The sequence below is a fragment of the Pleuronectes platessa genome, chromosome 1 (genome assembly GCF_947347685.1).
Source record: "Pleuronectes platessa chromosome 1, fPlePla1.1, whole genome shotgun sequence".
NCBI lineage: Eukaryota > Metazoa > Chordata > Actinopteri > Pleuronectiformes > Pleuronectidae > Pleuronectes > Pleuronectes platessa.
Genome location: NC_070626.1, coordinates 31,222,694 through 31,347,952, shown reverse-complemented (window position 1 = coordinate 31,347,952; position 125,259 = coordinate 31,222,694). Strand labels below are relative to the sequence as shown.

The 125,259-nt window shown below is 43.2% G+C and overlaps 7 protein-coding genes and 1 long non-coding RNA gene across 22 annotated transcripts; 6 read left to right on the top strand and 2 right to left on the bottom strand.

The window, feature by feature from the left end:
* Positions 1-3,684: 3,684 nt before the first annotated feature.
* Positions 3,685-25,684, top strand: LOC128443047 (NACHT, LRR and PYD domains-containing protein 12). 4 transcript variants are annotated; one of them, XM_053425769.1, is made up of 9 exons: positions 3,685-3,760; positions 4,163-4,297; positions 4,396-4,515; positions 6,181-6,395; positions 15,891-17,742; positions 19,848-20,021; positions 20,559-20,732; positions 21,914-22,087; positions 23,874-25,684. In XM_053425769.1, exons 2-9 carry the CDS (start codon positions 4,170-4,172, stop codon positions 23,878-23,880), a joined length of 2,844 nt encoding a protein of 947 aa, XP_053281744.1. In that variant the 5' UTR covers positions 3,685-3,760; positions 4,163-4,169; the 3' UTR covers positions 23,881-25,684. The 4 variants fall into 4 exon arrangements, with proteins under 4 accessions (XP_053281744.1, XP_053281737.1, XP_053281728.1 ...); XM_053425762.1 differs by lacking the exons at positions 15,891-17,742; positions 19,848-20,021; positions 23,874-25,684 and adding exons at positions 6,614-8,450; positions 9,027-9,200; positions 22,165-23,839; XM_053425753.1 differs by lacking the exons at positions 15,891-17,742; positions 19,848-20,021; positions 23,874-25,684 and adding exons at positions 6,611-8,450; positions 9,027-9,200; positions 22,165-23,839.
* On the top strand, positions 10,900-12,626 carry LOC128443309 (uncharacterized). The gene is made up of 2 exons (XR_008339060.1): positions 10,900-11,047; positions 11,531-12,626. It is a non-coding gene; the product is annotated as an uncharacterized LOC128443309 (long non-coding RNA).
* A 1,525-nt stretch (positions 25,685-27,209) lies between the features above and the next one.
* Positions 27,210-54,290, top strand: LOC128443094 (NLR family CARD domain-containing protein 3). Of its 2 annotated transcripts, XM_053425844.1 has the most exons (10): positions 27,210-27,513; positions 27,955-28,092; positions 28,193-28,312; positions 42,866-42,985; positions 44,507-44,709; positions 44,939-46,845; positions 47,979-48,154; positions 48,692-48,865; positions 49,211-49,384; positions 54,018-54,290. In XM_053425844.1, the coding sequence occupies exons 2-10, from the start codon at positions 27,962-27,964 to the stop codon at positions 54,130-54,132; spliced, it is 3,120 nt and encodes a 1,039-aa protein (XP_053281819.1). In that variant the 5' UTR covers positions 27,210-27,513; positions 27,955-27,961; the 3' UTR covers positions 54,133-54,290. The 2 variants fall into 2 exon arrangements, with proteins under 2 accessions (XP_053281819.1, XP_053281810.1); XM_053425835.1 differs by lacking the exon at positions 48,692-48,865.
* Positions 54,291-55,654: 1,364 nt separating this feature from the next.
* LOC128443106 (NLR family CARD domain-containing protein 3) lies at positions 55,655-65,616 on the top strand. Of its 2 annotated transcripts, XM_053425856.1 has the most exons (9): positions 55,655-55,810; positions 56,234-56,371; positions 56,755-56,874; positions 57,345-57,559; positions 57,776-59,684; positions 60,747-60,920; positions 61,462-61,635; positions 62,009-62,182; positions 63,915-65,616. In XM_053425856.1, the coding sequence occupies exons 2-9, from the start codon at positions 56,241-56,243 to the stop codon at positions 63,931-63,933; spliced, it is 2,916 nt and encodes a 971-aa protein (XP_053281831.1). In that variant the 5' UTR covers positions 55,655-55,810; positions 56,234-56,240; the 3' UTR covers positions 63,934-65,616. The 2 variants fall into 2 exon arrangements, with proteins under 2 accessions (XP_053281831.1, XP_053281838.1); XM_053425863.1 differs by lacking the exon at positions 61,462-61,635.
* Positions 65,617-67,625: 2,009 nt separating this feature from the next.
* Positions 67,626-68,405, bottom strand: LOC128425791 (xylosyl- and glucuronyltransferase LARGE2s-like). Its single transcript, XM_053412965.1, has 3 exons — positions 68,317-68,405; positions 68,034-68,229; positions 67,626-67,823 (listed from the first exon to the last, which is right to left on the bottom strand). Exons 1-3 carry the CDS (start codon positions 68,346-68,348, stop codon positions 67,626-67,628), a joined length of 426 nt encoding a protein of 141 aa, XP_053268940.1. The 5' UTR covers positions 68,349-68,405.
* A 2,690-nt stretch (positions 68,406-71,095) lies between these two features.
* LOC128443015 (NACHT, LRR and PYD domains-containing protein 12) lies at positions 71,096-108,400 on the top strand. Of its 5 annotated transcripts, XM_053425704.1 has the most exons (12): positions 71,096-71,137; positions 71,548-71,700; positions 71,800-71,919; positions 72,361-72,575; positions 72,753-74,604; positions 76,114-76,287; positions 76,829-76,996; positions 77,375-77,548; positions 77,928-78,104; positions 78,488-78,661; positions 79,041-79,214; positions 80,508-82,102. In XM_053425704.1, the coding sequence occupies exons 2-12, from the start codon at positions 71,570-71,572 to the stop codon at positions 80,512-80,514; spliced, it is 3,366 nt and encodes a 1,121-aa protein (XP_053281679.1). In that variant the 5' UTR covers positions 71,096-71,137; positions 71,548-71,569; the 3' UTR covers positions 80,515-82,102. The 5 variants fall into 5 exon arrangements, with proteins under 5 accessions (XP_053281679.1, XP_053281687.1, XP_053281695.1 ...); XM_053425712.1 differs by lacking the exon at positions 78,488-78,661; XM_053425720.1 differs by lacking the exons at positions 76,114-76,287; positions 76,829-76,996; positions 77,375-77,548; ... (2 more) ...; positions 79,041-79,214; positions 80,508-82,102 and adding exons at positions 104,699-104,872; positions 105,411-105,584; positions 105,973-106,146; positions 106,328-106,501; positions 107,337-108,400.
* LOC128443067 (NACHT, LRR and PYD domains-containing protein 12) lies at positions 87,257-99,231 on the top strand. Of its 6 annotated transcripts, none has more exons than XM_053425793.1 (10): positions 87,258-87,590; positions 88,058-88,195; positions 88,295-88,414; positions 88,880-89,094; positions 89,311-91,165; positions 92,010-92,183; positions 92,721-92,894; positions 93,279-93,455; positions 96,247-96,438; positions 98,643-99,231. In XM_053425793.1, exons 2-9 carry the CDS (start codon positions 88,065-88,067, stop codon positions 96,308-96,310), a joined length of 2,910 nt encoding a protein of 969 aa, XP_053281768.1. In that variant the 5' UTR covers positions 87,258-87,590; positions 88,058-88,064; the 3' UTR covers positions 96,311-96,438; positions 98,643-99,231. The 6 variants fall into 6 exon arrangements, with proteins under 6 accessions (XP_053281786.1, XP_053281794.1, XP_053281803.1 ...); XM_053425784.1 differs by having other exon boundaries at positions 88,880-89,151; positions 89,314-91,165; XM_053425802.1 differs by having other exon boundaries at positions 87,259-87,590; positions 89,314-91,165.
* A 950-nt stretch (positions 108,401-109,350) lies between the features above and the next one.
* Positions 109,351-122,569, bottom strand: large2 (LARGE xylosyl- and glucuronyltransferase 2). Its single transcript, XM_053411828.1, has 14 exons — positions 122,470-122,569; positions 118,802-119,091; positions 118,419-118,501; positions 117,783-117,906; positions 115,486-115,657; positions 114,825-114,929; positions 114,552-114,664; positions 113,933-114,058; positions 113,598-113,753; positions 113,003-113,166; positions 112,500-112,778; positions 112,237-112,383; positions 111,956-112,151; positions 109,351-111,686 (listed from the first exon to the last, which is right to left on the bottom strand). The coding sequence occupies exons 1-14, from the start codon at positions 122,567-122,569 to the stop codon at positions 111,489-111,491; spliced, it is 2,253 nt and encodes a 750-aa protein (XP_053267803.1). The 3' UTR covers positions 109,351-111,488.
* Between the last annotated feature and the right edge of the window lie 2,690 nt (positions 122,570-125,259).

Sequence of the window (125,259 nt, the reverse complement as noted above, 5' to 3'; positions counted from 1 at the left end):
GTGAGATCGATCACGGCATCACACACTCGTTCCCTCCCTGACAAGTGTGTGTGAAAGGTTAAAGGTCGTGCTTTCTCTTCAGTTTAACACGCAGCGTTTACATGTGCTGTGATTCAACCCGTGTTTACATCATGTGGGTTAAAGTTCACATGTCCAGGGTTAGCTCCGCCTCTCGACTGACTTCTGCTGGGGTTCCACATATTGATGATCAGAGGTATCGATGATCCATAAGTTGAAACGTGTCAAACTTCAGTCAGTTCAAAAGCAGGTTCTGACTATTAAAGTGTAACCAGGTTGAATTTGGTCTCTGTGACCTGATGAATAATTGACGTCACGTTGTTTATCCGACGTCTCTCTGTAGAACCAGACTCGCTTTTTCTCCGACAGAAATTGAATTACGCTGGGACGGGATAAGAAATGAAAAACCATCAGTGTGATAATAATAAAGACCAGACGGGAAAATAGATTCCATTTGTGTCGGAGGCACATTTCATTGTAGCTCAGACAATGAGTTGCACAGTTCACGAAACCAAATTCATCAATTAATCTGCATCCCCCTCCGTCCACACCCCCCCCCCCCCCCCCCCCCCCCATCCCCCCGCTTCTGTCTCTTCCTCCTATATTGTGTTCTGCTCCACTGAGTGGCACTTCTCCATTTTTAATCAATGGCTCCAGGACTAAATATAGCACCGAGCTTCTGTCAGTGAATTATTCCGTCAGTTTTCTGTCTCCATTCTTTTGTTGGAAATTGATTCTCATGAGAGGATCTAAATGAGAGAGTGGGAGAAGAACCAGTGTGTCATGTTTCCACCTCCTCTGACACCGAGGTCGACTTCAGACAAACGCAGCGAATCAGAGACGTTTATTCCTCGGTCAGGTGGAAACATGATGAACTGGATCTGTTCTACAAATCACCACAGAATCATTCATCATCGGTTTGAAACACGGCTCAGGCAGCGACGTAAAGTGAAACATAACGAGAGGGCAAAGTGTCATTAATGACATCAGGTGACTGACATAAAGAGTTTGTTTTCTAGTGAATGAAGCGAAGATTCATAAATGATGAATTTACAAACTGGAGCCACCAACTGAACAAAGGTCACCACGGCATTGGAACTCTACATCTGTTTTAAATCTGTGCATGAAAAGCTCTAGAACAAATGACAGGTTTGTCAGAACCAGCTTCTTTCCTGCTTCTCTATATTAAATTCATCATGTTTATTTTCTGTTAATGCTGATGTCAGTATATTTGTCAATAAGGAGGTTGTTGAGACCAAACACAGAGATAAAAGAGAGGAAATATAGGACTAGTCTCCGTCCACACTGACATGTTGTCATTTTAATAGGCTAAGACATCATGATTGACAGCTGCGACTGACTCACGATTCGCAGAGAGCACAGATGAACGGGACCTCGATACCAAAGCTCCATTCCACCATCACAACTGCGCAGACTCCAAATGAAGTTGTACCACAAGATGGCAGTGTTCGTACCCAGGATATTTCGGCGGAATTTTTGTACAACACGAGGAAATGGAGATGTGTTGTCCATCTTTATTTACACTCTCTGGTTTTATCATCCAATGTCAGTAAGACACGGAACCTAAACACACACACACACACACATACACACACACACACACACACACACACACACACACACACACACACACACACACACACACACAAAGTTCAGTGTGTCTGTATGTGGAACAGCCCTGCAGCAGCCCCCCCTCTACACTGGCACATATTACATGTGTGTAATATCAGACGTCCTGGAGCCGCCAGCTCACAGCAGGGATTCAACCCCCCCCCCCCCTCCCCCGAACTCTCCAAGCTTCTTAGCAACAACTTATGAATTATTAGTCATCCTCTCTGCATGTAGGCCACATATGCTCCAGATATGTGTCACCACACAGGCTGCACACATGTACGACGGTAAAAAAAAGTGTCAGGAATTCTCTGTCCGGTGTTGATGTCCAGTATCTAAAGGTTGTGTGGCACTGAGCCACACACACAGTGTACACTACTCCATTAATTATTCATCAAGTAAGATTTTTCTAACACAAAGTCTGAATCAGCTCTTGGGTGGACAAACAGAAAAGCCATCACTGGATGACAGCAGACGATTGTATACTTCTATGAATAAAGTGTTTTTATGAGGTTTTATTAGACACAATATGTTAAAAGTGTCAATCACACAGAATCTAAAAGTATTTGTGTCGGTGTTCATATTGGAGATTTTTGATGAGAATCCCAATAATCAAGGGTTCTGTTCCCATGGTACGTCTGGTCATATATATTAAATAATCTGAAATGACATTGATTGACGTCTACCCACATTCGAACATCTCAAGACTGTACTGTGAATTGCTTTGAGGGGTCATCAAGACTAGAAAAGCTCTCGTCTGAGTTTGTTGTAAATGTATGAAAGTAGAAAACTGTGTATGGTAGCCCTGTAGGAGGAAGAAGCCATTTTCTTTTACCTTTTTTTCCTCCTGTGTTTCCTGGTTTAGGAGTTAGGTAAGCTTTTGTCTTTTTGTTAACATTTTGGTTTGTAGCAGGAAGGTAGGGAGATAGATTGTTTTTGTTTGTTGTGTTGGCCTTCGCTCCCTGAGAAGTGAAAATAAAAAGCTACCCCTAAACGAAAATACCTTGTGACACTGGCCTGCCTGGGAGTGGGAAGAATGGGGAGAAGCACCACATGTTATGTCTCTGTTTTCCCCTAGACCAGGGGCGTAACAATATTGATACCGACCAATTTAAAATTAACTTCTCTGGTGAAAGCTCATATTCTCTCCAAAACATATCCCAGTGTCACAGATGCATGTAATAGGTGTCATATGTCACCAGCTAATATGCCACATGTTTTGGTCTTGCCCTCATATACAGGGTTACTGGACATTTATTTTCAAACACCTTGTTGAGGCTTTAAACACGACACTGACACCCTGTGACCAGGCGAGTATTACCAGCACATCAAACAATTAGGAGGGACACAAAGAACAGTATTTCTTTGCATCCTTGTCAGCACGTAGAAGACGATTGCTGGAGTGGAAGTCACCATTTGATCCCAAAGCTTCTCTACAGCTTAAAGACCTCTTGATGTTCTTAAATCTAGAGAAAATTAAATACAACTTGAAGGAAAAATGGAAAATTCAAGTCTGTGGCCCTATGATTTGTGTTTGTGCGTGTGTGTGTGAGGCCCCTCCCCCCTCACACACAGTGACTCACACCTTTAGATAAGATAAGAGCAGCAGAGTCCGTTCACTTGAAGCAGCCTCTCAGTTTCTCTCCGGTCCACAGCTGCTCAGTGATCAGCTGGTTTGTACCGAGCTGGAGTTTCTGTGTCCTCCTCCACTCTGCTCTCACTGGAACTAATAAACACTCATCACTAGTTATCAGGACCTGATCAGCACATGAAGTCACTGAGTGTTGGTTTGATTCCACAGTTTATGAGGCTGCATTTAAACATCATGAAAAATGACCAGTCAACATTTTACTGCTCAGTAACAGGAGACGCTCACAGTCAGGACTCAGTGTTAAAGTGAAGATCTGGATCAATGATCCAACTCCATCAATTATTAACTAAATACCATACCAATAAAAAATGAACCAGTTCATTTTTCATGTGTATGAACTGGACTTTGAACTGGGTGTTTTCAAGAGTGAACTGGTTCCACACGGAGGAGGAGCCTGAGAACAGGGAGCGGTCAGACTCTATTTTCACTTGGATGAGCAGAAAGAAGAAAAGTGAGCAGGTGAGTGTGAACACAACTTTCTAAAGGTTTTACTGTCTCACTCTCACACCGGCTGTTAACATCCGTCTGCTGATCACATGACTCTAAGTTTGTCAGTTCACACCTGGTGACAGACGTCATGTGATTGGATCCCAGAGACAGAAGTGAACAGCAGGTCTGGAAAAAAGAGCCTTCAAATGACTAATTAACAGAGTTAACTCACAGTTTCACGTTTGATCTTCATCACATCTGTTCATCAAGTGTTTAATAACAGAACCTGTTTTCAGAATCATACATTACAGTCACCTTAGCTGGTGTGTGTGTGTGGGTGTGTGTGTCTCCTTGCTTGGTATTTTTGGGTGTGTTTCTTGAAGAGACTTGTTTGTCCTGGTACCTGTGAACTCACAGTGTTTTTCCTCTCAGACTGAAGATGAGTGGTTATGAGGAGGAAGAGGACAGAGCAGAGTCTCCAGGGTTCAGCTGTGTGTCTCTGAAGAGTGACTGGTCCAAACATGTTCCTCCAGAGTTCAGTAAAGAACCTGGACCCTCACACACAGAGTAAGAGACCTGCTACAAACATGTGAACCTCCAAACTGAATCCTCAGAGAATGAACCAGTGAATGATGTGATGAATAAAAACAAGTTTGTGTTTGCAGAGGTCAGGACCACAGACTGAGAGCAGAGTCTCCAGGGTCCAGCTGTCTGTCTCTCAATAGTGACTGGTCCATGAGTCTTCCTCCACTCTTCAGTAAAGAACCTGGACCCTCACACACTGAGTAAGAGACTGTTTCTACTGTGACCTGCTCTGAAGAGGATCTAGTTTCCTCTAGTGTGGCCCCTGCATTAGGACACAGCTTCATTGAAGTTGGTGACTAATCTCTCAGAATCTCTCAAAGAGCTCAGACCTCCACCAAGAACCAACACACTCCTTATGAAACCACTTTGAAATCCACTAGAGACTCATTAGGGCCCGAGCACCGAATGTCGAGAGGCTGTATTGAAATTGTAACGATTATTCTGAGAGTAGTAAATGGGATTTTTGAGAGCTTCAACGTGTTCAAAAAGTTTCTAAATTTTGCAGTAAATTAGAAATTCATGAGAATTTCCAAATTCTGGAGAATTTGGAAATGGGCGCGGCAAGACAGCTTAACAGCGCCACCTACGGAAAAGCCCCTCATTTAGCATTCACCGATCCTCACGAAAATGAGGACAGTTGTGTATCATGATCAGATGCACAAAAAAGCCTCAAGGAGCATTATGAACAACTGAACAGGAAGCTCGCCATTTTGGATTTAGTGGCCATTTTGGCCATATTCCACATTTTCACTTTGATGTACTTGTCCTAGAGCTTTCATCAGATCAACTTAAAATGTAGTTGAGTGTCATCACAACAGGATGGAGATTTAAACTTATTCAAAGATTGATTTTTCGTCTCACCGTGTGACCGTGGCGTGGCGTCAAAGTTTGATTAAACGCCATCAAAACACGAGCTTCTGTATCTCGAACATACATGGTCCAATCAAGTCCAAACAAGACATGTAAGACAAGAGTCCCAGCCTGATGACATCTACACAGAAATCATGACTTGAAATCACAGCACCCCCTGGTGGCAACAGGAGGTGACAGGTTTTATACTTTGATGAGCTGCTCCTGGCTGAATTACAATATACAGTCAATTCATTGGTTGATGGTCAGAATTGTGACTTTTCCTCAAACCGTGTAAACATTGATGTGTGGCGAAGGATGGTCCTTCGCCAGATGACACAATGTTGTCGTAACTCCACTGTGCATTGCCAATCACTACTGATTTTCCAAGAAACAGGAAGTACTTTGTTAATCCACTCTGCATTATCCAACCGGCTCCAAACTACTGACCTCGGATCACAATCGTGACCTGAACAGCTCCATATATAAATGTTGGTTCAGGGTCATAGCGGGACCTACTGATCAGTGGGAAAATTACGTTGTGGTAAAATTGTCCAATTGACACAAAATTGCTCACGCTACATCAGAGCGCCTACTTGAACAGATCTATAATTCTGTGTGTAATAATAGTGATGGCGCCCCCTACTTGCAACAGGAAGTAAGCTTTGTTTTACAACTATCATTCGATTTACATGACATTTTCACAGTGTGATGTGCAATTGATAGCGTGGACCATAATGAGCAATTAGCAGGTAAAGAATCGTTGTCACGTGACGGACGCAGGAAGTAAAGCGTCTTTACTTGCCGCAGTGCGCAAAATGCATGCAACGTGGAGACGTGCGCTTGGTCATCGATCTCTCCAAATGTGCGGGCGCTAGTCCTAGTTTTGATTTGGATCTGCACCAAATTCAACACACTCAAAAACATCAGTTGACCCCCTCCCCCCCCGCCGTACAACACACAAACCACAAAACCTGTGACTGTGACATGTTACTTATCAGGAAATGTCTTCACAGCGAGAGGAAGAGGAGTCATGTTTCTGAGGAGGAGCAGTCGTCCTGCTGTGCTTCGTGTCAGGACGTCCTGAAGGATCCAGTCTCCACCAGCTGTGGACACTGGTTCTGCCAACAGTGCATCACCTCATACTGGGACCAGTCTGGTTCTTCAGGAGACTCCTCCTGTCCCCAGTGTGGACAAAGATCCAGAACAGGAGCTGGAGCTCAGACAGCCGGTCAGAGCAGCACTGTACATGTGTCTGCTGATGTCTTCACTTCTGACAACAGCACATGTGGTTTTATTTTGTTCCTTCATACAGCATCAACATTTAACATCGTTAGAAAAGCACAAAGTTAAAAAGCTTTTATTTTCTGTAGTTTTTCTGTATCTGAAAAAACAATCAGCAGATTCTCAGATTCTCTGTCTCTCACATTGTTTCTTGTCTTTCAGCAGATCGTGGTCTGCAGGAGGTTTTAGATGAACATAAGCTCAGTCTGAGGAGGAGATGTGGACATGTGACTGAAGGAAGTGATGAAACGGGAAGTAGAACCCTCCTCAACAGGATCTACACTGAGCTCTACATCACCGAGAGACAGAGTGAAGAGGTTAATACTCAACATGAGGTGAGGCAGCTTGAGACGGCTTCCAAGAAGAAGATCCTCCACGACACTCCCATCAAGGTCCACGACATCTTTAAAGCCTCCACTGACCAGCAGAGCAGCATCAGAGTCGTCCTGACCAACGGCGTCGCTGGCGTTGGAAAAACCTTCTTGGTGCAGAAGTTCACTCTGGACTGGGCAGAGGGTTTAGAGAACCAGGATGTGGGTCTGCTGATTGTGCTTTCATTCAGGGAGCTGAACCTGGTGAAGGACCAGCAGCACAGTCTTCTCACACTGCTCCATGTTTTCCATCCAGCGTTACAGAAGCTCACTGCAGAGACGCTCGCTGTCTGTAAACCTTTGTTCATCTTTGACGGCCTGGATGAAAGCAGACCTTCTCTGGACTTCAACCACAGGGAGCTTGTGTCTGAGGTCACACAGAGGTCATCAGTCAACGTGCTGCTGACAAACCTCATCCGGGGGAATCTGCTTCCCTCGGCTCTCGTCTGGATAACCTCCAGACCTGCGGCGGCCAATCAGATCCCTCCTGCATGTGTTGACAGGGTCACAGAAGTAAGAGGCTTCACTGACACCCAGAAGGAGGAGTACTTCAGGAGGAGATTCAGTGATGAAGAGCTGTGCAGCAGAATCATCTCACACATCAAGACGTCCAGGAGCCTCCACATCATGTGTCAAATCCCAGTCTTCTGCTGGATCAGTGCTACAGTTCTGGAACACATGTTGACCACAGACCAGAGAGGAGAGCTGCCCAAGACCCTGACTGACCTGTACTCACACTTCCTGCTGGTTCAGACAAAGAGGAAGAACAACAAGTACGGTGAGGGACATGAGACGACTCCACAGCAGCTGACGGAGGCCGACAGGCACGTTCTCTTGCAGCTTGGGAGGCTGGCACTTAAACATCTGGAAGAAGGAAACATCATGTTCTACCAAGAAGACCTGGAGCGGTGTGGTCTTAATGTCACAGAAGCCTCAGTGTACTCAGGAGTTTGTACTGAGATCTTCAGAAGAGAGTGTGTGATCTTCCAGAAATCAGTCTACTGCTTTGTTCATCTGAGCGTTCAGGAGTTTCTGGCTGCAGTCTACATGTTCCACTGTTACACCAAGAGGAACACAGAAGAACTCAACAACTTCTTGGGAACATATGGGGACACAAAAAAACTCAACCTCTTCTTGGGAACATATGGGGACACACACAGTAACTTTTCCCTGGATGACCTCCTGAAGAGAACCATAAAGAAATCCCTCATTAGTACAAATGGTCATCTGGACCTGTTTGTTCGCTTCCTTCACGGCCTCAGTCTGGAGTCCAACAAGAGAGTCTTAGGAGGCCTGCTGGGTCGGAAAGAGAACAATCCAAAGATCATCCAGAGAATCATCAAAAACCTGAAGGAGATGAAGAGTGATAACAGTTCTCCTGACAGAAGCATCAACATCTTCCACTGTCTGACTGAGATGAACGACCACTCAGTTCATCAGCAGATGCAACAGTTCCTGACGTCAGAGAACAGATCGAAGGAGAAACTCTCTGAGATCCACTGCTCAGCTCTGGCCTACATGCTGCAGATGTCAGAGGAGGTTCTGGATGAGTTGGACCTAAAGAAGTTCAACACATCATACCAGGGTCGACGGAGATTGATCCCAACTGTGAGGAACTGCAGGAAGGCTCGGTGAGTCCAGACATGATCAATAACATGTTCAATCAGTGGAGATGAGTCGTTCTTCAAATACACTCAGTGTTAAATGGTTTTCATTGTTTTGGGCAGCATGGTGTTGCAGTGGTCAACACTGTTAGTGCAGCCTTTCTGTGAGAAGGAGGTTCTCCTGGTGTCTGCAGGGTTTTTTCTGAGTTCTCCAGCTTCCTCCACAAACCCAAAGACATATAGATCGGAGTTAGGTTGATTGGAGACTGAGATTCAGTGTCAGCTGAGATTGGCTCCAGGCCCCTGAGACCGCTAAAGGATAAGTGGCTGCTGGTTAGAGTGTGTGTGTCTGTATTTATATTTATGTATACATTTGGTTTGTAGATAAACATTATCATTGTTCTCATTTACATATAAGAGCAACTACATCAGATGTGGAGAGTGATCACCATGCTGGAGTTTGCCGTATATTTATTTATTTATATATATATATATGTTCCTGAAGGAAAAAGGGGGTTTACAAGGGTTAGGGTCAAATGATCATGTTTTGTATGAATGTTGTGTTTTCTGATTTAATTATATCAGATATTTTCTTAATTACAGACTCTGTGGTTGTGGACTCTCAGAGACTCACTGTGAAGTCGTGGCCTCAGCTCTGAAGTCAGACCCCTCACATCTGAGAGAACTGGATCTGAGTGACAACAAGCTGCAGGATTCAGGAGTGAAGCTGCTGTGTTCTGGACTGGAGAGTCCAAACTGTCGACTGGAGACTCTGAGGTCCTTAAATCCTTCTTCACTTTTCAGAGTTTCCTTCTTATTGTGTCATTATTTATTAAAATTGTTTCAGTTCTGCTCTGCTCACTGTCCCTCAGTCATCTGTCACTCACCCAGCCTGTCAGTCACGTCCACCTCATCAACTCCATTCACCTGCACTCACCTGCTCCTGATCACTAAGAAAGTGTCAGTAAATAACATGTGGACTGAGGCTGACCACTCGTCTTCCTCAGGTTTTCAAAATAAGACACATTCTTATTGAAACACGTTGGACAGTTGATAAGTATAGAAACAAACAGGAAGTGACTGTCAGGAGCCATCCCTACTTTAAACAGTGTTTGATTAAACAAACCTGCTCAGTGACCAACACACAGAGAAGAAGCTGATGAATGAAACAATGGTCCAACATGTCTGATCTGATATTTATCTTCAGGTCACAGACTGGACTGAGGTCAGCAGCATGTTGAGAGTCTGTGTTGACATGATGATGATCCACAACAACAGGAGGACACATTCTAATATTCATATTTCTTTATGCAGGTTGAAGAGCTGCAGTCTGTCAGAGATCAGCTGTTCATCTCTGGCTTCAGCTCTGACGTCAAACCCCTCTCATCTGAGAAAACTAGATCTGAGTCTTAACGACAGGCTGCAGGACTCAGGAGTGAAGGAGCTGTGTGGTTTTCTACAGAATCCAACCTGTCGACTTAAGACTCTGAGGTCAGTTCATTTTAGATCTCATATCTATAAAACAGCATTTATACACAATTGATCTCATTTAATTCTAATTTAACATAATTCCTCTTCATACATAACGAATCCATTCATTAATTAATCTGTGACATTTTAAATATTCAGCTACTTGTTATCCCACGCACGCGAAGTCCCGCGCCAGTGTCCTTTCTGTCAGTTCATGCCCAGCAAGCTGGCGAAATACGGGATCAAGTCGTGGTTGACCTGCGATGCCCAAAACGGAACTTGGGGTTGCGGGTAGTGCTCGATGTAACGGAGGGACTAGAAGGTTGAATGGTCACATGCGACAATTATTTCGGCTTCCTACGAACTCGCACAGCAGTTGCTGGAGAGGAAGATCACCGTGGTCGGCACAGTTCGGAAGAACAAGCCTGAGATCGGGCTGCTCACGGTCAGGGGAAGAGAGGTGATCTCATCCAAGGTTTGCATTCACGCCCACCGCCACTCTGGTGTCTTACATCCCAAAGAAAAACAGGAACGTGTTGCTCCTAAAAGCCGCAACCGCACAGAGAGCTATAGTCCACATAGAAGCTCGACCAGAGCTTCCGGCCTCTTCCATGGCCCTAGCAGCAGCCTCGCTCAGAGCGAGTATAGAGGAAGAGGTGTCAGAAATGCCCAAGGATTGCCCTACGGGTGCGTCTAATAGGGGGTGGCCTATGTGAGGGTGCCAACAGCCGGGGGAAGCAGGGACAACACAAGGGTTAAAACACATCAGAGTTTGGTTCTGGATTTCCTAAACTGATCTGCAGGACAGAGACCGGGTCCAAATAATCTATTTTTACTGAATCAGGACTCGTTTTTAGTCAAACATGTCTGATTTCATATTTATCTTCCATGTTATGAGTCTGTGCTGACATGAATATTTGTTTGTTATTTTCACACATGAACTCAGTTTAAATCAAAGTTAAGTTTTATCCTTTATTCAGGTTGATTGGCTGCAGTCTGTCAGAGATCAGCTGTTCTTCTCTGGCTTCAGCTCTGACGTCAAACCCCTCTCATCTGAGAGAACTGGATCTGAGGTTCAACGAGCTGCAGGGGCCAGGAGTGAAGGAGCTGTGTGGTTTTCTACAGAGTCCAACCTGTCGACTTGAGACTCTGAGGTCAGTAGATGGTTGGAGTCAGTCCACGCTGCTTTTATCAGTATTTACTAAACACAGTCAGTATCACAGATCCAGGGTCTGTGCTACCAAGCAGGATTTGCGAGTCCTCAGAGATAGTTTCCTCCTCAGAGACAGTGTGTCAGTGTGTATCCTCTGAGTCAAACTGTCCATGTCTGTGATTGGTCATACACAGTAAAGCCCGACCCTTTTATGTGCACGTGCTCACACAGTGAAACATGTCTTCACCTGTAACAGCAGTAAATCCACCTCTCAGGTGTCCACTCTGCACTTTGACATGCAGAGGACACACACTGAGCTCTTAGCGTGTTCATTCCAACACGTGAACATGAAGCAGAGAGGAAGCTGCTCCACCTCTGAACACGACTGAAGTCCCTGCTGCTCTTTCTACTGGATGAGCTGCATCACTGACTCACAGCTGATGAAGTGAGTCTCTGTAACTCTGATGTCTTCTTCTCTCAACAGGTGGAGGTGGGAGTGATCTTTGTGAAGGTGAGTGTGGAGAGGACAGTGTGTGTGGACGGAGGCTGAGCTGTGTCCTTAGGATCCAGAGGCTGAAGCAGCAGCAGCTTGTGTGTAGAGCGGCTCTGACTGGGCCTTGTTGCTGGGAGGCAGAGTGGAGACAGAGCTCCAGAGGAATCAGAGGAGGTGAGCTGCTCTGAGATCAGCTGTCACACAGTGTCCAGTCCACCATCCTCCCTGTGTGTTCCTGTGGATGTGACACAGCATCATCACTGGATCTGCTGCTGCTCTGTCCTTTGACACACAAAAGTCAAAGTCGTAAATATTTCCAAGTTATGTGAAGAAAAATGTGCAAATTTAATTCAAATTTTAATTTCAAATGTTAAAAGTGACATTATATTTTCCTCGTAGAGATGTGAAGCTGTGAGCAGTCGCTGTTATAAATAAATATCTGCTGAGTTCAGACAAGCTTCTTATATTTTAAACAGTTTCACCCTGATCCTGCTGACGGCAGCGTGTTACCATGTTGTGTTGAAAACTAAAGACATCAGGTGAAAACCATGAGCACTGCAGGGAATCAGAAAGTGTAAAGTCGTGTTATCTGAACACAGATTGATGAGACCAGGCTGTAAATAAGATGCTCAGTACATTGAAGTATAAAGTCAACAGTGATTTCTAAGAGTCGATGTAAATGAAGAAGAAAAGAAAATGACGAGGTGAAGAACTTTTTCAGATTAAATAAGAAGCAGAAATATTTTCACCCAATGAGAAGCTGAGGTTGTTTTTCTGTTCAAAGTTGATTTAATCACATTATTTGTCAAATAGAGAAGTTTGACGTGAACATAGTTTAATAACCTGCTTCATCTAATGACTCTGATGTAAAGTGGTGTGAGTCTGTGGGTGAAAGACGTTTAGAAACACAGACTTTCCAAATTATTTAATTCAACTGCTGCAAAAACAATGAAATGCAGTTTGATCATCACGAAAATGTCTTTTTCAAACATCAGGTTGTTTTTTTTACTTCGAAAATCTTGTGGTTGTGCTTTGTTTACATGAATCACTTCTTTATTTATACACTTCATTAAAGATTAAAAATCTCTTTTGGTCAGTTTCTCTCTGGTCCAGAGCTGCTCAATGATCAGAAATTTGTATCATTCAAGGTAAAGACCGTGGTGACGGTGTGAGTGAGATTGAATTAGATCTGAAAGGTGGGAAACTGAAGGATGCACAGACATAACAGGCTTTCAGAGAAGAGGTGAAGAGGTATTTAAAGCATTTTGCTGCAATTTGAGGAGAAATTTCTTCCAAAGAAAGTAGTGGTGGAAAACATGACTTACACAGTGAGGGAATATATACCCAGCTTCAACTGTCAAACATTTGGTCTTACTGCTATGACTTATAAAGGAAAAAGAAGTTGTGCTAGATGTGGTGAGGATCATCAGTATCAGCAGTGTGGGAAAGGGATGCAACCAAACTGTTGTAACTGTGGAAGAAACCTTAGTGTGGCATGTGGAGGATGTGAAGTAATGAAGAGCGAGGTAGAGATTCAACAGGTCAAGGTACAAAACAAAAACACAGATGTAGATGCTGACAAGATGGTGAATCCGAGGAGAAGTAGAGAGTCAAGACACACAGATGAAGAACAACTCATTAAAAAACAAGAACAAGCAAAAGAGGGCAAAGTGTGGGTTGATTTAAAGAAACTAGTCACTTCTATAGCAGGAGTCAAACATGCAACCGAAACGGAAACCAAATCAAAAACAGAAAGAATACAAATAATAGTAAAAGCAGCTGCAAATCATGTGAACATTAATGAACTGACTTGTGTGGAGGTGAGAAATTATCTGTATCCTGGACGTGGTTTGTGTGCAAGAAACATGGTTGAATCCAAATGTTTGAAAGAATCCTCAATTATACTGTGGTTATGTGTGATGGGGGGGGGGGGGGGGGGGGGGGTGCACTACATTTATCAAGGCCAATTTTCCATTTAGAGATGTCAGTAAGGGGAAAGAAGAAGAAAAGGTTGTGTTAGAAATATGGACATCAAAGTTTGACATCATAAATCACTATAACTGATGCAGGAAACTAAGAATAAATAGACTCAAGCAGATAAAAGGACAGGTTAGGAATCATATCTTCTGCTGAGGGGATTTCAATTCACATAGCACATTGTGTGGAGGGAGAAGGATGGACACACATGGGTTAGGTTTAGGGTTAGGGTTAGATAATAGAACAACTGTTGGAGGAAAGTAATTTAATATGTATTAACGATGGGAGAGGGATAAGGAGAGATGTACACACAGGTAACACTTCAGCACTGGATTTGACTCTGGTATCAAGTGAGGTGGCATGGACATGTGAGTGGGAAGTATGTGAAGACTCAACAATTGGAAGTGACCACTACCCATTATTCAGTATTATACACATAGGCTGGGACGTAGAAGAAAGAGAAGTAAAATCTGTTAGATGAGAAAAGAAGGAGAAATGAATCCTTCAGTATTATAACCAGAAGAGGAAGAACAGACTTTAATCAATGATTCACAGCCCAACACTCAAACTCTCTGAGTCTAATGATCAGGAGAAGACGTTTAAAACAACAAGTCTGGTGATATTTTATATATTTTTCATCTTGTTGATATGAAGATATTGTGTCTGCATCCACAGCCTGACACAACCCATCCGCCGCTGGAAATAGTCCCCAACAAATGCACTGTTTCCTCCTGTGAGCGGCTGTTACAGGAAGCTCCACTCCACAGGACAACGTGCTGAGTTTTACGTTATAACGTGATACTGATCTTCCCATTCTAAAGTAGAAAATGATTCATTATATTTAGTTGAAACACACTAGTGGAAACATCACCAAGATTATTTTTATATTTAATTTCCAAAGATGGATCCTTTGACCTGAGTCTTACACACTGGAGCTTTAACTGGTCTGTGAGCAACTCTCATATCTACTGTAAAGAGAGAGTCTGCTGATCACATGACTCTGAGTTTGTCAGTTCACACCTGGTGACAGACGTGGTTTCATGTGATCGGATCCCAGAGACAGAAGTGAACAGCAGGTCTGGAACAAAGAGCCTTCAAAGGACTAATTAACAGAGTTAACTCACAGTTACACATTTCATCTTCATCACATCTATTCATCTAGTGTTTAATAACAGAGTGATTTCAGAATCATACGTTACAGTCACCTTAGCTGGCGTGTGTCTGTGTTTGTGTGTGTGTGTGTGTGTGTGTGTTGTGTGTGTGTGAGTGTCCTTCCTTGGTATTTTTGGGTGTGTTTCTTGAACAGACTGGTTTGTCCTGATTCCTTTAAGCTCACAGTGTTTTTCCTCTCAGACTGAAGATGAGTGGTTATGAGGAGGAAGAGGACAGAGCAGAGTCTCCAGTGTTCAGCTGTGTGTCTCTGAAGAGTCACTGGTCTAAAGATGAGCCTCTAAACTTCAGTAATGAACCTGGACCCTCACACACAGAGTAAGAGACTGTTTCTACTGTGACTTGCTCTGAAGAGGATCTAGTTTCCTCTAGTGTGGCCCCTGCATTAGGACACAGCTTCAATGAAGTTGGTGACTAATCTCTCAGAATCACTCAAAGAGCTCAGACCTCCACCAAGAACCAACACGCTCCTTAGGACACCACTTTGAAATCCACTAGAGACTCATTTTGATTTTGCACCAAATTCCACACACTGGTAAACATCAGTCCTCTGAACATGTCTGTGAAAGAGACCCCCCCCCGACCCGATGTGGTTCATAGACCAAATCCTTCCACCAAGCTTACTGGTAATCTGTTCAGTGTTTTTTTGTAATCCCACTAACGAACATACCAACCATCACACAAACATACTGGGTGAAAACAAACCTCTTGACAGAAGTAATGACAACCTGTGACTGTGACATGTGAGTTATCAGGACATGTCTTCACAGGGAGAGGAAGAGGAGTCATGTTTCTGAGGAGGAGCAGTCGTCCTGCTATGCTTCGTGTCAGGACGTCCTGAAGGATCCAGTCTCCACCAGCTGTGGACACTGGTTCTGCAGACATTGCATCACCTCATACTGGGACCAATCTGGTTCTTCAGGAGACTCCTCCTGTCCCCAGTGTGGACAAAGATCCAGAACAGGAGCTGGAGGTCAGACAGCCGGTCAGATCAGCACTGTACATGTGTCTGCTGATGTCTTCACTTCTGACAACAGCACATGTGGTTTTATTTTGTTCCTTCATACAGCATCAACATTTAACATCGTTAGAAAAGCACAAAGTTAAAAAGCTTTTATTTTCTGTAGTTTTTCTGTATCTGATGAAAACAATCAGCAGATTCTGAGATTCTCTGTCTCTGACATTGTTTCTTGTCTTTCAGCAGATCGTGGTCTTCAGGAGGTTTTAGATGAACATAAGCTCAGTCTGAGGAGGAGATGTGAACATGTGACTGAAGGATCTGATGAAACAGGAAGTAGAACCCTCCTCAACAGGATCTACACTGAGCTCTACATCACAGAGGGACAGAGTGAAGAGGTTAATACTCAACATGAGGTGAGGCAGCTTGAGACGGCTTCCAAGAAGAAGATCCTCCAGGACACTCCCATCAAGGTCCACGACATCTTTAAAGCCTCCACTGACCAGCAGAGCAGCATCAGAGTCGTCCTGACCAACGGCGTCGCTGGCGTTGGAAAAACCTTCTCGGTGCAGAAGTTCACTCTGGACTGGGCAGAGGGTTTAGAGAACCAGGATGTGGGTCTGCTGGCTGTGCTTTCGTTCAGGGAGCTGAACCTGGTGAAGGACCAGCAGCACAGTCTTCTCACGCTGCTCCATGTTTTCCATCCAGCGTTACAGAAGCTCACTGCAGAGACGCTCGCTGTCTGTAAACCTTTGTTCATCTTTGACGGCCTGGATGAAAGCAGACCTTCTCTGGACTTCAACCACAGGGAGCTTGTGTCTGAGGTCACACAGAGGTCATCAGTCAACGTGCTGCTGACAAACCTCATCCGGGGGAATCTGCTTCCCTCGGCTCTCGTCTGGATAACCTCCAGACCTGCCGCGGCCAATCAGATCCCTCCTTCATGTGTTGACAGGGTCACAGAAGTACGAGGCTTCACTGAGGCCCAGAAGGAGGAGTACTTCAGGAGGAGATTCAGTGATGAAGAGCTGTGCAGCAGAATCATCTCACACATCAAGACGTCCAGGAGCCTCCACATCATGTGTCAAATCCCAGTCTTCTGCTGGATCAGTGCTACAGTTCTGGAGCAAATGTTGACCACAGAGCAGAGAGGAGAGCTGCCCAAGACCCTGACTGACCTGTACTCACACTTCCTGCTGGTTCAGACAAAGAGGAAGAACAACAAGTACGGTGAGGGACATGAGACGACTCCACAGCAGCTGACGGAGGCTGACAGGGACGTTCTCCTGAAGCTGGGGAGGCTGGCACTTAAACATCTGGAGGAAGGAAACATCATGTTCTACCAAGAAGACCTGGAGCAGTGTGGTCTTAATGTCACAGAGGCCTCAGTGTACTCAGGAGTTTGTACTGAGATCTTCAGAAGAGAGTGTGTGATCTTCCAGAAATCAGTCTACTGCTTTGTTCATCTGAGTGTTCAGGAGTTTCTGGCTGCAGTCTACATGTTCCACTGTTACACCAAGAGGAACACAGAAGAACTCAACAACGTCTTGGGAACATATTGGAACACATACAGTACCTTCTCCCTGGATGACCTCCTGAAGAGAACCATGAAGAAATCCCTCACCAGTACAAATGGTCATCTGGACCTGTTTGTTCGCTTCCTTCACGGCCTCAGTCTGGAGTCCAACCAGAGAGTCTTAGGAGGCCTGCTGGATCGGACAGAGAACAATCCAAAGATCATCCAGAGAGTCTTAGGAGGCCTGCTGGGTCGGACAGAGAACAATCCAAAGATTATCCAGAGAGTCATCAACAACCTGAAGGAGATGCAGAGTGATGACATTTCTCCTGACAGAAGCATCAACATCTTCCACTGTCTGATTGAGATGAACGACCACTCAGTTCATCAGCAGATGAAACAGTTCCTGACGTCAGAGAACAAATCAAAGGAGAAACTCTCTGAGATCCACTGTTCAGCTCTGGCCTACATGCTGCAGATGTCAGAGGAGGTTCTGGATGAGTTGGACCTGAAGAAGTTCAAAACATCATTTCAGGGTCGATGGAGACTGATCCCAGCTGTGAGGAACTGCAGGAAGGCTCGGTGAGTCCAGACATGATCAATAACATGTTCAATCAGTGGAGATGAGTGTTTTTTCAAACACACTCAGTGTTAAATGGTTTTCATTGTTTGGGGCAGCATGGTGTTGCAGTGGTGAACATTGTTAGTGCAGCCTTTCTGTGAGGAGGAGGATCTCCTGGTGTCTGCAGGTTTTTCTCTGGGTTCTCCAGTTTCCTCCACAAACCCAAAGACATGTAGATCGGAGTTAGGTTGATTGGAGACTGAAATTCAGTGTCAGCTGAGATTGGCTCCAGGCCCCTGAGACCGCTAAAGGATAAGTGGCTACTGGCTGGTGTGTGTTTATACGTTTGTATACGTAAATATATGTATACATTTGGTTTGTATATATACATTGTCGTTGTTCTCATTTACATATAAGAGCAACAGGATCAGATGTGGAGACTGAAATCCAAGTGATCACTGTGCTGGAGTTTCAAGTTACATTCCTCAAGCTCAAGGACCTGTGATTAGGACCTGTGTTAGTCATAAATAGATGTATATATACACATATATTTATGACTTCAAAAAGAATGACAGAATTTAAAAAGTAGACAGCTTCATATATATATATAAATTAAGCCGTTAACGCTGGATGATTCATTAGTATATTTATTTTTAAGTCTGTAAATACAGATATAACATTTTTGAAACTAACAATTTAGTAGCACTTAAATGGCACTTACATATAGCACTTCGTAGTTTTGCTTTATTTTGTAGAAATGTTACTTTCTTGATTCATAATGTCCCGGGTGTGTACCCTCGGGGTTGAATGCACTTGTGAGTCGCTTTGGATAAAAGCGTCAGCTAAATGAAATGTAATGTAATGTAAATACACCCATATTATAACACTCATTCTTGCCAGAAGTGCCCTTTATTACTTAAAGCTTCATGTACTACTTTCTAGATTTATGATGATTAATTGTGGAATTAACGTGTTAATAATTGTAATGCATTAACGCATACGCAGAGTGAGCTGCTCCATGAACCCCCCCCCCCCCCCCTCGCTCAGAGCGAAACACGCAGTGTGATCAGAGCTTGTTCACGTGCAGCAGCCGCTCAGCGAGCTGGAGTTTTTGTGTCCTCCTCCACTCTGCTCTCACTGGAACTAATAAACACTCATCACTAGTTATCAGGACTTGATCAGCACATGAAGTCACTGAGTGTTGGTTTGATTCCACAGTTTATGAGGCTGCATTGAAACATCATGAAAATGACTCGCCAACATGTTGTGCTCAGTCCAACACGAGACGCTCACAGTCAGGACTCAGTGTTAAAATGAGCGACATGCGGACATGATCCGACTCCATCAATTCAGGACCAAACACATGACCGGACGTTTGTCACCTGAATCATCCCAATAAAAAATGAACTGTGAACATGAACTAGATCATTTTCATCTGAATGAACTGAACATGGAACTCGTTCTTTTTAAGTGTGAACTGACTCAGGACTGCTTCAGCAGATGGACTGAGATTCAGATTTCAAATTTCATTTAGTAAAGGTTTGGTTGTTTGTTTGATTTAAAAAAGAAAAGGAAACAGTTTAATTCAACCATCCTATATTTGTTAAAAAAAGAGCAAAGGCTAAGAAGCCACGATTGTTTATTATATATATAAGTTCTTTGAGTTTAATAAAGAAATTTAATGTTCCAAATAACATCATCCTATGTTTGCTCAGAGGCAAAGCAAAGAGACTGCCAAATTTAATTATGGTGTGGTATGTTTTAGTTTGATTTAATTTTTCAATCTTTGATAACTATCATTTGGACTTGTCATCAATAAAATAAACTGATATAAAATGTATATATCCACCTTCTGTCATTTATCTTTGTGATCCCACCACAAAATACAGGTATAAAAGGGATTTTTCGGGCATTTAGAAACGGTGATAAATCAGATAAATCACAATCTAATGAGTTCCAGTCTTAATTAACGCTTGTTCCAAATCTGAAAGGATTCTCTTGAGGAGTTTTTAACATGTTCATGAGATGAAAAGGGGATTTGCCAGGATGAGGGTCAAATGGTCATGTTTTGTATGAATGTTGTGTTTTCTGATTTTATTCGAACAGATTTTTTCTTGAATTACAGATTCAGTGGTTTTGAACTCTCAAAGATTCACTGTGGAGTCGTGGCCTCAGCTCTGAAGTCAGACCCCTCACATCTGAGAGAACTGGATCTGAGTGTAAACTCGCTGCTGGATTCAGGAGTGAAGCTGCTGTGTTCTGGACTGGAGAGTCCAAACTGTCGACTGGAGACCCTGAGGTCCTTAAATCCTTCTTCACTTTTCCAATTTTCTTTCTTATTCTGTCATTATTTATTTAAATTGTCTCAGTTCTGCTCTGCTCACTGTCCCTCAGTCATCTGTCACTCACCCAGCCTGTCAGTCACGTCCACCTCATCAACTCCATTCACCTGCACTCACCTGCTCCTGATCACTAAGAAAGTGTCAGTAAATAACATGTGGACTGAGGCCGAGCACTCGTCCTCCTCAGGTTTTCAAAATAAGACACGTTCTTATTGAAACACGTTGGACAGTTGATAAGTATAGAAACAAACAGGAAGTGACAGTCAGGAGCCATCTCTACTTTAAACAGTGTTTAATTACACAAACCTGCTCAGTGACCAACACACAGAGAAGAAGCTGATGAATGAAACAATGGTCCAACATGTCTGATCTGATATTTATCTTCAGGTCACAGACTGGACTGAGGTCAGCAACATGTTGAGAGTCTGTGTTGACATGATGACGATCCACAACAACAGGTGGACACATTCTAATATTCATATTTCTTTATCCAGGTTGTGGACGTGCAGTCTAACAGAGATCAGCTGTTCTTCTCTGGCTTCAGCTCTGAGGTCAAACCCCTCTTATCTGAGAGAACTGGATCTGAGTAACAACAACCTGCAGGACTCAGGAGTGAAGGAGCTGTGTGGTTTTCTACAGAGTCCAACCTGTCGACTGGAGACTCTGAGGTCAGTTCAATGACTGACTTTTGTAGTTCTCATATCTATAATACAGCAGTGTTAATTTTGGCAGCTATTTTTGATTTAGTCTTAGTCTTTTGACGAAAATGAAAATGAGTTTTAGTCACATTTAGTCATTTTTATCCTTCTTAGTTTTAGTCTAGTTTTAGTCGACGAAAACGAATTACATTATAGTCTAGTTTTAGGCACATTTAATAGCCACATTAAATGCCTTTTCTATAAAAACATATAGCTGCAGCCTAATAGCTTAAAAATATGTATTTAGTTTTAAATGTGAAAACCAAAAGTGAGAGCAGGTCAGACTGGAGGCGAACACCGAAACTGCAGCTCGGTTCAAACCAACTACAGCTTCTGTTCTGATCAAGAAGCTGTGGCGCTGATCTCTGAGCAGCTGAGACCAGAGAAACTCGGTGTTTTCACTGTTTCCATAGTTAAGAAGCAGTCAGTCAGTGAGCGGCTGCTCCACGAGAACCAGCTTTGCTTTCACTGTGTCTCCCTGAGCGAGTGCGCGGGGCGGGGGGCGGAGCTACGGACCTGGCGCTATCTGAGAGCGCAAAGGCACACACACACTCACAGACACACAGATTCACTCGCCCGCTACTGATTCTTCATGACGACCTGATACGATGATGTTTTAAAAATTATTGTGACTTAGTCAACCACCAACATTTTCGTCTCGTCTCGTCAACGAAAGTTAAAATAGATTTAGTCATAGTTTTTATTTTCAAAGATCCGTTTTCGTTACGTCTTTGTCTCGTGGTCGTCATGGGAAAAGGGTCGTTAACGAATATTTTTCGTTATCGTTTTCGTCAATGAAATTAACACTGTAATACAGCAATTATGCACAATTTATCTCATTTAATTATAATTTAACATAATTCCTCTTCATACATAACTTGAATCTATTAATTAATTAATCTGTGACATTTTAAATATTCAGCTACTTGTTAAAACACTGAGTTTAGTTCTGGATTTCCTAAACTGGTCTGCAGGAGAGAGACTGGGTCCAAATAATATTTTTGTATTGAATAAGGACTCGTTTTTAGTCCAACATGTCTGATTTCATATTTATCTTCCATGTTATGAGTCTGTGCTCACATTAATATTTTTTGGTTATTTTCACACATGAACTCAATTTAATTTAAAGTTAAGTTTTATTCTTTATTCAGGTTGATTTGCTGCAGACTGTCAGAGATCAGCTGTTGTTCTCTGGCTTCAGCTCTGAGGTCAAACCCCTCTCATCTGAGAGAACTGGATCTGAGAGACAACAACCTGCAGGACTCAGGAGTGAAGGAGCTGCTTGATCTGGAGCAGAGTTCAACCTGTCAACTGGAGACTCTGAGGTCAGTATATGGTTGCAGTCAGTCCACGCTGCTTTCATCAGTATTTTTATAAACCAGGGGTCTTCAACGTTTTTCAGGCCAAGGACCCCCAAACTGCTGGAGAGATGGAGCAGGGACCCCAAACTATATATATTGTATGAAAATGTATTTTATATTAAACTGGGCCTAGTGCCCTGTATAAACATAGCTACCCTGTTATTGTGCATTCAATACTAAACTATTCAAATATAACACTGGTTCATATATTCATGTTGTGAATTTAAACACGTGCAATGTACAGGGTGACCATGCCACTGCCATTTATAAACATACATCTTGCATACAAAATGAGCTATTACAATAATTCACAGATTCATGTATTTATTTTAAACATATATGTAGAAGAGACAGATGTCGGACCCTGATGGGTAGCACACAACTTATCTAACCTTAGACGGATGGAGGTTGTCAGGAAGAGGGTCATATCAGCCTCACAATATGTCGGATGCATGTTAATGTATATTTAAAGACATTTACATTTTCGGGAAAAAATTGTTTGGTCGCGGACCCCCTGTTGAAGACCTCTCTGTTCTAAACACAGTCAGTAACACAGATCCAGCGTCTGTGCTATCAAGCAGGATTTGTGGATATCAGGTTAACTTCCGGTTTAGTTTTTTCAGTCCTACGAAGCTCGTCCACTTCTTAACGAAGTAAATCACCATGGTAACTTCTGATGAACTGCTAACCTGCTCCAGGTTAAGATGGAGATCAACCAGTATAAAAGCTCCGCCCACTGACCACAGGGACTACACTGTTGTGTGGTGCACACTCTCCTTAAAGGGATGGATAAGGGAAGTTTAAATCAACGTCTGGTTGGTTCAGTTGATCTCTAACTCACCAAGAACATCTCAATGTCTCCAGACTCATCCTATCACCAAAACATCAAATGTACTCAGTCAGCTTCCTGAAAATAGGTCCATGTGTTTTCCTAGAGTAGTGATGTCAGAGGTTTCACCACAGTGTTTCCTCAGTCAGTGTGTGTCCTCAGAGACAGTGAGACAGTGTGTGTCCTCAGGCAGTGTGTGTCCTCAAAGACAGTGAGACAGTGTGTTCTCAGTCATTGTGTGTCCTCAGAGACAGTGAGACAGTGTGTGTCACATCCTTGGATTCAAACGTTTCACATCAAGAAACTTCTTCTCTTCCACTCGTCTTGTTAGTAAACAACAGATTCAGATCTCTTGGCCTCAAGTTATTAATCTCTTTCATTATTATCTCGTGGTCACGTAATATATTTTTACCAAGTCCCACCAGGGGGCGCTGTAACTTACACATTGACAAAATCACAGATGTTTTACCAGCTGTTCTTGCTGCATTTAGCAGCTGTAACTGAGTTTCTTTTATTCTGGATCATGTGTTTGTTCTCCTCTGATTTTTACAATAGAACAGTTTGATCCTCGTTGTGGAATATGAGGCTCTGCTGTCAGTCAAACTGTCCATGTCTGTGATTGGTCATACGCAGTAAACCCCGCCCCTTTAATGTGCACATGCTCACACAGTGAAACATGGCTTCACCTGTAACAGCAGTAAATCCACCTCTCAGGTGTCCACTCTGCACTTTGACATGCAGAGGACACACACTGAGCTCTTAGCGTGTTCATTCCAACACGTGAACATGAAGCAGAGATGAAGCTGCTCCACCTCTGAACAGGACTCAAGTCCCTGATGCTCTTTCTACTGGATGTGCTGCATCACTGACTCACAGTTGAATTGAGTCTCTGGAAACACTGATGTCTTCTTCTCTCAACAGGTGGTGATCTTGGTGAAGGTGAGTGTGAAGAGGACATTGTGTGTGGACGGAGGCTGAGGTGTGTCCTGAGTATCCCGAGGCTGCAGCAGCTTGTATAGAATACAATGATGTCAAAGTCACTATCATTTTCTATTCTACTGTCTGGACCTGGTATTTGTGAACCACAATTCGGCCTACATGTGTAGTCCAATCCTGGAGCACATGTTCTTTGTTCTGTAGACAAACCAGAGCCTCCAGAACTCAGTCTCCCAGCATCAACGACACACAGAGTTGTGAAAACTGACGGGGACATATGTTTGAACCACTATAGGTCACTCTGGGCGCCATGACCCATGAGGTCACCAGGCAAATATAAGCCCAGTTCTCTCCCCCCTTCTTTCTCTTCATGCGCAACCCTCTGAGGGAAACCTCCTCCCAATCCAAGCTCTACCAACCTTCAAGCAGTCCTGACTGGAGCAGGCTGCTAAAACCATCCAAAAGGCAGTGACGCAAAAGCCTTCCTAAGAACAGTACAAGCGCTACATCGCACAGCAGAACCACAACAGGAGCCGCAACACAACAAGACGATTTTGATGGACTTCGAACAGCACATCAACCTTTTTTCCCCTTTCAACAAAACTGGGCTTAATAATTATACTAGGCTAAGAAAAGACTGTTTCTCCGAATGATGTGTATAAGTTTGAGTTGCTGTGATATTTTGGCTATAATTGTTTTGAAAGTTAATGTTAGTTATGCTCTTCACAGTCTTTCTTTGCAAGCAACTTTCTCTAACCTAATATTTTGGTTATAAGTTATTTGAAAGTTAATGTTAGTAAGGTTATGCTCTTCACAGCCTTCGTCATGCATCTAGTAACTTTCTCTAATTTGGCACCAACATACTATTGGGGACGTTTTATTTCCCTCATAAGGACCAGCCGCCATTTTTAAGGCAAACTCACTCACACAGACACATAGGCACACACAAACAGGCATGCATACTCGCATACACATATTCTTGACGACTCTGAGGCCTGTAGTCTACATCCAGCATCTGCAGCCTGCAGGGGGCGCACAGGGATTACATTTAAATTTACTGTTGAGAAAATACGAATATTAGTAAGGAAGTTCTTACAGGAACACACTGAACTCTACATGTCTCTGGATAACTGCAGCAGGACTGAGTATGATCAGGCAGCTGGGGAGGTGATAGCATTACAAAATATCCGGGACTCTTTGTTCAAGAATGTTGTGAAACTTTTGAAATAGGGGTAACCCCAAGATTTATACAGGTTATCGTCAACAATTTGGCACCACTTTCGTACAATCCTTTTGGGTAGTTTTTGTAGTAACTTGTGGTTTTCTTCACAATCATTCAAGATGGTCAAACCCCTGACATGTGGGATTGCTTCTGCACAACCTTGGAGAAAGTCTGTAAATTCTTTCAGTGCTTAAGAATCAGTTGCTTGTATCAATCTTGTATCGAAAGGCCTTTTGAACAAGGAATGGGTTGCCACATCTCAGATGTAGGACTTTCAAGGCGCCTGTATATGCATCCTCCAAGTTCCTGTAGAAGAACCCTTCCACCATGTGGAGGTGAGAGGGCTGGAAGAGCACCATCACCTGCACCACAGAGGATCAAGCAGCACAGGTGAGAGCTGTTAGCTGAATGATCCTCATGTCTAAAAGGCAGCATCGGAGCTGCCTCAGAGGAAAGGACTCAGAACACTCGGACAGAATCTCAGCAACACTGTGAAACATGGCAGAGACACTGAGCTGTTCAAGTTTAACTTTTTAATTTATGTTTGGATTTAATAAAAGATGCTAAAATTGAATGGTTTGTCTCTGGCTGCTGTGGTGAGAGCCCCATGGCATGGTCAACTGCCACACAACGCTTTGAGGGCTTCTCTGACGAGGTAAGTTTTCAGCTAAAACAACTTCTCGCTTGGTGAGAGAAGTTTCTGATCAATAAGGTTTGTTACATTACAATCAGGTGTTAACTTGTGCCGGATCCTGCCGGAACAGGATCCGGCACCTCTTGGTTTTGGCCTGCCCGTGTTCCGGGACTTATTTGGGCTGATCCGGTACCTCTCGTATAGAAAAAAATATTAATACAGAGCTGCCAACTGTCACGCTTTCGGCGTGTGACACACATTCAATTTCTCACGCCCCCCAAAAAAAGTGATTTCTTACAAGTGGCCAATACGTCGATCGCGAAGGCAGTGTGGGCCGATCGAAGGCGGCGGGGATGGGCGTGGGCGTAAATGGGCGTAAATGGAAGATTTATGTGATTTATTGTAAGCTTTGAACTTTTATTTTTTATGTTTTACAAGTTAGATCTATGTTGAGAAAATAATTGCTGACTGTAAGTCCCACCTGTGTTGATGTGGGCATTTGCCTGTGCTGTGCAGTATAGCCTAAAATAATTGTAAATTATTGTCATAAAATTGATACCATGGTTATTATTTGAAATTAAGGCTTGTAAGTCCCACAGCATTGTCAGTGGGCATTTGCATGTTTTTTTCAGCACCGTTTTCTGTATGCGTTCCGGGACCTGTGCCCGTCTCGTCATCCCTGCGCTGTCATATGTACTTTGCGTTCCGGCACCTTGTGATTTACAAATTAAGCACTGATTACAATACATTTAACTGACGCTTTTATCCAACTTGCAATATGAAAAGCATCTGAAGAGCATCCAACCATGAGGGTTCAAACCCAGAACAACAAGAATCACAACAAGGTGCACTACATTTATCAAGGCAAATATGCCATTCAGAGATGTCAGTAAGGGGAAAGAAGAAGACTAGGTTGTGTTAGAAATATGGACATCACAGTTTAACATCATAAATCACGATATCCATGCAGGAAACTAAAAACAAATATACTCAAGCAGAAACACAGACCGATAGTAATTTATTGACGGGAGAGGGACAAGGATAGATGTATACACAGGTAACACTTCAGCACTGGATTTGACACCTGTATCAAGTGAGTCGGCTTGGACATGTGAGTGGGAAGTATGGGAAGACTCAACAATTAGAAGTGACCACTACCCAATATTCAGTATTATATACTGTACATAGGCTGGGAAGTACAAGAAACAGAAGTCAAGTCTGTTAGATGAGAAAAGAAGGAGACATTAATCCTTCAGTATTATAACCAGAAGAGGAAGAATGGACTTTAATCACTGATTCACAGCCCAACACTCAAACTCTCTGAGTCTTATTATCAGGAGAAGACGTTTAAAAAAACAAGTTTGGTGATATTTTCTTTTTTTCTTTTCGTTGATATGAAAATAATGTGTGTGCATCCACAGCCTGACACGTCTCATGTGTTTGTGCCATAGAGCTCCACCCGCCACTGGAAATAGTCCCCAACAAATGCGGAGTTTCCTCTTGTGAGCGGCTGTTTCAGGAAGCTCCACTCCACAGGACAACGTGCTGAGTTTCACGTTATAACGTGATACAGATCTTCCCTTTCTAGAGTAAAAAAGACTATGATTCATTATATTTAGATGAAACACCTGAGTCTTACACACTGGAGCTCTAACTGGTCTGTGAGCAACTCTCATATCTACTGTAAAGAGAGAGAGGAGGAGCCTGAGAACAGGGAAGTGTCAGACTCCATTTTCACCTGGATTAGCAGAAGGAAGAAAAGTGAAAAGGTGAGTGTGACCACAACTTTCTGAAGGTTTTACTGTCTCACTCTCACACCTGCTGTTAACATCCGTCTGCTGATCACATGACTCTGAGTTTGTCAGTTCACACCTGGTGACAGACGTAGTTTCATGTGATCGGATCCCAGAGACAGATGTGAACAGCAGCTGTGGAACAAAGAGCCTTCAAAGGACTAATTAACAGAGTTAACTTACAGTTTCATGTTTTATCTTCATTACGTCTGTTCATCAAGTGTTTAATAACAGAACGTGTTTTCAGAATCATACGTTCCACACACACACACACATAGGTGACTGTGTGTGTGTGTGTGTGTGTGTGTGTGTGTGTGTGTGTGTGTGTGTCTGTCCTATCTTGGTATTTTGGGGTGTGTTTATTGAACAGACTTGTTTGTCCTGATTCCTTTGAGCTCACAGTGTTTTTCCTCTCAGACTGAAGATGAGTGGTTATGAGGAGGAAGAGGAGGACAGAGCAGAGTCTCTAGGGTTCAGCTGTGTGTCTCTGAAGACTGACCGGTCCATGTATGAGCCTCCAAACTTCAGTAATGAACCTGGACCCTCACACACAAAGTAAGAGACCTGCTACAAACATGTGGACCTCCAAACTGAATCCTCAGAGAATGAACCAGTGAATGATGTGTTCTGAATAAAAACATGTTTGTGTTTGCAGAGGTCAGGACCACAGACTGAGAGCAGAGTCTCCAGGGTCCAGCTGTGTGTCTCTGAAGAGTGACATGTCCAAAGAGACTCCTCCATTCTTCAGTAATGAACCTGGACCCTCACACACAGAGTAAGAGACTGTTTCTACTGTGACCTGCTCTGAAGAGGATCTAGTTTCCTCTAGTGTGGCCCCTGCATTAGGACACAGCTTCATTGAAGTTGGTGACTAATCTCTCAGAATCACTCAAAGAGCTCAGACCTCCACCAAGAACCAACACGCTCCTTATGAAACCACTTTGAAATCCACAAGAGACTCATTTTGATTTTGCACCAAATTCCACACACTGGTAAACATCAGTCCTCTGAACATGTCTGTGAAAGAGACCCCCCCCCCCACCCGATGTGGTTCATAGACCAAATCCTTCCACCAAGTTTACTGGTAATCTGTTCAGTGTTTTTTTGTAATCCCACTAACGAACATACCAACCATCACACAAACATACTGGGTGAAAACAAACCTCTTGACAGAAGTAATGACAACCTGTGACTGTGACATGTGACTTATCAGGAAATGTCTTCACAGGGAGAGGAAGAAGAGTCATGTTTCTGAGGAGGAGCAGTCGTCCTGCTGTGCTTCGTGTCAGGACGTCCTGAAGGATCCAGTCTCCACCAGCTGTGGACACTGGTTCTGCAGACAGTGCATCACCTCATACTGGGACCAGTCTGGTTCTTCAGGAAACTCCTCCTGTCCCCAGTGTGGACAAAGATCACGAACAGGAGCTGGAGGTCAGACAGCCGGTCAGAGCAGCACTGTACATGTGTCTGCTGATGTCTTCACTTCTGACAACAGCACATGTGGTTTTATTTTGTTCCTTCATACAGCATCAACATTTAACATCGTTATAAAAGCACAAAGTTAAAAAACTTTTATTTTCTGTAGTTTTTCTGTATCTGATGAAAACAATCAGCAGATTCTCAGATTCTCTGTCTCTGACATTGTTTCTTGTCTTTCAGCAGATCGTGGTCTGCAGGAGGTTTTAGATGAACATAAGCTCAGTGTGAGGAGGAGATGTGAACATGTGACTGAAGGAAGTGATGACACAGGAAGTAGAACCCTCCTCAACAGGATCTACACTGAGCTCTACATCACAGAGGGACAGAGTGAAGAGGTTAATACTCAACATGAGGTGAGGCAGCTTGAGACGGCTTCCAAGATGAAGATCCTCCACGACACTCCCATCAAGTGCCGAGACATCTTTAAAGCCTCCACTGACCAGCAGAGCAGCTTCAGAGTCGTCCTGACCAACGGCGTCGCTGGCGTTGGAAAAACCTTCTCGGTGCAGAAGTTCACTCTGGACTGGGCAGAGGGTTTGGAAAACCAGGATGTGAGTCTGCTGACTGTGCTTTCGTTCAGGGAGCTGAACCTGGTGAAGGACCAGCAGCACAGTCTTCTCACTCTGCTCCATGTTTTCCATCCAGAGTTACAGAAGCTCACGGCAGAGACGCTCGCTGTCTGTAAACCTTTGTTCATCTTTGACGGCCTGGATGAAAGCAGACCTTCTCTGGACTTCAACCACAGGGAGCTTGTGTCTGAGGTCACACAGAGGTCATCAGTCAACGGGCTGCTGACAAACCTCATCCGGGGGAATCTGCTTCCCTCGGCTCTCGTCTGGATAACCTCCAGACCTGCGGCGGCCAATCAGATCCCTCCTACATGTGTTGACAGGGTCACAGAAGTACGAGGCTTCACTGACGCCCAGAAGGAGGAGTACTTCAGGAGGAGATTCAGTGATGAAGAGCTGTGCAGCAGAATCATCTCACACATCAAGACGTCCAGGAGCCTCCACATCATGTGTCAAATCCCAGTCTTCTGCTGGATCAGTGCTACAGTTCTGGAGCACATGTTGACCACAGACCAGAGAGGAGAGCTGCCCAAGACCCTGACTGACCTTTACTCACACTTCCTGCTGGTTCAGACAAAGAGGAAGAACAACAAGTACGGTCAGGGACATGAGACGACTCCACAGAGGCTGACGGAGGCCGACAGGCACGTTCTACTGAAGCTGGGGAGGCTGGCGTTTAAACATCTGGAGGAAGGAAACATTATGTTCTACCAAGAAGACCTGGAGCGATGTGGTCTTAATGTCACAGAGGCCTCAGTGTACTCAGGAGTTTGTACTGAGATCTTCAAAAGAGAGTGTGTGATCTTCCAGAAATCAGTCTACTGCTTTGTTCATCTGAGCATTCAGGAGTTTCTGGCTGCAGTCTACATGTTCCACTGTTACACCAAGAGGAACACAGAAGAATTCAACAACTTCTGGGGAACATATGGGAACCCACACAGTACCTTCTCCCTGGATGACCTCCTGAAGAGAACCATGGAGAAATCCCTCACCAGTACAAATGGTCATCTGGACCTGTTTGTTCGCTTCCTTCACGGCCTCAGTCTGGAGTCCAACCAGAGAGTCTTAGGAGACCTGCTGGGTCGGACAGAGAACAATCCAGATATCATCCAGAGAGTCTTAGGAGACCTGCTGGGACGGACAGAGAACAATCCAGAGATCATCCAGAGAGTCATCAACAACCTGAAGGAGATGCACAGTAATGACATTTCTCCTGACAGAAGCATCAACATCTTCCACTGTCTGACTGAGATGAACGACCACTCAGTTCATCAGCAGATGCAACAGTTCCTGACATCAGGGAACAAATCAAAGGAGAAACTCTCTGAGATCCACTGCTCAGCTCTGGCCTACATGCTGCAGATGTCAGAGGAGGTTCTGGATGAGTTGGACCTGGAGAAGTTCAACACATCAGACCAGGGTCGACGGAGACTGATCCCAGCTGTGAGGAACTGCAGGAAGGCTCGGTGAGTTCAGATATGATCAATAACATGTTCAATCAGTGAAATTGAGTCGTTCTTCAAATACACTCAGTGTAAAATGGTTCTAAAATTTTAGGGCAGCATAGTGTTGCAGTGGTCAAAACTTCCTCCACAAACCCAAAGACATGTAGAACGGAGTTAGGTTGATTGGAAACTGAAATTCAGTGTCAGCTGAGATTGGGTCCAGGCCCCTGGGAATGCTAAAGGATAAGTGGCTACTGGCTGCATGTGTCTGTGGGCGTGTGTGTGTGTGTGCGTGTGCGTGTGTGCGCGCGTGCGCGTGTGCGTGTGTGTGCGTGTGTGCGTGTGTGTTTGTGTGCGTGTGTGCGTGTGTGCGTGTGTGTGTGTGTGTGTGTGTGTGTGTGTGTGTGTGTGTGTGTGTGTGTATAAACGTATCTATACATATTTGGTATGTATACATATTACATACAAAATTCAAGTGTGTAAATTGCACTTTATATCTACAGGAAATGTGTTAAGTCTGCTCTTGTTACCTACATCTATTATAGTCTGTGCATATCCATCTGTCAGAAGCTTTAAATTATAAGGATAAGGGATTGGACCTCCGTCTGTATTTGTTTATTGTATGTATTATTGTGATTATTTTTGTCAAATGATTTAAATATTTAATCGCGAATAATCGCATTTAGGTCAAAGTTAACTCAAAACTAATCGCAATTAATCGAAAAATGTTATGTATTTTTCATTTTAATGCTCTTATGAACATGGAAAAGTGAATTGGCTTGCTTTATGCAAATGTTTTATTTTATTGAAAAACAACATTGCCAAACAGGGCGATAGAAAATAAAATTATAAAGTGCACATTCCAGGTAAACAAGGACTCAGCCTATAGTGCAGCTAAACCATGGCTTAATATTGTATTTTTTTCAAGTTTGCTGTGAACATAGCAGTCAGGCCACTTATTCAGAAACAATGAACCGTAACAGTTAGGTTACCAATAAAAGGTAAGCCTACTACTTCTTAGATTTCAGCAGCTACTCAAACAGACAAGCAACAAAATAACAAACAAACAAAATACACAGGCAAGTGTCGGCCTACTTTGAAATAAATTAAACACAGAACTTGTAGGGTTATTTGAGTCCTCCCCATATTTGTGGAAAATGTATGAAATAAGAAGTACCCTATTTTGAAACGAATAAAAACATTTAGCTGCATCCTAATAGCTTAAAAATATATATTTTAGTTGGCGAAATATTAAAACAAAAAGCGAGAGCAGGTCAGACTGGAGGCGAACACAGATACTGAAGCTCGGTAGAAACCAACTGCAGCTGCTCTGATAAAGAAGCTGAGGTGCTGATCTCTGAGCAGCTGAGACCAGAGAAACTCTGTGTTTTCACTCTTTCCATAGTTAAGAAGAAGTCCGTCACTGAGCAGCTGTTTCACGTGATCTGTGTCTCTCTGAGCGAGTGAGCGGGGGCGGGGCGGAGCTCCCGGACCGGTGCGCTATCTGGGAGCATACACACACACACACACACACACACACACACACACACACAAACCTTGCCTGCTCTTGGTACTTCATTACGGCCTGATACGATGATGTTTTAAAAAATGATTGTGACTTGAATCGTGTGTGGCATGAGTGTGTGTGAAAACATGCAAAAGTGTGTGTCACAAGGCGAAAGCGTGAGAGTTGGCAGCTATGGGGTGTTAAATGTTACACTTAAATGTTAAATGTTAAATCTAAATGCTAAATCTAAATGTTAAATTTAAATCTAAATCTAAATGTTAAATCTAAATGTTAAATCTAAATCTAAATGTTAAATCTGAATCTAAATCTAAATGTTAAATCTAAATGTTAAATCTAAATCTAAATCGAAATGTTAAATCGAAATGTTTCGGGTGAAACTAAATATTTAACTATTATGCAATTCAAATGCCGGTAACAGGAAGTAACAAAATAAAAGCTCGAGGAGGTCAGAGTTGCCTCTTCAAGAGCCTCATCTTCCTCCAGATAAACAGGGCTGAGCAAACAAAGATAAACAGGGACAACAGAAAATTCAGCAGAAAGCCCAGAGAGAGCGAGAGAGCGAGAGAGACTTATATCAGAGGTTCATAATGTAAATAGACATTTACAATTACAAGCTTACAGTGATCCAATTGAGGCTGACAAAACAAAAACAAAAAACAAACTGGTGCTTAAATTCTGTCAGGTTGGCATTTAACGTTAAGCTTTGGTTACACTACATGACTTTCAAAGTCTTAAGATCACTGTACTGTTCACACTACACGACTGTCTTGTACTCAGGGGTGTTGTGAGCAGAGGAGCAGAGGGCAACCATAGCACAGTTCCCGGGAACCAAGTCTAGATTTAACAAGTGTTTTAACCTACTTCTTCTTTGACGCCCTGGACTTTCTTGCAGTCTGTCATTTTCATTCCCTTGACTGATGAGCTCACTTTCACTTGTGGAAGGTGACACTGTATGAACTAAATTACATGATGTTATTGACAAAAGAGGGGAAAATATGTATCAGTAATTGGAAACAAATTACTTAAGATTTCTAATTACCCATATCTGAATTTTGGGATATGCAGAATTAGAACAGATACATTTTTTTTTATAAATAAATGATAAAGTCATTGCAGTGAGAAAAACATGACAGATCAGTCAAAGTGCGTCCCTTGTGGCTGGCTATAGTAGCTACAGGTCATAAGTCCTGCATCCTTCATAAAAGTGACACTAAAAACTCAAAGTACTCTTCAAATAAAGTTTCTCAAAACGTGTTTGTTATTTTTATGTAGTTAATATCACGATAATCCATGTCCAAGAGTCCATTTCCCCGGATAAGATTTATTCGTTATTTGCCACTATAAACACACTCTGACCTCCTCGAGCTTTTATTTTGTTACTTCCTGTTACCGGCATTTGAATTTGCATATTAGTTAAATATTTAGTTTCACCCAAAACATTTAGATTTAACATTTAGATTTAGATTAAACATTTAGATTTAACATTTAGATTTAAATACAAATTTAACATTTAGATTTAGATTTAACATTTAGATTTAACATTTAGATTTAACATTTAGATTTAACATTTAGATTTAACATTTAGATTAAATATTTAGATTTCACATCCAGATTTAGATTTAAATTTAACATTTAGATTTTGATTTAGCATTTAGATTTAACATTTAACATTTAAGTGTAACATTTAACATTTGGATTTAAATATTTAAAATATTTCTAAGTTGACAAATATTGTTGTAAATGTGCAAAAAAGTGACTCTCTAAAATTCACACCAGTTTTTTAAACATGGTTTGAAGCTAAATGTGACAAAATGTTGCTGTTATTTTCAGCGTGAGCTGCTTTACAAACAGCACCCCATAGGCAGCTCTCACTGCATGAAAAGAAGAATTTGTGCCAGTTAATGTCCTAGGAAATTCTTGGTGAAATTTCTGTTATCAGTGTCTTGCCGTTTTACAAGCCTGAAAATGTTTGGAAGTGACCCCCCTTCTCCTAAGCCTAGGGGAGGCTTTCACATGCAAATGCCAAAGCTCTGCACTTTACAAATGCAAATCAGGATAGTTTCCCTCAGAGCAGATAACACCTTTTTCTAAACTATCTGGAGTAAGTACACCAGGCTTAAAATAAATATAAAACCTGAAATTGTAAATTGATCTTAAGTTAAGTAAGTGTGCTATAATTAATTACATTGTATACCACGAGCAAAATCAATGCAATGAAAAAAAAATTGAAACAATGCACATTTCAGCATTTTATTATTATCCAAAACACAATCCTAAATCTCAACCACTGTACAGAGTGGCATGATTATAGTCACTTTTTCAATTGTGCTGGTTAAATGCACAGTGGATGTGTTAACCACACATCTACCAATCCGCTCAACAGGAGGAAATGAAGCTGGATATGATGTGTCTGTGGTCCACTTACTTTTTCCACTTTAAAACTGCCATAACAACACATGTTGTAATAGTTAAAATCCTGACAGCCAGATTGACAACCACTAATATCGGACTAGTAATAGAATCATGGGGATTGGTCAATTAAGCACATTTATGATTATTATGATTCATGTGATCTCTGTCCAACTGGCAGGGACAGGGATATTGTTTTTCTTTGCGTATTCAAATGCCAGTTCACGGCACTTAACTGGAGCAAGGCCATGGAACTGGTCAGCTAGTTGTTTCAAGTGTTTGGCTCCTCCTCCATCTCATCTGTGAATATTCTCTTTACCTCAGCTACTGCACCCCAGGCTACTGATTTTACTTTCCCTTTCTCTTTTTTCTTTATGAATCTTTTGAGGGTTGTCTTATCAATATTTCTATCCCTTCCAGCTTTTCTTAAGGACTTCTTTCCTTGCATGACCTCAGCGGCTGCACTCTCCATCTCTGCGAGGGGTGTTTGGCCCAAGGTTGTCTTCCTGGTGTATAGTTTCTTGGCATGATGGCTTTTCTACAATGTTTATGACATTAAAAAATAAAACATTTATAATGTAATATAACACTAAAATACGTTTTAAACTAAACTTAACTTGTGCTTCATGGTGGGGTAAAGTGAGACACTGTCTTACTTTACCCCACAGCATTTGTCCCACTTTACCCCACAGCCACCGTTTTTGAAAACATCTCTTAGCAATTCAGGCTAATCTTCAGTTAGCATCAATCACATGGTTTTATATGTTGGAAGTTCAACAACATGTACGCTATAAGTTTTTCTACCTTATTCCATTTGTTTTGACACAACAGTTGATTAAGTTCAAAGCAAGAAAATTTACTTTACGTGTTTATGTTTACTTTTTTATTGAAAATACAGATAATTGAATGCAATGTTCTTGTTTAATTTATTAATTAATTATATAGATTATTTCATATGTGGTGGGGCCAGATGACAAGGTTACCGTCCTATAACTTATTATTAGTTTATTGTAAGATGGTCAGGCGCCTGTATGCAGCGTGACAGATCCACCCGTGCTCCTTTAAAAAAGCGTCTGTAATTTTCCCCTTACATCCTAAGCAAGGTGGATTGTTACAAGTTAAGTTACCACTCAACTAAATTCCAAGCATGTCTGAAGAACATAAAAACCTGGATGACTTTGGAGTGATCTTCGATCCTGATTTGTCCTTTTATTCTCACTTAAAACAATTTCTAGGACGACCTTTTCCACTTGCGTAATATCTAGAAAATCAGATGCCCTTTCTCAAAAAGAATCATAAAAAAAACGAGTCCACGCCTTTGTTACATCTAGACTTGATTATTGTAATTCCTTATTTTTGTGCATATGATACATTAAGCATGACACCATTAAATTGTGGCCCTTGAGCCATTCAATAAATTTGGTTATCAGAGGTCAATGTGATGCCCAGAGTGAACAAGAGTGGTTCAAAGTTGTGTCCACGGTTGGTTTTCACACCTTTGTGTGAAGTTGAAGTCCCCTGGGAGACTGAGTTCTGGAAACATGTTGTAAGGGTTTGACGAAACATGTAGGCCGAACTGTAGTTCACAAATACCTGGTCCCGACATTATTATCAGGCTCCAGCAGTAAGTCGTTAAAGACTCTGCAGCTTATCCATATGCAGCAGCACGTGTCCTGACAAGAACCAGGAACAGAGAGCACATTTCTCCTGTATTAGCTTCGCTACACTGGCTTCCGGTTAAATCTAGAATAGAATAAAAAAATTCCTCCTCATCTTCAAGGCCCTTAATAATATGGAACCGTTATACCTCAAAGGGCTGATAGTACCTTATCAACCCACTAGAGCACTCCGCTTCCAGAATTCAGGCTTATTTCGTCCCCAAAGTCCCAAGGTAAAAGTAGAGTAGGAGCCAGAGCTTTCAGCATCAAGCTCTTCTCCTGTGGAATAATCTCTCACTTTCCGTTCGGGAGGCAGACACCATCTGTTTGTTTAAGAGTAGGCTTAAAACCTTCCTTTAGGATAAAGCTCATAGTTAGAGCCGGTCTAGTCTTGGACTTGCTCTTAGTTATGCTGCTATAGATCTAGAAGGTCGGGGGACACATGACACACAGAGCTTCCCTTTCCAGCTTCTCCTTCCTCTTCTCCATCCTTATCATATCAAAGAAATTAATATATCATCAATACCTGTTACTGATTTCACTTCTTCCCTGAAATTTGAACATGATATCTCAAGTCACATTCCTCAAGCTCAAGGACCCGTTTATATATACAATTATTTAATTATATATCGATTTTTTTCCCCCAGCAAACCGCTAGCATAGTGTGAAGAGACAATCACTTAATAAGTGTTTTGGATAAATCAGTGACTGCGAGTTCCTCTGTCAGTCTAAATGAATGCTTGAACCAAATCTGAAAGGATTCTCTTGAGGAGTTTTTTACATGTTCATGAGGCAAAACGGGGATTTACCAGGGTGAGGGTCACATGATCACGTTTTGTATGAATATTGTGTTTTCTGATTTTTTATTAAACAAATATTATCTTTAATTACAGACTCGGTGGTTGTGAACTCTCAGAGACTCACTGTGAAGTCGTGGTCTCAGCTCTGAAGTCAGACCCCTCACTTCTGAGAGAACTGGATCTGAGTAGAAACTACCTGCAGGATTCAGGAGTGAAACTGCTGTGTTCTGGACTGGAGAGTCCAAATTGTCAACTGGAGACTCTGAGGTCCTTAAATCCTTCTTCATTTTTCAGACTTTCTTTCTTATTGGGTCATTATTTATTTAAACTGTCTCCGTTCTGCTCTGTTCACTGTCCCTCAGTCATCTGTCCCTCACCCAGCCTGTCAGTCACGTCCACCTCATCAACTCCATTCACCTGCACTCACCTGCTCCTGATCACTAAGAAAGTGTCAGTAAATAACATGTGGACTGAGGCCGAGCACTCGTCCTCCTCAGGTTTTCAAAATAAGACACATTCTTATTGAAACACGTTGGACAGTTGATAAGTATAGAAACAAACAGGAAGTGACTGTCAGGAGCCAGCCCTACTTTAAACAGTGTTTAATTACACAAACCTGCTCAGTGACCTACATGAACACACAAAGCTGATATATGAAAGAACGGTCCAACATGTCTAATCTGATATTTATCTTCAGGTCACAGACTGGACTGAGGTCAGCAGCATGTTGAGAGTCTGTGTTGACATGATGACGATCCACATCAACAGGAGGACACATTCTAATATTCATATTTCTTTATTCAGGTTGAAGAGCTGCAGACTGTCAGAGATCAGCTGTTATTCTCTGGCTTCAGCGCTGAGGTCAAACCCCTCTCATCTGAGAGAACTGGATCTGACTAACAACAAGCTGCAGGACTCAGGAGTGAAGGAGCTGTGTGGTTTTCTACAGAGTCCAACCTGTCGACTGGAGACTCTGAGGTCAGTTCACTGACTGACTTTTGTACATCTCATATCTATAAAACAGCATTTATACCCAATTGGTCTCATTTAATTATAATTTAACATAATTCCTCTTCATACATAACTTGAATCCATTCATTAATTAATCTGTGACATTTTAAATATTCAGCTACTTGTTTAAAAACTGACTTTAGTTCTGGATTTCCTAAACTGATCTGCAGGACAGAGACCGGGTCCAAAGTAATCTATTTTTACTGAATCAGGACTCGTTTTTAGTCCAACATGTCTGATTTAATATTTATCTTCCATGTTATGAGTCTGTGCTGACATGAATATTTTTCTGTAATTTTCACACATGAACTCAGTTTAATTTACAGTTCAGTTTTATCCTTTATTCAGGTTGATGAGCTGCAGTCTGTCAGAGATCAGCTGTTCTTCTCTGGCTTCAGCTCTGAGGTCAAACCCCTCTCATCTGAGAGAACTGGATCTGAGGTTCAGCAACCTGCAGGGCACAGGAGTGAAGGAGCTGCTTGATCTAAAGCAGAGTCCAACCTGTCGACTGGAGACTCTGAGGCTAGTAGATGGTTGGAGTCAGTCCACGCTGCTTTCATCAGTATTTTAGTCCTGTAAAGAAGAAAACAAAATGACGAGGTGAAGAACTTTATCAGATTGAAAAAAAACTAAAATATTTTCACCCAATGAGAAGCTAAGGTTGTTTTTCTGTTCAAAGTTAATTTAATAATGTTATTTGTCAAATAGTGAAGTTTGACATGAACATAGTTTAATAACCTGCTTCACCTAATGACTCCGATGTAAAGTGGTGTGAGTCTGTGGGTGAAGACGTTTAGAAACACAGAGATAATTGGTTTGGAGCCGGGAGCCTGCGGCTCTGCTTCACTGAGAAGATGAAAACGTCTGGACTCATCAGATCTAATCAGTTCAATGACTTCATGAAAAACATGTGAACTCACATTTTGATGATTTTTTGATAATTTTCACTTTAATGGAATATCCCTTAAAGTGACATTTTTCAATCCACAACGTGATCGACTGCAAAAGAATCATTTATTGTTGTGTTATCTGACAGGACGTTATAATGTTTTATCAATGATTGTTGATTATTCTGAGTATGATCTCATTCATTCATTCATTTATTTGCTCTGTAAAGTCATAGGTGATCTGACCTGAGTTTTATTCACTTCTAAAATTTTCTGTACTTCCTGGTTTGGGTTGGACGCTCCTTTCTCCTGCAGCAACAATTCCTGATTCCCATAGGAATCAAATTTAGCAGGTGAACTGTTTGTAATTCTGGAAACATTCAGTTATATGAATATAATATATATATATATATATATATATATGGGTGTAGCAGTAGACCATGCCACTGCTCTCACCAAAGCAGCCAGAGAAAACCCATTCAGGTTTTAACATTTTATTTGATACCTGGTACAAACATAAACTGAAATCAAACATTCTGCTGACGTGTCTTTGAGTGTTCTCCCGTGTGCTCTTGAGAGTGTTCTCTTGAGGCAGCTCAGAGGCTGCCTTTTAAGCATGAGGATCAATCTGCTAACAGCTCTCGATTGTGCTGATTGATCCTCTGTGGTGCAGGTGAAGGATGCTCTCCCAGCCCCCTCACCTCCACATACCCCCAGAACCAAATTCAGGCTAGGGAGCCATCAAGCCTGACCTATGTCGACCATCACTAAGCAGTGATATTTAGCTTCTGATGGCGACTGCTCTATGAAGTCCATCATTAGATGTTTAAAAGGTTGAGTAGGTGGTGGCTCTGCTGCCTGGCTGGTTACAGCCACTGGCCGGCCGACATTCTGTGTGGCACAGACTACGCATGCCTGACAGCATATCTGGAGTCAGTGTAAACTGAGAGTGTTTTACCAGTAGCCAATTTGCATGCTTCCGTGAGTGCGATGAGCTCAGCTGCCTGGGCTGAGAGGAGATGAGGAAGAGAATTCGAGGGGGAGAACGTTGTCATCTGAAAAAACTGACACTGTTATAACCAGAGACATGGTCACGTGAGGCGTACCCATCTACATAGACGGTCAAGTCAGAGTTAGGAAGAGGTTCGTCAGAAATGTCAGGTCGTGGAGAACATTGGACTTGAAGTTCAGCAACACAGTTGTGTTCTTCCCCGTCATAAGCGGAAGAATTGGGCTGGGTTCAAAGTTGAACAGCGCTTCACTGTGACGTTGGGCATGTCAAGAACAGTGTGATACTTCAACCAGCCAGCAGCAGAGTGATGTGAGGTCTTCTGTTCTGTAAGAACGAGGGACACAGCATGAGGAAGTAAGAGTAGCCTACGATGTCTCGTTAGGGAAGGGCGGCTTTTTCACAGGCGGCCAGTGTACGAAGGCAACCTGGAAATCCGGCCACCACAGGGTAAAGTTTGACGGAGAGGTAGGTGATGGGACGTATTTGTCCCCATGAGACTGATGGAGGACGGAAGTCATGCAGCGGACTTTTCATCCACAGCCGGAACAAAAGGTTTGTCGGGGTTGGGGAGAGCCAGAGTGGGAGATTCCTGCAGCTTCTTGTTCAGTGTGACAAATGCTTTGTCAGCCTCTGGAGTCCAAACGATATGTTTGTGAGTAGTGAGTGATTAGCCAGGGTACAGGGTGGCTAAAGGGGCTTCAAGAAGAGCAAAGTTTGGAATGAATTTCCTACAGAAAGAGCATTCGCGATGAGTGACAGGAGTTCTTTTTATTTGTCAAGGGTTTGGGTATGTTAACAATAGACTAGAATAGAACAAAACAGTGGTAAGACATTAATCAGTGGAATCTTCGATTACACTCTTGTTGAGGGTTAATGACACGATGCAAACCATGGCATGTTTGATATCAGTAAGGGGAAAAATGGAGAAGAAGAATATATTGTGTTAGAAATATGGACAAAGAAGAACAGTTTAACATCATAAATCACTATAACTCATGCAGGAAACTAGGAATCATTTAACTCAAGCAGATACAAGGACAGATTAGGAATCATATCTTTTGCTGAGGGAATTTTAATTCACATAGAACATTGTGAGGAGGGAGAAAGACAGACACACATGGGGAGATAATAGAAAAACTGTTGGAGGATAGTAATTTAATATGTATCAACGAAGGGAGAGGGACAAGGATAGATGTACACACAGGTAACTCTTCAGCACATGATTTGACACTGGTAGCAAGTGAGGTGGCATTGACATGTAAGTGGAAAATAACAAGTCTGGTGATATTTAATTGTTCATCTTGTTGATATGAACATATTGTGTGTTCATCCACAGCCTGACACATCTCATGTGTTTGTGCCATAGAGCTCCATCCGCCGGTGGAAATAGTCCCCAACAAATGCACTGTTTTCTCCAGTGAGCAGCTGTTACAGGAAGCTCCACTCCACAGGACAACATGCTCAGTTTCACGTTATAATGTGATACAGATCTTCCCTTTCTAGAGTGAAGAAAACTGTGATTCATACAATTTAGATGAAACACACCAGTGGAAACATCACTAGGATTATTTTTATATTTAATTTCCAAAGGTGTGGGTCACCTGAGTCTTACACACTGGAGCTTTAAATGGTCTGTGAGCAACTCTCATATCTACTAGAGAGAGAGGAGGAGCCTGAGAACAGGGAAGTGTCAGACTCCATTTTCACCTGGATGAGCAGAAGGAAGAAAAGTGAGCAGGTGAGTGTGAACACAACTTTCTGAAAGTTTTACTGTCTCACTCTCACACCTGCTGTTAACATCCGTCTGCTGATCACACCACTCTAAGTTTGTCAGTTCACACCTGGTGACAGACGTGGTTTTATGTGATCGGATCCCAGAGACAGATGTGAACAGCAGGTCTGGAGCAAAGAGCCTTCAAAGGACTAATTAACAGAGTTAACTCACAGTTTCCTGTTTTATCTTCATCACATCTGTTCATCAAGTATTTAATAACAGAACTTGTTTTCAGAATCATACGTTACAGTCACACATGGTGTGTGTGTGTGTGTGTGTGTGTGTGTGTGTGTGTGTGTGTGTGTGTGTGTGTGTGTGTGTGTGTGTGTGTGTGTGTGTGTGTGTGTGTGTGTGTGTGTGTGTGTGTGTGTGTGTGTGTGTGTGTGCGTGTGTGTCTGTGTGTGTGTGTGTGTGTGTGTGTGTGTGAGAGAGTGTGTGAGTGTCCTTCATTGGTATTTTTGGGTGTGTTTCTTGAACAGACTTGTTTGTCCTGATTCCTTTGAGCTCACAGTGTTTTTCCTCTCAGACTGAAGATGAGTGGTTATGATGAGGAAGAGGAGGACAGAGCAGAGTCTCAATATTTCAGCTGTGTGTCTCTGAAGAGTGACCGGTCCATGTGTGATCCTCCAAACTTCAGTAATGAACCTGGACCCTCACACACAAAGTAAGAGACCTGCTACAAACACGTGAACCTCCAAACTGAATCCTCAGAGAATGAATGATGTGTTCTGAATAAAAACATGTTTGTGTTTGCAGAGGTCAGGACCACAGACTGAGAGCAGAGTCTCCAGAGTTCAGTTCTCTGTCTCTGAAGAGTGACATGTCCATGGAACTCCCTCTAGTCTTCAGTAATGAACCTGGACCCTCACACATGGAGTAAGAGACTGTTTCTACTGTGACCTGCTCTGAAGAGGATCTAGTTTCCTCGAGTGTGATCCCTGCATTAGGACACAGCTTCATTGAAGTTGGTGACTAATCTCTCAGAATCAGTCATAGAGCTCAGGGGTCGGATTTATAAAGGATTGCGTAGGATTCTTACTAAAAGTGTGCGTACGCACACCTGAACGCAATGTTCACAGTCCACCTGGAAACATTCGTACTTGGATCTGCCTCCAAATCCGCCCTCCACACACCCACCTTCAACCTTGAATGGTCAATGGTCAACGGCACGAAGATTTAATGATGCCGCTGACCAATGGGTTTCCACCGTGAGTCCTGACGGAGGCACGGCATCAAGCGATGTGAAGAGGAAGTGAAACTTTCTGACACTGACATCGAGGTGTTCGTTAGTGAGGTGGAGATGAAGAACGATTTTATGGAACAGCAGTGATGTCACTAATAAAGAAAACACACTGACACTCTGCCGCTGCTGCTGGGGATAATGCAATGTGTGAGATCAGAAATCGCTGAACCCTCTCTTCCTCCTCGTCCTTCCAGTCACATGCACACATCACACAGATCCCCGCACCACTGTCACGGCAGTATTTATTTATTTAGAGCATCGGACCGATTCCCTCACATCAATGGATCCTCACCTCCACTGGGATATTATTTGGAAAGTGTCTTAATTTCTTTTAAGTGATCTCCTGTGCCCCCTGTGCTCCGTGCGCTCTGTGGCACGGTCACGTTCACAGCAGTGATTTGATGATACACGCAGTGTTAGAAGATATTATTAAAAACTATTAATGACTCGGCTCTGTAACTCCGCTGTTAAATAGAATCTGAACGTAATTTGCTGTAAGTTGTTTTATATATTTTTAAATTAAAAGGCTCGGGTGGAGCAGATATGTCGCGCGAGCAAAACTAAGCTGTTGGTTTTAATGTAAATGATGAATTGGATCAAAAACCCGCTTCAATTCAACACCTCATGTCTGCATCGCCACTTTCCCGTCTCCAAAACGTTCGTACGCATGGGTCAGAGTTTGTTTAGAAATACGCACATTTTCCTGTCAAGTTCGTTTTTATAAATCCCACCTTTGGCGTGAGAAGTGGCGTACGCACGTTTCAGGCCCCGTTTTGTGCGTACGCAACAGTTATAAATCCGACCCAAGACCTCCACCAAGAACCAACACACTCCTTATGAAACCACTTTGAAATTCACTAGAGACTCATTTTGATTTGGATCTGCACCAAATTCCACACACTGGTAATCATCAGTCCTCTGAACATGCCTGTGAAAGAGGACCCCCCCCCCCCCCCCCCAGCCCCCCGCCCCGATCTGGTTCACTGACCACAACCTTCCACCAAGTTTACTGGTAATCTGTTGTTTTTTTATAATCCCACTAATGAACCAACCAACCACCACACAAACATACTGGGTGAAAACAAAACCTCCTTGACAGAAGTAATGACAACCTGTGACTGTGACATGTGAGTTATCAGGACATGTCTTCACAGGGTGAGGAAGAGGAGTCATGATTTTGAGGAGGAGCAGTCGTCCTGCTGTGCTTCGTGTCAGGACGTCCTGAAGGATCCAGTCTCCACCAGCTGTGGACACTGGTTCTGCAGACAGTGCATCACCTCATACTGGGACCAGTCTGGTTCTTCAGGAGACTCCTCCTGTCCCCAGTGTGGACAAAGTTCCAGAACAGGAGCTGGAGGTCAGACAGCCCGTCAGAGCAGCACTGTACATGTGTCTGCTGATGTCTTCACTTCTGACAACAGCACATGTGGTTTTATTTTGTTCCTTCATACAGCATCAACATTTAACATCGTTAGAAAAGAAAAAACTTTAAAAAGCTTTTATTTTCTGTAGTTTTTCTGTATCTGATGAAAACAATCAGCAGATTCTCAGATTCTTTGTCTCTGACATTGTTTCTTTTCTTTCAGCAGATCGTGGTCTGCAGGAGGTTTCAGATGAACATAAGCTCAGTGTGAGGAGGAGATGTGAACATGTGACTGAAGGAACTGATGAAACAGGAAGTAGAACCCTCCTCAACAGGATCTACACTGAGCTCTACATCACAGAGGGACAGAGTGAAGAGGTTAATACTCAACATGAGGTGAGGCAGCTTGAGACGGCTTCCAAGAAGAAGATCCTCCACGACACTCCCATCGAGGTCCACGACATCTTTAAAGCCTCCACTGACCAGCAGAGCAGCATCAGAGTCGTCCTGACCAACGGCGTCGCTGGCGTTGGAAAAACCTTCTCGGTGCAGAAGTTCACTCTGGACTGGGCAGAGGGTTTGGAGAACCAGGATGTGGGTCTGCTGGCTGTGCTTTCGTTCAGGGAGCTGAACCTGGTGAAGGACCAGCAGCACAGTCTTCTCACGCTGCTCCATGTTTTCCATCCAGCGTTACAGAAGCTCACGGCAGAGACGCTCGCTGTCTGTAAACCTTTGTTCATCTTTGACGGCCTGGATGAAAGCAGACCTTCTCTGGACTTCAACCACAGGGAGCTTGTGTCTGATGTCACACAGAGGTCATCAGTCAACGTGCTGCTGACAAATCTCATCCGGGGGAATCTGCTTCCCTCGGCTCTCGTCTGGATAACCTCCAGACCTGCGGCGGCCAATCAGATCCCTCCTGCATGTGTTGACAGAGTCACAGAAGTACGAGGCTTCACTGAGGCCCAGAAGGAGGAGTACTTCAGGAGGAGATTCAGTGATGAAGAGCTGTGCAGCAGAATCATCTCACACATCAAGACGTCCAGGAGCCTCCACATCATGTGTCAAATCCCAGTCTTCTGCTGGATCAGTGCTACAGTTCTGGAGCACATGTTGACCACAGACCAGAGAGGAGAGCTGCCCAAGACCCTGACTGACCTGTACTCACACTTCCTGCTGGTTCAGACAAAGAGGAAGAACAACAAGTACGGTGAGGGACATGAGACGACTCCACAGCAGCTGACGGAGGCTGACAGGAACGTTCTTCTGAAGCTGGGGAGGCTGGCATTTAAACATCTGGAAGAAGGAAACATCATGTTCTACCAAGAAGACCTGGAGCGGTGTGGTCTTAATGTCACAGAGGCCTCAGTGTACTCAGGAGTTTGTACTGAGATCTTCAGAAGAGAGTGTGTGATCTTCCAGAAATCAGTCTACTGCTTTGTTCATCTGAGCGTTCAGGAGTTTCTGGCTGCAGTCTACATGTTCCACTGTTACACTAAGAGGAATACAGAAGAGTTCAACAACTTCTGGGGAACATATGGGAACACACACAGTACCTTCTCCCTGGATGACCTCCTGAAGAGAACCATGGAGAAATCCCTCACCAGTACAAATGGTCATCTGGACCTGTTTGTTCGCTTCCTTCACGGCCTCAGTCTGAAGTCCAACCAGAGAGTCTTAGGTGGCCTGCTGGGTCAGACAGAGAACAATCCAAATATTATCCAGAGAGTCTTAGGAGACCTGCTGGGACGGACAGAGAACAATCCAAGTATCATCCAGAGAGTCTTCGGATGGTTGCTGGGTCGCATAGGGAACAATCCGGAGATCATCCAGATTGTCATCAACAACCTGAAGGAGATGCAGAGCGATGACATTTCTCCTGACAGAAGCATCAACATCTTCCACTGTCTGACTGAGATGAACGACCACTCAGTTCATCAGCAGATGAAACAGTTCCTGACGTCAGAGAACAGATCGAAGGAGAAACTCTCTGAGATCCACTGCTCAGCTCTGGCCTACATGCTGCAGATGTCAGAGGAGGTTCTGGATGAGTTGGACTTGAAGAAGTTTAACACATCAGACCAGGGTCGACAGAGACTGATCCCAGCTGTGAGGAACTGCAGGAAGGCTCTGTGAGTCCAGACATGATCAATAACATGTTCAATCAGTGGAGATGAGTCTTTCTTCAAATACACTCAGTGTTAAATGATTCTCATTGTTTTGGGCAGCATGGTGTTGCAGTGGTCAACACTGTTAGTGCAGCCTTTCTGTGAGGAGGAGGTTCTCCTGGTGTCTGCAGGGTTTTCTCTGAGTTCTCCAGCTTCCTCCACAAACCCAAAGACATTGTTGATCAGAGTTCGGTTGATAGGAGACTGAGATTCAGTGTCAGCTGAGATTGGCTCCAGGCCCCTGAGACTGCTAAAGGATAAGTGGCTACTGGCTAGTTTGTGTGTGCGTGTGCGTGTGCGTGTGCGTGTGTGCTTGTGCGTGTGTGTGTGTGTGTGTGTATAAACGTATCTATACATATTAGGTATGTAAACACCCTCACCCCCCTCTCCCCTCCTCCTTCCTTCACAAGATACAAGAGCCCAGATTTTTAGCTATCCATTACCTCTGTAGAAATATGGCTACTGGAGCCGAAGATACAATCTTGCAACCATATCGTTTTAAACCAGAGTCAGGTGGGCCGGAGCCTGGCTGCGAGAGCCCCAGCTCTCCAGCGCAGCCCCGCAGTGGGAGCTGGAGCTGGCTTAGCAGCAGCATCCTTCCACACTGTGGAGTCAACGTTTAGAGGTGTCCCGGGGGTCTCCGCCTCGACAATCGGCATGTTTATGCAGCCACTTAGATGTCTGACAGGTAGCAACAGCGAGCTACCGCTAGCCGGTGGAGCCGGGGAGACGGAGGAGCGTGTTAGCTCGCCAGCTATTGGGAGCCGGGATGCCGTCTCTCCCCGGAGCTGGTGAGATGATGGTGGGGGGTGGTCCAAGGCCATGTAGCGAGACTCTCTACATGGGCATGGTGTGACTATGATGTATTTTTCGCTCGTAATCCCATTCGACACACTCTAGCGTATCGTTTCTGACATAGAGGAACCACAACAAATCACGGGAGTTGTTTTTTTCCCCGAGTTTTGGGGACGGTAGACATGCAAGTTATGTTCATGAGGCAAAAAGGGGATTTACCAGGGTGAGGGTCACATGATCACGTTTTGTATGAATGTTGTGTTTTCTGATTTTACTCTAACAGATATTTTCTTTAATCACAGACTCTGTGATTGTCGACTCTCAGAGACTCACTGTGAAGTTGTGGCCTCAGCTCTGAAGTCAGACCCCTCACATCTGAGAGAACTGGATCTGAGTAGAAACTACCTGCAGGATTTAGGAGTGAAGCTGCTGTGTTCTGGACTGGAGAGTCCAAACTGTCGACTGGAGACTCTGAGGTCCTTAAATCCTTCTTCACTTTTCAGACTTTCTTTCTTATTGGGTCATTATTTATTTAAACTGTCTCCGTTCTGCTCTGTTCACTGTCCCTCAGTCATCTGTCCCTCACCCAGCCTGTCAGTCACGTCCACCTCATCAACTCCATTCACCTGCACTCACCTGCTCCTGATCACTAAGAAAGTGTCAGTAAATAACATGTGGACTGCGGCCGAGCACTCGTCCTCCTCAGGTTTTCAAAATAAGACACGTTCTTATTGAAAAACATAGGACAGTTGATAAGTATAGAAACAAAGAGGAAGTGACTGTCAGGAGCCGTCCCTACTTTAAACAGTGTTTAAGTACACAAACCTGCTCAGTGACCAACACACAGAGAAGAAGCTGATGAACGAAACAATGATCCAAAATCTCTGATCTGATATTTATCTTCAGGTCACAGACTGGACTGAGGTCAGCAGCATGTTGAGAGTCTGTGTTGACATGATGACGATCCACAACAACAGGAGGACACATTCTAATATTCATATTCCTTTATTCAGGTTGAAGAGCTGCAGACTGTCAGAGATCAGCTGTTCTTCTCTGGCTTCAGCTCTGACGTCAAACCCCTCTCATCTGAGAAAACTGGATCTGACTAACAACAAGCTGCAGGACTCAGGAGTGAAGGAGCTGTGTGGTTTTCTACAGAGTCCAACCTGTCGACTGGAGACTCTGAGGTCAGTTCACTGACTGACTTTTGTAGATTTCATATCTATTATACAGCATTTATACCCGAATGATCTCATTTAATTATAATTTAACATAATTCCTCTTCATACATAACTTGAATCCATTCATTAATTAATCTGTGACATTTTAAATATTCAGCTACTTGTTAAAACACAGAGTTTAGTTCTGGATTTCCTAAACTGATCTGCAGGACAGAGACCAGGTCCAAATAATGTAGTTTTACTGAATCAGGAGTCGTTTATAGTCCAACATGTCTGATTTCATATTTATCTTCCAAGTCTGTGCTCACATGAATATGTGTCTGTTATTTTCACACATGATCCTTTATCCAGGTTGTGGAGCTGCAGTCTGTCAGAGATCAGCTGTTCTTCTCTGGCTTCAGCTCTGAGGTCAAACCCCTCTCATCTGAGAGAACTGGATCTGAGCTACAACGGCCTGCAGGACTCAGGAGTGAAGGAGCTGCTTGATCTAAAGCAGAGTTCAGGCTGTCGACTGGAGACTCTGAGGTCAGTAGATGGTTGGAGTCAGTCCACGCTGCTTTCATCAGTATTTTACTAAACACAGTCAGTATCACAGATCCAGGGTCTGTGCTACAAGTAGGATTTGTGGTTATCAGGTTAACTTCAGGTTTAGTTTTTTCAGTCCTACGAAGCTCGTTCACTTCTTAACGAGGTAAATCACCATCGTAACTTTGATGAAGGGCTAATCTGCTCCAAGATAAGTTAGAGATAAACCAGTATAAAAGCTCCGCCCACTGACCACAGTGACTCTACACTGTGGAAATATGAGGCTCTGCTGTCAGTCAAACTGTCCATGTCTGTGATTGGTCATAGGCAATAAACCCCGCCCCTTGTTTGTGCACAGGCTCACACAATGAAACATGTCTTCACCTGTAACAGCAGTAAATCCACCTCTCAGGTGTCCACTATGCACTTTGACATGCAGAGGACACACACTGAGCTCTTAGCGTGTTCATTCCAACACATGAACATGAAGCAGAGAGGAAGCTGCTCCACCTCTGAACAGGACTGAAGTCCCTGCTGCTCTTTCTACTGGATGTGCTGCATCACTGACTCACAGCTGATGAAGTGAGTCTCTGTGACACTGATGTCTTCTTCTCTCAACAGATGGAGGTGATCTTTGTGAAGGTGAATTTGAAGAGGACAGTGTGTGTGGACGGAGGCTGAGCTGTGTCCTGAGGATCCAGAGGCTGAAGCAGCAGCAGCTTGTGTGTAGAGCGGCTCTGACTGGGCCTTGTTGCTGGGAGGCAGAGTGGAGACAGAGCTCCAGAGGAATCAGAGGAGGTGAGCTGCTCTGAGATCAGCTGTCACACAGTGTCCAGTCCACCATCCTCCCTGTGTGTCACTGTGGATGTGACACAGCATCATCACTGGATCTGCTGCTGCTCTGTCCTTTGACTCACAAAAGTCAAAGTTGTAAATATTTCCATGTTATCTGCAGAATTTTTTTCAAATTTAATGCAAATTTTACTTTCCTATGTAAAAAGTAACATTATATTTACTGGTAGAGACGTGAAGCTGTGAGCAGTCGCTGTTATAAATAAATAACTGCTGAGTTCAGACAAACTTCTTATATTTAAACAGTTTCACCCTGATCCTGCTGACGGCAGCGTGTTACCATGTTGTGTTGAAAACTAAAGACATCAGGTGAAAACCATGAGTACTGCAGGGAATCAGAAAGTGTAAAGTCGTGTTATCTGAACACAGATTGATGAGACCAGGCTGTAAATAAGATGCTCAGTACATTGAAGTATAAAGTCAACAGCGATTTCTAAGAGTCGATGTAAATAAAGAAGAAAAGACAATGACGAGGTGAGGAACTTTTTCAGATTAAATAAGAAACAGAAATATTTCCACACAATGAGAAGCTGAGGTTGTTTTTCTGTTCAAAGTTAATTTAATTATGTTATTTGTCAAATAGTAAAGTTTGACATGAATATAGTTTAATAAACTGCTTCACCTAATGACTCTAATGTAAAGTGGTGTGAGTCTGTGGGTGAAAGACGTTTAGAAACACAATCAGAGGAGGTAGCCAATATATATATATATTCACCAAAATCTTACACACTACACCTTTAAGTGCTTTACTTGGTCATGAAGACTAAAACGGTTGTTATATAAATACCAGGTAAACACAATACTTGTAAAGAATACAATGATGTCAAAGTCACTATCATTTTCTATTATACTGTTGGGACCTGGTATTTGTGACGTACACTTCGGCCTACATGTGTAGTCCAAGCCTGGAGCACATGTTCGTTGTTCTGGAGACAAGCCAGAGCCTCCGGAACTCAGTCCCGGCTTCAACTTCACACAGAGTTGTGAAAACTGACCAGTGAAACAAGTTTCAACCACTTTTGGTCAACAGGAGCCACTACCCAGCAAGACGACTTCACTGGACTTCAAACAGCACATCAACCTTTTTTCCCTTTTCATGGACGGGTCACACAACTGGGATTAATAATTATACAAGGCTAAGCACACACTGTTTATTCGATTCCTGGTGATGTTTATAAGTTTGATTCGTGTTGGCGTGATATTTTGGTTATAAGTTATTTGAAAGTTAATTGTGTTATACTCTTCACAGTCTCTCATGCATCTAGTAACTCTCTCTAATTTGGCTTAAACACACACACACACACACATCTCTCTGACCCTTGCTACATGTCGTAAACATTCGAGGGGGAGGGATTATTGCCCTTATCGTGGCCAGCTGCCATTTTGAAGGCAAACTCACTCACACAGACACACACACACATACTAGCAAACACATATTTATATAGTAAGTACACCTTTAGTAATTTGTTTTTATACTTTATCTTTTTCTTTCACAAATGTTGTTTTCATTAATGTTGCATAAGTGACTTTTGCCAACCTATACACTGTCAAGAACTCTATATCCTTGAACTTTGCTATCTATATATATGGTAATTTTGGTTATAGTTATTAATTTAATTGTTAATGAGAGTTCCATATTTGTAGTTACTACTTTCATGAGACTGCATCAATAAATTATCTATCTTTTCCCTTCCTGAAGAGTGGTGCCCCGAGTTCACTTTAATTAATTAAAGTTATTTAATATTAATATTTTTAATATTAATATTCAATATTTTTTCTGATAACCACATTTATTGAATGCCCCAAGGCACACCATTCTATGATGTCACGTTTATTGCATTATTGAACAACACTACTCTAGAGGCATACACATGTTTTGTATTCTTTTAGAAAACTCTAATAAAGTGAATTGTCTGGTGATCAAAACGTCATCTCACTATAAACCATTAATTAACTGATATTTACATTTAAAGAGAATGTGAAGTATCTGGATTAGTCACAATTATTCAGGTTGCATTGGAAAATTTCTCCTGGACCAATCACACGCAGGGAAGATGCACACACGCTTAAAACCATCGTCCTTAATAAATATAACACTAATGGATATCCCGGGATACTTTTGGCCCTGCAGTGTCAGAATTAAAATAATCTCAGTAATCCTCATTTTAATTCACTGGAGAATCTGCAGGAGCTGAGGAGGCGTCTGTGCCCATTGAGGTCGCTGCACGTTTTTTGCAGAAAAAAACAAAACCTGGAAACAGCCATTACAAAAGTGTTCATCATCAGAACACAAACTCAGAACGAGCCGTCACTCGTGTTCTGCCCCCGACTCTGATTCTCAGTGGAACTCAATGTGAATCACTGCTGTTTGGATGAAGGATCATGAAATAAAGCGACGCTCTGATGGATGAAAAGATGATTTTTAACAGAGTTAAAAGATGATACAGATGAAAAACTAAAATAAAAGTGGATGTTAAAGCTGATTTCCCCCCAGAGAGGCGACGAAGACCCATCAACATGATTGGCTATCAAAATTAAATGATGTTTGTTCTGCTTTTCAAAATAAACCCTTTGAGGCACCTGTATTTACACGGACAGATCCTCAGATTAAGTTACTTATATAAATATGATTTAAAACCATGGATTTGGATTCTTTGTTTTTCATGACCGACAACAATTTATACAAAATATCAACACGGTCAATGGGACAGACACAAACAAACAAACAAACATTGAAAAAAAGAAAAATCAAAACAGGTAAAATCCAACTTAAATGAAACAACAGTTTCCTTCTGCTACGTTTTAAAATCAGATCAGTAAACTCCACCTCTTCTTTCCTGAGTCTGTAAATAAAGATGGACTACAAGATACAACGACCCCTTGTGGCTAGCTGCAGTACAGTTCGTACATCCCGTCTCCTTCATGTTAGCAGATTGGACATGGACCAAACTAAAAAATGACATTCGAATTATTTTATTGTAACAAGTTTGGTTTTAATTAGTTATTTAATACTGGTGTTTAGAATAATATTTTGATTAAACTGTCCATTCTGTACTGAATAAAGAATCCATTTAATGAATTTATCAATGATCCTGATACATTCTGTGTTTTTCTTGTGGGGAAAATAAATGACTCCCCTATCGAATGATAAATATATGAATGTATTGCGAGGCCTTGATACCGTGGATTCACTCCAGTTTTGTACAGCAGGAGGATGTGGAGATGTGTCGTCCATCTTTATTTAGAGTCAATGTTCGTCTTTATAATTATTATTATTTAGTAGCAAAGCAAGGGGTACAGCTATTTTGATACATCAAAAAAATACTGTTTAGCCCAACTAATGTTGTAGCTGACCCCCAAGGCCTTTTTGTAATAGTTACAGTTCCTTCAATAATGTCACTGTTGTTCTTGTCAATCTTTATGCACCTAACTGGGATGATGAAACATTCATTGGTAAAGTAATTTCACTTCTACCGGATTTAAACTCCCACCATTTACTTTCAGGAGGCGACCTTAATTGTACAATGGACCCACTAGCAGATAAGTCTTGTCCAAAACAGGATTCCCCCAATAAATTACGAACCAAATATGAAGTATGGATCCATGAAGTTTCTTAATCCTGATAAAAAGCAGTTTTCTTTTTACTCTCCCCTTCAAAAGACATTTTCAAGAATCGATTACTTTTTTGTTGATATTTATTACCTCTATGCTGTTAAAGCACAGAATATTCACCTATAGTGATATCTGATCATGCTCCATTGTTACTCTTTCGATCTTGCAGATTTCTTTATGAGAATCGTGAGAAGGCAGGACGTCTTTTTTCAAACCAAATGAAGAGCCAATCGGCATCTCAGCAAATTAAACAAGTAAGGACCCCCTCAGGTGAATTTACGTAATCCCATCTGTCATTATCGAAAACGATTAAAACATTTGACTTTGAGCTTTATAGAACACAGTCTGCTGCTTATGATACAGACATGATAAGGTTTCTTGACATAATTTGGCAAAGTTCTAGATGACAATGAGTGGATAGTGCATTAGCTCAAGTGAATGACAGTACGTCCTGCTCCAGGCTAAATCTGATACAATTTAAGGTTTGTCCATCGCATCTACTTTACCAACTCCAAACACTCCAAAATATATCCCAGTGTCACAGATGCATGTAATAGGTGTCACATCTCACCAGCAAATATGACACACATGTTTTGGTCTTGCCCTCATACACAAGGTTACTAGACATCTATTTTCAAACACCTTGTTGAGGCTTTAAACACGGCACCGGCACCCTGTGACCAGGCGAGTATTACCAGCACATCGAACAATTAGGAGGAACACAAAGAACAGTATTTCTTTGCATCCTTGTCAGCACCTAGAAGAAGATTGCTGGAGTGGAAGTCACCATTTGAACACAAAGCTTCTCTACAGCTTAAAGACCTCTTGAAGTTCTTAAATCTAGAAGAACATTTTATACAACTTGAAGGGATCACCTGGAAAATTCAAGTCTGTGGTCCTATGATTAAATACATAGTTAAATTAAAGACACTACAGGACAAATGAGGCACTCATCATTGATGCACACTGTCAATACATTTCAACTTTTTTAGTGCTGAATGGCTTACATGCTCTTTTGATTTATCATTTACTTCACCGGTATGCTAAGAAGGAAGGCTTGGTTATTTATTATAATTTATTACTTTACGAATAAAAAATGTTTTTCAAATTTTTTGTATTTAGTAAAACTATATGTGGGACCAGGTGTGGGAACAGGGACTAAAGTTTATAAAAAAATTTTTTTAAAAGACTCCTAATGTTCAATGTATTCCATTTTACCTGTTAAAGGATAAATACATTCATCAAAAATAAAAAATGAATCCTGTTAACAAGCTCTGAATAAACTTACCTAACTTGACTCTGTAAAGTTTGTCTAGAATCCAGGTTCAGTAAAATCTCTGAAACGACATGGGTGTGTGTGTGTGAGTGTGTGTGTGTGTGAAAGGCACCTCCCCCCTCACTCACAGGGACTCAACACAGAAGGATTCAACATCAGTTTGAAACGCGGCGACTTAAAGTGAAACATAACAAGAGGTGAAAGTGTCGTTAATGACATTAAGAGTTTGTTTTGTTGGTGAATGAAGTAAAAATTCAAAAATGAAGAATTTACAAATAAGGTAAGAGCAGCAGAGTCCGTTCACTTGAAGTAGCTGCTCAATGATCAGAAGGTTTGGATCATTTCACCTGAGTCTTACACACTGGAGCTTTAACTGGTCTGTGAGCAACTCTCATATCTACTGTAAAGAGAGAGAGGAGGAGCCTGAGAACAGGGAAGTGTCAGACTCCATTTTAATGTGTATGAACAGGACTTATAACTGGTTGTTTCCAAGAGTGAACTGGTTCAACAGGGAGGAGGAGCATGAGAACAGGGAAGTGTCAGACTCCATTTTAATGTGTATGAACAGGACTTATAACTGGTTGTTTCCAAGAATGAACTGGTTCAACAGGGAGGAGGAGCCTGAGAACAGGGAAGTGTCAGACTCCATTTTAAACTGGATGAGCAGAAGGAAGAAAAGTGAGCAGGTGAGTGTGAACACAACTTTCTGAAAGTTTTACTGTCTCACTCTCACACCTGCTGTTAACATCCGTCTGCTGATCACATGACTCTAAGTTTGTCAGTTCACACCTGGTGACAGACGTAGTGTCATGTGATCGGATCCCAGAGACAGATGTGATCAGCAGCTGTGGAACAAAGAGCCTTCAAAGGACTAATTAACAGAGTTAACTCACAGTTTCACGTTTAATCTTCATCACATCTGTTCATCAAGTGTTTAATAACAGAACGTGTTTTCCGAATCATATGTTACAGTCACCTTAGCGTGCGTGTGCGCGTGTGCGTGTGCGCGTGTGCGTGTGTGTGTGTCCTCGCTTGGTATTTTTGGGTGTGTTTCTTGAACAGACTGGTTTGTCCTGATTCCTTTGAGCTCACAGTGTTTTTCCTCTCAGACTGAAGATGTTAGGTTATGAGGAGGAAGAGGAGGACAGAGCAGAGTCTCCAGGGTTCAGCTGTGTGTCTCTGAAGAGTGACCGGTCCATGAATCAGCCTCTAATCTTCAGTAATGAACCTGGACCTTCACACACTAAGTAGGAGACCTGCTACAAACATGTGAACCTCCAAACTGAATCCTCAGAGAATAAAACAGTGAATGATGTGTTCTGTTAAGATCTTGAATCTAGTTTGTCGGATGATGGAACTAAGCCTACGCACCATCAAGGAAGACTCCCCATCGTTATTGACCAATCCTGTTCTACCTACTGTGATAAAAGATTACAAACGCTCTCCGTACGATGAGACTTTTGTCTACCCCATGCTACTGATTTAACCGAGGCTGTTTATGAGTGCCCATAGCTATGCTGTTAACTTTTCATTGCTTCTTAATAAATACTTGTTGAATTAGACCTGACAGACTCTTCTCATATTTGGGACAAACGAACAGTTCTGAATAAAAACATGTTTGTGTTTGCAGAGGTCAGGACCACAGACTGAGAGCAGAGTCTCCAGGGTCCAGCTGTCTGTCTCTGAAGAGTGACCAGTCCATGAGACATCCTCCAGAGTTCAGTAATGAACCTGGACCCTCCCCCACAGAGTAAGAGACTGTTTCTACTCTGACCTGCTCTGAAGAGGATCTAGTTTCCTCTAGTGTGGCCCCTGCATTAGGACACAGCTTCATTGAAGTTGGTGACTAATTTGTCAGAATCACTCAAAGAGCTCAGACCTCCACCAAGAACCAACACGCTCCTTATGAAACCACTTTGAAATCCACGAGAGACTCATTTTGATTTGGATCTGCACCAAATTCCACACACTGGTGAACATCAGTCCTCTGAACAAGTCTAGGAAAGAGGACCCCCCCCCCCCCCCCCCCCACCATCCGATCTGGTTCACAGACCAAAACCTTCCACCAAGTTTACTGGTAATCTGTTGTTTTTTTTATAATCCCACTAACGAACAAACCAACCAAAACACAAACATACTGGGTGAAAACAAAACCTTCTTGACAGAAGTAATGACAACCTGTGACTGTGACATGTGAGTTATCAGGAAATGTCTTCACAGAGAGAGGAAGAGGAGTCATGTTTCTGAGGAGGAGCAGTCGTCCTGCTGTGCTTCGTGTCAGGACGTCCTGAAGGATCCAGTCTCCACCAGCTGTGGACACTGGTTCTGCAGACAGTGCATCACCTCATACTGGGACCAGTCTGGTTCTTCAGGAGACTCCTCCTGTCCCCAGTGTGGACAAAGATCCAGAACAGGAGCTGGAGGTCAGACAGCCGGTCAGAGCAGCACTGTACATGTGTCTGCTGATGTCTTCACTTCTGACAACAGCACATGTGGTTTTATTTTGTTCCTTCATACAGCATCAACATTTAACATTGTTAGAAAAACACAAAGTTAAAAAGCTTTTATTTTCTGTAGTTTTTCTGTATCTGATGAAAACAATCAGCAGATTCTCAGATTCTCTGTCTCTCACATTGTTTCTTGTCTTTCAGCAGATCGTGGTCTGCAGGAGGTTTCAGATGAACATAAGCTCAGTGTGAGGAGGAGATGTGAACATGTGACTGAAGGAAGTGATGAAACAGGAAGTAGAACCCTCCTCAACAGGATCTACACTGAGCTCTACATCACAGAGGGACAGAGTGAAGAGGTTAATACTCAACATGAGGTGAGGCAGCTTGAGACAGCTTCCAAGAAGAAGATCCTCCACGACACTCCCATCAAGGTCCACGACATCTTTAAAGCCTCCACTGACCAGCAGAGCAGCATCAGAGTCGTCCTGACCAACGGCGTCGCTGGCGTTGGAAAAACCTTCTCGGTGCAGAAGTTCACTCTGGACTGGGCAGAGGGTTTAGAGAACCAGGATGTGGGTCTGCTGACTGTGCTTTCGTTCAGGGAGCTGAACCTGGTGAAGGACCAGCAGCACAGTCTTCTCACGCTGCTCCATGTTTTCCATCCAGCGTTACAGAAGCTCACTGCAGAGACGCTCGCTGTCTGTAAACCTTTGTTCATCTTTGACGGCCTGGATGAAAGCAGACCTTCTCTGGACTTCAACCACAGGGAGCTTGTGTCTGAGGTCACACAGAGGTCATCAGTCAACGTGCTGCTGACAAACCTCATCCGGGGGAATCTGCTTCCCTCGGCTCTCGTCTGGATAACCTCCAGACCTGCGGCGGCCAATCAGATCCCTCCTGCATGTGTTGACAGGGTCACAGAAGTACGAGGCTTCACTGACGCCCAGAAGGAGGAGTACTTCAGGAGGAGATTCAGTGATGAAGAGCTGTGCAGCAGAATCATCTCACACATCAAGACGTCCAGGAGCCTCCACATCATGTGTCAAATCCCAGTCTTCTGCTGGATCAGTGCTACAGTTCTGGAGCACATGTTGACCACAGACCAGAGAGGAGAGCTGCCAAAGACCCTGACTGACCTGTACTCACACTTCCTGCTGGTTCAGACAAAGAGGAAGAACAACAAGTACGGTGAGGGACATGAGACGACTCCACAGCAGCTGAGGAGGGCTGACAGGGACGTTCTCCTGAAGCTGGGGAGGCTGGCACTTAAACATCTGGAGGAAGGAAACATCATGTTCTACCAAGCAGACCTGGAGCGGTGTGGTCTTAATGTCACAGAGGGCTCGGTGTACTCAGGAGTTTGTACTGAGATCTTCAGAAGAGAGTGTGTGATCTTCCAGAAATCAGTCTACTGCTTTGTTCATCTGAGCGTTCAGGAGTTTCTGGCTGCAGTCTACATGTTCCACTGTTACACCAAGAGGAACACAGAAGAACTCGACAACTTCTTGGGAACATATGGGAACACAGACAGTACCTTCTCCCTGGATGACCTCCTGAAGAGAACCATGGAGAAATCCCTCACCAGTAAAAATGGTCATCTGGACCTGTTTGTTCGCTTCCTTCACGGCCTCAGTCTGAAGTCCAACCAGAGAGTCTTAGGAGGCCTGCTGGGTCGGACAGGAAACAATCCAGAGATCATCCAGAGAGTCTTAGGAGGCCTGCTGGGTCGGACAGGGAACAATCCAGAGATCATCCAGAAAGTCTTAGGAGACCTGCTGGGTCGGAGAGGGAACAATTCAAAGATCATCCAGAGAGTCATCAACAACCTGAAGGAGATCCAGAGTGATCGCATTTCTCCTGACAGAAGCATCAACATCTTCCACTGTCTGACTGAGATGAACGACCACTCAGTTCATCAGCAGATGCAACAGTTCCTGACGTCAGAAAACAGATCAGAGGAGAAACTCTCTGAGATCCACTGCTCAGCTCTGGCCTACATGCTGCAGATGTCAGAGGAGGTTCTGGATGAGTTTCATCTGGAGACGTTCAACACATCACAACAGGGTCGATGGAGACTGATCCCAGCTGTGAGGAACTGCAGGAAGGCTCGGTGAGTCCAGACATGATCAATAACATGTTCAATCAGTGGAGATGAGTCGTTCTTCAAATACACTCAGTGTTAAATGATTATCATTGTTTGGGGCAGCATGGTGTTGCAGTGGTCAACACTGTTAGTGCAGTCTTTCTGTGAGGAGGAGGTTCTCCTTGTGTCTGCTGGGTTTTCTCTGGGTTCTCCAGCTTCCTCCACAAACCCAGAGACATGTAGATCCAAGTTAGATTAATTGGAGATTGAAATTCAGTGTCAGCTGAGGGGAACGAGTTTCATCTGCTCAGTGATCAGCTGCTTCATGATCAGAGCAGAAGCTGCAGCTGGTTTGTACCGAGCCTGAGTTTCTGTGTCCTCTTCATTTTCATCTGCATGAACTGAACTTGGAACTCGTTCTTTTTAAGTGTGAACTGGCTCAACACTGCTTCTGCAGATGGGCTCAGATTCAGATTTCACATTAACATTTAATTGTGTAAAAGTTTGGTTGTTTGTTTGATTAAAAAAGAAAAGGAAAAGCATTCAACCATCTAATATTTGCAAAAAAAAATAAATAAATAAAAATAAAAAAGGCAAAGAAGCCCCGCTTGTTTAAGATAAAGGTTCTTTGAGTTTATTAAAGACATGTAATGTTCAAAATAGCATCATACTATGTTTGCTCAGCGGCAAAGCAAAGAGACAGACACATTTTATTATGGTGTGGTATGTTTGAGTTTGATTTTATTGTATTTTTCAATCTTACTCACTATCATTTAGACTTGTCATCAATTAACAAACTAATGTTAATGTATATATCCATTTTATGTAATTTATCTTTCTGTTCCCACAACAATATACAGAGATATAAGGGATTTTTCAGGCATTTAGAAACGGTGATTATTCAGATAAATCACAGCTTCTGTGTTTAGGATGAGAATCACTGACTGTGCCATTAAACTGAAGAAGCAGAACTGAAAATATCGTTTTTAACATGTTCATGAGGCAAGAAGGGGATTTACCATTGTGAGGGTCACATTATCACGTTTTGTATGAATGTTGTGTTCTAACAGATATTTTCTTTAATTACAGGCTTGATGGTTGTCTACTCTCAGAGACTCACTGTGAAGTTGTGGCCTCAGCTCTGAAGTCAGACCCCTCACATCTGAGAGAACTGGATCTGAGTAGAAACTACCTGCAGGATTCAGAAGTGAAGCTGCTGTGTTCTGGACTGGAGAGTCCAAACTGTCGACTGGAGACTCTGAGGTCCTTAAATTCTTCTTCTTCTCTTTTCCAACTTTCTTTCTTATTGGGTCATTATTTATTTAGATTGTCTCAGTTCTGCTCTGCTCACTGTCCCTCAGTCATCTGTGACTCACCCAGCCTGTCAGTCACGTCCACCTCATCAACACCATTCACCTGCACTCACCTGCTTCTGTTCACTGAGAAAGTGTCAGTAAATAACATGTGGACTGAGGCCGAGCACTCGTCCTCCTCAGGTTTTCAAAATAAGACACATTCTTATTGAAACACGTTAGACAGTTGATAAGTATAGAAACAAACAGGAAGTGACTCTCAGGAGCCATCCCTACTTTAAACATTGTTTAATTACACAAACCTGCTCAGTGACCAAACACACAGAGAAGAAGGTGATGAATGAAACAATGGTCCAACATGTCTGATCTGATGTTTATCTTCAGGTCACACACTTGACTGAGGTCAGCAGCATGTTGAGAGTCTGTGTTGACATGATGACGATCCACAACAACAGGAGGACACATTCTAATATTAATATTTCTTTTTCCAGGTTGAAGAACGGCAGTCTGTCAGAGATCAGCTGTTCTTCTCTGGCTTCAGCTCTGAGGTCAAACCCCTCTCATCTGAGAGAACTGGATCTGACTAACAACAAACTGCAGGACTCAGGAGTGAAGGAGCTGTGTGATTTTCTACACAGTCCAACCTGCCGACTGGAGACTCTGAGGTCAGTTCACTGACTGACTTTTGTAGATCTCATATCTATAATACAGCATTTATAACAATTGATCTCATTTAATTATAATTTAACATAATTCCTCTTTACACATAGCTTGAATCCATTCATTAATTAATCTGTGACATTTTAAATATTCAGCTAGTTGTTAAAACACTGAGTTTAGTTCTGGATTTCCTAAACTGATCTGCAGGACAGAGACCGGGTCCAAATAATCTATTATTACTGAATCAGGACATGTTTTTATTCCAACATGTCTGATTTCATAATTATCTTCCATGTTATGAGTCTGTGCTGATATGGATATTTGTATGTTATATTCACAAATGAAATCAGTTTAATTCACAGTTTATCATTTATCCAGGTTGGGGGGCTGCAGTCTGTCAGAGATCAGCTGTTCTTCTCTGGCTTCAGCTCTGAGGTCAAACCCCTCTCATCTGAGAGAACTGGATCTGAGAAGAAACGACCTGCTGGACTCAGGAGTGAAGGAGCTGCTTGATCTACAGCACAGTCCAACCTGTCGACTGGAGACTCTGAGGTCAGTAGATGCTTGGAGTCAGTCCACGCTGCTTTCATCAGTATTTTACTCAATACAGTCAGTATCACAGTACAGATCCAGGGTCTGTGCTACCAAGCAGGATTTGTGGTTATCAGGTTAACTTCAGGTTTAGTTTTTTCAGTTCTACGAAGCTCGTCCACTTCTTAACGAGGTAAATAACCATGGTAACTTATGATGAACGGCTAACCTGCTCCAGGTTAAGTTGGAGATCAACGCATATAGAAGCTCCGCCCACTGACCACAGTGACTCTACACTGTTGTGTGGTGCACACTCTCCTTAAAGGGACAGATAAGGGAAGTTTAAATCAACGTCTGGTTGGTTCAGTTGATCTCTAACTCACCCAGAACATCTCAATCTCTCCAGACTCATCCTGTCCCAAAAACACCAGATGACCTCAGTCAGCTTCCTGGAGACAGGTCCATTTGTTTCTATTGAGTAGTGACGTGAGAGGTTTCCACCATATTGTGTGTCCTCAGAGTCAGTGTGTGTCCTCAGAGACAGTGTGTGTCCCTCAGTGTCAGTGTGTGTCCTCATGACCGTTAGACAGTGTGTGTCCTCAGAGTCAGTATGTGTCCTCTGATATATTGTGTGGCCTCAGTCAGTGTGTGTCCTCAGAGACAGTGAGACACTGTGTGTCCTCAGCGACAGTGTGGGTCCTCAGAGACAGTCAGACAGTGTGTGTCACATCCTGGGATTCAAACGTTTCTCATCAAGAATCGTCTTCTCTTACACTCATCTTGTTAGTAAACAACAGATTCAGATCTCATGGCCTCGAGTTATTTATCTCGTTCACAAACGTTATTATATCGTGGTCACGTAAAATATTTTTACCAAATGCCACCAGGGGGCGCTGTAGCTTACACATTGACACAATCCCAGATGTTTTTCCTGCATTTAGCAGCTGTAACTGAGTTTCTTTTATTCTGGATCATGTGTTTGTTCTCCTCTGAGTTTTATTTTCGAGCAGTTTGATCCTGGATATGAAATATGAGGCTCTGCTGTCAGTCAAACTGTCCATGTCTGTGATTGGTCATAGGCTGTTAACCCCGCCCCTTTTATGAGCACATACTCACACAGTGAAACATGGCTTCACCTGTAACAGCAGTAAATCCACCTCTCAGGTGTCCACTCTGCACTTTGACATGCAGAGGACACACACTGAGCTCTTAGCGTGTTCATTCCAACATGTGAACATCAGAATCAGGTTTAGTGGCTAAGTAAGTTTGCACAAACAGGGAATTTGACTTGGTAAAGTGGCTCTCAGATGCTTACAAATAATACACATCACAAAACAAACATAACAAAACAAAACAAAGCAAAACAAAACAATACTAACAGTCTGAACAGTGCAACGGTCTAAGAAAAGAAGTGCAGGTGTGCATATTACAATTATCCAGTGAGGGTGAAATAAGTAAACATAATTAAATATAATTATAATATAAATTATATGTAATATAATTTAATTCACTGTACAGTGCTTATTATACGGACCCAGAGTTATTGCACTGTGCCACAGTGGGTTGGCTGTTCAGAAGTGAGACGGCGAGGGGGAAGAAACTGTTTTTGTGTCTGGTGGTTTTGGTGAACAGAGATCTGTAGTGCCTACCAGAGGGGAGGAGTTTGAAAAAGTTGTGTCCAGGGTGAGAGGGGTCTGACTCACAGCTGATGAAGTGAGTCTCTGGAAACACTGATTTCTTCTTCTCTCAACAGATGGAAGTGGTCTTTGTGAAGGTGAGTTTGAAGAGGACAGTGTGTGTGGACGGAGGCTGAGGTGTGTCCTGAGGATCCAGAGGCTGAAGCAGCAGCAGCTTGTGTGTAGAGCGGCTCTGACTGGGCCTTGTTGCTGGGAGGCAGAGTGGAGACAGAGCTCCAGAGGAATCAGAGGAGGTAGCCAATATATATATATTCACCCAAAGTGCTTCAATTGGTCATGAAGACTAGAACAGTTGTTATATAAATAAAGAATACAACGATGTCAAAGCTACTATCCTTTTCTATTCTACTGTTGGGACCTCGTATTTGTGAACTACAGTTTGTCCTACATGTGTAGTCCAAGTTGGAGCACATGTTCTTTGTTCTGGAGACAAACCAGAGCCTTCAGAACCCAGTTTCCCGGCTTCAACGTCACACAGAAGTGTGAAAACTGGACAGGGACACAAGTTTCAACCACTATAGGTCACTCTGGTCCCCATGACCCATGAGGTCACCAGGCCAATATAAGCCCAGTTCTCCTCTGTTTCTTCCTCTTTCTACGCATCCCCCGAGAGGAGAAGTGAGGCTGTGCAGCTCACTTACTCTTTCAACTCAACTCAACTCTCCGAGAGGAGCCCACCTCTCTTTCTGCTCAACTTCAATGGAGGAGAGGTACAGCTTGCAGCTCACCTCACCAAGGAATCCGCCTTCCAATCCAAGCTCTACCAACCTTCAAGCAGGCCTGACTGGAGGAGACTGCTACAACCTTCCAAAGGCCGCGATGCAAAAGCCTGCCTAAGAACAGCACAAGAGCTGCATCGCACAGCAGAACAACAACAGGAGCCGCAACCCAGCAAGACGACTTCACTGGACTTCAAAGAGCACAACCTTTTTCCCTTTTCATGGACGGGTAACACAACTGGGATTAATAATTATATGTGGCTAAGCAAAGACTGTTTATTCGATTCCGAGTGATGTTTATAAGTTTGATTCGTGTTGCTGTGATATCTTGGTTATAAGTTATTTGAAAGTTAATGTTAGTCATGTATGCTCTTCAGTCTTTCTCATGCATCTTGTAACTTTCACTAATTTGACACACACACACATCTGTCTGACCCCCGCTACATGTCAGAAACATACGGGGGGGGGGGGGTTTATTGCCCTCATATGGGCCAGCCGCCATTTTGAAGGCACACTCACTCACAGACACACACACACGCATACTCTCATATATTCATATAGCAAGTACAACTTTAGTAATTTGTTTTTAAACTTTATCTTTTTCTTTCACAAATGTTTTAATGAATGTTACATAAGTGTGAATTTTTCCAACCTCTACACTGTCAAGAACTTTTTCAACTCTGCTAACTATCTATAGGGTAATTTTGTTTATAGTTATTAATTTAATTGTTATTCAGAGTTCCAAATTTGTAGTTTTTACTTTCATGAGACTTAATCAATAAATTGGCTTTCTTTTCCCTTCCTTTGAAGGGTAGTGCCCTGAGGTAACTTTAATCAATTAAAGTTTTTAATTTATTTTAATATAAATATTTTTTATATTCAGAAAAATTTCTGATAACCAGATTCATTAAATGCCCTAAGGCACACCATGCAATGGTGTCACGTTTAAAGCATAATTGAACAACACTACTCTAGATGCATCCACATGTTTTGTGTTGTCATGGTGACTCTAATAAAGTGAATTGTCTGGTGACAAACACGTCGTCTCACTCTAAACTATTAATAAACTGACATTTAAAGAGGATGTGAAGTATCGTGATTCTTCACAGTTATTCAGTTTGAATTGGAAAATTTCCCCGGACCAATCACATGCATGGAAGATGCACACAGGCTTAAAACCATCGTCCTTAATAAATATTAAATTCATGGATATCCCGGGATACTTTTGGCCCTGCAGTGTCAGAATTTTAAATAATCTCAGTAATCCTCATTTTAATTCACTGGAGACTCTGCAGGAGCTGAGGAGGCGTCCGTGCTCACTGAGGTCGCTGCACGTATTCTGCAGAGAAACAAAAACCTGGAAACAGCCATTACAAAAGTGTTCATCATCAGAACACAAACTCAGAACGAGCCCACAGCCGTCACTCGTGTTCTGCCCCCGACTCTGACTCTCAGTGGAACTCAATGTGAATCACTGCTGTTTGGATGAAGGATCATGAAATAAAGTGACGCTCTGATGGATGAGAAGATGATTTTTAACAGAATTAAAAGACGATACAGATGAAAAAGAAAAATAAAAGTGGATGTTAAAGCTGGTTTCCCCCCGAGAGGCAACGAAGGCCTAAAATGACTGGCTTTCAAAATTAAATGATGTTTGTTCTGCTTTTCAAAATAAACCCTTTGATGAACCTGAATTTACACGGAGAGATCCTCAGATTAAGTTACTTATATAAATATGATTTAAAACCATGGATTTGCTTTCATGACCGAAAACAATTTATAAAAATATCAACACGGTCGATGGGACGGACACACACAAACAAACATTGGAAAAAAGAAAAATCAAAACAGGTAAAATCCAACTTAAATGAAACAACAGTTTCCTTCTGCTACGCTTTAAAATCAGATCAGTAAACTCCACCTCTTCTCTCCTGAGTCTGTAAATAAAGATGGACTATGAGATAGAACGCCCCCTTGTGGCTAGCTGCAGTACAGTTCGTAAAGCCCTTCTCCTTCATGTTAGCAGATTGGACATGGACCAAAAAAAAAGAAGTAGACTCACACTGATGTTCAAGTGTTCATGTTTCTAATCAGTTTGTTTAAATTAGTAATTTAATTGTGTTTAGAATATTTTTGATTAAACTGTCCATTTTCTACTGAAAAAAGAATCTCTTTAATTTATTAGTCATTGATTCTGATACATTCTGTGTTTTACTTATGTTGAAAAATATAATATAATATAAAATGTATTGTGAGGCCTTGATACCGTGGATTCACTCCAGTTTTGTACGGCAGGAGGACGTTGAGATGTGTCGTCCATCTTTATTTATAGTCAGTGATCGTCTTCATATTCATTATTATTATTATTATTATTAATATTCAGTATCCAAACAACCACTTCACTGTTTGATTTAGACTTAACTAAAAGACAGAGGGTTGTGGGAGGGAGGTTCAGTAGACGACACATTCACCCAGTGAATCAGACATAAAGAAACTAAAGCTCCTGAACTTCTTCTCATTTAAACATCTTCATTCAGATCAACTCACTGTCACATGTCTGTGGTCCAGTTCAGTGTCGACTGTCGTCTTCTGTGAAAACCACTGGGCTCCGTCTCAGTGTCTTTGAGTCAAGTGTCCAGATGTTTTGCACGTGGACGGACTGGTTCAAGCCCTGATTGTCAGAACAAATTGTAAGAATATGGTAATTTTCCCGATATAAAACGTGTCTGATCGGTGTGAACGCTCAGTCCTGCCTTCAGGAGTCCGCCTTCACTCCTTCCTGGACAAGTCTTCATCTCTGCGTCTCGTCCTCTGGAGGGTTAATGCACAGGAGCCCGGCATATTCCAAAGGGGCTGTGAAGCTTTTCCGTCATATTCGCACCAGGGTGTCACTATGGCCGACCGTCCGGCCCCTCATAAATGCTGAGTGTTCTAAAAATGTAAGTCGCTTTGGACAAAAGCGTCAGCTAAATGACATGTAATGTAATGTAATGTACATACCCGAGCTCCCAGAGCTCAGGGGCTGATGGACTCGGAACTCGCCGGCTCTCAGATGTTCCTCTGGGCGGTGAGGTACTTGAGAGCGGCCGAGCCGTACTTCCTGGACAGGTCCTGGTGGAACTCATCCTTCAGAGTGTTCAGACAGTTGCGGTAACTGGAGCTGGAGCGGAACTTAGAGATGTCAAAGCTCGGAGCGTGAGGCATGTGGATCATGAAGGCGTTGGGAAGGACCATCAGGTCGTACTCCTGAGGAAAATAAGATAAATTAAATCAGAGTGAGGAAAATGTAACTTCTTCTCTCTATCAGTAACAAATCTGCAGTTTTAGCCTTGATAAGGAAACGTTAAGGAAGGTTTGTGTTGTTCGGTGGAGAAAACTAAATTCACATCACAGCTGGATTGGTCATCCGCTTCGGACACAAACCATTTCCACATCATCATCTATTCGCAGACGTACCTGTGCATCCAGCTCCATGATGTGCGACACCTTGTTCCAGCCGAAGCCCACAAATCGCTGGTCGTACTCCGGACAGTCTCGTCTCACCACCACATACGGTTCAAAGTCCGGCTCCCACTCCACCTTGTAGGGGGTGGTGGCTGTTCGCCATTTGGCATAGTTGGTATGAGCGTGACCTTTGGGCCACACGTGATACCTGTAGAGGGCGGAGCGCTTAAGGTTAAATGACGATCACATCATCGGTGTCTGGCACATTATTCCAACAATCCTCCAGAGCAGGTACCTGAAGGTGTAGAGAGTCCCCATGTCCAGCATGGAGAGCAGCTCAGCTTTGGATTTAAGGAAGGACAGACGGTATCGAAGTGTCTCAAACGCAGGTTCAAATCGTACAAGGGCGCCTTGCGGCCTGCATCGATGGTTTCCTTCGATGGTTTTCCTTGCACGCTCGCCGCAGGCGTATCGTGCAAGGAAACAAACTGAAAAATTATTTTAAACGATATTAATGACAAATTTGATATGATATAAATGATCAAATATGCATCACATACTTTGTATTCCCCTTCTGTTGTCCTGGAGTTTTAATTTCCCAATTTTTCCAATCACATAATTAAATGTCCCCCGACCCATCCACTACAGCCATACAAACAGTCATATTGATAAAAAGAGAGAGGGGGGGGGGGGGGGGGGGTCCTATTAAGACCATCATCATTTACCCCCAAACCAGTACATTGAACGGATTACATTCAACAACAAGCGGAGAAAGCAGAATCGCGGGCTGACCGGCGCTGAGAAATGAGCGTCCTGTGTGAACAGCCGAGCGCCTCACTTTCACACTTTCTCACAATTCATGTTTACTTGCATGAACTGAACTTTGAACTAGTTCATGAGAGGTGTGAAAGTGCAAAACACTGCCTTCCACCGTGTGAAGGTGAGGGGGCTGGAAGAGAACCTTCAATTGCACCACAGAGGATCAAGCAGCACAGGTGAGAGCTGTTAGCTGAATGATCCTCATGCTTAAAAGGCAACGTCTAAGCTACCTCAGAGGAAAGGACTCAGAACACTCGGAAAGAATCTCAGCAACACTGAGCTGTTTAAGTTTTTTAAGTTTGGATTTAATAAAAGATGCTAAAACCCGAATGGTTTGTCTCTGGCTGCTGTGGTGAGAGCCCCGTGGCATGGTCTAATGCCACACAACGCTTTGAGGGCTTCTCTGACGAAGTATGTTTTCACGTAAAACATCTTCTCGCTTGGTGAGAGAGGTTTCTGATCAATAAGGGTTGTTACATTACTTTACATTTCATTTAGCTGATGCTTTTATCCGAAGCAACTTGCAATAAGTGTATTCAACCATGAGGGTTCAAACCCAGAACAACAAGAATCACAACAAGGTGCACTACATTTTATCAAGGCAAATATGCCATTCAGGGATTTCAGCAAGGGGAAAGAAGAAGAAGAAGAAAAATATATTGTGTTAGAAATATTGACATCACAGTTAACATCATAAATCACTATAACTCGTGCAGAAAATTTGGAATAAATAAACTCAAGCAGATACAAGGACAGATTAGGAATCATATCTTTTGCTGTGGGGATTTTAATTCACATAGCACATTGTGAGGAGGGAGAAAGACGGACACACATGGGGAGATACTAGGACAACTGTTGGAGGATAGTAATTTATCAATCAATCAATCAATCAAATTTTATTTGTATAGCCCATATTCACAAATTACAATTCATCTCATAGGGCTTTAACAGGGTGTGGCATCCTCTGTCCTTAACATTTAATATGTATTAACGACAGGAGAGGGACACGGATAGACGTACACACAGGTAACACTTCAGCACTGGATTTGACAGTGGTATCAAGTGAGGTGGCATGGACATGTGAGTGGGAAGTATGGGAAAGACTCAACAATTGGAAGTGACCACTACCAAATATTCAGTAATATTCACATAGGCTGGGAAGTAGAAGAAAGAGAAGTCAAATCTGTTAGATGATAAAATAAGGAGACGTGAATCCTTCAGTATTATAACCAGAAGAGGAAGAACAGACTTTTATCAATGATTCACAGCCCAAAACTCAAACTCTAGGAGTCTGATTATCAGGAGAAGAAGTTTAAAAGAATAAGTCTGGCGATATTTTATATACATATAACAAATGCACTGTTTCTTAGTTATAACGTGATACAGATCTTCCCATTGTAGAGTAAAGAAAACTGTGAGTCATTCAATTTAGATCAAACACACTAGTGGAAACATCACCAGGATTATTTTGATTTTAATTTCCAAAGATGGATCCGTTCACCTGAGTCTTACACACTGGAGCTTTAACTGGTCTGTGTTAAGGTTTAGTGGAGGAGATGGACCCAGGATGCAGAGGTTACAAACAAAAAGGTATTTAATATAATAAAAGGCTTTAAACAAGACAAAAACAAAACACTAACACTAACAGGTACGTTCTGGCGACAAGGCGCACAGAGAACAAGGAAGCAGGAGAAGCTGGTCGAGACAGAAGAGACAAACAAACCATATCTATCACGTGTGGAACCGTGTGGAACCGTGTGGACAACGAGTAGCACAACCACGAGTCCGAACCGACAAAGGGCTTGGGGAACACAGGGGCTTAAATAGCGACACAGAGGGAAGGCAGGAGCAATTAACCACAGGTGAAACACATGAGGACTGGGAAGACAATCACCGAAAGGAAGTGAAGATAGAAACCACACAAAAGGGACAGATACTACAAAATAAAACAAGAAACAGAAAATACACTGATGACTGAAATTTAACAACTAAAATGACAGGACATCACAGTACCCCCCCTCAAGGACCGGATTCTCTCCTCCAGTTCCCCCCTCCTCCCACCCGTTTCGGTTATGGACCGTCTGGAATCCGGTCCTTGAGGGGGGGTACTGTGATGTCCTGTCATTTTAGTTGTTAATTTTAGCTCTGCATCCTGGGTCCATCTCCTCCCGCAAACCGTAACAGTCTGTGAGCAACTCTCATATCTACTGTAAAGAGAGAGAGGGGAGGAGCCTGAGAACAGGGAAGTGTCAGACTCCATTTTCACCTGGATGAGCAGAAGGAAGAAAAGTGAGAAGGTGAGTGTGAATACAACTTTCTGAAGGTTTTACTGTCTCAATCTCACACCTGCTGTTAACATCCGTCTGCTGATCACACAACTCTAAGTTTGTCAGTTCACACCTGGTGACAGACGTAGTGTCATGTGATCGGATCCCAGAGACAGATGTGAACAGCAGCTGTGGAACAAAGAGCCTTCAAAGGACTAATTAACAGAGTAAACTCACAGTTTAATCTTCATTAAATCTGTTCATCAAGTGTTTAATAACAGAACGTGATTTCAGAATCATATGTTACAGTCACCTTAGCTGGTGTGTGTCTGTGTTTGTGTGTGTATGTGTGTTGTGTGTGTGTGTGTGTCTTCTCGCTTGGTGTTTTTGGGTGTGTTTCTTGAACAGACTGGTTAGCCCTGATTCTTTTGAGCTCACAGTTTTTTTCCTCTCAGACTGAAGATGAGTGGTTATGAGGAGGAAGAGGAAGACAGAGCAGAGTCTCCAGTGTTCAGCTGTGTGTCTCTGAAGAGTGACCGGTCCATGAATCAGCCTCTAACCTTCAGTAATGAACCTGGACCCTCACACACAAAGTAAGAGACCTGCTACAAACCTGTGAAGCCCCAGACTTAATCCTCAGAGAATGAACCAGTGAATGATTTGTTCTGAGTAAAACATGTTTGTGTTTGCAGAGGTCAGGACCACAGACTGAGAGCAGAGTCTCCAGGGTCTAGCTGTGTGTCTCTGAAGAGTTACTGGTCCAAAGATCTTCCCCTAGACTTCAGTAATGAACCTGGACCCTCACACACAGAGTAAGAGACTCTTTCTACTATGACCTGATCTGAAGAGGATTTAGTTTCCTCTAGTGTGGCCCCTGCATAGGACACAGCTTCATTGAAATTGGTGACTAATCTCTCAGAATCACTAAAACAGCTCAGACCTCCACCAAGAACCAACACGCTCCTTATGAAACCACTTTGAAATCAACTAGAGACTCATTTTGGATCTTCCACATTGGTAAACATCAGTCCTCTGAAATTGTCTCTGAAAGAGGACCCCCCCCCCCCCCCCCCACGATCTGGTTCACGGACCACATCCTTCCACAAAGTTTACTGGTCATCTGTTCAATGGTGTTTTATAATCCCTCTAACGAACAAACCAACTACACACAAACGTACGGGTGAAAACAAAACCTCCTTGACAGAAGTAATGACAACCAGTGACATGTGAGTTATCAGGAAATGTCTACACAGGGAGAAGAAGAGGAGTCATGTTTCTGAGGAGGAGCAGTCGTCCTGCTGTGCTTCGTGTCAGGACGTCCTGAAGGATCCAGTCTCCACCAGCTGTGGACACTCGTTCTGCAGACAGTGCATCACCTCATACTGGGACCAGTCTGGTTCTTCAGAACATTCCTCCTGTGCCAAGTGTGGACAAAGATCCAGAACAGGAGCTGGAGGTCAGACAGCCGGTCAGAGCAGCACATGTGGTTTTATTTTGTTCCTTCATACAGCATCAACATTTAACATCGTTATAAAAGCACAAAGTTAAAAAGCTTTTATTTTCTGTAGTTTTTCTGTATCTGATGAAAACAATCAGCAGATTCTCAGATTCTCTGTCTCTCACATTGTTTCTTGTCTTTCAGCAGATCGTGGTCTGCAGGAGGTTCTAGATGAACATAAGCTCAGTGTGAGGAAGAGATGTGAACATGTGACTGAAGGGAGTGATGAAACAGGAAGTAGAACCCTCCTCAACAGGATCTACACTGAGCTCTACATCACAGAGGGACAGAGTGAAGAGGTTAATACTCAACATGAGGTGAGGCAGCTTGAGACGGCTTCCAAGAAGAAGATCCTCCACGACACTCCCATCAAGGTCCACGACATCTTTAAAGCCTCCACTAACCAGCAGAGCAGCATCAGAGTCGTCCTGACCAACGGCGTCGCTGGAGTTGGAAAAACCTTCTCGGTGCAGAAGTTCACTCTGGACTGGGCAGAGGGTTTAGAGAACCAGGATGTGGGTCTGCTGACTGTGCTTTCGTTCAGGGAGCTGAACCTGGTGAAGGACCAGCAGCACAGTCTTCTCACGCTGCTCCGTGTTTTCCATCCAGCGTTACAGAAGCTCACTGCAGAGACGCTCGCTGTCTGTAAACCTTTGTTCATCTTTGACGGCCTGGATGAAAGCAGACCTTCTCTGGACTTCAACCACAGGGAGCTTGTGTCTGAGGTCACACAGAGGTCATCAGTCAACGTGCTGCTGACAAACATCATCTGGGGGAATCTGCTTCCCTCGGCTCTCGTCTGGATAACCTCCAGACCTGCGGCGGCCAATCAGATCCCTCCTGCATGTGTTGACAGGGTTACAGAAGTACGAGGCTTCACTGACGCCCAGAAGGAGGAGTACTTCAGGAGGAGATTCAGTGATGAAGAGCTGAGCAGCAGAATCATCTCACACATCAAGACGTCCAAGAGCCTCCACATCATGTGTCAAATCCCAGTCTTCTGCTGGATCAGTGCTACAGTTCTGGAGCACATGTTGACCACAGACCAGAGAGGAGAGCTGCCGAAGACCCTGACTGACCTGTACTCACACTTCCTGCTGGTTCAGACAAAGAGGAAGAACAACAAGTACGGTGAGGGACATGAGACGACTCCACAGCAGCTGACTGAGGCTGACAGGGACGTTCTCCTGAAGCTGGGGAGGCTGGCACTTAAACATCTGGAGGAAGGAAACATCATGTTCTACCAAGAAGACCTGGAGCGGTGTGGTCTTAATGTCACAGAGGCCTCAGTGTACTCAGGAGTTTGTACTGAGATCTTCAGAAAAGAGTGTGTGATCTTCCAGAATTCAGTCTACTGCTTTGTTCATCTGAGCGTTCAGGAGTTTCTGGCTGCAGTCTACATGTTCTACTGTTTCACCAAGAGGAACACAGAAGAACTCAACAACTTCTTGGGAACATATGGGAACACAGACAGTGCCTTCTCCCTGGATGACCTCCTGAAGAGAACCATGGAGAAATCCCTCACCAGTACAAATGGTCATCTGGACCTGTTTGTTCGCTTCCTTCATGGCCTCAGTCTGGAGTCCAACCAAAGAGTCTTAGGAGGCCTGCTGGGTCGGACAGGGAACAATCAAAAGATCCACCATAGGGTCTTAGGAGGCCTGCTGGGTCGGACAGGGAACAATCCAAAGAACATCCAGAGAGTCATCAACAACCTGAAGGAGATGGAGAGTGATGACATTTCTCCTGATAGAAGCATTAACATCTTCCACTGTCTGACTGAGATGAACGACCACTCTGTTCATCAGCAGATGCAACAGTTCCTGACGTCAGAGAACAGATCGAAGGAGAAACTCTCTGAGATCCACTGCTCAGCTCTGGCCTACATGCTGCAGATGTCAGAGGAGGTTCTGGACGAGTTGGACCTGGAGAAGTTCAAGACATCAGATCAGGGTCGATGGAGACTGATCCCAGCTGTGAGGAACTGCAGGAAGGCTCGGTGAGTCCAAACATGACCAATAACATGTTCAATCAGTGGAGATGAGTCGTTTTTCAAATACACTCAGAGTAAAATGATTCTCATTGTTTTGGGCAGCATGGTGTTGCAATGGTCAACACTGTTAGTGCAGCCTTTCTGTGAGGAGGAGTTTCTCCTGGTGCCTGCAGGGTTTTCTCTGGGTTCTCCAGCTTCCTCCACAAACCCAAAGACATGGAGATCGGAGTTAGTTTGATTGGAGACTGAAATTCAGTGTCAGCTGAGATTGGCTCCAGGCCTCTGAGACCGCTAAGGGACAAGTGGCTACGTGTGCGTGTGCGTGTGCGTGTGCGTGTGCCCGTGTGTGCGTGTGTCATCCCCACTCAACCACAATGAGTAAACAATGTTTAGGATGAGAATCACTGACTGTTCCTTTAAACTGAAGAAGCAGAAATGGAAATATCGTTTCCAATTCTTCTCTCGTGTTGTTGCGTGGTCGTTTATCCTAAATATGAGAAGAGCCGAACTTGGTTCTGATCAATCAAATATTTATTTAAGAAGCAATGACAGGGTATGGAAAGTTCAGCAAAGCAATGGGCTTCCAACACACTGCCCCAGAAATCTAGCAGCGATGGGGCAGTCTTGAGTCGCATCAGGACGCTTCAAACAGCTGGCGTCTTATAACAGTAGGTAGTCCATCCTCTTGGCATTGGAATAAGGAAGTGACCAGGAGCCACTCCCAGTCTCACTCGTCTGATAGTTGCTAAGCAAAATGTTCTCTTCATGACAGCCTTGACACAGCTGACGCCATGTGGTGTTGTCCATTTGAGTAAGGAATATTATGTTCCTGTTATATCGGCTGTAGGTTCTGTTTGTAAAGACATTAAAAAAAACTAAACCAAAACAACAAAACAACAAAGTGACGCACATACATTCTAATTTCAAGATTAAACACTCCGAAGGAAAAGGTTATTATTACTCATTTGTGTGAATTTATCTGGCCCAAACTGTTCATGCACCCCCTACTATCTTTATTTGTTAAGAGTTCAGTCAGACCCACACTAGCAAAAATTTAAATTCCTAACACTTGGCAAATTATAATTACCACCCTGTATTTGTACGCCACCACCAACCAGTGCAGTGTCCGTCCCTCCAGGTTCCTGACATGTTGCATTCACAATAATATGAGGTCACTGTAACCTTTGATCTTTGAGCACTGAAATCGAATCAGTTTATCTTTGAGTCCAAGTGGTCAAAATGTGAAGAAATCCCCTAAAGACAGACTTGAGACATCATGTGCAAGAGGCCAGAAACATGTTGGTAGACCTTTGATCTTTGACCACCTGAATATAATGAGTTCCTCCGTCAGTCTGAATGAACGCTTGAACCAAATCTGAAAGGATTCTCTTGGGGAGTTTTTAACATGTTCATGAAACAAAAAGGGGATTTACCAGGGTGAGGGTCACATGATCACGTTTTGTATGAATGTTGTGTTTTCTGATTTTGTTCTAACAGATAACTCATTCATTACAGACTCTGTGTTTGTCGACTCTCAGAGACTCACTGTGAAGTCGTGGCATCAGCTCTGAAGTCAGACCCCTCACATCTGAGGGAACTGGATCTGAGCGGAAACTACCTGCAGGATTCAGGAGTGAAGCTGCTGTGTTCTGGCCTGGAGAGTCCAAACTGTCGACTGGAGACTCTGAGGTCCTTAAATCCTTCTTCACTTTTCCAACTTTCTTTCTTATTCGGTCATTATTTATTTAAATTGTCTCAGTTCTGCTCTGCTCACTGTCCCTCAGTCATCTGTCACTCACCCAGCCTGTCAGTCACGTCCACCTCATCAGCTCCATTCACCTGCACTCACCTGCTCCTGATCACTAAGAAAGAAAGTGTCAGTAAATAACATGTGGACTGAGGCCGTGTACTCGTCCTCCTCAGCTTTTCAAAATAAGACACAGTCTTATTGAAACACGTTGGAGAGTTGATAAGTATAGAAAGAAACAGGAAGTGACTGTCAGGAGCCATCCCTACTTTAAACAGTGTTTAATTACACAAACCTGCTCAGTGACCAACACACAGAGAACAAAGTGATGAATGAAACAATGATCCAAAATCTCTGATCTGATATTTATCGTCAGGTCAAAGACTGGACTGAGGTCAGCAGCATGTTGAGAGTCTGTGTTGACATGATGACGATCCACAACAACAGGAGGACACGTTCTAATATTCACATTTCTTTATCCAGGTTGTGGAACTGCAGACTGTCAGAGGTCAGCTGTTCTTCTCTGGCTTCAGCTCTGAGGTCAAACCCCTCTCATCTGAGAGAACTGGATCTAAATGACCTGCAGGACTCAGGAGTGAAGGAGCTGTGTGGTTTTCTACAGAGTCCAACCTGTCGACTGGAGACTCTGAGGTCAGTTCACTTACTGACTTTTGTAGATCTCATATCTATAAACAGCATTTATACCCAATTGATCTCATTTAATTCTGATTTAACATAATTCCTCTTCATACATAACTTGAATCCATTTATTAATTAATATGTGATATTTTAAATATTCAGCTACTTGTTAAAACACTGAGTTTTGTTCTGGATTTCCTAAACTGATCTGATGTACAGAGTCCAGGTCCAAATAATCTATTTTTACTGAATCAGGACTCGTTTTTAGTCCAACATGTCTGATTTCATATTATCTTCCATGTTATGAGTCTGTGCTCACATGAATATGTGTCTGTTATTTTCAGACATGAACTCAGTTTAATTTACAGTTAAGTTTTATCCTTTGTCCAGGATGAAGTACTGCAGTCTGTCAGAGATCAGCTGTTCTTCTCTGGCTTCAGCTCTGAGGTCAAACCCCTCTCATCTGAGAGAACTGGATCTGAGTGACAACATCCTGCAGGACTCAGGAGTGAAGGAGCTGTGTGGTTTTCTACAGAGTCCAACCTGTCGACTCGAGACTCTGAGGTCAGTTCACTGACTGACTTTTGTAGATATCAGATCTATAAACAGCATTTATACCCAACTGATCTAATTTAATTATAATTTAACATAATTCCTCTTCATACATAACTTGAATCCATTCATTAATTAATCTGTGACATTTTAAATATTCAGCTACTTGTTAAAACACTGAGTTTACTTCTGGATTTTCTAAACTGATCTGCAGGACAGAGACCGGGTCCAAATAATATATTTTGACTGAATCGGGACTTGTTTTTAGTCCAAAATGTCTGATTTCATATTTATCTTCCATGTTATGAGTCTGTGCTCACATGAATATTTGTCTGTTATTTTCAGACATGAACTCAGTTTAATTTACAGTTAAGTTTTATCCTTTATTCAGGTTGGAGTACTGCAGTCTGTCAGATATCAGCTGTTCATCTCTGGCTTCAGCTCTGAGGTCAAACCCCTCTCATCTGAGAGAACTGGATCTGAGTAGAAACAACAAGCTGCAGGACTTAGGAGTGAAGGAGCTGTGTGGTTTTCTACAGAGTCCAACCTGTCGACTGGAGACTCTGAGGTCAGTTCACTGACTGAATTTTGTAGATCTCATATCTATGATACAGCATTTATACCAAATTGATCTCATTTAATTCTGATTTAACAAAATTCCTCTTCATACCTAGCTTGAATCCATTCATTTATTAATCTGTGACATTTTAAATATTCAGCTTCTTGTTAAAACACATCTGTCTTTGGTTCTGAATTTCCTAAACTGATCTGCAGGACAGAGACCGGGTCCAAATAATATATTTTGACTGAATCGGGACTCGTTTTTAGTCCAACATGTCTGATTTCATATTTATCTTCCATGTTATGAGTCTGTGCTGACATGAATATTTGTCTGTTATTTTCAGACATGAACTCAGTTTAATTTACAGTTAAGTTTTATCCTTTATTCAGGATGGAGGGCTGCAGACTATCAGAGATCAGCTGTTCTTCTCTGGCTTACGCTCTGAGGTCAAACCCCTCTCATATAAGAGAACTGGATCTGAGTAGAAACACGCTGCAGGACTCAGGAGTGAAGGAGCTGTGTGGTATTCTACAGAGTCCAACCTGTCGACTGGAGACTCTGAGGTCAGTTCACTGACTGACTTTTGTCGATCTCATATCTATAATACAGCATTCATAGCCAATTGATCTAATCTAATTATAATAAAACATAATTCCTCTTCATAAAAACTTGAATCCATTCATTTATTAATCTGTGACATTTTAAATATTCAGCTACTTGTTAAAACAATGAGTTTAGTTCTGGATTTCCTAAACTGATCTGCAGGACAGAGACAGGGTCCAAATAATCTGTTTGTACTGAATCAGGACTCGTTTTTAGTCCAACATGTCTGATTTCATATTTATCTTCCATGTCATGATTCTGTGCTGACATGAATATGTGTCTGTTATTTTCACACATGAACTCAGTTCAAATAGCAGTTAACTTTTTTTCTATATTCAGGTTGTGGAACTGCAGACTGTCAGAGATCAGCTGTTCTTCTCTGGCTTCAGCTCTGAGGTCAAACCCCTCTCATCTGAGAGAACTGAATCTGAGTGGAAACAACCTGCAGGACTCAGGAGTGAAGGAGCTGCTTGATCAGGAGCAGAGTTCAGGCTGTCGACTGGAGACTGTGAGGTCAGTAGATGGTTGGAGTCAGTCCACGCTGCTTTCATCAGTATTTTACTAATCACAGTCAGTATCACAGATCCAGGGTCTGTGCTACCAAGCAGGATTTGTGGTTATCAGGTTAACTTCAGGTTCAGTTTTTTTAGTCCTACGAAGCTCGTCCACTTCTTACCGAGGTAAATCACCGTGGTAACTTCTGATGAACAGCTAATCTGCTCCACGTTAAGTTGGATATCATACCGTATAAAAGCTCCGCCCACTGACCACAGGGACTCTACACTGTTGTGTGGTGCACACTCTCCTTAAAGGGACGGATAAGGGAAGTTTAAATCAATGTCTGGTTGATTCAGTTGATCTCTAACTCACCCAGAAAATCTCAATCTCTCCAGACTCATCCTGTCACTAAAACATAAAATGTACTCAGTCAGCTTCCTGAATGTGTTTTCATAGAGTAGCGATGTCAGAGGTTTCACCACAGTGTTTTCTCAGTCAGTGTGTGTCCTCGGAGACAGTGAGACAGTGTGTGTCCTCATTCAGTGTGTGTCCTCAAATACAGTGAGACAGTGTGTGTGTCCTCAGTCATTATGTGTCCTCAGAGACAGTGGGACAGTGTGTGTCAAACTAAAGCTCATTATCGAGGCCACATCCTGGGATTCAAAAGTTTCCCATCAAGAAACTTCTTCTCTTCCACTCATCTTGTTAGTAAACAACATATTTAGATCTCTTGGCCTCAAGTTATTAATCTCTTTCACAAACTTTATTATATCGTGGTCACGTAATATATTTTTACCAAATCCCACCAGGGGGCGCTGTAACTTACACATTGAAAAAATCACAGATGTTTTAACAGCTGTTCTTGCTGCATTTAGCAGCTGTAACTGAGTTTCTTTGATTCTGGATCATGTGTTTGTTCTCCTCTGATTTTTAATATAGAACAGTTTGATCCTGGTTGTGAAATATGAGGCTCTGCTGTCAGTCAAACTGTCCATGTCTGTGATTGGTCATACGCAGTAAACCCCGCCCCTTTTATGTGCACATGCTCACACAGTGAAACATGTCTTCACCTGTAACAGCAGTAAATCCACCTCTCAGGTGTCCACTCTGCATTTTGACATTTAGAGGAAACACACTGAGCTCTTAGCGTGTTCATTCCAACATGTGAACATGAAGCAGAGAGGAAGCTGCACCACCTCTGAACAGGACTGAAGTCCCCACTGCTCTTTCTACTGGATGTGCTGCATCACTGACTCACAGCTGATGAAGTGAGTCTCTGGAAACAATGATGTCTTCTTCTCTCAACAGGTGGTGATCTTGGTGAAGGTGAGTGTGAAGAGGACATTGTGTGTGGACGGAGAATGAGGTGCGTCCTGAGTATCCCGAGGCTGCAGCAGCTTGTGTAGAATACAATGATGTCAAAGTCACTATCATTTTCTATTCTACTGTCTGGACCTGGTATTCGTGAACTACAGTTCGGCCTACATTTGTAGTCCAAACCTGGAGCACAAGTTCTTTGTTCTGGAGACAAACCAGAGCCTCCAGAACCCAGTCACCCGGCTTCAACGTCACAAAGAGGTGTGAAACCTGACCGGGGACTCTTGTTTGAACCACTATAGGTCACTCTGGGCGCCATGAACCATGAACCATGAGGTCACCAGGCAATTATAAGCCCAGTTCTCCCTCCCCTTCTTCCTCTTTCTGCGCAACCCTCAGAGAGAAGGTGAGGCTGTCCAGCTCACCTACTCTTTCAACTCAACTCATCTCTCCGAGAGGAGCCCACCTCTCTTTCTGATCAACTTCAATGGAGGAGAGGTACAGCTTGCAGCTCACTTCACCAAGGAAACCACCTTCCAATCCAAGCTCTACTAACCTTCAAGCAGGCCTGACTGGAGCAGGCTGCTAAAACCTTCCAAAAGGCAGCAACGCAAAAGCCTGCCTAAGAACAGCACAAGAGCTGCATCACACAGCAGAACAACAACAGGAGCCGCAACACAACAAGACGACTTCACTGGACTTCAAACAGCACAACTTTTTTCCCTTTTCATGGACGGGTAACACAACTGTGATTAATAATAATGTATGGCTAAGCAGAGACTGTTTATTCGATTCCAGGTGATGTTTATAAGTTTGATTAGTGTTGCTCTGATATTTTGGTTATAAGTTATTTGAAAGTTAATGTTAGTCGTGTTATGCTCTTCACAGTCTTTCTCATGCATCTTGTAACTTCCTCACACACACACACATCTCTCTGACCCTCGCTACATGTCATAGACATACGAGGGGAGATGGTGTATTGCCCTCATAGGGGCCAGCCGCCATTTTGAAGGCAAACTCACTCATAGACACACACACATATTCATATAGCAAGTACAACTTTAGTAATTTGTTTTTTTACTTTATCTTTTTCTTTCACAAATGTTTTAATGAATGTTGCATAAGTGTGAATTTTGCCAACCTCTACACTGTCAAGAACTCTATTTTTCAACTCTGCTAACTATCTATAAGTTAATTTTGTTTATAGTTATTAATTAAATTGTTAATCAGAGTTCCAATTTTGTACTTTCATGAGACTTAATCAATAAATTGGCTTTCTTTTCTCTTCCTTTGAAGGTTGGTGCCCTGAGGTACCTTTAATCAATTAAAGTTTTGAATTTATTTTTAATATAAATATTTGTTATATTCAGAAAAATTTCTGATAACCAGATTCATTAAATGCCCTAAGGCACACGGTGTCACGTTAAAAGCATAATTGAACAACACTACTCTAGATGCATCCACATGTTTTGTGTTGTCATGGTGATCAATTTGTTCTGTAAGAAAACAGTAATAAAAGTGAATTGTCTGGTGACCAACATGTCGTCTCACTATAAACTATTAATAAACTGACATTTACATTTAAAGAGGATGTGAAGTATCGTGATTCTTCAGTTATTCAGTTTGCAATGGCAAATTTCCCCGGACCAATCACATGCATGTAAGATGCACACAGGCTTAAAACCACCGACCTTAATAAATATTAAATTCATGGATATCCCGAGATACGTTTGGCCCTGCAGTGACTAATTTAAATAATCTCAGTAATCCTCATTTAATTCACTGGAGACTCTGCAGCAGCTGAGGAGGCGTCTGTGCTCACTGAGGTCGCTGCACGTATTCTGCAGAGAAACAAAAACCTGGAAACAGCCATTACAAAAGGGCAAATTTATTTAAAGCACTTACATAGAAAAATATGATTGATTTGACTCAACAATAATAAATAGAGCGCCTGACTGTCCCCAGGCCCTGTCAGATCAACAGTACAATCAATATCCAGTTTCACAATACAGCAAAGGCACTAGCATTTACCACAATCAACAACAAGTCAATGGAGGCGGTGTGGGAGGGGGCGGGGCTCCGCAGGACACTCGTCATCAGAACATAAACTCAGAACGAGCCGTCACTCGTGTTCTGCCCCCGACTCTGATTCTCAGTGGAACTCAATGTGAATCACTGCTGTTTGGATGAAGGATCATGAAATAAAGTGACGCTCTGATGGATAATGATTTTTAACAGAATTAGAAGATGATACAGATGACAAACAAAAATAAAAGTGGATGTTAAAGCTGGTTTCCCCCCCGAGAGGCGACGACGTCCCATCAACATGACTGGCTATTAAAATAAATTGAAGTTTGTTCTGCTTTTCGAAATAAACCCTTTGATGAACCTGAATTTACACGGAGAGATCCTTAGATTCAGTTACTAATATAAATATGATTTAAAACCATTGATTTGGATTCTTCGTCTTTCATGACCGACAACAATTTATAAAAAATATCAACACGGTCGATGGGACGGACACAAACAAACAAACATTGAAAAAAAGACAAATCAAAACAGGTAAAATCCAACTTAAATGAAACAACAGTTTCCTTCTGCTACGTTTTTGTGACAGTTCTTTACAGATCTGGGACTCAGTAGCAGAAAAGAAGCACGAGAAGCAAAATAAAGTATAAAAAATAAAACTTTACTTCAAAAGTCCATTCAGGGATAAGGCAAAATCCAAAGTCATAGATCCAGGCAGAGTCAAAAAGCAGGTAGTCCAAAACACGAATGAAAGAGCTGGAGAGCATGCACACACGGTGGCGACAATGACAATCTGGCAGAGGGTGAGGGGAAACACAGGGTACAAATAGAGAGTGCTTAATGAGAAACAAGGTACAGGTGCGTGGGGAAACAAACAGGAAGTAAATCTAGACACAGGACACAAGAACCCGGACAACAAAATAAAACAGGAAGTGGATACCAACAAACAGACTGCACAGATGTTACAGTTTTAAAATCAGATCAGTAAACTCCACCTCTTCTCTCCTGAGTCTGTAAATAAAGATGGACTACGAGATAGAACGCCCCCTTGTGGCTATCTGCAGTACAGTTCGTACATCCCGTCTCCTTCATGTTAGCAGATTGGACATCGACCACTCCAGTTTTGTATGGCAGGAGAACGTTGAGATGTGTCGTCCATCTTTATTTAGAGTCACTGATCGTCTTTATATTCATTATTATTATTATTATTAATATTCAGTATTCAAACAATCATTTAATTGTTTGATTTGGACTTAACTAAAAGACAGAGGGTTGTGGGTGGGAGGTTCAGTAGACGGCACATTCACCCAGTGAATCAGACACATAAAGAAACTAAAAGCTCCTGAACTTCTTCTCATTTCAACATCTTCATTCACATCAACTCACTGTCACACGTCTGTGGTCGAGTTCAGTGTTGACTTTTCTGATAAAAGATTTTTGTTTCTTTCCGACGGATGAAAAAACAAAAAGAACATGATCACGTGTAGGAGGATCTGATTTCGACAATAAGCAAAAGCATGTTAAAGATCACGCACACACGTGATGGATATTCATGTCATAAAATAGAGAAAAATTTAAAATTAATGATTTTCGTGAAAAATTATACACAAAACATTGTCGGCAATTATTCATTGGTTTGGATTCACACTAGACAAAAATGAAAATCATGAAATATGTCAAGTGATAAGGCTTAAATCTTTCTCCAGTTCGACTCCTTACACCATCGTCTTCTGTGAAAACCACTCAGCTCTGTCTCAGTGTCTCTGAGTCGAGTGTCCAGATGTTTTGGTTCAAGTCTTGTGGAATAAGCCCTGATTGTCAGAACAGATTGTAAGAATATGGTCATTTTCCCGATATAAAACGTGTCTGATCGGTGTGAACGCTCCGTTACCCGATCGTCCCTTCAGCCCGCTCAGTCCTGCATTCAAGAGTCCGCGTCACTCCGTCCTTGACAAGTCTTCATCTCTGCGTGTTGTCGTCTCGAGGGTTAATGCACAGGAGCACGCCATATTTCCAAAGGGGCTGTAAAGCTTTTCCGTCATATTCGCACCAGGGCGTCACTATGGCCGACCGTGCGGCGCCATGTCAGTACGTACCCGAGCTCCCAGAGCACAAGGGCTGACGGACTCGGAACTCGCCGGCTCTCAGATGTTCCTCTGGGCGGTGAGGTACTTGAGAGCGGCCGAGCCGTACTTCCTGGACAGGTCCTGGTGGAACTCGTCCTTCAGAGTGTTCAGACAGTTGCGGTAACTGGAGCTGGAGCGGAACTTAGAGATGTCAGAGCTCGGAGCGTGAGGCATGTGGATCATGAAGGCGTTTGGAAGGACCATCAGGTCGTACTCCTGAGGAGAGTAAGTGAAATTAAATCAAAATGAGGAAAATGTAACTTCTTCTATCATCTCAGTAACAAATACTTAGATGAGTGCAGTTTTAGCCTTGATAAGGAAAATATAAAGGAAGGTTTGTGTAGTTCAGCGGAGAAAACAAAATTTGCTTGATTCCTCGATACAAACAAGAATAAACTTCCTCACATAAAAAGAAAGAACCGTTTCCAGGGATCAATGTGACCTTTGAATTTCCACATCATCGTCTATTCACAGACGTACCTGTGCATCCAGCTCCATGATGTGCGACACCTTGTTCCAGCCGAAGCCCACAAATCTCTGGTCGTACTCCGGACAGTCTCGTCTCACCACCACGTACGGTTCAAAGTCCGGCTCACACTCCACCTTGTAGGGGGTGGTGGCTGTTCGCCATTTGGCATAGTTGGTATGAGCGTGACCTTTGGGCCACACGTGATACCTGTAGAGGGCGGAGCGCTTAAGGTTAAATGACGATCACATCATCGGTGTCTGGCCCAATTCCCACAATCCTCCAAAGCAGGTACCTGAATGTGTAGAGAATCCCCATGTCCAGCATGGAGAGCAGCTCAGCTTTGGATTTAGGGAAAGACAGACGGTAACGAAGTGTCTCAAACGCAGGTTCAAATCGTACAAGGGCGCCTTGCGGCCTGCATCGATGGTTTCCTTCGATGGTTTTCCTTGCACGCTCGCCGCAGGCGTATCGCGCAAGTAAACAAACTGAAAAATTATTTTAAACGATATTAATGACAAATTGGATATGATATAAATGATCAAATATGCATCACATACTTTTTATTCCCCTTCTGTTGTCCTGGAGTTTTAATTTCCCAATTTTTCCAATCACATAATTAAATGTCCCCCGACCCATCCACTACAGCCATACAAACAGTCATATTGATAAAAAGAGAGAGGGGGGGGGGGGGGGGGGGTCCTATGAAGACCATCATCATTTACCCCCAAACCAGTACATTGAACGGATTACATTCAACAACAAGCGGAGAAAGCAGAATCGCGGGCTGACCGGCGCTGAGAAATGAGCGTCCTGTGTGAACAGCCGGGCGCCTCACTTCCCCCCTTAAAACTATGAAATTAACTGAACTATGAACTAGTTCAGAATTTAAATGCTAAACTGTGAACGTGAACAATTCATGTTTACTTGTATGAACTGAACTTTGAACTAGTTCATGAGAGGTGTGAAAGTGCACAACACTGCCTTCCACCGTGTGAAGGTGAGGGGGCTGCACAGGTGAGAGCTGTTAGCATAATGATCTACATGCTTAAAAGGCAGCGTCTGAGCTACCTCAGAGGAAAGGACTCAGAACACTAGGACAGAATCTCAGCAACACCGAGCTGTTTAAGTTGGTCAACTGCCACTAAACACTTTGAGGGCTTCTCTGACGAAGTAAGTTTTCATGTAAAACATCTTCTCGCTTGGTGAGACAGGTTTCTGATCAATAAGGGTTGTTACATTACTTTACATTTCATTTAGCTGATGCTTTTATCCAAAGCAACTTGCAATAAGTGTATATTCAACCATGAAGGTTCAAACCCAGAACAACAAGAATCACGACAAGGTGCACTATATTTTATCAAGGGAAATATGCCATTCAGGGATTTCAGCAAGCGGAAAGAAGAAGAAGAAGAAGAATATATTGTGTTAGAAATATTGACATCACAGTTTAACATCATAAATCACTATAACTCGTGCAGAAAATTTGGAATAAATAAACTCAAGCAGATACAAGGACAGATTAGGAATCATATCTTTTGCCGAGGGGATTTTAATTCACATAGCACATTGTGTGGAGGGAGAAAGACGGACACACATGGGGAGATACTAGGACAACTGTTGGAGGATAGTAATTTAATATGTATCAACGACAGGAGAGGGACACTGATAGACGTACACACAGGTAACACTTCAGCACTGGATTTGACACTGGTATCAAGTGAGGTGGCATGGACATGTGAGTGGGAAGTATGGGAAAGACTCAACAATTGGAGGTGACCACTACCAAATATTCAGTAATATACACATAGGCTGGGAAGTAGAAGAAAGAAAAGTCAATTCTGTTAGATGAGAAAAGAAGGAGGAGTCTATCCTTCAGTATAATAACCAGAAGATGAAGAACAGACTTTAATCGATGATTCACAGCCCAAAACTCAAACTCTCTCAGTCTGATTATCAGGAGAAGAAGTTTAAAAGAACAAGTCTGGTGATATTTTATATATTTTTCTTCTTGTTGATATGAACATATTGTGTCTGCATCCACACCCTGACACATCTCATGTGTTTGTGCCATAGAGCTCCATCCGCCGCTGGAAATAGTCCCCAACAAATACACTGTTTCCTCCTGTGAGCGGCTGTTTCAGGAAGCTCCACTCCACAGGACAACGTGCTGAGTTTCACGTTATAATGTGATACAGATCTTCCCATTCTAGAGTAAAGAAAACTGTGATTCATACAATTTAGATCAAACACAGTAGTGGAAACATCACCAGGATTATTTTATATTTAATTTCCAAAGATGGATCCTTTCACCTGAGTCTTACACACTGGAGCTTTAAATGGTCTGTGAGCAACTCTCATATCTACTGTAAAGAGAGAGAGGAGGAGCCTGAGAACAGGGAAGTGTCAGATTCCATTTTCACCTGGATGAGCAGAACGAAGGAAAGTGAGCAGGTGAGTGTGAACACAACTTTCTGAAGGTTTTACTGTCTCACTCTCACACCTGCTGTTAACATCCGTCTGCTGATCACATGACTCTAAGTTTGTCAGTTCACACCTGGTGACAGATGTGAACAGCAGCTGTGGAACAAAGAGCCTTCAAAGGACTAATTAACAGAGTTAACTCACAGTTACACGTTTAATCTTCATCACATCTGTTCATCAAGTGTTTTAATAACAGAACATGTTTTCAGAATCATACGTTACAATCACCTTAGTGTGTGTGTGTGTGTGTGTGTGTGTGTGTGTGTGTGTGTGTGTGTGTGTGTGTGTGTGTGTGTGTGTGTGTGTGTGTGTGTGTGTGTGTGTGTGTGTGTGTGTGTGTGTGTGTGTGTGTGTGTGTCCATTGGTACTTCTGGGTGTGTTTCTTGACAGACTTGTTTGTCCTGATTCCTTTGAGCTCACAGTGTTTTTCCTCTCAGACTGAAGATGAGTGGTTATGAGGAGGAAGAGGAGGACAGAGCAGAGTCTCCAGGGTTCAGCTGTGTTTCTCTGAAGAGTGACCGGTCCATGTTTGATCCTCCAAACTTCAGTAATGAACCTGGACCCTCACAAACAAAGTAAGAGACCTGCTACAAACATGTGAACCTCCAAACTGAATCCTCAGAGAATGAATCAGTGAATGATGTGTTCTGAATAAAACATGTTTGTGTTTGCAGAGGTCAGGACCACAGACTGAGAGCAGAGTCTCCAGGGTCCAGCTGTCTGTCTCTGAAGAGTGACCAGTCCATGAGACATCCTCCAGAGTTCAGTAATGAACCTGGACCCTCCCCCACAGAGTAAGAGACTGTTTCTACTGTGACCTGCTCTGAAGAGGATCTAGTTTCCTCTAGTGTGGCCCCTGCATTAGGACACAGCTTCATTGAAGTTGGTGACTAATCTCTCAGAATCACTCAAAGAGCTCAGACCTCCACCAAGAACCAACACGCTCCTTATGAAACCACTTTGAAATCCACGAGAGACTCATTTTGATTTGGATCTGCACCAAATTCCACACACTGGTGAACATCAGTCCTCTGAACAAGTCTCGGAAAGAGGACCCCCCCCCCCCCCCCCCATCCGATCTGGTTCACAGACCAAAACCTTCCACCAAGTTTACTGGTAATCTGTTGTTTTTTTTATAATCCCACTAACGAACAAACCAACCAAAACACAAACATACTGGGTGAAAACAAAACCTTCTTGACAGAAGTAATGACAACCTGTGACTGTGACATGTGAGTTATCAGGAAATGTCTTCACAGAGAGAGGAAGAGGAGTCATGTTTCTGAGGAGGAGCAGTCGTCCTGCTGTGCTTCGTGTCAGGACGTCCTGAAGGATCCAGTCTCCACCAGCTGTGGACACTGGTTCTGCAGACAGTGCATCACCTCATACTGGGACCAGTCTGGTTCTTCAGGAGACTCCTCCTGTCCCCAGTGTGGACAAAGATCCAGAACAGGAGCTGGAGCTCAGACAGCCGGTCAGAGCAGCACTGTACATGTGTCTGCTGATGTCTTCACTTCTGACAACATCACATGTGGTTTTATTTTGTTCCTTCATACAGCATCAACATTTAACATCGTTAGAAAAGCACAAAGTTAAAAAGCTTTTACTTTCTGTAGTTTTTCTGTATCTGATGAAAACAATCAGCAGATTCTCAGATTCTCTGTCTCTGATTTTGTTTCTTGTCTTTCAGCAGATCGTGGTCTGCAGGAGGTTTTAGATGAACATAAGCTCAGTGTGAGGAGGAGATGTGAACATGTGACTGAAGGAACTGATGAAACAGGAAGTAGAACCCTCCTCAACAGGATCTACACTGAGCTCTACATCACAGAGGGACAGAGTGAAGAGGTTAATACTCAACATGAGGTGAGGCAGCTTGAGACGGCTTCCAAGAAGAAGATCCTCCACGACACTCCCATCAAGGTCCACGACATCTTTAAAGCCTCCACTGACCAGCAGAGCAGCATCAGAGTCGTCCTGACCAACGGCGCTGCTGGCGTTGGAAAAACCTTCTCGGTGCAGAAGTTCACTCTGGACTGGGCAGAGGGTTTAGAAAACCAGGATGTTGGTCTGCTGGCTGTGCTTTCGTTCAGGGAGCTGAACCTGGTGAAGGACCAGCAGCACAGTCTTCTCACGCTGCTCCATGTTTTCCATCCAGCGTTACAGAAGCTCACGGCAGAGACGCTCGCTGTCTGTAAACCTTTGTTCATCTTTGACGGTCTGGATGAAAGCAGACCTTCTCTGGACTTCAACCACAGGGAGCTTGTGTCTGAGGTCACACAGAGGTCATCAGTCAACGTGCTGCTGACAAACCTCATCCGGGGGAATCTGCTTCCCTCGGCTCTCGTCTGGATAACCTCCAGACCCGCGGCGGCCAATCAGATCCCTCCTACATATGTTGACAGGGTCACAGAAGTACGAGGCTTCACTGAGGCCCAGAAGGAGGAGTACTTCAGGAGGAGATTCAGTGATGAAGAGCTGTGCAGCAGAATCATCTCACACATCAAGACGTCCAGGAGCCTCCACATCATGTGTCAAATCCCAGTCTTCTGCTGGATCAGTGCTACAGTTCTGGAGCACATGTTGACCACAGGCCAGAGAGGAGAGCTGCCCAAGACCCTGACTGACCTGTACTCACACTTCCTGCTGGTTCAGACAAAGAGGAAGAACATCAAGTACGGTGATGGACATGAGACGACTCCACAGCAGCTGACGGATGCTGACAGGGATGTTCTTCTGAAGCTTGGGAGGCTGGCACTTAAACATCTGGAGGAAGGAAAAATCATGTTCTACCAAGAAGACCTGGAGCAGTGTGGTCTTAATGTCACAGAGGCCTCAGTGTACTCAGGAGTTTGTACTGAGATCTTCAGAAGAGAGTGTGTGATCTTCCAGAAATCCGTCCACTGCTTTGTTCATCTGAGCGTTCAGGAGTTTCTGGCTGCAGTCTACATGTTCCACTGCTACACCGAGAGGAACACAGAAGAACTCAACTTCTTCTTGGGAACATATGGGAACACACGTAGTACCTTCTCCCTGGATGACCTCCTGAAGAGAACCATGGAGAAATCCCTCACCAGTACAAATGGTCATCTGGACCTGTTTGTTCGCTTCCTTCACGGCCTCAGTCTGGAGTCCAACCAGAGAGTCTTAGGAGGCCTGCTGGGTCGGACAGAGAACAATCCAAATATCATCCAGAGAGTCTTAGGAAGCCTGCTGGGTCGGAAAGAAAATAATCCAAAGATCATCCAGAGAGTCATCAACAACCTGAAGGAGATGCAGAGTGATGACATTTCTCCTGACAGAAGCATCAACATCTTCCACTGTCTGACTGAGATGAACGACCAGTCAGTTCATCAACAGATGCAACAGTTCCTGAAATCAGAAAATAGATCGAAGGAGAAACTCTCTGAGATCCACTGCTCAGCTCTGGCCTACATGCTGCAGATGTCAGAGGAGGTTCTGGATGAGTTGGACCTGGAGAAGTTCAACACATCAGACCAGGGTCGAATGAGACTGATCCCAGCTGTGAGGAACTGCAGGAAGGCTCAGTGAGTCCAGACATCATTAACAACATGTTCAATCAGTGGAGATGAGTCGTAATATATACTTTAAAATATGTATACATTTGGTTTGAATATACAACGCGGGATGATTCATTTGTAGAATTAGTGTGATAATTATTTTAACGCATTTTAACGCATTACCGCATCAAATTGTATTTTTATAGCCCATATTCACAAATTAAATTTTTTCTCATAGGGCTTCAACAGGGTGTGACATCCTCTGTCCTTAACCCTCAGCAACAGTAAGGAAAAACTACTAAAAACCCTTTTAACAGGGTAAAAATACGTAGAAACCTCAGAGAGAGCCACATGTGAGGATCCCTCTCCCAGGACGGACAGAAGTGCAATAGATGCCACGTGTAGGAAAACATCATCAAGTTTGCATGCGCAGAATGAACCCATGTCAAGCTAGAATTACCACCATGCGTTTGTACGCCACCAGTGCAGTGTGAGTCCCTCCAGGTTCCTGACATGTTGCAGTCACAATAATATGTGGTCACTGTAACCTTTGACCTTTGACCACTGAAATATAATCAGTTTATCTTTAAGTCCAACTGGTCAAAATGTGAAGAAATCCCCTAAAGACAGACTTGAGACATCAGGTTAAAGAGGCCAGAAACATGTTGTGTGACCTTGACCTTTGACCTAGACCACCTGAATCTAATGAGTTCCTCTGTCAATCTGAATGAACGCTGGATTCTCTTGAGGAGTTTTTAACAAGTTCATGAGGCAAAAAGGGGATTTACCAGGGTGAGGGTCGCATGATCACGTTTTGTGTGAATGTTGTGTTTTCTGATTTTAGTCTAACAGATATTTTCTTTAAATACAGACTTATTAGTTGTCGACTTTCAGAGATTCACTGTGAAGTCGTGGCCTCAGCTCTGAAGTCAGACCCCTCACATCTGAGAGAACTGGATCTGAGTGGAAACGAACTGCAGGAATCAGGAGTGAAGCTGCTGTGTTCTGGACTGGAGAGTCCAAACTGTGGACTGGAGACTCTGAGGTCCTTAAATCCTTCTTCACTTTTCAGACTTTCTTTCTTATTGGGTCATTATTTATTTAAATTGTCTCAGTTCTGCTCTGCTCACTGTCCCTCAGTCATCTGTCACTCACCCAGCCTGTCAGTCACGTCCACCTCATCAACTCCATTCACCTGCACTCACCTGCTCCTGATCACCAAGAAAGTGTCAGTAAATAACATGTGAACTGAGGCCGAGCACACGTCCTCCTCAGGTTTTGAAAATAAGTCACATTCTTATTGAAACACATTGGACAGTTGATACGTATAGAAACAAACAGGAAGTGACTGTCAAGAGCCATCACTACTTTAAACAGTGTTTAATTACACAAACCTGCTCAGTGACCAACACACAGAGAAGAAGCTGATGAATGAAACAATGGTCCAACATGTCTGATCTGATATTTTTCTTCAGGTCACAGACTGGACTGAGGTCAGCAGCTTGTTGAGAGTCTGTGTTGACATGATTACGATCCACAACAACAGGAGGACACATTCTAATATTCATATTTCTTTATCCAGGATGTATCAGTGCAGTCTGTCAGAGATCAGCTGTTCTTCTCTGGCTTCAGCTCTGAGGTCAAACCCCTCTCATCTGAGAGAACTAGATCTGAGTAGAAACAGGCTGCAGGACTCAGGAGTGAAGGAGCTGTGTGGTTTTCTACAGAGTCCAACTTGTCGACTGGAGACTCTGAGGTCAGTTCACTGACTGACTTTTGTAGATCTCATATCTATAAAACAGTATTTACGCCCAATTGATCTCATTTAATTCGAATTTAACATGATTCCTCTTCATACATAACTTGAATCCATTCATTAATTAATCTGTAACATTATAAATATTCAGCTGCTTGTTAAAGCACATCTGAGTTTAGTTCTGGATTTCCTAAACTGATCTGCAGGACAGAGACCGGGTCCAAATAATCTAGTTTTACTGAATCAGGACTTATTTTTTGTCCAACATGTCTGATTTCATATTTATCATCCATGTTATGAGTTTGTGCTGACATGGATATTTTTTAGTTATTTTTCACACATGAACTCAGTTTAATTTACAGTTAAGTTTTATTCTTTATTCAGGTTGAAGAACTGCAGTCTGTCAGAGATCAGCTGTTCTTCTCTGGCTTCAGCTTTGAGGTCAAACCCCTCTCATCTGAGAGAACTGGATCTGAAGAACAACAACGACCTGCAGGACTCAGGTGTGAAGGAGCTGCTTGATCTAAAGCAGAGTCCAACCTGTCGACTGGAGACTCTGAGGTCAGTAGATGGTTGGAGTCAGTCCACGCTGCTTTCATCAGTATTTTACTAAACACATTCAGTATCACTGATCCAGGGTCTGTGCTACCAAGCAGGATTTGTGATCAGGTTAACTTCAGGTAAATCACCATGGTAACTTATGATGAACGCCTAACCCGCTCCAGGTTAAGTTGGAGATCAACCCGTATCAAAGCTCCGCCCACTGACCACAGTGACTCTACACTGTTGTGTGGTTCACACTCTCCTTAAAGGGACGGATAAGGGAAGTTTAAATCAACGTCTGGTTGGTTCAGTTGATCTCTAACTCACTAAGAACATCTCAATCTCTCGGGACTCATCCTGTCACCAAAACACTTCCTGAAAATAGGTCCATGTGTTTTAATTGAAATTGAACTTGAAGTCAGTGAGACTATCCAAGTCAGCACAAACTCATAACATGGATGATAAAAATGAAATCAGACATGGTGGACAAAAAACAAGTCCTGATTCAGTAAAACTAGATTATTTGGACCCGATCTCTGTCCTGCAGATCAGGTTAGGAAATCCAGAACTAAAATCAGATGTGCTTTAACAAGCAGCTGAATATTTATAATGTTACAGATTAATTAATGAATGGATTCAAGTTATGTACGAAGAGGAATCATGTTAAATTAGAATTAAATGAGATGACCGTTTGTGTCAAACTAAAGCTCATTATCGAGGCAACATCATGGGATTCAAACGTTTCTCATCAAGAATCTTCTACTCTTCCACTCATCTTGTTAGTAAACAACAGATTCAGATCTCCTGGCCCCGAGTTATTTATCTCGTTCACATACGTTATTTCATCCACTGCGAGTACAGCCGCACATAGTTCCAGTCTCGGGATTGTAAGTCCAGGCTGGGGAGCCAACTTTGTTTTCCCTAAGATAAAGCCGACTTCAGTTTGTCCTGCATGGCTAGTCACCTTAATGTAGACCACAGTTGCAATTGCTTTCACTTTTACGCATCTGCGAAGACACATAGTTCTTTTGCTTTTGCACCTGCAGTAGAAAAGGTGCATAGGGGTGTGGTATCTGGAGTTCCTGTAAATCTTGGAGTGACTCTCTCCACCTAATCAAGTCCATTTTCATGTCTTTGGGCAGTCTTTTGCTTGCTTGGTTAGGTATCTGAGTATCAGCCTTCCATGCACTGAGACTGGTGCAAGGAATCCAAGGGGGTCGTAAAGACTGTTTACCATTGACAATACTCCTCTGCGAGTGAAAGGCTTCTGATCGGCTGTGCTCTGAAACGTGTAAGCATCTGTGCGCATGTTCCAAGACAACCCAAGGCTACGTTGAGTGGGTTGCTCATCAGCAAAGAGGTCTAGGGCCTCTACATCTTTGGAACGATCCTCAGGTGGGAATGCCTCGATGACCCTGGGGCGATGTGATGCAATCTTGTGCAAAATGGCCACAGCAGGGGAGGGAATGTTCCCAAAGAGGTGGACGCGCACCCTGTAATCCACTATGTCGCAGTTGAGGTCATTGTTTCTGTACCATAGGAATCAGAGAAAATCTCTATGATCCTCCTTCACGACAAAGTAGTGAAACCTGTGTTCTATGTCTGCAGTAATGGCCACCTGTTCCTTCCTGAACCTCATTAGTACACCTAGCAGTCTATTATTGAGGTCGGGCCTGTGAGCAGGACCTCGTTGAGGGAAAGTCCTTCATATGATGCACTGGAATCGAAAACCACTCGGATCTTATCTGGCTTCCGCCAAACAGGGGTAGATACCAACACTTTTGTCCTTGTTTCAGAGGTGGAGCAACTTCTGTGCGTTCTTTGCTGAGCATGTTTTCCATGAACTCTAGGAAATGGGCCTTCATCTGCGGCGGTTTTCGAGTGTGTGCGCCGCAATGACATAATCAATCAATCAAATTTTATTTGTATAGCCCATATTCACAAATTACAATTGGTTTCATAGGGCTTTAACAGGGTGTGACATCCTCTGTCCTTAACCCTCAGCAAGAGTAAGGAAAAACTACTAAAAACCCTTTTAACAGGGTAAAAATACGTAGAAACCTCAGAGAGAGCCACATGTGAGGGATCCCTCTCCCAGGATGGACAGAGGTGCAATAGATGCCACGTAGGAAAACATCATCGAGATTAAAGTCTTCGAGATTAAAGATTAAAGTCTCTAGCAGCATTTGATGAGGGTAAGCATCCCGAAGGACAACCCCAACATGACATGCCAAGCAGTCCCGCTGCAATCACAGTCCATGGTCAGCAACAAGCAGGACCACGATCCACCATCCAGACCAGAACGCCACTCCAGTCCTCAGTCACCGTCCACCTCCACCCACCACGAGCCGCTGCCGCGGTCCTGGTCCAATGCCCGTAGCCGATGCCAACGCGACACAGGGCCCGCCACCACCACGATCAGCCCACAGGACACAGAATCCACCACACTGGCGGTTGTGTGCCTGTTTCTTATTATTAGGCAGTCTCTTTCTTGGTGACCTGAAAGGTAGTGGTCTCACCCAGCTATTCGATCTGTCTTGATGGAACTCAGCTTCCATGATCTGGAGAAACATCATGTCCTCCACTGATGGCGCGAGGTTGTGGTCACCAGCAGTTCTAGTGAAGATCGTTTCTCCTAAGCTGTCATCACGATGTGTCGTTGAGCAGAACAGGGGGCCGGTGCAGCATGATGTGAATGCTTAGGTGCTTGACTAAAGTACTCTTTTACCATGATTTGGCTGTTGCATGGCTGCAGATGGCTGGCACGACCATTATCTAAAATGTATGTCTTGTATCTGCTCACCTCTAGTGGTCTGTGGGCTCCTCCAAGGCCCAGGTCATCGACAACAACCCATCCCAGATCCAGCCTTTGAGCGAAAGGAGCGTTTCTTTGACCACTTATCTGTTCATGGAACTTGTGGACCCTGAGAATGTCTCTGCCAAGTAGGAGTATGTCGGTATCGGGATCAAGGGGTGGTATTACATCAGCGATGTGCTAGAGGTGAGAATGATGGCTAGCTGCGGTCAGGGTAGGTATCTCAGAATGGTAATTGGGAATTTGGTTGAACTCTAGAAGTGTGGGTAGAGGAAAGCTTTGTCTCCTGTCTGCTGACTCAACGGTGAACCCACAGGCTCTCCTGCCAGTTGTCTCCATTTTTCCAGCACATGTTTTCAATGTGTAGGGGTAAGAGGACCCTGAGATTTTGAAAAAGTCAAAGAACTTGCCAAAGAGCGGTTGCTTTGCCCATCCAGCATTACATACATTTTCTTGGCTTCCCCTCTGTGTCCGGCTCGATACGAGGCATATCTTGGAGCATGCTCTGGAGCTTACTCCTTCGCCACACACTTGTGTGCACCTTGATGTCTTCCTCCCCGCCATGCTCTGAAGAGGGAGAGGACGTCTTAGGTTTCCAGACAGGTGGTCCTGGGTGGAGCACTGTCACATGACGGTGCTAATTCACAATCCTGAGAGCCTGTGATGTGTGATGAGGCGTAGTGTAGGCAGGAGCAGCAGGTTGTGTTTGGGAAAAACCTTTGCGTGAGCAATGCAGCCTCATCTTAATTAATTATTTGTGGTTTACTTTGATGAGGGGCAACATTGTTCATGTTTCATAGGTAATTCATCTGTGCTTGTTCTGGCTTGCCATTCCACATTATCAGCGGTGCGCGTTTATTTAATTACCTGAGCCACTGGACCAGAGCCTCTGCTGGACACTTCAACATCAAACTCTAATAAACCAGCTTGCAACGTTTTTGCTTCGGCTATGGCAACATCCTTTTCTTTTTCCTCCTTTAATGCATCAAGAGTATAGAAGGCATGCTCGAATTTCAGCTCGATTTCCCTCTTGGAGTGAGCTGCTCTAGCTAGTGCGCCTTGAGCTTTTGCTCTTGCCATGGCCACCGCTAAACTTGCCTTTGAACTGGATGATGCGCGTGACGCCGGCGTGCACACAGAGCTTCCGCTGTGCTCACTTTACTTGCGTTGTCCATGTCTTCCATTATGGTCAAAGTCTGTTGATATCGATATCAGATGAAGAGGTAAGCTGGCATGGAGGCTGGCGTGAAGACTGGCCACATGCCCTGTGTTAGCCACTTAGCTCTTGATGTAGCTCCGTAAGCTGGATGTCGTTGTTTCCGTAGCGGCTGTAATGAGGTCTTTTCACTGTGAAGGTCTCGCTAGCGCTGATGCTAGCTATCCAACCAGCTTAACGCTCTCAAAAAACTCCACGGCAGAGATGACTTTCGCAGCTTTAATGAGTTGGTCAAACTGTAAAAACAATACAGACCTGACAGATTACAATCCACCTCTCAGAGCTACTTCAATAACATCACACGGCGGCTCGTACATTAAAAGGCATGGCGATACATGTTAGCTTAGCGTAGCCGCTTGGCAGAACCGCCGCTGTAAACATAAAACTGTGTGGCAAAGTAGCCTTCTGGTTGTAGAGACACAATTTGTAGACAGCAATACTTACAGACGATGCGTTAGCCCGCAGAAGAATAACACAACTTATGTGTAGAGCTGACGTCTATAAATTAATGCAAATAACCTAACTCTGAATTACTTTTGGGCGAATCACACCTTGACCCCTAGCAATGTTATATACCTAAACTGCCCGAAGGGAGTGCTGTTGCGTAACTAAACATCATACACATTTGAGGGTCAGAACAGTGGTCAGGTTATATATTTTTACCAAATTCCACCAGGGGGAGCTGTAACTTACATATTGACACAATCACAGATGTTTTACCAGCTGTTCTTCTTGCATTTAGCAGCTGTAACTGAGTTTCTTTTATTCTGGATCATGTATTTGTTCTCCTCTGATTTTTATTATAGAACAGTTTGATCCTGGTTGTGAAATATGAGGCTCTGCTGTCAGTCAAACTGTCCATGTCTGTGATTGGTCATACGCAGTAAACCCTGCCCCTTTTATGAGCACATGCTCACACAGTGAAACATGTCTTGACCTGTAGCAGCAGTAAATCCAACTCTCAGGTGTCCACTCTGCACTTTGACATGCAGAGGACACACACTGAGCTCTTAGCGTGTTCATTCCAACACGTGAACATGAAGCAGAGAGGAAGCTGCTCCACCTCTGAACAGGACTGAAGTCCCTGTTGCTCTTTATACTGGATGAGCTGCATCACTGACTCACAGCTGATGAAGTGAGTCTCTGTGACACTGATGTCTTCTTCTCTCAACAGGTGGGAGTTGTCTTGGTGAAAGTGAGTGTGAAGAGGACAGTGTGTGTGGACGGAGGCTGAGCTGTGTCCTGAGGATCCAGAGGCTGAAGCAGCAGCAGCTTGTGTGTAGAGCGGCTCTGACTGGGCCTTGTTTCTGGGAGGCAGAGTGGAGACAGAGCTCCAGAGGAATCAGAGGAGGTGAGCTGCTCTTAGATCAGCTGTCACACAGTGTCCAGTCCACCATCCTCCCTGTGTGTTCCTGTGGATGTGACACAGCATCATCACTGGATCTGCTGCTGCTCTGTCCTTTGACACACAAAAGTCAAAGTCGTGAATATTTCCAAGTTTTGTGAAGAAAATTGTGTAAAGTTAATGCAAATTTTACTTTTAAATGTAAAAAGTGACATTGTATTTACAGGTCGGGACGTGAAGCTGTGAGTCGCTGTTATAAATAAATTACTGCTGAGTTCAGACAAGCTTCTTATATTTTAAAACCTCAGGTTGTTTTATTCACTTTTAATATCTTGTGGCTGCTTTGTTTACATGAATCATTTCTTTATTTTTACATGAAAATAAAAAATGTCCACTTCATTAAAGATTTAAAAATCTCTGTCGGTCAGTTTCTCTCTGGTCCACAGCTGCTTAATGATCAGAAGTTTGTATCATTCAAGGTAAAGACCGTGGTGACGGTGTGATTGAGATTGAATTAGATCTGAAAGGTGGGAAACTGAAGGATGCACAGAGATAACAGGCTTTCAGAGAAGAGGTGAAGAGGTATTTAAAGCATTTTGCTGGAATTTGAGGAAGAAATTCTTCCAAAGAAAGTAGTGCTGGGAAACATGACTTACACAGTGAGGGAATATATACCCAGCTTCAACTGTCAAACATTTGGTCTTACTGCTATGACATGTACAGGAAAAAGAAGGTGTGCTAGATGTGGTGAGGATCATCAGTATGAGCAGTGTGGGAAAGGGATGCAAACAAACTGTTACTGTGGAGGGAACCATAGTGTGGCATGTGGAGGATGTGAAGTAATGAAGAGCGAGGTAGAGATTCAACAGGTCAGGGTACAAAACAAAAACACAGATGCTGACAAGATGGTGAACCAGAGGAGAAGTAGAGAGACAAGACACACAGATGAAGAACAAGTCATTAAACAGCAAGAACAACCAAAAGAGGACAAAGTGTGGGTTGATTTAAAGAAACTAGTCACTTCTATAGCAGGAGTCATACATGCAACAATAGAAACCAAATCAAAAACGGAAAAATGTCACAAATGATTTAATCGATGGATTCAAGTTATGACGGAAGAACATTCATGGGGGGAGGGGGGTTGCACTACATTTATCAAGGCAAGTATTCCATTCAGAAATGTAAGTAAGGGGAAAGAAGTAGAAGAAGGATATATTGTGTTAGAAATTTGGACATCACAGTTTAACATCATAAATGACCGTAACTCATGCAGAAAACTAGGAATAAATATACTCTATAAAATGGACAGATTAGGAATCATATAGCACATTGTGGGGGTGGGAGAAAGACGGACACACAAGGGGAGATAATAGAACAACTATTGGAGGATAGTAATTTAATATGTTTAAGCGACGGGAGAGGGACACGGATAGATGTACACAAAGGTAACACTTCAGCACTGGATTTGACACTGATATCAAGTGAGGTGGCATGGACATGTGAGTGGGAAGTATGGGAAGACTCAACAATTTGAAGTGACTACTACCCAATATTCAGTATTATACACATAGGCTGGGAAGTAGAAGAAAGAGAAGTCAATTCTGTTCGATGAGAAAAGAAGAAGGAGTCTATCCTTCAGTATAATAACCAGAAGATGAAGAACAGACTTTAATCGATGATTCACAGCCCAACACTCAAACTCTCTGAGTCTGATTATCAGGAGAAGACGTTTAAAAGAACAAGTCTGGTGATGTTTTATATATTTCTTCTTGTTAATACATAATGTGTCTTCATCCACAGCCTGAAACATCTCATGTGTTTGTGATATCGAGCTCCATCCGCCGCTGGAAATAGTCCCCAACAAATGCACTGTTTCCTCCAGTGAGCGGCTGTTTCAGGAAGCTCCACTCCACAGAATAACGTGCTGAGTTTCACGTTATAAGGTGATACAGAGCTTCCCATTCTAGAGTAAAGAAAACTGTGATTCATACAATTTAGATCAAACACAGTAGTGGAAACATCACCAGGATTATTTTATATTTAATTTCCAAAGATGGATCCTTTCACCTGAGTCTTACACACTGGAGCTTTAAATGGTCTGTGAGCAACTCTCATATCTACTGTAAAGAGAGAGAGGAGGAGCCTGAGAACAGGGAAGTGTCAGACTCCATTTTCACCTGGATGAGCAGAAGGAAGAAAAGTGAGCAGGTGAGTGTGAACACAACTTTCTGAAGGTTTTACTGTCTCACTCTCACACCTGCTGTTAACATCCGTCTGCTGATCACACGACTCTAAGTTTGTCAGTTCACACCTGGTGACAGACGTGGTTTCATGTGATCGGATCCCAGAGACAGATGTGAACAGCAGCTGTGGAACAAAGAGCCTTCAAAGGACTAAATAACAGAGTTAACTCACAGTTACACGTTTAATCTTCATCACATCTGTTCATCAAGTGTTTAATAACAGAACGTGTTTTCAGAATCATACGTTACAGTCACCTTAGTGTGTGTCTGTGTGTGTGTGTGTGTGTGTGTGTGTGTGTGTAACTGTGTGTAACTGTGTCTGTGTGTGTCTTTCCTTTGTATTTTGGGGTGTGTTTCTTGAACAGACTTGTTTGTCCTGATTCCTTTGAGCTCACAGTGTTTTTCCTCTCAGACTGAAGATGAGTGGTTATGAGGAGGAAGAGGAGGACAGAGCAGAGTCTCCAGTGTTCAGCTGTGTGTCTCTGAAGAGTGACCAGTCCATGCATCAGCCTCTAACCTTCAGTAATGAACCTGGAACCTCGAACACAAAGTAAGAGACTGTTTCTACTCTGACCTGCTCTGAAGAGGATCTAGTTTCCTCTAGTGTGGCCCCTGCATTAGGACACAGCTTCATTGAAGTTGGTGACTAATCTCTCAGAATCACTCAAAGAGCTCAGACCTCCACCAAGAACCAACACGCTCCTTATGAAACCACTTTGAAATCCACTAGAGACTCATTTTGATTTGGATCTGCACCAAATTCTACAAACTGGTAAACATCAGATCTCTGAACATGTCTGTGAAAGAGGACCCCCCCCCCTGATCTAGTTCACAGACCACATCCTTCCACCAAGTTTACTGGTAATCTGTTCAATGGTGATTTATAATCCCACTAGCGAACCAACCAACCAACACACGAACATACATGGTGAAAACAAGACCTCCTTGACAGAGGTGATGACAACCAGTGACTGTGACATGAGACTTATCAGGAAATGTCTTCACAGAGAGAGGAAGAGGAGTCATGTTTCTGAGGAGGAGCAGTTGTCCTGCTGTGCTTCGTGTCAGGACGTCCTGAAGGATCCAGTCTCCACCAGCTGTGGACACTGGTTCTGCAGACAGTGCATCATCTCATACTGGGACCAGTCTGGTTCTTCAGGAGACTCCTCCTGTGCCCAGTGTGGACAAAGATCCAGAACAGGAGCTGGAGGTCAGACAGCCGGTCAGAGCAGCACTGTACATGTGTCTGCTGATGTCTTCACTTCTGACAACAGCACATGTGGTTTTATTTTGTTCCTTCATACAGCATCAACATTTAACATTTTTAGAAAAGCACAAAGTTAAAAAGCTTTTATTTTCTGTAGTTTTTCTGTATCTGATGAAAACAATCATCAGATTCTCAGATTCTCTGTCTCTGACATTGTTTCTTGTCTTTCAGCAGATCGTGGTCTGCAGGAGGTTTTAGATGAACATAAGCTCAGTCTGAGGAGGAGATGTGAACATGTGACTGAAGGAACTGATGAAACAGGAAGTAGAACCCTCCTCAACAGGATCTACACTGAGCTCTACATCACAGAGGGACAGAGTGAAGAGGTTAATACTCAACATGAGGTGAGGCAGCTTGAGACGGCTTCCAAGAAGAAGATCCTCCACGACACTCCCATCAAGGTCCACGACATCTTTAAAGCCTCCACTGACCAGCAGAGCAGCATCAGAGTCGTCCTGACCAACGGCATCGCTGGCGTTGGAAAAACCTTCTCGGTGCAGAAGTTCACTCTGGACTGGGCAGAGGGTTTAGAGAACCAGGATGTGGATCTGCTGACTGTGCTTTCGTTCAGGGAGCTGAACCTGGTGAAGGACCAGCAGCACAGTCTTCTCACGCTGCTCCGTGTTTTCCATCCAGCATTACAGAAGCTCACTGCAGAGACGCTCGCTGTCTGTAAACCTTTGTTCATCTTTGACGGCCTGGATGAAAGCAGACCTTCTCTGGACTTCAACCACAGGGAGCTTGTGTCTGAGGTCACACAGAGGTCATCAGTCAACGTGCTGCTGACAAATCTCATCCGGGGGAATCTGCTTCCCTCAGCTCTCGTTTGGATAACCTCCAGACCCGCGGGGGCCAATCAGATCCCTCCTACATATGTTGACAGGGTCACAGAAGTACGAGGCTTCACTGACGCCCAGAAGGAGGAGTACTTCAGGAGGAGATTCAGTGATGAAGAGCTGTGCAGCAGAATTATCTCACACATCAAGACGTCCAGGAGCCTCCACATCATGTGTCAAATCCCAGTCTTCTGCTGGATCAGTGCTACAGTTCTAGAGCACATGTTGACCACAGACCAGAGGGGAGAGCTGCCCAAGACCCTGACTGACCTGTACTCACACTTCCTGCTGGTTCAGACAAAGAGGAAGAACAACAAGTACGGTGACGGACATGAGACGACTCCACAGCAGCTGACGGAGGCAGACAGGGACGTTCTTCTGAAGCTGGGGAGGCTGGCACTTAAACATCTGGAGGAAGGAAACATCATGTTCTACCAAGAAGACCTGGAGCGGCGCGGTCTTAATGTCACAGAGGCCTCAGTGTACTCAGGAGTTTGTACTGAGATCTTCAGAAGAGAGTGTGTGATCTTCCAGAAATCAGTCTACTGCTTTGTTCATCTGAGCGTTCAGGAGTTTCTGGCTGCAGTCTACATGTTCCACTGTTACACCAAGAGGAACACAGAAGAACTCAACAACTTCTTGGGAACATATGGGAACAAAGACGGTACCTTCTCCCTGGATGACCTCCTGAAGAGAACCATGGAGAAATCCCTCAGCAGTAAAAATGGTCATCTGGACCTGTTTGTTCGCTTCCTTCACGGCCTCAGTCTGGAGTCCAACCAGAGAGTCTTAGGAGGCCTGCTGGGTTGGACAGAGAACAATCCAAAGATCATCCAGAGAGTCATCAACAACCTGAAGGAGATGCAGAGTGATGACATTTCTCCTGACAGAAGCATCAACATCTTCCACTGTCTGACTGAGATGAACGACCACTCAGTTCATAAGCAGATGCAACAGTTCCTGACATCAGAGAACAAATCAGAGGAGAAACTCTCTGAGATCCACTGCTCAGCTCTGGCCTACATGCTGCAGATGTCAGTGGAGGTTCTGGATGAGTTGGACCTGAAGAAGTTCAACACATCAGACCAGGGTCGATGGAGACTGATCCCAGCTGTGAGGAACTGCAGGAAAGCTCAGTGAGTCCAAACATGATCAATAACATGTTCTATCAGTGTAGATGAAAAGTAATATATACTTTAATATATGTATACATTTTGGTTTGTATATAAACTCTCATTGTTCTCATTTACATATAAGAGCAACTAGAGCAGATGTGGAGAAGGAAATCCAAGTGATCACTGTGCTGGAGTATGCCGTATATTTATTTATTCATATATATATGGTTAACGTGGAATTTGTGGAATTAACGTGTTAATTATTTTAACGCATTAATGATGCGAAACTAGATTTACCACCCTGAGTATTTAACATGATCATGAGACAAAAAGGGGATTTACCAGGGTGAGGGTCACATGATAACGTTTGTATGAATGTTGTGTTTTCTGATTTTATTCTTCGGAATATTTTCTTTAATCACAGACTCTGTGATTGTCGACTCTCAGAGACTCACTGTGAAGTCGTGGCCTCAGCTCTGAAGTCAGACCCCTCACATCTGAGAGAACTGGATCTGAGTCACAACGAGCTGCAGGACTCAGGAGTGAAGCTGCTGTGTTCTGGACTGGAGAGTCCAAACTGTGGACTGGAGACTCTGAGGTCCTTAAATCCTTCTTCACTTTTCAGACTTTCTTTCTTATTGGGTCATTATTTATTTAAATTGTCTCAGTTCTGCTCTGCTCACTGTCCCTCAGTCATCTGTCACTCACCCAGCCTGTCAGTCACGACCACCTCATCAACTCCATTCACCTGCACTCACCTGCTCCTGATCACTAAGAAAGTGTCAGTAAATAACATGTGGACTGAGTACGAGCACTCGTCCTCCTCAGGTTTTCAAAATAAGACACACTCTTATTGAAACACGTTGGACAGTTGATAAGTATAGAAACAAACAGGAAGTGACTGTCAGGAGCCATCCCTACTTTAAACAGTGTTTAATTACACAAACCTGCTCAGTGACCAAACACACAAAGAAGAAGCTCATGAATGAAACAATGGTCCAACATGTCTGATATGATATTTATCTTCAGGTCACAGACTGAACTGAGGTCAGCAACATGTTGAGAGTCTGTGTTGACATGATGACGATCCACAACAACAGGAGGACACATTCTAATATTCATATTTCTTTATCAAGGTTGGAGAGCTGCAGTCTGTCAGAGATCAGCTGTTCTTCTCTGGCTTCAGCTCTGAGATCAAACCCCTCTCATCTGAGAAAACTAGATCTGAGTAACAACAACCTGCAGGACTCAGGAGTGAAGGAGCTGTGTGGTTTTCTACAGAGTTCCACCTGTCGACTGGAGACTCTGAGGTCAGTTCACTGACTGACTTTTGTAGATCTCATATCTTTTATACAGCATTTAGACACAATTGATCTCATTTAAATTCTAATTTAACATAATTCCTCCTCATCATAACTTGAATCCATCGATTAAATCATTTGTGACATTTTAAATATTCAGCTACTTGAAAGCTAGTTGAAACTCTGAGTTTAGTTCTGGATTTCCTAAACTGATCTGCAGGACAGAGACCAGGTCCAAATAATCTATTTGTTCTGAATCAGGACTCGTTTTTAGTCCAACATGTCTGATTTCATATTTATCTTCCATGTTATGAGTCTGTGCTGACATAAATATTTGTGTGCTATTTTCACACATGAACTCAGTTTAATTTTCAGTTAAGTTTAATTCTTTATTCAGGTTGGAGAGCTGCAGTCTTTCAGAGATCAGCTGTTCTTCTCTGGCTTCAGCTCTGAGGTCAAATCCCTCTCATCTGAGAGAACTGGATCTGAGTAGAAACAGGCTGCAGGACTCAGGAGTGAAGGAGCTGTGTGGTTTTCTACAGAGTCCAACCTGTCGACTGGAGACTCAAAGGTCAGTTCACTGACTGACTTTTGTAGAGCTCATATCTGTAAAACAGCATTTATACCCAGTTGATCTCATTTAATTCTAATTTAAAATAATTCCTCTTCATACATAATTTGAATCCATTCATTAATTAATCTGTGACATCACATGAAGTTTAATTTACAGTTAAGTTTTATTCTTTATTCAGGTTGGAGTGCTGCAGTCTGACAGAGATCAGCTGTTCTTCTCTGGCTTCAGCTCTGAGGTCAAACCCCTCTCATCTGAGAGAACTGGATCTGAGACTTAATGACCTGCAGGACTCAGGAGTGAAGAAGCTGCTAGATCTAAAGCAGAGTTCAGGCTGTCGACTGGAGTCTGTGAGGTCAGTAGATGGATGGAGTCAGTCCAGGCCTCTTTCCTCTGTATTTGACTTAACACAGTCAGTATCACAGTACAGATCCAGGGTCTGTGTTACGAAGCAGGATTTGTGGATATCAGGTCAACTTCAGGTTTAGTTTTTCCAGTCCTACAAAGCTCCGCCCAATGACCACAGTGACTCTACACTGTTGTGTGGTGCACACTCTCCTTAAAGGGATGGATAAGTGAAGTCTAAATCAACGTCTGGTTGGTTCAGTTGATCTCTAACTCACCCAGAACATCTCAATCTCTCCAGACTCATCCTGTCACCAAAACACCAAATTCACTCAGTCAGCTTCCTGAAGATATCAGGGTGGTCACGTAATATTTTTTTACCAAATGCCACCAGGGGGCGCTGTATCTTACAAATTGACACAATCTCCGATGTTTTACCTGCGTCATGCGTTCGTTCTCCTCCAATTTTTATTATAAAACAGTTTGATCCTGGTTGTGAAATATGAGGCTCTGCTGTCAGTCAAACTGTCCATGTCTGTGATTGGTCATACGCAGTAAACCCCGCCCCTTTTATGTGCACATGCTCACACAGTGAAACATGGCTACACCTGTAACAGCAGTAAATCCACCTCTCAGGTGTCCACTCTGCACTTTGACATGCAGAGGACACACACTGAACTCTTAGCGTGTTCATTCCAACACGTGAACATGAAGCAGAGAGGAAGCTGCTCCACCTCTGAACAGGACTGAAGTCCCTGCTGCTCTTTCTACTGGATGAGCTGCATCACTGACTCACAGCTGATGAAGTGAGTCTCTGTGACACAGATGTCCTCTTCTTTCAACAGGAGGTGGTGATCTTTGGGAGGCTGAGTGTGAAGAGGACAGTGTGTGTGGACGGAGGCTGAGCTGTGTCCAGAGGATCCAGAGGCTGAAGCAGCAGCAGCTTGTGTGTAGAGCGGCTCTGACTGGGCCTTGTTGCTGGGAGGCAGAGTGGAGACAGAGCTCCAGAGGAATCAGAGGAGGTAGCCAATATATATATATATTCACCCAAAGTGCTTCAATTGGTCATGAAGACTAGAACAGTTGTTATATAAATACCAGGTAAACACAATATTGGTAATGAATACAACGATGTCAAAGCTACTATCCTTTTCTATTATACTGTTGGGACCTCGTATTTGTGAACTACAGTTCGTCCTACATGTGTAGTCCAAGCCTGGAGCACATGTTCTTTGTTCTGGAGACAAACCAGAGCCTTCAGAACCCAGTTTCCCGGCTTCAACGTCACACAGAAGTGTGAAAACTGGACAGGGACACAAGTTTCAACCACTATAGGTCACTCTGGTCCCCATGACCCATGAGGTCACCAGGCCATTATAAGCTCAGTTCTCCTCCGCTTCTTCCTGTTTCTACGCATCCCCGAGAGGAGAAGTGAGGCTGTCCAGCTCACTTAATCTTTCAACTCAACTCATCTCTTCGAGAGGAGCCCACCTCTCTTTCTGCTCAACTTCAATGGAGGAGAGGTGCAGCTTGCATCTCACCTCACCAAGGAATCCGCCTCCCAATCCAAGCTCTACCAACCTTCAAGCAGGCCTGACTGGAGGAGACTGCTACAAGCAGAACAACAACAGGAGCCGCAACCCAGCAAGACGACTTCACTGGACTTCAAACAGCACAACCTTTTTTCCCTTTTCATGGACGGGTAACACAACTGGGATTAATAATTATATGTGGCTAAGCAAAGTTTTAAAAGTTTATAAATTTGATTCGTGTTACTGTGATATCTTGGTTATAAGTTATTTGAAAGTTAATGTTAGTCGTGTTATGGTCTTCAGTCTTTCTCATGCATCTTGTAACTTTCTCTAATTTGACACACACACACATCTGGCTGACCCCCGCTACATGTCGGAAACGTACGGGGGGGGGGGGGGGGGGGGGGGGGTGGTTTATTGCCCTCATATGGGCCAGCCGCTATTTTGAAGGCACACTCACTCATAGACACACACACGCACGCATACTCGCATATATTCATATAATAAGTACAACTTTAGTAATTTGTTTTTTTACTTTATCTTTTTCTTTCACAAATGTTTTAATGAATGTTGCATAAGTGTGAATTTTCACAACCTCTACACTGTCAAGAACTTTTTCAACTCTGCTAACTATCTATAGGGTAATTTTGTTCATAGTTATTAATTTAATTGTTAATCAGAGTTCCGAATTTATAGTTTTTACTTTTACGAGACTTAATCAATAAATTGGCCTTCTTTTCCCTTCCTTTGAAGGGAGGTGCCCTGAGGTACCTTTAATCAATTAAAGTTTTTATTTAATATAAATATTTTTTATATTCAGAAACATTTCTGATAACCAGATTCATTAAATGCCCTAAGGCACACGGTGTCACGTTAAAAGCATAATTGAACAACACTACTCTAGATGCATCCACATGTTTTGTGTTGTCATGGTGATTCATTTGTTTGTTTGTAGAAAACTCTAATAAAGTGAATTGTCTGGTGACAAACACGTCGTCTCACTATAAACTATTAATAAACTGACATTTACATTTAAAGAGGATGTGAAGTATCGTGATTCTTCACAGTTATTCAGTTTGCAATGGCAAATTTCCCCGGACCAATCACATGCATGTAAGATGCACACAGGCTTAAAACCACCGACCTTAATAAATATTAAATTCATGGATATCCCGAGATACTTTTGGCCCTGCAGTGTCAGAATTTAAATAATCTCAGTAATCTTCATTTTAATTCACTGGAGACTCTGCAGTAGCTGAGGAGGCGTCCGTGCTCACTGAGGTCGCTGCACGTATTCTGCAGAGAAACAAAAACCTGGAAACAGCCATTACAAAAGGGCAAATTTATTTAAAGCACTTACATAGAAAAATATGATTGATTTGAGTCAACAATAATAAATAGAGCGCCTGACTGTCCCGAGGCCCTGTCAGATCAACAGTACAATCAATATCCAGTTTCACAATACAGCAAAGGCACTAGCATTTACCACAATCAACAACAAGTCAATGGAGGCGGCGTGGGAGGGGGCGGGGCTCCGCAGGACACTCGTCATCAGAACATAAACTCAGAACGAGCCGTCACTCGTGTTCTGCCCCCGACTCTGGTTCTCAGTGGAACTCAATGTGAATCACTGCTGTTTGGATGAAGGATCATGAAATAAAGCGACGCTCTGATGGATGAGAAGATGATTTTTAACAGAATTAAAAGATGATACAGATGAAAAACTAAAATAAAAGTGGATGTTAAAGCTGGTTTCCCCCCCGAGAGGCGACGAAGGCCCATCAACATGACTGGCTATCAAAATAAAATGAAGTTTGTTCTGCTTTTCGAAATAAACCCTTTGATGAACCTGCATTTACACGGAGAGATCCTCAGATTCAGATACTTATATAAATATGATTTAAAACCATGGATTTGGATTCTACGTCTTTCATGACCGACAACAATTTATAAAAATATCAACACGGTCGATGGGACGGACACAAACAAACAAACATTGGAAAAAAGACAAATCAAAACAGGTAAAATCCAACTTAAATGAAACAACAGTTTCCTTCTGCTACGTTTTAAAATCAGATCAGTAAACTCCACGTCCTCTCTCCTGAGTCTGTAAATAAAGATGGACTATGAGATAGAACGCCCCCTTGTGGCTAGCTGCAGTACAGTTCGTAAATTCCGTCTCCTTCATGTTAGCAGATTGGACATGGACCAAAAAAAAAAAATAGTAGACACACTGATTTTCTAGTGTTTATGTTTCTAATGAGTTTGGTTTTAAATAGTTATTTAATTGTGTTTAGAATATTTTTGATTAAACTGTCCATTTTGTACTGAATAAAAAATCCCTTTAATTGATTAGGCAATGATTCTGATAAATTCTGTGTTTTACTCATGGTGTATATATAATATAATATAAAATGTATACCGTTGATTCACTTTTTGTTTTGTATGGCAGGAGGACGTGGAGATGTGTCGTCCATCTTTATTTAGAGTCACTGATCGTCTTTATATTCATTATCATTATTATTATTATTAATATTCAATATTCAAACAACAATTTAATTGTTTGATTTGGACTTAACTAAAAGACAGAGGGTTGTGGGTGGGAGGTTCAGTAGACGGCACATTCACCCAGTGAATCAGACACATAAAGAAACTAAAAGCTCCTGAACTTCTTCTCATTTCAACATCTTCATTCACATCAACTCACTGTCACACGTCTGTGGTCCAGTTCAGTGTCGACTTATCTCATAAAAGATTTTAGTTTCTTTCCGACGGATGAAAAAACAAAAAGAACATGATCACGTGTTGGAGGATCTGATTTCGACAATAAGCAGAAGCATGTTAAAGACCACGCACACACGTGATGGATATTCGTGTCATAAAATAGAGAAAAATTTAAAATTAATGATTTTCGTGAAAAATTATACACAAAACATTGTCGGCAATTATTCATTGGTTTGGATTTACACTAGAAAAAAATGAAAATCATGAAATATGTCAAGTGATAAGGCTTAAATCTTTCTCCAGTTCGACTCCTTACACCATCGTCTTCTGTGAAAACCACTCGGCTCCGTCTCAGTGTCTCTGAGTCGAGTGTCCAGATGTTTTGGTTCAAGTCTTCTGGAATAAGCCCTGATTGTCAGAACAGATTGTAAGAATATGGTAATTTTCCCGATATAAAACGTGTCTGATCGGTGTGAACGCTCCATTCCCCGATCGTCCCTTCAGCCCGCTCAGTCCTGCATTCAAGAGTCCGCGTCACTCCGTCCTGGACAAGTCTTCATCTCTGCGTCTCGTAGTCTCGAGGGTTAATGAACAGGAGCCTGCCATATTTCCAAAGGGGCTGTAAAGCTTTTCTGTCATATTCGCACCAGGGCGTCACTATGGCCGACCAGGCGATGCCATGTCAGTACGTACCCGAGCTCCCAGAGCTCAGGGGCTGATGGACTCGGAACTCGCCGGCTCTCAGATGTTCCTCTGGGCGGTGAGGTACTTGAGAGCGGCCGAGCCGTACTTCCTGGACAGGTCCTGGTGGAACTCGTCCTTCAGAGTGTTCAGACAGTTGCGGTAACTGGAGCTGGAGCGGAACTTAGAGATGTCAAAGCTCGGAGCGTGAGGCATGTGGATCATGAAGGCGTTGGGAAGGACCATCAGGTCGTACTCCTGAGGAGAGTAAGTGAAATTAAATAAAAGTGAGGAAAATGTATCTTTTCTTTCATCTCAGTAACAAATGTGCAGAATTAGCCTTGATAAGGAAACTTTAAGGAAGGTTTGTGTAGTTCGGTGGAGAAAACTAAATTTACATCACTGCTGGATTTCTCATCCGCTTCGGACACAAACCCGAATAAACTTCCTCACATAAAAGAAAGAACTGTTTCCAGGGATCAATGTGACCTTTGAATTTCCTCATCATCAACTATTCACTGACGTACCTGTGCATCCAGCTCCATGATGTGCGACACCTTGTTCCAGCCGAAGCCCACAAATCGCTGGTCGTACTCCGGACAGTCTCGTCTCACCACCACGTACGGTTCAAAGTCCGGCTCCCACTCCACCTTGTAGGGGGTGGTGGCTGTTCGCCATTTGGCATAGTCGGTAGGAGCATGACCTTTGGGCCACACGTGATACCTGGAGAGGGCGGAGCGATTAAGGTTAAATGACGATCACATCATTGGTGTCTGGCCCAATTCCCACAATCCTGCAGAGCAGGTACCTGAAGGTGTAGAGAGTCCCCATGTCCAGCATGGAGAGCAGCTCAGCTTTGGATTTCGGGAAGGACAGACGGTAACGAAGCGTCTCGAACGCAGGAACCACCAGAGCCTTCTTAGTGTGAGCCATGTCCAGCTGCACCACGGACTTCCTGTACGGAGCAAACAGACGGCAAGGAATGAGTCTCAGACGAGTACGATGAGCAAGGTTTGTATAAACTGCACGTCTATAAAGTGCGAGCCGATACAGTGCAGCTGCTGTTCTTACCTGAGGTAATCGTAGAGGCCGTACATCGGCAGGAAGTCCACGTCAGTCAGGAACACGTACGGGGTGTTGGCGTTCTTCAGCGCCACGTTCCTCACCAGGTTGACTGGGTAGAACTGTCCCTCCTTGTAGACGATGTGGTATCCGACATTTTTGCGGTTCTTGAGGACCTCGGAGGCCTGAGCGTAGCGCAGGAACTGCTGAGCCTCAGCGTCGGACATGTAGAGCGCCAGGCTGATGGGACCTTCCCAGTGTTTACAGATGGCCTCCAGCATCTGCAGCCTGCAGGGGGCGCACAGAGATTACATTTACTGCTGAGAAAATAAGAAGTTTAGAGGCTGCTCTAGAGCTTTCAATCATAGCACATGGTCTTCCTTAGCTGATGGTGTTTAGCTTTCTAGTAAACGTATCTTATCCTGAGGTTTATTGATGATTGCCAAACAAAGAACTGCTGGTGGAATTTTGCCTACATAACGTTTGAAACAGCTGATGTGTGGTTGGGTTACCTGTCCATGGAGAGCTGAGCCACCAGTGTGATGTCAGTGTCGTCCTCTGCAGGCGTGTACTCGTACTGCAGGAAGTAGAGGTGCACGCGGTGAACGGTGAGACGCTCCCGCCGGAAGTCGTAACATTGATCGTCCTCGTCCAAGTCCTCCAGAGCCGTCTGCAGCTGGGGAGACAGGAAGAAGCTCAAGCTCTGACGATCCACTTTCAAAATAAAAGTAAATGTAAACTAAATTCACAGGATAAACTTCTCTCTCTCTCTCTCCTCCTCGTTTTACTTTTTTAAATAAATCTCTGTCAGTCAAACTACAGAGAGCCAATTAAACCGATTACATTCATTTTGATTGTCATCGAGATTACACCGCCCGAAGCGCTGCGTTACCATAGCAACCACACTCCTGTTGTGCAGTGACAAAGCAAAGTGACTTCCTGTCAAACAGTAATGTTACAGCCTGAGTTCAGCCTCAGAGCAGCTCAGCATGAACCACTCTGAGAACCTCTCTCTATAAATATACATGTACATAAATATAAGTACAGTGCATACATGTTTGTGTGTGTGTGTTTGTGCGTGTGTGTCTGCCCGAGTGTGTGTCTAACCTGGACGCTCTGCGGACCGGCCGTACTCGGGCAGCCGAACAGCTCTCGTCTCAGCAGGTTTCCGTCGTACTCCAGGAAGGTCAGATAGAGGTTCCTGAAAAACTCCACGTGTTTGTTCTTCACGCGAAGCTTCTTCGGAGAGTTCCAGTGGATCACCTGAGAGCAGAGGTCACACTTAGTTACCTTTAACATTACGTTCTTACTCGCAACCGTTTCAGGTGTTTCAGTTCTTACAGGAACACACTAACTCTGGACTGTGTGTTTATGTGTGTGTGTGTGTGTGTGTGTGTGTGTGTGTGTGTGTGTGTGTGTGTGTGTGTGTGTGTGCGTGGTACCTTGAGGTCCGACACCTCGGTGTAACACTGCTCGGAGCGAGTGTGATCAGACAGCTGGACGTTCCAGAAGCAGGGCAGCTGGTGGACCAGCACCGGGTTCTGCTTGATGAAGGCGTTGAAGATGTCCTGAACACAGAGGACGGAAATGACACAGTTAACAGCTGCTCCTCTGGTTCTACTGGGTGTGTGGACTGGTTCTGTATGTGGACTGGTTCTGGTTCTGTATTTGGACTTATTCTGTATGTGGACTTGTTCTAGTTCTGTATCTGGACTGAGTCTTTGTGTTGACTAGTTGTGGTACTTTATGTACCGGCTCTGGTTCTCTATGTGGAATGGTTCTCTTTGTGGATAAGTTGTTTTTCTGTGTGTGTGGACTGGTTTTGTATGTGGAATGCTTTAGGTTGTATGCGTGTACCAGTTCTGAATCTACAGTACCGGATCCATACTGGTTTGTACTGAACTTAAAAAGATAAATTCTATATGATAAACATACATCCTCATTGATATGTTGAACCCACCCCCCCCCCCACACACACACACACAGTGAATTAAACGTGTGTTTTAAAACTCTGGTTGTGTGTCTCCTGTTGTGTCTCCGGTGGCCGGACGTGTCTCTGACCTGATCAGCGAGCGAGGTGCTCAACATGCTCATCAGCTCTCTCTCTGCCGTCAGACGCCACATCTGCTCCCAGCCGATCCTCCGCAGCCGCTCCAGGTAGAGGAGAATGACGCCTGCAGCAGAAACACAGGAAACCTCAAACCCTGTGACGAGGCCTCAGGACACGACAACAGATACTTTACCAATAATCTGTGTTTTATTGATGAGTTGTGTGTTTGTGTGACTTTGTGTCATTTTTAACGTGATTTCCAGCTTCAGGATCTGAACAGTCACCTGTGTTGAAGCCTCGGCCCAGTGCCGGCCACGGTTTGTGGTTTTTCCACAAGTTCCCCAGGTACCAGTCGCTCTGGTTCTCAACCAGACCGATCACCTGTTTATCTGTCAAAAAATACATAAATAAAATCAAATTAACTTCATAGCTTTTGTGAAAACTTGATTCAATAACATGAGAAATTCTCTCATTCGACTCAGTCTCTGTTGGGTTTCTTTTTTATTATTACAGAAGCAACCCGGTTGTTTTTTCTGTCAAAGTATCGTCCCTCCACCACAAGCAATAACTGACTATAAACATCAATGCTGATCTCCTCCCAAAACTCAACAACATCACAACAACATCATGGAGGTTCTTTAAGAGCAACTGGACAAAGAGACAAGAGCCACAACAGAAGCTGCTTGAGTTTTTAAGCCTTTGAGGAGGAATCTGATCGTTTCTTTGTGTATTTGCAGGATGACACACAAAAATCATGTCACAAATTTCCACCTGACTTGACTGTTAATTACATACCTTTTTGGCAGGATGGTAGATTTCATTATTTTTCATTTTTAAGCTATGACAAATAAACCACTGGCTTCTTTCTCCAACTATAAAATCAGTAGTAGGGTTATTCCACCTTGGTTAAGATATTCTAGTTTTAAAAGTGAATTAAACTCTCACCTGTAAACTTCCTGAAAATGCCCCAGAGCTCTGCGATGTCGGTGGCGAAGGTGATGTCCGTGTCCAGGACGATGACCTTTGACAGGTCGGAGGGCAGAGCTTTGGTTAGCGTCAGCTTCATCAAGCCGTAAATACCTGAGTAGTGTTTGTTGGGTATCCACGACACCTCGGACTGAAACGACAGGAAAACGTGTGTCAGGTCATTTTCACTGTAAATCTTCAGCTGGTTAGTTTCCATTATATATAGATACATATTTATCAAAGTGTCATTGCAGTGGCTGTGTGGTTCACATGGTTAACACAACATTCTGCAGATTTAGGATTTTTCTTTATCCCAATCCTCAAATAATGTCTTTGATTTAATCCTCTTGATTCAGAGTAATTGGATCTGCATAAGTGCATCATCTGCAAATCTAATCGTCTTAGAGTCGGAGCCGTTTCTCTGCTTTAATGTGACTTAATGGAAACTGAAGTGAGCGGGTGCAGGTCGAAGCATCTGACAACACAAAGGACTCATTGTTCAGCACAAACACTGTGAGGGCGGAGAATGTGATGATGTGAGGGATGGAGACGCAGGTCTGAGAGAAACACACACACACACAGACACACACGCTTGTATTCATGGCGTTCCCTGTGAGAGCACATTCATCAGATTTACGTTCACAGACACAGTTTTGTGTATTTGTGCTGAAGCGTCTCTTGACTTTGACACAAAAGTGTTTCACCAGCTCCATTGTTGTCGTCGGGTGAAAACCTTGAAACTGCCTTTGTGCTGATTGTCCAGCTTTAACTGTCTTTACCTCACGGCCTTAAAACGTCTCGAGGACTTTCTCCTACGAGTCCATGGATCAGAACATGAGTGCATTTTGTGTCTCTCTACAACATTAGAAATGTGACCGTGATAAAAAGTATGCTGCGACTACGATATAGTTTAGTTTTGCTAAAAGGAAAAACAGTGAATCGTGATTGATTATATCAAAAAAGTTCGATTTGACTTTATTTTGTGATCACAGCTCTATTTAATCCGTCAGTTCATATTTCAATGACTCTCTGTCTACACTTGTCTGTTGCTGCAGCTTCTGTGGTTCTGTTTTTTTCACCTCAGCCTATACTCCTCTTCCTCAGTTCATCTCTCTGAGGCATGAATACATGAATGAATTAGAATTAAGCAGGAGACTTTTTGGCAGAATCAAGATGGAAAAAAGTGAAAGAAGGAGATTTGGATAAAGTGAATGAGATGATGAAGTGTTTGTGAGTCACAGAATAATGTTATCTTTCTGTGTTTACGTGTGAGTCACCTCAGGTCAGACTGGTGAACTTCCCCCCAGCATTGACGCCAGGTGGTTATTTCTGAACCAGAGATGTTTCTCCATAACAAGGTGCACGGTCAAAAACTAATGACTAGACTTCTATGTGGCTGAATATCAAAATCCCTGGTCCCCAGAGCAGGAAGCCTGATAATGTCAGTGAGCTGTCATCGTGACATTTATCAGGGAGTTACATTCATGAACAGTTAGTTATATGTCTGAGCAGTTTATCATCATCGAGTATCAGTAGCTGAGAGCACCAATTCAAGATGGTGGTTTCTATACATATAGCTCAGGTACTAGAAATACTGCACTGCGGTTGAATGCCTCCGCCAACCAGGGCAGTTTTAACTCATTCATATGAGGTCATCATGACCTTTGACCATTTAAATCTAATCAGATCATCTATGAGTACAAGAAGTTACCTCAAGGCGGATTTGAGACATCACATTCAAGAGGTCAAAGCTGTTGTGATCTGACCGTGACCTTTGACCACCAAAATATAATCACTTAACCCGTGAGTCTAAGTGAACATCTGGGCCAAACCTGTAAGAATTCCTTTGAGGTGCTCCTGAGAATTCACATTCACAAGGCAAACGTGTGTTTTAAGCGCTCTTGACCTTTAACGACAAAAATGGAATCATTTCATCCTTGAGTCCGAGTGAATGTTTGTTCCTGAGAGTTTTAACAACCGTCTGTGATCTGAGACAAAGACTCGCGCACTGACCTCCTGGTTTAGAATCATGGAACATGTCTCAGTCCTGATTTCTCTGACTCTGATCTTTTTCGGAGGTGAAGCTCCTCTGTCTCTGTATCCTATCAGCTCGATGCTGCAGACTTACTATGATGTGGTAAACGTGGGATTTGACTTTGACCCAGTTTGTGTGAACACCGAGCGGCAGCGTACGTGTGTGTGTGTGTGTGTGTGTGTGTGTGTGTGTGTGTGTGTGTGTGAGTGTGTGTGTGTGTGTGTGCGTCGTCTTCTGTTACCTTGAGTTCGTCTGCGTCGTAGAAGCTGACTTGTACAGACGGGACCATCCAGGACTTGAAGAGGGAACTCAGGATACGATTGGCAACTGTGTCTGTGATGAAATGAAAGTGCAGCGGATTTCTCCTGAGAAACAGAAAGAAAAAGACGTGTCAGACGTGCGCAGAAGAAAGAGGTCGTTGGTTACTGTTGAGAGTTACATCTTTAGTTGTTCCTCCTAGTTTATAGAGAATATGTGGATGTTCTGTATAATAAAATCCCATGAAAGGCCTGAAATATGTTTAAAATACGACAAATCTAATCGACAGAGCAGCTGCAGCTGAGGTCAAATATAGGAAAACGTCACTAAAGTGAAATTTAAATCTTTTAAAGCTTCTGAAAAGGAACAAAACCATGTGAGCGGAGCTGAATTGAGTGAAAGAAAATCCAGAAAACAACTATTCGACCCTGAAATCTCCTCCGCAAATAAATCCACTGAGTCCTGAGCACTGAAAATATGACATCAGTAATAACCAGGACACAAAATAACATCTCGATTTGTTCTGCTGCTTCTAGGATTTTCAAAGTTTCACTCATCTCAACGTCTGTTTCAAAGAAATAAAAAGAAAAGAAAAGAAAGAGATGAGGAACACACTCACCGGTGAAAGAGGACGGACTTGACCAGCGTGACCACGTCTCTGGTGGCGTTGTGACCGGCACAGACGCACGCCACGTGGATCAGCTGCAGACACGGACGGAAAAAGATGAAACCTCAGATTAAATGTCGGCATTTTAGAGATTTGAGAAACTTCTTGAAAACGTTTCACTCGACTCTCTGATGTGTAGTTTTAATATTTCACTTCTCACACACGTGCGATATGACGTCACTTCTCCACTCTGAGCTGTGAGCAGTTGAAAACTCATCTTTCATAAGTCATTTCCTGTTTCAGCGTCACCATGAACATCACATGTGAACTACTGACATCATCACATCTGTATGAACAGTAACATCTGTGTCACGTCATGCTTCCTGATTGCTGACCTCACACTTCTGGACGGGGGGCGATCGAGGACACTCCGTGTGGTTGTTCTTCTCCTCCGCTGTGTTGTCCCCGTCCTCAGGTCCCGTGTCTGCCGACGCCCCCCACTGCTGGTTAGCGTAGTTCCCGTCCGGCTGCTGGGCGGCGGCGCCCTGCGATTGGCTGAGCTGCAGCCGGATCTGTCGGTTCTCCTCTTCCACCTCTCGGACCCGGGACTCCAGGACGGCTCGCTCCAGGACCTGAGCCGCCGGCGTGTCGGCCAGGCAGGGAGCGAGGAGGAGGGAGCGGCCATCTGAGGAGGAGGCGGAGAGACGGTCATCAATTAATACACCTCTACATTTGTTCACCTGCTGCATCCGACCTCAGAGTCAAGAAACTAAAACAACTGTCGTCCACATTAAAGCACCTGAACACATGTCACATGACTGTTCGGCTAAACTTGTCATGTGATGTAAACAGGAAGTAGATTGTCTCCTCTGCAGAGCAGGGATTTCTTTTGTTGGAGCCACGACGACGTGAAACTGTTTCTGGATTAATCCGCTGCTGACTCACCGATTGTCTTTCTCTACATTTATCATCTTTCTTTCTTTTCTAACTCTCTCCATCTCTCTCTTTTACCTCCACCCTGCCTCCCCTCCCTCTTTTCATTCTTTCTCTCCTCGACTCCCCTTCCTCTCTTCAGCTTCTCCTCCTCTCTGTCTTCTCCCTCCCCCCCACCTTCTCTCTCTCTCTCTCTCCGCAGAGCAGCAGCTGGCCCACAGCTGAGGAGTGAGGCATGCTGGGAATGTTCACCCCTTCGTCTGTGGTGAAGTAAAAATAAAAAAGAGAAGATTCCATAGAAGAACGTTTTTTAAATCTAATATTTTTTGTGAATTATACTTCATGTATCATTGCAGACAACACAAAACATTGTATTAAACAATGAAGCAGTTTTATGTTAGTGAAGGAAAAAGTAACCAAACCTTTACTTTAGTTTTTTATTTGTCTTTTATTGTGAGGTTGCTATATTTTTATTGTATAGGATTATACAAACTTAAATATTATATCAAAACAGTTATACTAATGAAGTTTATTATTTTATATTGTATTATACTGTTGAGTCATTGATCAAATCAGAGTTGAGATGATCTGGGTTTTTTTTTTATAAGAACAGAAATGTACTTTGGATAACTGTGTATAGTGATGTGTGTTGTGTGTGTGTGTTTATATATATATATGTATATATATATAGTGTAGAAATCATTCTGAAGACGTGAAACGGCCGAGACAGAACGAAGGTGTCAGACGAAACTGGAGAGAAACTAGAACCTGATCTGTGGTTTATTTCTGAAGCAAAGTAACAAACTCCATCAACACACAGCTGAAGCTGATACACACCGTGTGTGTGTGTGCGTGCGTGCGTGTGTGTTCATGACCAGGAAACATGAGTCCAACCAGTGGGATTATGGGTAAGGCAAAGTAACCTGGATTTAAAAACGACACGTCAGGTGTGAAGAAATGAGTCAGAAATGATCCAGTTTAATGTCTGAGGATCACGTTCAGCGTCAAATCATAAATGTGTTGTTTAATAACCCGGGTGTCGTCTGATGTCACTTCCTGTCGGGTTCACAGGTGATTTATCTCAGAGTCACTGACGTGTGAGGACAGTTTAACTTCCCACAGGAAGCTGACAACAGGTTACGTTCCAGTCCATCAGTCTTTATGAGCTTCTTCAAATCGTGAGCTGAAAACTTTACGAGCTGTTCACTGATGATTCATTAAAAACCTCCTGAGGCTGATCGCAGCTTGTGTTTGACGCAGACCCGAGCTGAACTGAGGTGGTGGCGTGTTGTCGTGTTTGCCCATGACACACGGAGAGGGAGGGAGGGCGATCACTGAGCTGTGTGTGTGTGTGTGTGTGTGTGTGGTTAAATATGATGTCCCCTTTATGTGAAGCCACACTTTAACTGGTTATTACGTTGTGAAGTTAATGATGCGTCAGAAGCACTAACGACTTCCTTTAGATTCCACTGAGGACGGAGCCATGTCGAGTGTGCAGCAGCCAATCAGAGAGAGAGGATGTTCGTCTCATCAGAAACCAATCAGCAAATCACGGCTGTCTCATGACAGACGTCTGAAAACAGACGCCCCCTGCTGGTCACCCCTTAACTCTTTCTTACGCGCGGCAAAAAAAAACTTGATAATGTGCGGAGGCCCCAGAGAGTATCGGGAGAGGTTAGTTCAAATAACTTCTGGAGGGTAGAGAAATCATTAGTTCATGTTTCTAAATTTAGGAACCTTTTGGATCAACATTATTGATTAAAACACGTTTTGTATTTTTTAGGTTGAAGTTAGTAACTCATGTTTGATTCCTGATTTGTTTAATCCTTTTTTACAGTTTCAGCTTCTGTCGACTCGTCAAAGATGAAAAAATAAAACCGACGGGAGTAGAGGAGAGAAGTTTTTTCAAAAGTTTGGAAAATGGACAGTTTCTGTTGAGAAGACATCCAGAACAGACAGAAATGGAGCTGCAGCTTCCAACTGTACTTCACTCTGATGATGTGAAACCTCTGGATGCAAGAACATGTCATTAATGGTCAAAGTGGCTCGTTGGCAGAACATGTTCTGTAAAGAATCCACAGAAGAGAAAAGAAAAGAGGGAAAACTATGATTTCAGTCAGTTTCCGAAGACAAATTATGTATTTTGTTTCCTCAGCCTGTTATTTAGTTTTTGTATCATAAAATCCAGAATTATTCTCACAGCAGCTGGTGAAACTAACTTGGAAATAGTTTCACGGTCTTTTTAACACACTGAGGTTTGTATATACGTCACAGCTGATTGGACAAAACGAGAAAAAACAAATCTCGACCTTTTCTCGTTTTGTAGTTCAACCCAGAAACTGTAGCAAAACATTTGCAGGTTCATCCTGCCTCAGGTAAATCGAGAGCAGAGGCCGATATTTCCTCTGATGGAAGTGGTTGACCAATCACAACAGAGTGGACCAGCAGGCCAATCAGGTCAGGAGGGGGGTCTTAAAGAGACACGAGCTAAAACCAAGTGTTTGAGACAGAGGCTGAAAAGAGGAGCAGCAGCGATGGACAGTCTGAGGACAGCGATGTGTTTTCTGAACATTAGAGCATGAAAACATTTCCCAGTCAGAACACTAATTAAAGTTATCAACCTGAATATGAGCGGAATATGTCTCCTTTATGTTTTTAAGTTGAATAAAATACGACAAATAAGCTCAGTCAAAGTGTGTGTGTGTGTGTGTGTGTGTGTGTGTGTGTGTGTGTGTGTGTGTGTGTGTGTGTGTGTTATTAAAGCTCTTCCAGCAAACAGCGTCAGTGAGGCTGAATCCTCTGAACTGACCTCGGCTGTTGTGGCCGCAGACGAAGCCTCCCAATTCCAGAAAGAAAAATCCAACTGAAGAGAAAATTGTCTCCATGTGTTTAAAACATGAATTTAAATTTCAGATTGAAGAGATGAGGATCTGAGTCTCTTCAAAACTTCTGATAATTGATGTTTTCTGTTCGAGTCGGTTGGATTCCTGCGACTGACCCAAACCTCAGCTCTTTTATTATAAATCACTTTTAGCCACACTGGACTGAATCATGACCAACATGTGGTAGGAAACGCTGAATCATCATCAGCATCATCCTCCTCCTCATCATCACCACTGCTCATACTCACTCTCCAGGTTTCCAGCCAGCAGGTAGAGCCAGGTGAGCAGGACCACGGCCGTGAGAGACGCCACCAGCAGCTTCAGGCGCCCGCGACACAGCAGGTTCATGGTGGGATGAAGACGCTGAGGCTCGGAGGGTCGGGGGAGGAGGAGAGGGGGCGGGGAGGGGGAGGGAGGGAGGGGAGGAGTTCAAGTGGGACTCGCTCGCTCGTCAGGCCGCTGCATCACCTGAGGAGAGAGAGGAACAGACCTTCAGCTTATTTATATTATATTATATCATATGAATATAAAACTAAACTTATAAAGCACTTTCAGAACAAAATTAAAATAGGTTATTATAAGACAAGACAGAGGCAAGTAAAATCTCTCAATAATACAAAATTAAAATCATCCCCCAGGAATAGTTTATGATTTATGAATGTAAGTGTTTGATTTGTAAAAAGAAACAGATTAAAAGAACAACTGAGAACCGGAGTTATTAAAAAGCTTTCCTCAAAGATGTGTTTTGGATTCGATCTGATGGAAAACTTAGATTTCAGAGTGAAAACAGAAACTGAGCTAAAGGGAGAGAGAGGAGAGACGGCAGCAGATGAAGTGAAATAATGACGAGCATCATGTTCACACGTTCCTTCAAATATGAGCGTGGATCCCAAACCCTACACCGAGCTCCTGCTCCACTCGTCTCTGTCAGGACTTCAGAGACGATTCAACTGAATCAGCCGGACGCAGAAACACAGAAAACGCAGCTTCGACACGAGTTTCCTCTGAGGAACGTGAACGGGACCTCCAGCAGAAACAAATGTGCACATTCGATCCTTTCACCATCAACTTGTGGAGTTTAAGGCGACATCCTCACCGCTACGTTTTCCCTGGATAAACCTGCCGTTCACACTTTTGAAAACAAAGACGTAGACTCAACTGCTGCAGATCGAGTCTTTTTGTTAATGATTCCTCAGGCTCCTGTCACATGACTCACTACCAGCGTCAGCTACCAGTTCTTTCCTTTTTTTTACCATAAGAATAACTGCCCCGTCATCAGCATTTAGTTTGACTTGCCATCGTACGTTTCCTCAGAGTCGTATTGTTCCTGTGTCTTTAATACAAGCTGGATAATAACGACAACAATCAGAAACACAGTGAAGGTTTAACACTGAAGGAGCAGCATGTTATTTATATTAACTCTGGTTCTTCAGCAGCCGCAGATGAAAAGTGTTCATGTTGAAACTGTTTTAACAAACAGCTGTTAGTTTAACTTACAATCTAAACTTTATTGAACCTTTTTGTATCGTAGAGTCACAGCAGAGGAGACATTTTAAAGTTTGAAATTGTTAATCACAGACTGATTTTTAAATGACATTTTTATGGATCCAAAGTAAGTTACTGTCAAAATGACTGACGGGTCTTATAATTTAATTAAATTTTAATGTTCTGCAGGATTTCATCAATGACTCTCTGTGAACCAGAAACATTTTCATTTAGGACAAACGCACACGGCTCGTTATTAAAAACACTACAATCTGAACCCAACAGACGTTTGAGCTCAGAGGAGATGATTTATGAGTTAATTAGTGAGGCTGATGTATTCGCTGTACGTCGTTAAGAGCAATGAAAGGTGCTGAGAGGGAAGAAAAGAGGGGAGCGATGGGGGGAGCGAGCAGAGGGAGGAGGAAGATAAGTGGGAGGAAGAGGATGATAAGGAAGAAAATGGGTTGAGGACAGAAAAGAAATGATACAAAAACAGAGAAGAGAAGAAACATGGCAGCCGAGGAGAAGAAAAGAGAAGAACAGAGGAGAAAAGAAAAGAGAGAAGCATCAGTAAATAAGGTGGAGGGTGATGAGGGGGGGGGTGATTTGGCCTTTCAGTGTACGAGCAGAAACAGCGAGGATATAAAAGTGAGGGACAGTGACACTAAAAACCTCTTTCACTCGCAGCTTCTGTTGATTCTGCACAAAACGCTTACGCTCCTCTAATCGCAGCCGTAAAAACAAAAGGCTCGGCCGTCGATAGGAGGAGGAGGCGTCGGAGGAGGAGGCGCTGGAGGAGGAGGCGCTGGAGGAGGAGGCGCTGGAGGAGGAGGCGCTGGAGGAGGAGGCGCTGGAGGACTGCGGCGCTCTGCAGCCTCCTCGCTCGTCTAATCAGAGCCGAGAGCAGCACTGCAGGGACGACGGCGGCGGCCGCGTGGGCAGGCGCCGGGCGGAGGCTCCACAGATAACTCGGTGTAATGGCTGTAAATTAAAGGATAACACGGTGACCACAGAGACTCCGGCCGTTCCTCTGAAAGAGTTTCACTGCTACTTCCTTACTGGAGTCTTTGTTTGTCTGTCCAGCGACAAATGACTGAGGTCAAACGTTGACTCTTTCTCTGTGAAGACGTCTTCGTGTGGAAACATTGGAGACGTCCGAGTCACTTCCAGAAAAAACAAGATGTCTCTAAACTCAGAGGCTGCATTTGAAGACCGATTACATCACAGTGAAGACACTTTCCCATTTCGAAGGTTCCTTCAAATCCGTCCTTTAAAACCCCTGAGGAGCGAAGGCTCGGAACAGATTGATCCTTTCCGGCGCCCAACATATCCCAGGATGCATTGCTCTTCAGTGACTAACCTTTTTCAAACAAGTGCCGGCATGTGACAAGAAGTCCGAAGCTTGAGAATCAAGATTCAAGTCAACCGAACGGTACACATGTAAACAGCGGGGCAGAATTAAAGATTATAAGATTCAGGGTAAAATTATCTATTGGCAGAAAGTGAATATAACATAATCCTAGTGATGTTTTCATTAGTGTGTTTCATCTGAA

Bases quoted from the DNA above. Each gene is read 5' to 3' on its own strand.
- LOC128443015 (XM_053425704.1), top strand. From the start codon at position 71,570: ATGAGTGGTTATGAGGAGGAAGAGGAAGACAGAGCAGAGTCTCCAGTG. The intron at 74,605-76,113 runs GTGAGTCCAAAC...CATTCATTACAG, and splicing joins AGGAACTGCAGGAAGGCTCG to ACTCTGTGTTTGTCGACTCT. The intron at 76,288-76,828 runs GTCCTTAAATCC...TTCTTTATCCAG, and splicing joins TGTCGACTGGAGACTCTGAG to GTTGTGGAACTGCAGACTGT.
- LOC128443047 (XM_053425747.1), top strand. From the start codon at position 4,170: ATGAGTGGTTATGAGGAGGAAGAGGACAGAGCAGAGTCTCCAGGGTTC. The intron at 6,396-15,890 runs GTCAGAGCAGCA...GTCTTTCAGCAG, and splicing joins AGCTGGAGCTCAGACAGCCG to ATCGTGGTCTTCAGGAGGTT. The intron at 20,022-20,558 runs GTCCTTAAATCC...TTCTTTATCCAG, and splicing joins TGTCGACTGGAGACCCTGAG to GTTGTGGACGTGCAGTCTAA.
- LOC128425791 (XM_053412965.1), bottom strand. From the start codon at position 68,348: ATGCTGGACATGGGGACTCTCTACACCTTCAG. The intron at 68,230-68,316 runs GTACCTGCTCTG...CGCCCTCTACAG, and splicing joins GGGACTCTCTACACCTTCAG to GTATCACGTGTGGCCCAAAG. The intron at 67,824-68,033 runs GTACGTCTGCGA...TATTTTCCTCAG, and splicing joins TCATGGAGCTGGATGCACAG to GAGTACGACCTGATGGTCCT.
- LOC128443094 (XM_053425844.1), top strand. From the start codon at position 27,962: ATGAGTGGTTATGAGGAGGAAGAGGAGGACAGAGCAGAGTCTCTAGGG. The intron at 46,846-47,978 runs CTGTGAGTCCAG...TTCTTTAATCAC, and splicing joins TGAGGAACTGCAGGAAGGCT to AGACTCTGTGATTGTCGACT. The intron at 48,866-49,210 runs GTCAGTTCACTG...TCCTTTATCCAG, and splicing joins TGTCGACTGGAGACTCTGAG to GTTGTGGAGCTGCAGTCTGT.
- large2 (XM_053411828.1), bottom strand. From the start codon at position 122,569: ATGAACCTGCTGTGTCGCGGGCGCCTGAAGCTGCTGGTGGCGTCTCTC. The intron at 113,167-113,597 runs GTTAGACACACA...CTGTCTCCCCAG, and splicing joins CCGGTCCGCAGAGCGTCCAG to CTGCAGACGGCTCTGGAGGA. The intron at 112,779-113,002 runs GTAACCCAACCA...CGCCCCCTGCAG, and splicing joins GCTCAGCTCTCCATGGACAG to GCTGCAGATGCTGGAGGCCA.
- LOC128443106 (XM_053425856.1), top strand. From the start codon at position 56,241: ATGTTAGGTTATGAGGAGGAAGAGGAGGACAGAGCAGAGTCTCCAGGG. The intron at 59,685-60,746 runs GTGAGTCCAGAC...CTTTAATTACAG, and splicing joins AGGAACTGCAGGAAGGCTCG to GCTTGATGGTTGTCTACTCT. The intron at 60,921-61,461 runs GTCCTTAAATTC...TTCTTTTTCCAG, and splicing joins TGTCGACTGGAGACTCTGAG to GTTGAAGAACGGCAGTCTGT.
- LOC128443067 (XM_053425784.1), top strand. From the start codon at position 88,065: ATGAGTGGTTATGAGGAGGAAGAGGAGGACAGAGCAGAGTCTCCAGGG. The intron at 88,196-88,294 runs GTAAGAGACCTG...TTGTGTTTGCAG, and splicing joins CCTGGACCCTCACAAACAAA to AGGTCAGGACCACAGACTGA. The intron at 92,895-93,278 runs GTCAGTTCACTG...TTCTTTATTCAG, and splicing joins TGTCGACTGGAGACTCTGAG to GTTGAAGAACTGCAGTCTGT.